The 144,179-nt window shown below is 46.1% G+C and overlaps 2 protein-coding genes and 1 non-coding gene across 3 annotated transcripts; all 3 read left to right on the forward strand.

Moving 5' to 3' along the window:
* Window positions 1-7,248: 7,248 nt before the first annotated feature.
* On the forward strand, window positions 7,249-98,998 carry LOC144175347 (salivary peroxidase/catechol oxidase-like). The gene is made up of 16 exons (XM_077704427.1): window positions 7,249-7,301; window positions 39,483-39,671; window positions 42,568-42,656; window positions 54,360-54,462; window positions 56,184-56,401; window positions 58,754-58,924; window positions 61,969-62,136; window positions 64,710-64,811; window positions 65,521-65,643; window positions 67,146-67,387; window positions 72,008-72,140; window positions 72,919-73,046; window positions 78,222-78,424; window positions 92,899-93,068; window positions 95,542-95,650; window positions 96,299-98,998. The coding sequence occupies exons 1-16, from the start codon at window positions 7,249-7,251 to the stop codon at window positions 96,390-96,392; spliced, it is 2,295 nt and encodes a 764-aa protein (XP_077560553.1). The 3' UTR covers window positions 96,393-98,998.
* Window positions 98,999-125,194: 26,196 nt separating this feature from the next.
* On the forward strand, window positions 125,195-125,265 carry Trnag-gcc (transfer RNA glycine (anticodon GCC)). Its single transcript has one exon. It is a non-coding gene; the product is annotated as a tRNA-Gly (tRNA).
* A 7,353-nt stretch (window positions 125,266-132,618) lies between these two features.
* On the forward strand, window positions 132,619-134,206 carry LOC144174922 (histone H3.1). The gene is made up of 2 exons (XM_077703909.1): window positions 132,619-132,809; window positions 133,791-134,206. Exons 1-2 carry the CDS (start codon window positions 132,677-132,679, stop codon window positions 134,066-134,068), a joined length of 411 nt encoding a protein of 136 aa, XP_077560035.1. The 5' UTR covers window positions 132,619-132,676; the 3' UTR covers window positions 134,069-134,206.
* The last annotated feature ends 9,973 nt before the right edge of the window (window positions 134,207-144,179 follow it).

Raw genomic sequence — 144,179 nt, forward strand, 5'->3', positions numbered from 1 at the left:
TCAGTGTTTTCGAAGGCTTATTTAAAAGGGTTTCGTATGAGGGCTTATTCCCTTCATACAGAACAATTGAATGACCAACAAATAAAAAAAAAGAACATATTGACAGACAAGTCTAAGGAAACCCCAATGAATGTGAAAGAGAAATGACGAAAGGGATCTGCATGATTGTTTCTTCAGAAGGTCCGTAAGTGTACAAAATCAACCAGGAACGGTCATCGAGTTGATGGAGATGGATTATCGTAGATGGTGCCCAACCGTGTGCTGCCTTCCCTAGCTTTACAATAAGCGCGGGAAATTCAATAACCTTGGCTATCTGTACGGTGAGGGACATCTCTTGCAAACATGTGCCGGCACAAATCTAGCGACGCCTCTGTGAGTCAACGCGGGATATCCTTCTAGTTAATCAGTATGGTATTTGATTCAAACCCCGATACTCTCGTGCCCCCTCTGGTTAGGAGGGGGTACGCGCACGCACAGTGACGCAAAACGTTGAAGACGGATTGCCAAGAACACAGGAGAGGTCCGGTGCCGTCCCGTTTAGTGCGGACCCCACGCGGAGAGGACAGTGCGACAAACCGGGCGCTTTACCAGCGCCCCAGCGAGCTGGGCACGATTCGTTCCGCTCGTTTGAGACGAAAACGCCGGCTCGTGTTGGGGCAACGGCGCGCGTGTGCTCCAGTGCTATAGCGACGTGAACTTGCGTGCCGGACCCGGTCGTTTCGCGACTAAGTAGCCGTCCACGCGTGATCTCCATTTGTGTAATCCGAGCACGGCTTGTGCGCAGCTTAGTCGCTTTCTCCCTACTGACTCTCGCTGCCGGGGCGGCCGAAGTACTGGCACTGCGCACGTGTCACTCGGCGTGGCTTCTTGGTTTTGCGCCCGAGCGCCTATGCGACTCATTACGAAAGACTGCCGTTCGAGCTGAGTGACCAACCCATAGCGACCAGACGGCCGGCTGGCTGGCCATTCCGCCGTTGTTTTCTTCATCTGTTTCAAGAACACCCGGCGGACGCTGGGCAACGGTCTCGTTTCCTTCACCCTTTAGCGTTGCGAGGAACATTTTGTGTGCGTTTTTTATTGTCGACTTAATTTTCGTGTCTCTGGAGCGAGTCCTCTGTCTGGAACTAGAAGGGTAACGATACAGGTATGGGTTCCTTTAGCGCAAACCCGTGCTTTCTCTTCCTGCTTGTTTTCTTCTGTGATAACTCCGCCTAAACTGGACAGAACTGTGCAACATCCGGGCGTTTTGGCGTGCCCTCCACGTGCATGCATAACTCAAATAGTAGCCCGTTTTTCAAGTTTTTGCGAATTGCGTTTGTTGGTCGCAGTGTGTATGCTACGCGAAGGTTAAGCGGCCCGCGAACGGACTCCGAGTGCTTCAAAAGGCATATCTGTCTTCTGCAAGGAAACTGACCACAGTCGCCGGTCGCATTGACGACGGAAGGAAGACCTGTGGAAACGTTTCTTCGTCCGTCTTAGAAACGTGTGCGTGTATCCGCTCGTTTCGTTCGTAATTTCCGCGATGTAGTTAGACAACGCGGCGTGCTTCTGCTGCGTTTAATTTTGGTCATTGACCTTGGGCATGAATTGCCCCGAGAAACAACTCCCTTATCTTCAAGATTCTACGCGTACATCTTCATGATGTTTGTGTGTGTGTGAAGCACATTTCGCACATGTCTGCAAAATAAATCGTTTTTGGCAGTTTTCAAGGCCTGAGGATGAAACCCAGTCAAGCTACGTGAGACGCGAGAGTCATTACTGCCACACTTTTTTCTAATAATATAGAGTATAACTGCGGGATGTTATCCACTCTCTAAACATTAGTAAAAAAAGCCATCATAGCTCACCGATTTCGATATCACTGCGCAAAACAGCCGTATTTGCTGTTAATGATTGCTCGCGTTCCCAAACACAACACGTATGATTGGAGAAAAGTGACATGAACCTTGCTAGAAGGCTCATCTGCTTAGGCCAACACCACGCATGCGCAGACGGCATATGCCCACGTGCGGGACTGTTCAATGATGAGTAGAGTCTATGCACCAGGAGCTTTGTACTCCAACTTTTTTCTTTGCTATCTACCTGGCTTCCTTGTTCTCTCCTTGGAACGTTAATCTCATCTGCCTTTCAGGATTGCGACGACTGTTTATCTGCCTTTCAGGATCGCGACGACTTTTGTTCATTTCTTATGTGCTTCTTGATTGATTGTAGGGTTTAACGCGCCGACGCAACGCAGGCGATGAGGCGCGCCGTAGTGGAGGGCTCCGGATTAATTTTGACCACCTGGGGATCTTTATCGTGCGCCGAAATCTCGTACACACGGGCGTTTTTGCTTTTCGCCTCCATCAGAAAAGCGGCCGCCGCGGCCGGGAATCGAACCCGCGACCTCGTGCTCAGCAGCGCAACGCCTTAGCCACTGAGCCACCGCGGCGGGTCTTATGTGCTTCTTAATCCTGCAGCACAACTATCTTCTAGTTTTCTTTCGCCGTATTCTGCTTCTCCTTCAGTTCTAGAATAACCCGTGTGCCATTGGTATAAACAGGGGAATCAAAAGTGCGCGCAGAAAAAGACATTACTTTCTTCTTCCCTGCTTTAAAAAAAAATATTAGTTACCCGATAACCGATTTTGTCGCAATGGAGCTATGTCACCGCAATAGATTAGAGAGGCTTGCAGTGTGGAAGCATAGTGGTTTCGGTGGGTCGTCGATATAGATTGCTAAACACTCTGCGGAAAATGTATTGGGCAGAAAGGTCAGATCCCCGAAGGGGGCTCCATACAGTTCTCGGGCTGTTCATCAAGGCTTGACTTAAAGAGTAACGAAGAAAAGTGATTGAGCGACATTGTCCAATTGCAGTGAGGACTTAGTCCTGCACCGGAAGGACTGACCACGATAATCATCGTCATCACTACGCACCACAAGGGGGTTCACAATACGCATGCTGATTTAATGACCTCAAATATGCTCCGTGAGGTTTTACCACATTTTGCTAAATAGCGTTTTTTAAGACACACTTATTAACTCGTAAATTCAAAGCAAATTCTCGACACAAAAATCAAATAATAAAAATGTCTAAACTGCGGTAGTAATTCTGCTGGGTGGTAATTTTCGAGGTGAAACATGGCAGCTGTTTCGGAGCTGCAGAGACAAAATATTTTCATTTGTAAGTAAATTACTATTTACTAATTTGCGAGTAAATTACTTTACTCTATAACCACAAATTAGACCCCGGCATGTCAAATCGCCGAGTACAAAGTAAAATCTAGCAACAACATGCGCTGCGAAAGCTTCGTTACGAGGAACAATTTGTGCCAAAACATGTGACCAGGTACGTCTATTAGCCGTGCTGATCCGCACGAATTATCCTGAGACTTGCTAACAATGTTCATTACTCTATTATGAGCTGAAAATTGCTTGCGATGCTTATCGGCACTCAACAAACGTATCGGAATAACGCCTTAATGAAAGCTTGAAGAACGATTCTCCATGCGACCCGTGTACGCGTCTCAATTGTTACCGAGTGCGAGAACGTGAAAGTGAAACATGATAAAGAAAGGCGAAGCCATAAATCATTTCTCGCCGCAAGTGCGGCAAGCTGATAATGTGTGGAGAATGAAATTACGCCCCGCCGACATACAAAGCACTTGCTCAGACAGTTATGATAAATGATACCTGGTGCCTGCGTGGTTGATCGTCCACGGCGTGACGGGAATTATGTAAGAGTAAATGGCCTGTGATTGGATATACGTTTTCGAGTTAGGTAAGCGGGGATCGAACCGGCATCATGTTTGTTCAATAACGGGGTTTATTCGAGTTTGAGCAGAGTTTGAAAAATCTCCAATCCAGCATGGTAATTGTTTCTCACTTGGCGCCATCTTTAGAGAAAATTTTATAACGGCATTTCTTTTTACCCATAAGGTGGGCAAAGGTTACAATTCTACGGGGCATAGATAAAAGTAAACTTTCTCAGAGAATAACTTGTAAAGCACTTACTTCCACTAAACCGTGTATAAATAGCATAAGGAAACACTGTGTTTACAGTCATAATATATTTAATGGCAGCAATACTTGTGCCCCAGACGGAAATCTGTTATTACCATCTCTATAACACCACTGCTGCAATTGTGATGACAGTGTTGCTGTATTTGGCGATGTTTTGCTCAAACCTAACTTTTTTTTTTCTTATAAAGGAACCGACTTCTAAACATTTGCAAGATTATTCTTTAATTTCTTTTTCGGTATCTCAGCTATGCCTTTTTGCCTTTCTAATTCGACTCTGTTAGCGTTAGCCACGACAGGATAAGTGGGTGATGGTGTGTCAGTCAAGTGTAAGGCTGAAAACGTTGTTGACAATGATGAACAGGTGCTTGATGTAAATCCAAAATGGTTCGCCTTTCGGACCGGTTCTCCCTTGCCTGAAAGAAGGTTTATTGCTATGTGACAGCATTATGCAATGGAAGGACCCACACTGTGATGAATTAACGAGCCGGTTAATTGGGAGCCGTCACTTTTGGCGATGTATCAGTTCCGGACTATCTATTACCCGTTACCTGTTGGTGTTCACGCAGTAAACATTCAGTTTGACACATTAATTTAACCTCTACTCGCCTGATGTGAAGCAGATTGCAACCTAGTAAAAAATAATTCATTCTTGTTCCATCATCTCTGAGTCCTGGCATCGGTGAACCCTATGCACATAAAGTTTTCACGTCACCGATTAGTCTTACGATTGACAAAAAAAAAACTAAAAAAAAAGCTTCAGCTTCAACCAGACTCCGGGCCACCGGACAAAAATATCCCAACCCTCAAAGAAAGTTTTCGTGAAGTAGCTAAACGGTTTAGACCAATATTTGCTGGAATTGAACGACTGAAACTACAGTAAATAGTCATCATATGACTCAGACCTCGGCCGGCGGTAAATGATAGATAATTAATTAAATGATAGTTAAGTGATAGAAAAAAAGAGGAATATTTCCGCGTTTACTTTAAATAGAGAAATGCTTGTAAACCCTCAGAATCCCGAACCCACATCAAATAGGCTTTCCATGCGTATAAATTGCTTCAATCAGTTCCACGCACCGAAGGTGATAAAGTTTGTTTCCAAGCTACAATGATAAAATTAATTACTACGATGCTTAATTAAAATTAATTACAACGCCAAATGCTTTTTTTAATTGCGGTCAAAGGCCCCTTTTCCGTAAATATACCTTGGTAACAAACACATACCCGCCCACGCACGCACGTGAGTACGCGTGCAGAGAGAGAAAGGGAGAGAGAGAAGGAAAAGCCGTCAGTATAGAAAGCCAAGGGAAGCATACGGGAATGGTATGGCTGTTTTTTAATTAATGTCATGATTACAGAAGTTAGCCTTCTTTATTTTATATTCGGGAAGAAAGTGGGGAAAAACACGCGTGCAGGATGGGAACCAAACCCTGCTTTCGGTCCCCAGGGTATAATATACACACACACGGGGGCTTACAGGAGTCAAAGCATATTTGCATTCAGCATGGCGTACCGCAACTACAACGGAAGAGAATCGCTTGGCTGGCTTCTTACAAGCGCGACCCCACTCAAACGTAACCAGCCGGGTCGGCTCTCGCTCCCACCAGCGCGGCCCCGGCAGCCGCATGAACGGAAGCCGCGATTTCGCTCGAGCAGCTGACAGCAGCCCCGTCACACCTCGCTCGACCGGCCGTAGATGATGCGATAATTTATATGCGAGAGGCGTCGGAAGGGTGCGCGATAACGCCGGCCCCGACGTGTTCTACAGACCGCTTCGCGCTTAGCGTGTGGCGATTAGTTCTTTTGTTTAGCGTCAACTACGGCTGCGCCAGGCTCTGCTTACGGCTTCTTCTTGTTTGTGTTTGTTCGTTTGCTTCGCGTAGTCTTTCTTTCTCTTCCTTGATCGGCAGTGCTTGGCTGGCCATGACGCCAGCTCAGAGAGGCCCAGTTCTTGGGCGAATTCCCAGTGACCAAATGACGAGAGTTTCATTGTTCCGGAACTGTGACAAGTTCAGTTCGGCGTACATTTCTTGGCGGAAGATGTGTGACGGTTCAGAGAGTCTGCCCAACAGCCGGCGCTAAACAAGCGTGTGCGTAGCAGATGAGAAACTCCACTCGCCTTGGTGGCCATTGTGCGCTCCAAAACGCGGCGTCTGAATGTTTCGCAAGATACACGTCGGGTGAATCGAGGGTATACAGCACGTGAATTATATTGACCAATTCGGTCATTGTGCGCGCTTAGCCTATTGTGATTCACTTTCAGTCAGCAAATTCGGCGTTGTGCTCGTCACGGAAACGGCGAGCCTGTCAGGCAGACCGTATGCACAGAAGAAACACCCGGGCTGCGTTACAGCGCCTAGCATCTTGCGCCCGGTTGAAATTTCTCGCGGGACGGCGTTCTCACATTTCATGCCATAATAATCCGCGGATTTCACGCAAACGTGTCTCTGTACCACAGGTAATCAAAACATTGTGTCCCTTGGCACCTTTTACTAACGGCTACGAGTGCAACACATAGTAATAAAAAATAGCACCATTACAATGCTTGCTAATATAAATATGAGCCTCAGGAGGTGGCCTTTGTTTGGCATCGCCTCTCTGGCGCCGCATTTTTTCCTCCACTTTTCGTTCTCTACTCTTTTTGGTATCGTTTATTTTAAGCCGATTTCAGCTCCCACAGAGAGTTTGACCTTGAAAAAAAAAAAAACACTTCCGGAAAAACAGTTCTGATAAACTAAACGTGTATACAAGATGAGAAGTGGGGAAACTGCTGCCATCTGTGATGCTAATAATAAAAGGTGTGTTCGCATTTGAGAAAAATAATACTGAATTATGGAGCTGTGCAGAGATCTTCCTGTTACGAATAGATGTTAAAAAAGAACTGAAATCGCATTATTTTGCCACACAAACGCGTTTAGTTTACGGGAACCAGCACGCGCCGACCAGTTCGTCGAGCTCGCCTCTGAAAACTGAGCAGCGCGCGATCTCAATAAAGGCGGTCGCGCGTTCGCTACTTAGCGCTGCGGAGATTTTATCGACACTATATTTAGTACTTTTTGAAATCCAGGCACACGTTATAATAAAGCGCACAAAGAGGGCAGACATCGAACCTTGTGCACATAAATCGTGTATGTGTATGAGCTGTGGGAAACAGGTGTCCAAAAGACAGAATATTTTCAGGGCCACATGATCGCGGATGGCTGCGTTGGTCACTTTTCATCTCGTACCACTCGCCAACGTCGAAGAAATGTCACGGGCCCTAGACGAGGTGACGCGGTTCTACCTCAGCGTCTGCCATCGGTGGGGACGAGGGTACCATGGTCGCGCCTGACTTACCGGAGACCCCGATCGTGGCTTCACTGACAGCACAACGTGGCGTGCACAGTCCCGGCGACATCGCAGTTGCTACTCCGGCGAGATGGTTTCCTTTTCCTTTCGCGTCCTGGAAGCGCCGCCAAGCCTACGAAGCCCGGTTTATATGTACACTTAAACAGGCACGATGCTGCAGCACTTTTTCGTGAGAAAAGGCGAAACAAAACGGGTCCCTGATCAGAAAGCATGGGCCAGTAGTTAGGGACGATGGCAGAAAGTAGGCGGCATTGCACGCTAGGTGGTGTCGACTGGGGTCTCCTGTAAATGCGCGCCTCCGGGACGTTTCGCTTCCAAAGGCGAACGAGCGACCCAGACGAAGCAGAGGCACGCACGTGTGTTACGTGCGCGACAGCCTTTAAGCGCAACCGCAAGCCTGCAGGCCGGATGCGATCAGCCTCGTCCTCTTGACAATAGATCTGCATACGATTCTCGGTCAGCGAGCGGAGGTGCCCCGTTCTCGTTGCCTGGACGGGCCGATGCGACAACAGGGCCAGTTCGCTCGCACAACCCGGAGAATAGAGAGCTGTTTATGTGCAGGCAACCGCGGTGTCTCGTTGGCATCGAACTTTGACGTGCGCGCAAATGGTCGGCCGTTGATGAAGAGAAAAAGATCTAAAGAAGCAAAACGAAAAATAAAAAAAATTCGGTCTGAAAACTGCGCCAACGAGGGTCAGACAGAAACGAAGAGAGTGAGAAAAAAAAAAAAGAACGAAGAGGGGAGCAAAGAAAAGCCACGTGTGAAACCGAGACAACGCGAAATGGTTTCGGCTGTAGCAGACATCCTTGTTCGGACAGGCCGGACACGTGTCATTGGGCTCACGCGGTAACTCTCCCGTTCAACCTCCTCAATTTCGTGGACCGTTTCTAGAGCTTTCTTTTGTCGGGTCGGGAGGAATGACTGTTCGTCCCGCATGGAAGCGGACGGCGCCGCTACCGCAAGAACTGGCCGCCGAGAGAGCGGTAGTCCGTCCCTGGCGAGAGTCGTCCCTCGGACTCCGGCACTTCTCGATTGTTGTGAAACGAGCGTGAAGCCAGTTCCTCGTACGTACCTACCGCCCCGTCCGCCAGCTGAGGACGCGCCACCAAGAAACAGCGGCCGCAACAAAGGGGGGCTGAGTATCTGTCGAATAATAACAACGAATCTGGAATACAAGCATCCGGGGAGTGACAATGTGTAGCTCCACTGTTTCACACTGTCGCTAAATTTTATCCGCCACCCTCTTTTTTTTTTTTTCAGTTTACGATGACAGAAAAAAGAAAAAAGACTTGTTGTCTTAAAGGAATTTTTTGTTTTCCTTCCGTTATAAACCGCTGAACACATAGTAATTACGTAAGAATGTAGACCCGCTTCCTTTCCAAACCGATTTCTTTATGTTGACAAGTCTTCCGTGGGAAACACAACTGAAAAATAAACACAATGGCGGGAGAAATGAGATCAGGAAACGTCGGGTGAACGCAAACGGGAGGAATTGCAGAGTGGGTGGCAGTGGCCTTGAGGAGTTGTTCAGAGTGTCTGATCAGTTTTGTACGCTGTATTGCCACGGGAGTAGAAGCAGGGTGAAGCACATGATTAGATAAAAGGAAGGGATAAGCCAATTCGCCCTAAATAAAGAGATTCTTTTTTCGCGCAACATTATCAACAGGTGATGGTCTGATTGCGAAAATGTGTTGTTCGCTACAGCGTTTACAAAAATATATATAACATTTTGCTTGGTGCTGCGGGTATGTTTCAGCTCAATAGCGTTTGCTTGCCAAGGCTTTCCACTGCCCAATGCAGAAAGATGAGTTTGACCTCCAACGTGATCTAAACTAACTGATCCACGTGGCCAAAAAATGCGTTCGCCAGGGCGCGGCCTTTTGCTGATGGGCAGCACCCGAGCGGTGAAAACTTTATTCACCATACAGCGCTTTCGTCGAGAGCACAACATCATGGGTACGAAAAAAAACAGCGACGTTTACGTAATTCGCAAGAACGAACGGCCGCGGTAGCGTCAGTTCTTAATCATTGTCTTCTACCTACGATTAGGTGTTATAATGGTGATGGTCGCCCGTGCCGGGATCGCTTTGAAGGGCGTCAACCTCATCATCAATGACGTTTTTTCAACAACTTGTTTTTATTGATGTATGAACAATCTTGCATTTTTAAACAAGAAAATGCGTCGGGTGCGATGCGGAAATATAAAGACAGATTTAATCCTTGATTGATTGATTGATTGATTGATTGATTGATTGATTGATTGATTGATTGATTGATTGATTGATTGATTGATTGATTGATTGATTGTAGGGTTTAACGCGAACGCAACGCCGACGATGAGGCGCGCTGTAGTGAAGGGCTCATGATTAATTTTGACCACCTGGGGTTGCTTAACGTGCGCCAGCCAAGACCTAATTCTTGCTTGCGACATTGCACGGGGTGTGCTGCTTCACACATGCATCGGTGAATGGGAGGTTCTTCAAGTTTTAGGCAGCGTAATTATCACAAGAAGAGCCCTCAATGGCGTGACGTTCGTGGGGTGGGAAGTAATGTCGTAATTGCGCCCTATATAACCGCCTTCTCACGCACTCCAGATCACGGCGTTACGTACTCAGGAGTGAAACAACGTGCGACGAGCAATCTGGAGTAGGCGGGATGCACGTGCCCGTAATGAACGGAAAGGTGGGCGATTGAGCGACGTGAACGGGCCACGACCCAAAGGCAGACAATGTAACGACCCCCCTCTTCCTTCCACTTCTCTCCTTTCGACACAAAACGTCCTTCCCCGCCCCCGACGGAAACAATTGCTCGTTGCCTTCGTGTTTGCGCGCACCACAGAATGGTGATCTCCGGCCGCGGAGCTGGACCTGTACAAATGGGATAAGATAACGTCAGCAGTGCATAATGCGCCATTGTTTATCGAAAGCGAGATTTGTTTCTCTTTTCCCACAAAACCAGATCTAACGTCTTGATACTGATTTCTTTGGACGGACAACGCTATCAAGACAGTTTGGGTTCGAAACCCTCGCCGAAGAAATAATTTAGCGGTCGTTTGAAGGGACCCTGCAATACTTTTCTTAACGTCTTCAAAATGATAAATGCTTTCAGAACGTAGTCAACAAGCACGTCCAGTATTTAGAATCGAGGGTCACGAAACACCTCAGCCAAAAATTAATGTTTGCCCACCAGGTAACTTAGAAACTTGCTCAAAATATTTTCTCTTTCCCGGTCAAAGCATTCTTCAAGCGCTCAGATTACGTCATTACATCAATGCAGGAGCTATTGATCGGCTTCCTTTCAGTTGCAGGAATAAACGCTATCGATAGCCATTTTAGAAAAAAAAAGTCACAAAAGCAAAGCCGAAACGCAAGGCGGATCTGATGCGACGAGCGAATCACGCGGTGCCGCTTTGTGCTGGCGGTAAGGGTGAAAGCGTTTATCGGAAGTGTTGCAGAGTCCCTTTAAGTGCTTATTGAGTAAGCATTCTTTTCTGAGTGCCCCGCAGCAGCGACGGCGTAGCGCACATTTACACAAAAATGCATAATTGGCACCATTTACGCATTTGTACAGTCGGTAAAACGCTTGTCTATAACAGCGACTTCAACTTCAACCAGCTACATCCGAAAACTGCCGAAACATACTCGTTCCAAACATGTCGGAGGCAAAAGCGAAGGGCTAAGACTTTAGAATTCCGCAGTACTTTTATTCAAATCCCGCACCGGCGGGGCAGGATAGGGCTGAGAGTACGAAAGCTGTGTTATAGACAAGCCTTTTACCGGCTGTACGTTACTATAGTGCAAATAGGATGATTGATTTAAAGAAGTGACAAAGTTAAAAGAACCTATAAAGAATTGTAAAAATGAACTAACAAAATTAAAAAAAAATGTCTGTCTAATAGAGTGCCGAAGGTTTTTCAACGCATTGCCTATATAGTGGCCATTGTTTATTTATAGGGAGCACTTTTAAGTAGGCAACTCCCAATATTAAGTTTCCGTGTAGAACAGGTATTATACACATCCACAGTTTGAGGCCCACCCCCCCCCCCCCCCCACCCCCCTTCCCCCTGAGAATAATTTAGTAGTTTGAGCGTAAGCATTCCGTGCCGAGTGCCCCACCGCATCAATTCTGTAACATCCGGTATCTGCAAAAAAACATAATTGGCGAAGTTAACAGATTTCATCGTTACAATAGTGTAAATGTAGATTACTGGTCGAAAAAAAGAGACTCACAATAAGGTTAAGCGGGTGAGAACGCATTAGTAAATAATTCTAAAATTTCTGCACACTGTTACGGGATACAGTAATTTAAGAAAATCAAAAGATGTGTTGTTTTTAGCAGCGGTGCTGTTTGAGACGAGCAATATCTGTCCGTGGCACCAAGAAACCCCAAACACTGAGGGAAAGAGGCGAAGAGGCAAGGAGTCCATGAGCCGGTGATGTGAGTGCGCGCCTAAAAAAAAAAGGCAGTTGGGGAGGTGTCAGGAATCGAACCCGAGTCCTATTCGCCGTGCAACCGGTAACCTAAGCACTCGGCCGAGCATTCCTTGAACGTTCCGAGCATGCTCGCACCTGTTCTTTGGACGAGCCTCCTCCGCCTACACCTCCTACACCTGTGGACTCGCGTGTTTTTACTCTAATATCCTCGGGTTGCGTGCAAACATGTTTGACCGTTAACGGCCGTTGTGTTGGGCGTGTTGAGGTGGAGCTCGAATGCTGTTATAGTGTCAGAGCTAGTACTCCTGTTGGAATCTTCCTTGCAACCATATTTGCTGCGACGTCGTTATGCTCTTCGTGCCGTCATAAGCTGGCTCCTTGTCGTCGAAACGGAGGCAACCGGTGCAGAAGATGCTCAGCAGTTCCGCTTTCTCGACGCGGGTCGTCAGCGCCAGGTTGCGACTTTGGCTGGCAGTGTCGGGATAAACTCCGCCGATTTTACCACTGTGTCGAGGCTGAATGTTTTGACTTCTCTCCTCGAAGTTTCGCCAGGCTAATGACAATAGCTGGAAGAACTTGTGTCTTCTGCGTGGGTTAATCGGTCAAGAATTCATGCGCAGTCGGAGGAGCAGTACTTTTCACGACCATGGATGTGAAAGTGTAAAAAAAAAATCTTAGTTGGAACAAAACAGTTGCGCTTGGAGGCTTGCGCGAAATAAAGAAGCCGAGGCTACACAGGCTGTTTATTTGTTTAAAGTACATTACAGGCTCTGACAGGGCATTGAGCAAGGAGGATTACATAAGAAAAATGTGAAATGTGAAAACGTGAAAAGACTTTATGAAGGCAGAGAAAGGGAGCACAATCCACGAAAAAAGATGTCAGAAATTGGCCGTAACTACATCTCTAGAGAAACGCAAAGTACAGAGCAATAAAAAATGTAGCCCGCTCACACTAACGCGTAAGACATAGCGAATCTGCACGCAACCTTCCCGACGATCACGAAGGTTTAAGTCCGATTGCAGCCGATTTGCCTCTTCTTCGCTGCCGTAACTACTTTTACTCCATCAGTGTCGCCATAAGTGGGAACTTCCTTCATTTGTTGGAAGTGATAATCATCGGACATCACCTTGGAGGTGTGTATTCTATTACGTGGCTGTCTCGTTCCGAGCAAGTGTTGCCACGATTACGGTGAGGCACGTACACACGTGCGCTAGGCATTTTCTTGGTTTTGTCAACTGCCAGGCGGTCGCCGCGAGGCCGGCGCTCACGCGCGCGCTCTCGGCAATTGCTTGGCATTCTTAACTGCGGACACGAAAAATTACAATGTGCTAAACAGCTTCGTTGTTGAAAAATGCATAATTGGAGAAGTTCACACACTTCATCGTTATGGTAGCGTAAGCGTACATTACTGGTCCAAAAAAAAAAAAAAACAGCCAGTTGAGGCCACGACCGGTTGCGGCTGATGATGACGAGCTGTCGGAATGCATTGAATCAATCAACGAAAGGAAGCGAGCAGAATTTAAGTCCGCAGAAACTGAAAGCCAGGGGCGTAGAGGGCGAGAGAGAGAGAAAAAAACTGGGGCGTAGAAAAAGCCAATACAACTTGAGCGAGAAAAAGAAACGCCAACAGCAGGAAAGAAAGCAGGAACAGGAAATTGAGTTGAGACGTATTGAGATCAAAATGTCACCCACTAAAGTTCACGTGACAGATCCACGCTGTCTGGGACGGGTGAAAGGCTTGCGCTCAGAATGCAGATATTATGCGGGCCTACAAGGCTGGAGAAGGCATTGGTCTCCTTCCCGTCAATTCGAGCGAAAGTGCAAGAAGGCCCAGTTTGCCCGTGAACTGTGGCCCCAGCGTTCCGAGACACTTTCGTCAGGTGAGGCGTCAAGCGTGCGGGCGCACCTGCTAAAAGTCATTGCGGAGCACCACGATAGTGTCGAATCCTTGTAAGTACCGGCGGTTAGTAGGGGCATTTTGCGGAAGTTTGAAAAAGAAAATCCACCCGGACTTTATTTACAAGCTTGTGGCTTAGATAGATGAATGGCTCCAGGAAGCGAATGTTTTCGCTGAGCAAAAGAGACGTATCCCTCTTTTGGGCTGATACATTTTCCCGCCGACTACCTGCCTTAAAACATAAAATGCTGAGTGAAGGACCGCCAAGACGTTAATTTTGTAGCCAAAGCAGCTGAATTCGCCGAAGAGGTCGTCGTACGCGGGTGATAGAGGCAAGAGAAACGTATAATTTTGTAGCCAAAGCAGCTGAATTCGCCGAAGAGGTCGTCGTACGCGGGTGATAGAGGCAAGAGAAACGTAGAGAGATTTCATGCACAAATATTTCAGTCGTCGACGCTGGCAGGCCGTGGCCGAGAGGAGAAGCCTTTCAAGATGGGGGTAGCACGCGTGACAGTGAACCCCAGTAGAGCGAACCTGACAAAGATATAACACGGAGGTACAGCTCCTAAAGAAATTGTGTTAGGTGCGAGAACCGCCCCTGTGCTTCAACTAACTGCAGAAAACCAGAATAATTCGCCGTAAGCAGCAAAAACGTGAGGCTGGCTTTTTACGAGGTGGACAGCAGTAATGAGAGCATGCAGCTAATAAAGCATTACGTGCGCGATCTCGTAATTAATGGCAAACCTTGCCGAGTGCTCCGCAATTAGATGGTGACTGTTAACGTTGTTTACCGTAGGTGTGCCGAGCAACAGCAGTTTGCGGGGCAGTTTGTGTGGTTAAAGCAAGCCATACAGTTGCACAGCGTGTAGTTTCCAACTGCTCAGATTAGCATCAATATTTTCTTTGGAATACTGGAAACAGGGGCCACTGGCCAACAGGGGCCTTTTGGGCAACCTCCTTTTAACAGCGGAGCTGCTTAAGCATTAGATCCGCCGTGGAGCGTTACCAGAAAATTACCGCATCGGCGCAGTGGGGATGGTGAAAATACTAGGCCAAGAAGAGTGGGGGAAAGTGGCGAGGAGGCAAGGAGCCCTCGAGCAGTGTTGGGAGTGCGCACCAGGATAAATATTGCTTCCAATCCACGCTGTGAAGGTGGTTGGAGTGCAAAGCTGTAAACGACCACCACAATGATTATCCATGCAGCGTCACTTTAATTCGCACACGTGGCTCTACAGAGACTGAAACCAGAGACTCTGCCAGCCGTTACCTGGGATTTGCCGTGGCGGCGTACCGAACGCAGTAGCGTCAGTAGCGTCGGAAGAAAGAAAACGGAGAGGAGCGTCTTTTGAAGCGTCAGGAGGAGGGCGGCCCGCTCGGCTAAGGCGTCATCTCTCTCACTGCGTCCCCTCACTCTTGTTTTATGTGTCGCATTCAAAAAGCTTCCTCCCCTCGTCAGGCCAGGCGCTGAATACAAACCACCAAACCACCGTTTGTCTCCCCGTCTCCGCGTGTGGGTGTAGCTTAGTCGGCAAGCAGACGGGCTCTCGCTCCGCTTTTTTTTTTGGGCCCAGGTTCGATGCCTGGCAATGCCAATAGTTTTAGTGTAGCCTGTGTGTAGCCAGTAGTAGCCTGGGATGTTTGGTTGCGTATCCAGTAGCCTAGAAGCTTTCTGATGACGCGGACACGAAAATTTTCTTGGCTGGTTAGATGTATACGTATGTTTTGCAGTGAAAACGCTTCCCGTGGTCGGAATCTAACCTGGGTCGTTCGCGTTATGAAATAGGCTTCTATGCGATGACGTTCGTGGCGTGACCTCTCGCGTGCTGTTATCCTCGGCAGTTCACGAGCGTTCGCGCATGAAGTGGTGAGCACAGACGCCGAGTTTGCGAAGCCGTTTGCCGCGGGTTATAGCGCGTGCTAACGCGGGAGATATGTGGAAGACTGCGGACAAAACGATCCGGGCCTGCCAGCCATGGACAACTTTCAGGGGCTAGTCCAGAAATCCATGTTAGGTGCAACAGTCGGGTCTCCTAGGAAGGGAGAGGGGTCGCCAGCTCTGCTGTTTCTCCAGCCTTGCACCACAATTGCAAGCTGCGGCACTTTTTTTTTTTAGTTTTGGGATAGGTGAGATCATCTGCTGCATGCGAACGGCCTCGTTTTCCTGGGAAGAGATAGTTGCGGTGCCGACGGTTTTGGAGACTGGCGCACGTCGTATCGAAGAAATTCATTAAAAGCGCAGTATGCTCCAGAAATGAGGGGGCTAACGACAAGGTTGGGTCGGAAATCGTCGGGTCCGCCTCCCCGCACGCTCAAGTAACCACAGAAGGGCAGCAGAAGTCCACTCAGCTGGAAGACCATTCGTCAGGGCTTTTGGTTAGGCGTTCAGAGGCTCGTAAGTTCGTGGCAAAATCAACCGTTGGAAAAGCAGAGGGTCTGTGAAAAGCTGAGGATGCGGCTCTCGAGAGAAAGCATGGTGTATCGCCAGAACGGGTCGAGTCCACTCCTCCCCCTCCCCCCGGGACAGATAACTGACGACAAGCAGCAGGATTCAGCTGACGTCAAACACATTTTGGCAGAGCTTTTCACTGAGCCTACATCGTAAAAGTGGCAGCAATTACTACTCCGGCGTAGAGCAGCTCGGAGTACCGAACAGCGAAGAAACAGCCGATTGCAAAGTATTCAGTACGATATGACAGATGATGTTGCTTAAGAGACTGCGACGATTGGGGATACTTTACCGCAAGTATCTAGACCAGGCATTCAAAAAGTTCCAGCCATGGTTGTGCCACAACCCCACCGTCAGGAGTTGTTGCAATATAATAGCGCTAACCAGTCTTTAGTGCACCTAGCTGGGTGAGTGGGAAACAAAAGACTGCATATTACAAAGGTACTGTTGCCGATGTAAAGAACTTTGCGCGTACTTGTGACGTACCTATGTTGGAGAGTGGGAACGCCAAAGCGATAATCCCCGAAGCTAACGATACACGAAGAGGGGATGTACAGCGCCTCCAAGTAAGATTGCGCGTCTTGTGTGGGTGATGCCGAAGCCTGCACGTTCCTTTACGGGACAAATCTTTGTCACAAAGACTGATCACTGCCCTCCACAGATTTTAAGGTGGTCTGGACTGATCCTTAGACATCCACGACATGCCTCACGGTCTAGTGTCAGCTTGGGTACGTTGCACACTATAATTGGAACTTTCAACTTCCTAAACTTTCGATTCGTTTGCCTTGTTTGTTTTCTTCCCCCCCCCCTCTCTCTCTCTTTCTCTCTTTATTGTCCGCGTTTTTCTTGCGCCTTAAAACGTTTGACCATAAAGTTTGAGCTTGCAATTTTTTTATTTCGGCTTTGGAGGAAGTCATCGACACGCAACGAAATGATACAGCAATTATATCTTCACGTTCCTGCCAAGCAAAAGTAATTGCCATCGTCTAACTAACTGTGTCAAGTGCTGAAAAAAAAGCATTTGTCGAGACAAGGTAGGGTATGGCAGAGTTAAAAACCTACGTTTAGCAGCTATGGTCCAACTGCCTGTCGGTCGAGCGTAGATTGAACGTTGAGTGTTCTGTTCTCCAGCTATTCGTCTTACCGCACACAGCCGACAGGTCGCGTTAAGGTCCACCGAAAGGCATCCATCAACAACTTCCTGAAAGCGACTAGCCTTGTACTATTGGCAATCGTACAGAGGTTTCTCAGACAGTCGTTGAAATGGCCGGACTGTTCCTGTCTGTACACGTTAAGTGTTGATAGAAAGTACGTTTAGGCACGTGTAAATGCATCGGATAAAGGGCAGTCATCGTTCAAGGAACATAAAGGTCCACCAGAATGAATGGTCTGGTCCTGTCAACTGGCCCTTTTGAAACGCTAAGGAGGCTGAAAAAGCGCGGTTGCCACTCGTCAGCGCCGGCCATTCACCGCGCCCCATTACCTCAAGGAGGAATTACAGCGACTGCCGGACAAAGCGGGAGGTCGCCGGGTTTACCGGTCCCTTGCCAGCAAGTGAGGCGTCTAAGACCTGCCGGTAAGCGGGCTGTCACTACCTGAACAGCCGTAATACCTGACTGACTGACTGAAATTCCCTTGCCGTTTGGTATAATTGTCATTTTGGAGCCCCACCCCGAATCAATGGTGAGATCGCCAATGTGGGACGTATATAGCGCTCGTTCGATTAGCACCAGCGTGTTTGTGTGGACGTGTGCTTCATCTTATTAACACATGCCGAACTTTTTGGCTACGTGCAGTTCTTACTTGCTCGTTTGAGGTTGGCCGGGTGTAGAGTGAACAAAGTCAAATGGGTTACATGCCAGTGACCCTGATATTGACAAGGTCGGCCTGAGAGTGACGGTAATGCGGTTTTGCTGGCGATTGCCCGCTGTGAACTGCCTTTCGCAACTGGGCTATTTGTAGAGCCTGCAGTCACATCCTGATCGTTCCTCCTTCGACATTGAGTGATCGAGTTCTTTTCTACATATATAAAGAGTACGGGCGGTCGGGTGGAGTATAAAAGAAAATTGCTGCTGTCAGAGGAGGAAGTATGACAACATAATTAAGACCGGAACATTCTAGGCTCATGTCGGTAAATGGCGCGTTCTGGGCTTCCGCTGATCAAGACACAATAATTACGGATGAAAGTTTGTTGCCCTAAGCATTTTTTTTGTGTACGTTATCGACAGTTCTATGCGTTAGATATTTGAGTTATTTTCAGTCTACCGCTTATTTCAGTTTGTGGACTGTAAATAGGCTTTTGTGGACGCAGGTTCCCTTAATTTTAGTGCACGATTTGGAAAAAAATTACACTGTTGTAACGATAATTTAGGAGTTAGTTCTCCAGATAGTGAATTTTGCAAGGTTTCGGTGGGAAGTGCTGCTTAAACTGCACAAGTTTGGTTCATTCAAAAGATTGCCTCGTTAGAATCATACTGACACCACTTTTAACGCAAACTTCGCTCGAATAAGCTATATAATTTGGAAAAAAGGGAATGGCCATGCGACCCAATAGCTCATGTCCCACAACAGAACCTATGATGTCATACCAGCCAGCTCTGCGATTGGCAGAGGCCGGCAAAAGCAAAGCAAATTAGGCAGAGCTTATAAGCTTGCCGAAGGAGCTATTTTTGCGACTAAATTTATGGCAAATTGTTTTTAAAACCGTAAGAAGGGTGGGCCAAATAGTGGAAGTTACGAAAGCATACGTAAACATAGAAGTACCGATGCGTACTGCTGTTGGTACTGCGCACACTATGCTTGGTTTAGCTGCACAAGACTGAGGGGCTTTGGGGTTGTCTCAGACGACACTGGCCGATTGATGCAAGCAACGGTGTCTTACGTGACCGTATTTGTCCAGCAAGCACCATGTTTCACGAAACGATTATTTTCCCCCTGGACAAAAACAAGCCAGGTTTAATTACGGTCAAAAACAAACAAAAGGCAGAAAAGGGCTTGCCGTGGTGTGGTGGTGCCATCTAAGTTTAATAACGGTAAACAAGGGTTTGCGATAGGCTGCACAGCGGTCGGTTCCTGTGATGTCATTGCAGACCACGAAAACACATGATTTAGCGGGAAAATCAAACTTTTAACTTAATTTCTCAGTGAATAAAACATCGTTTGCATCCGCACAAGCGCTGGAGGCACTATAGCCGGTATTCAATGGCGTGGAATGCGTGCAGGCAACCATGCGAGTGCGCTGCCATATCTGTGGCCAAGCGTCCGTTGCCAAGGCGACGTTGTGCGCACGGCCCCCAGATCAGGCACCCCTCTTCTCCTCCATGCCTCCATGGCGTCGAGGCAAGCCGCGGGCCGCGACGTGACCTTGTGTTTCCGTGCAAGACGTGTGCGAGTGATTCGATAGTCAGTTGTACCGCGATAGCGTTGGTTACGCGAAAAGTCATGATTCCGCTCATGAGTGTGACAACCTTATCTGCAATTCAGCCCCAGCCTCCTCGCACACCTACGAGCGAGTGCAAGTCGGTCGTGGCACAAAGGTTGCAACGTGAGCGCAGTGGTCCGTTTGACAGTATTAACTGCATCATTTCCGAACTGTAGCCCACTGAACGCGAAGTAATGCCTCGACGCCAAGTGCTGTTGAGTGCAGCACAGTACGCGCGAAATCGGTGTACGCGTGAACCATTTCTTCAAAGAAATTATTCGTTTTTTGTACTCAACCATGTATTAGAGGGCACTTACCAGACATAAAGTCGTGGATGCGGTGCGGGTGCAATTGCGTCGACATCTGCGGCGGCAGCCAACTGCAACGTCGGACTTTTGCTGCTTATGCGCGCCGTTCGCAGCCGCGGTTTTATCCTCCGTGGATTCAAAGTGCTCGAGGGTAGGTAGAGCGGCACCACTTAATGTAAGTGCGATTAATATTATATCTATTGACGCCACTACCCATAATTGGGCTGAAACGCAGCAGACGATGTAGTACGCTGCTGTTTTTTTTTTTTTCTCTTCGAGATGCAGGCTCAAAGCGCATGCGCTGGCATGCACGGTGGCCACCGACATGGCGGTTTTCAGTGTTCCCAGGCGGAGAAATCGCGCGCTAAACATTTCATTGAATACCGCCTATAAAACACGAAATCTTTCGAATGAAACAATCTCGAATTTTGTTTTCATGGCCCCTTTAAAGCTTCTAAGTGTTTTGCGTTTTGGGGAATAGCCTCCTTTTCTGACCGCGTCGGTGGCGTTGTTTATACCTGACTAAACACTAGTGGCTCGTCCTCATTTTGAACTTTGACAGTCATGGCTTGCGCCTATTGTGGTACACAGAACCCTGACTCTTGAGAATAGAGACGACTGAGGGTCTAATAAAATGACACTCTGTCCTGGTAAGCTTGATGCCACTGCTTGAAAGCATGTGTGCAGAGCCGACCTTGGAAGAAAACTATTTATTCGTAGAGCAACTATGCGATCTCTGCTGTATGATTGCTTGTTCAGGCAGGAAGAAATTCAAGGGGAATCCATCTCCGAATAGTGTCGATGTGTTGCGATCAGCGTTCTTCCGTTTTCTGGCTGATTCGCGTTCAACTTAATTCCCTGCAGCTGAACTTTGATGTAGGTGAATTTCAGCTAAGGTATGCAGACAGATAAGAAAACCAGTCTTGTCGCAGCTCCACCGTATTCATATCAGTCCAGGTAAGCATGTGTTGCTGTGTCCTACTGACTGGTTTAATGGTAATAAGATTTCTTTAAAATTACCCGTGTCGCCGTTCAGCGACGAGTTGTGATGTAGTTCGGTGCTGTTCTGTCACCGCTAGTTATCTTCGCTTACAGTTCTTTCTCCCGTTTTGTATCGTGGCCTATTCATGCGGCAAGGTAATAGTTTGGAATTGGTCGATGGCTTGATACGCGTCTCTATCATATGCGATATGACTAACCAGAATGGGAGCTGAGTCAAATATCGCGTTCTAATCACTGTTGAACGTTTTAAACTGGGCCATATAATCACGGAATGTCTTAATTCTTATATCAGGAGACAGGTGCAAAAGAATGAAAACCACGAACTTCACTTATCTACCCGCGCCGAGGCCTGAAATGACTATTCCTGCTTTGGTCTTGCACCATGCTACAGTATAAAACCCACAAATGATAGAAATTTTAGATGCGATTGCATCTCATTCACTCGCCTTGTCCCTGCATTCGGCGTCGGCGTTGTTGTCGGCGTCCGCCCCTCCCCCATTCTCCTCGCCGCGTGAGCTGCGCTCTCCGCCGTTCACCCCCTCTCCCCTCTGATAGCGAACACTGTCTCGCGAGGGGCATTGGATTGGATTCGAATGGATTGGCTTGGCTTGGCTTGGCTTGGCTTAAATTGGATTGGATTGGATTTGGATTGGATTGAATTAAAGTGGATTGTGTTGGATTGTGCTGCGTCATAGCCGCGGCAGACGCACTGGCGCCGGCGCGTCCCCTCACCGTTATGCGCACTATAAAACGCGGTGCCTGCGCCGCTCCGCTCCATCGTTCCAGCGCCGTTCCTCCGCTGTCCAACGCTGCAACGTGAACCCCCTATGCGTCGCATCTTACACAGGGGTTCCCGCGAGGGGAGGTGGGAGATTTTTTTTCTATTTGCTTGACTTGCTGCTTGTTTGAGATTTCACAGGCTCGTCATGAATTAAATTACTTATGGACGGTTAGATTGGTAAGTAAGCTAAATATTTAAGTCATTTTAATGGCCGTCGTTACTAAGACCCCTAAAATTATGGCATCAGAGCAAAACTTCAGAACTCTGTGAAGGCGTTCCTGTAAAGCCAGTGGTTAGCAAGAAGCACTGCAGGCCACTTTGGGAAGACCAAAATAATGCTGTAGGTGTTCGTCCGGGACCGATCCTGTCCCCTCTACTATTCAACGTCTTCATGACACCTCTACTATGGAAACTATCGGGATCGGATCATCTGCAATTCTCATACTGCGCTGACAAAATTATGAATCGGATAGATAGGGGGATACAGAGATATCAACTGAACATTCTACAAGGCCTCAACATTGCCGTAAAGCACCTTTACAGGGGCCATGAAGACAAAATGCAAGTTTGTTTTATTCGAAATATTTGGTGTTTTATAGCGCCCCCAGAGCTCGTACAGTAGCAAACGATGCGTCATTCACTCAGAGACTAAACAATTTAATGCAAAATTTTAATTCTCTCGCTAAATCGTGTGTTTCGTGACGTCAGAGATGACGTATCTACAGTAGGAACTTGACACGATTGTTAGTACGGTGACTAGGGTTGCAGCAAACGGCCAAACGTGTTTTGTTGCCTCGTTTACCGTTCGTCCTCAGAGATGGCGCCACGATACTGCTCAAGAGCGCTGTCGGCCCTCACTTTGTTTTCAAGCGGAGTTGTACCAGGCTAATTTTTGTTGCGGTTGATAGTAATCGTTTCGTAAAACAATGGGTATGATCGACAAACAGAGTCATAGAAGACAATGTCGCATATGCGAGTTGGCCCGTGTAAGCTCAACGTGCCGGACGACCGTGCAGCTATGACCGCCATAGTGCGCACAGTTCACACTGGTGCTTCTATGTTTACCTGTGCGTTCGTAACTTCCATTGTTTACCACACTATCCGTACTGCTATAAAAAGAATATGCCTTAAATTTAGGCGCAAACAGTTCGTTTGCAAGCCTGCAAGCCCTGCCTAGCTTGCGTTTGCCTTTGCCTGCCTCAGCCAATCGCACAACTGCCCATAATACGTCATAGGTTCTGTTGCGGGAAATTAGCTGGTGGGTCGCATGGCCATTCTCTTTTTTAACAGTGAAGCTGTTTAGCAAATCGTAATTGTTTGTGTCCACCGTAAAAATACCAAGAAATATCCGATCGCACACACGGGAGCGCGGGTTTCGCGGCGACAACCCGACAGTTAAAAAAAACAAAAAAATGCCTAGCACTCGTGTGTGCGTGCCACGAGACGGCCGCCCAGCGTCCCCTGAGCACGTTTGTGAAGCCAAGAATATCCACTTAGGGAGATTGCAACCCCTCCCCCCTTCGCCCGAACAGAAAAAAAAAACTCCAGCGTTCGCCGTAATCGTGGCAACACTTGCTCGGAACGAGAAAGACATGTAATAGCGTACGCTCCTCCAAAGAAATCTTCAATGATTATCACTTCCAAAAAATGAGAGAAGCTCCCATAACGGTCGTTGCGGCTGCGATGAAGGAGCAAAGCGGCTGCAATCGTGGACTTAAACCCTCCTGATGGTCGTGATGGTTGCGTAGAGCTCCGCTACCTTCATGTCTTACGCGTTAGCCTAAGCTTCCTTCATTTTTTGAACTACAAGAAGTTACGCATCACCGATTCCAACTAGCCAAAACCCGAACTCTCCTTTCGGGTTGCTCTTTTATTGTAGAGCTTATCTGAGTGAAGTTTGCGTTAAAAGTAGCATCAGTGTTATTATAACGAGGCAATCTACCGAATGTACCTAACTTGCGTTTTGTCTTGATGGCCCCATTAGGAAACAGGCGTTCCTCCTTTACCCGATGACACATTGTGGATCATGCTTGGCGAACGTACGAGCCTCCAACACAGCAGTACGGAGTGGACCCTCGCGGTCTGCATCTACCGAGATGGTAAACCGCGTACTCGGCCTGTACAGTTCCGAAGTGCCTGCAGCGGCGGGAACTGAACATTATTTAGCCCATCGCGGATTACTGCGGTGGAGCTGTATTACCCACTATTTGCTGGCTCATTGGTGTACAGATGCGCATGCGTAAGTGGATGCGATAACGATGTGAAAAACGTGAGAATACCATTGTATGTCCCATAGATCCGAGGGGCCTCAAGATTGGGAAACCCATATATCCGCGGCGCGTTTACTTGACGGGTGCATTTCCGGCCGTTCTCCTTCAGCGGAGACAAGCGGCTCGTAAGATCGGCAGCATTGTTTCCGAACAGGTTTCTCCCCGGGGGAATGCGATCGAAGGGAGTGTTGGCAGCTAGCTCAAGAGCGACTTTTTTTTTTTTTTCGTGGCTTGTATACTTCCTTTCTTCTTTTTCTCTCCGTGTTGCATTTTTCGCGCCCCTCAATCAGCCAAGTGAAACTAAAGCTGTCGCATGCGTGGCTACACACGGAGGCGTGTACGACAAGCGAGCGGACAGCCTTGGTTGTTCGCTGCCCACGAAAGGGAACAAAAACTGAGCAGAGGAAAACAAATATTTCGGAGATGGCGGAAACAGCTCGGTGATGGTGGTCACGATGACGAAGGCGTAAAGTGAAGGGAAACAAGAACAATCCCGTGGAAATCACATGTCTTCAAGTGTTAGACCACAGTCTGCGTGCCGCGAAAGAAGGCGAGGGACGCATGCAGGAAAGTATATAAGCAGAAAAAATGGGCTCAGTGGCGGGCAGGATGAGGTCCGGCCACGGAACCGACAATTTGCGCAAATGCTGGTGTGTAGCGTTCGCTTCAAATGCCCACACTGGGCGGGTGTGCTTACTGAATGCTGCGCACGCTTACTGAATGCTGAACCTTGAGGGCAGTCCGTGTATCGGCTATGGCGCGCGTTCCCCAAAGCGTTGCACGAAATAGACGTCGCTCTGTGATCAGAGTGTAAATATTTCCAGCTGCTGTTTTTAGAGCGCTAGCAGTACTAGTATCATTTCGCAAAAACCGGGCGGCGCCATTGTGGTTTTTATAGTTGTTGAAAGGTAAGAAAGAAGGTGGAACTCCACCCACATGCGCTATGCGGCTGCTCTGAGTCTCTCCGTGGTTGGGAAATATAGTTCCTTACAACGGGTCTTTTTATCCACTTGACTACGCACATCAAAGAACACGTTGTAATCACTAGATTGTCAATTAGCTTATGGACGTTCTATTACCCGGAAAGAATGACTGGAGCAACAAGAAAACAGCTATCTTCATTAAAAACCTCAGGGCGAGGAAGCTGCTAGAGATTTTGGACTACAGTTATACATAGTTGTCATGCAAAAGCGGGTATATAATGTCCACCCACTTGCTATGGAAACAACACAAGAATCCCACTTGTTTATCCTGCCTTTTTTTTTTTACAGACGATCGTCTTTCTTAGGCTACCCAAACAGAAAATTTTAGTCTCTGTGGTACTGAATGCAACCGCCGGTAAAAAAGAAAGAAAAACAGGCGAAACAATTCTTGAAAGGCTTTACAAACCAGAAGAATGGACGGAATGCTTCTTGTATGTCCACAGTGTTCAGCACAAAAAAACAAAACAAAAAGAAACACCACGCATATTTGAGGCAAACGTAAAAATACACTTTCGTTTAGTTGAACGATAGCAGATAAAAACCACGGTAAAACCTCTGCCGGAGAAAGTCGAGATAAAAGAAGACGTTGGATCGAGCTGCTCAAAGAAGGACATAAACGAAATGTCCCAACAGGGGGCGCGCGAGAAGTGCCAACGAGGAAAAATTGAACTGAGTATACCTCCATTGCATTAATAATTGGAGGAGGGAGAGAGGGAATGTACGAGCGCGAGGGGCGGGAGAGGAAGGGAGGGAGTAGAGGGCATGTAGTGGCAGTGCCGCAGAAGGCTATCGTCTTTGGACGACGGTTGCAGTGAAGCAAGCATATATGAGGCAAATTTTTTCTCACCTTTTCAGTTCCATACGTGTCTCTGAGAATGTCTCTCTTGTGTGCCTTTTCGATATCGCTGTCTGTGTTAGAAACAAAATGCCACATCTGGCTGTACCTGCCATACCGCGGCCTCACGGAGCAATCTGCAAAGCCGAAGCGAATCAGTAAGAAATGGTATATACCTTCCGTTGTTGTTTGGAGGATTTGACCGAGCTCCTAATAACGCGTGAAGCTCTACAAGGGTTTCCACGTGACCACAAAATAGGCCACACACGAGCTCACAACTGGACAAAGAGTCAGGTCACACCTGGCATCAACCACGCAAGCCCAAAATTGGATAGATGGTAGGTCCTCATTAAGAAAAGATGAGAAAAACATTTGCAACGTGTTACGGCTATCGTCGTTGAGGAAATGTGGCTAATAATATTTCGTCATATAGCTTGCGTCACAGCTCCGTTGTTTCCACATACAATCACGATAGCAATAGATACCGCCACGTTATCCTCAGCTCTATTTTGGTGGCGATGTTACGCATAAAAAAAGCTCGCTGCCAGTTCCTCAGTTTGAAATCACAACTCAGCAAGGCACGCATAAGATAAATGGCATTACGGGGCTGATTTTAACACATTCGCAACGCCAGTTGCCAGTATCCCTTGTGATTTTGCTAAGACTGGTGTACCCAGCAACTGACGCTGCAATGACTGCTGCCGCCAAGCGAGCGCCACCATATTGAGAGATGTCGACGATTAAAACGTCACGTTAGGGACGTCACACAAATGTTTAGGGGCGACTGCTTGAGAATGAGCACGAATTACTTTTAATGTTGGAAATTCCGATGCACTCGTCTTAAGCTGTCGCCGATGAAAGGGGCGCACAGCTAAAGTGAAAGTGCTTAGGAGTACAGAGTCGTCAAGAAACTGTAGGTAGGAAAAGAGTAAGTTGGGGGGAGGGTTAGTCAGGTGAATTCAGATGGTCAACACGAATCTGTCATGCGAAGGTAATCGCACCGCTACCTCCGACCACGGCGAATGAACCAGAATGATAGAGCGCCGATTTCAGGTAGAATACCAAACGTATAGATGTTTTGTGGTCGCGGGAGCTGACTGCTTCACTGCACTTTGAATAAAGGCCCTTTGTTACCGCCAATACACGCCGCAATGACGCTTTGCTAGCTGAATTGGATTTTAGAAAACTAGTTTCGGATGCCTGACGTGGAAGTGCTTGACGAAAGTTGGACGTGTGAGGAGACCACACGGATTAAAGCTTTTATTGAGTGCATGTTCTTCAAACGCGTAACAAAGAAGTTCTCGTAAGACCAGTAACCCCATGACTTAGGGGTACTCATGACCAATGTTTATTTTAAAAAGAAAGTGATAACTCAAAGGCATTTCCAGTGTATTCGCTCATTGCCTTCTCCACCAACATAACCAACCGGAAACTGAGCGACAGAGTAAGATATCCGTGTTTCCGTCTTTTCAGTCTTGTTTCTTTGTTGTGCGCTGTATGAAATTATGAATATTCCCCAACTTGCCCAGATCTAATTTCTAATTCTAGCAATTCCGATGTTAATTTCGATTATGGTAAAACGAATACATTCGAGAACATGGCAAACACCAAACAGTGACATTCTTTTACGAGCGCATCTACCATTTGCAGGAAGTGTACCACATATTTGTTGTCCCACGTGTTAACACGCTTTGACAGAGACAAACAACTCAGCACTTTACATAATTCGGTGTTTTGGTAATTAGAAAGCACACATAAAACGTTAAATGGAAGTAAATATTTTATTGAACAACAAATCAAACGCATATTTGTATATTTCATCAGTATGAAAGCCGGGAGCTTCTACAGTACCACACAGAAATAGAGTTTCTAATCTAACTGTAAATTATTTATAGATAATATTTATATCACTTAATAATTTAAAAGATTAAGTATGTGTAGATATCAAATAGACAGAATCGAAATTATTCGGGAATAAATTTTTCATTATGTACGCAATGTTGTACAAGTATGTTGGCCAACCCGTTTGCGCACTTCAATATGACACTCAGCGTTCCGGAAACTACATTATGCTGCAAATAAGTAGTTAAACATTCAACTTTATAATGTAACTGTTACCTCGAAAACGCCATCAAACATACATTTGTCGATTTACTTGTATCAAATGGCGGAACACCTGCAGAGCCAAACAAAAAACTTTACAATCCCTTCCTAAAAAAAATTGAGACAAGCGTGAACGCTTTCTTACATCAACACTGCGTCAAAAGTTTGTCAAAACCTCCGCTAAAAGTGCGTCCAACCTTCGATGAAAGTGGGTCCAATCTATCGCCCAACCTTTGAAGGCCCAATTAAATCTTAAACGATGAACGAACCCGTGCGACAATCTGTCGTTTACTAGGAAATCACATCTATAGATGCGCTTACCAAAGCCAACGTATCTGTATAAATTTAGATCATTTGTATACGAATTATCTAAATGTATACAGATACGTTGTTTATGAGATAAAGGCACGCTGTTGTACTTCTTGCCCATGATAGATTCGTCTGTTGTATTCTCTACAACCGTTCCCTTTTCGCAGTTTTCGAGTAATCATTTTGAACAATGGAATCCCGGTTTCACGCACGCTGTGTGTCCAGAGATTTTAACAGAGCTTTTCGGCCGACCAACCGGTCATTGGGAAATGCATTAGTTTGTTGACAGGACGCCGTCGGTCCGACTAAGGAAGCTTTCACGTTAAAAGCATGAGTGTCCAGTGGGTTCGTCGTAACATTGGTAGATGCAAAAACAGCTTTCTAGGAGAACATGCATCGCAGCGCAATTCTGCGATTAGAGCCCCTGCGTGAGCACGCAGTGTACTACAAATATTTGGTCCTGCCTGTCGGTACACTTTGTACTGCTTAGTGAACTGTTCAGTGCTTTCGAAAATATTTTAATGTTCTGACCAGGAAACACCCCATTTACAACTTTGCATGTTGCATGGTCACAAGAGGAGTGTATTAATCTATTTGTGCACTTAAATTCTAACTTCTGCCACTACTACGGTGATAACAGACTGTAAGGCACTGCTGTGGTTCTACAGTGATAAATCCGTGCCACCAACAAAGCGAATTCCACGAATGCCAGCGACGAGCATGCCATTTGATAAAAAAATTAACGCCGTCCCACTCAATGTGAAACCTGTCGGAAGTGCAGAGTAGTGATTCACCATAATGGGTGGTGACGCCGTTATCCGCTCACTGCTACCACCCATGGCTTTGCCGCCATGTCTCAGTCCTCTCTCGATATATATGCAATTCAAATTTCGCGTCTTCGCAGTGTACGCTCGCCCCCTGCCTGAAACTGCGCCAGCGGTAGTTTTGTTCTTTTTGTGCATGCTTTAATTTCGTATGCTGGAGCTATTTTGCGTCATTGTTGTTGTTGTTGTTGAAAACGTTTATTAAGAAAAGAGGGGAAGGGAGTTGGGTTAAAAAGTGGAGCACTGGGTGGCCATCCTATTCCGGTAGGCCGCGGGCTGTGGCTGCAGTCTTCGCCCGGAGAATCAGGGCTTCCTGTTCTTCGAGCTGGCTGCAGCGCAGCGCGCGCTCCCAATGCTCAGGAGAGGGGGAGAGGGGGGTAGGGAGGGGGGGATTGGACGGACATGTCCAAACTAGGTGGCTGGTGGTGTTGGGAGAGTTGCAGTATGGGCAGTTGAATGGGTAGAGGGTGGGGGAGACATAGTGAAGGCGAGTGTGATTGTGGTACGTCTGTGTTTGTAGGCGCCGCCATATGCGGGCGTCGGTGGTTGTGAGGGAGGGGTGTGGGGGGGGATAGAGTCGTCGGGAATTCCGGTAGTGGGCTAAGATGTCAGAGTACGTTGGGGGCAGGGGGTGGAGGGTTACGTCTTCGTGGGCCGGTACGTCGTTGGTCTCTCCTGGGAATTCCCGGTAAGTGAGTTCGCGGGCGGTGGCGTGTGCCACCTCGTTCCCAGGAAGAGATGTGTGGCCACGGATCCACACTATACGGGTCGTTGGGAGCGATGGTCGGCGTGCTAGGATGTTGGAACTGATGCGAGTGATGCGTCCCGTGGCGTAGCGGCGGCAAGCGAACTGGGAGTCGGTCAGCACTGTGATGTCCGATGAGGGTGCATTGGTGATGGCCAAAGCGATTGCAGCCTCCTCTGCTGTATCAATGGATGTGGTTGGTATTGTGGCAGAAGCTGTGATGATGTTGGTTGAGTGGATTACTGCTGTGGCATGGGCCGGGTATGTGCGGTATGGGGCTGCGTCAGTGTAGTAGGTATCGGGGTCAGCGCGGGGTGCATATGTTTGGGTAGTGGAAGGACATGAATGGCATCTCGGGCTGCTGTAGAAAGGCTGCAGAATGTTTCGGGGGTTGGAGCCGTAGGGTGGCCCAGGCGTTTAAGGAGGTGTCGTCCAGTAGCAGTGATTTGAAGTCTTTGAAGCTGGCTGGTAGTGTGGGCTTCAATCAGTTCCGACAGGGTATTGTGGAGCCCATTTCGAACGTGTATTTTTTTTTCTTGCGTGGCTAGAGCCTTTCTGCGCCATTTCGAACGCGCCATTTCTTTCTTGCGCGGCGGCTTTTTTCGCTTACTATCGTAAAAACCAACCCAACGAGCGTTCCAAACTAAATGAAAGCGGGGCTGCCGGTTATATACACAGATTTTGCCTGCAGTGTACTTGCAGTTTTCTTTGCGCTAAGCAAGTATGACAAGCGCCAGCGGTTCACGAGGTTCGAACGGTTATGACTATTTAAACCGCGTGGTTTTCGAAGCCTCAGCGTGACTACCTGATGACGGTACACAAGGGTCTACTTGGGTCCGTTATCTCGCTGCGCCGCCTGATTCCGGCAGTCGCTTGACATCGACCGTCAGCTAGCTACGACGACAAGGCGAGCCCATAAAGTGCTCCGCACTTAAAATCTGACCTGCGCTGTTGCATTGCGCAATGCAGAACGTCACGCTTACATTGCGCAGTGCCAGAGCGCAGATGACATTTATGAGTCAAATTGCATGCTCAACATCTTTATTCCCGAAAATTTTGTTGTGGACTGCATGGATTGGTCAATCTAGCGTATTGTAGTGAAGCTAAGGCCAAGTTCAGATTGTGGCCGCAAGTGTCGTAATATATTTAAATAATGACGTCATTCGACGTCTCAGCCAACCGAACTGCGTGAAACGCCGTTTTTTACGTGCGTAGCGCACGATATAGCTGTTGCGTCAGCAGTCTGAACATAGCCTAAGTTACGGGATTGTCTTAGAGTGTATCGTGAACAGGAATGTAATTTGTTTTCACCAATAAAACGAAACTGTCGCACTTCGTATCGCCGGCCCACTTATGATTTTAGTGGGGAAAAGTATCGGCTTGGTTCGTGCTGAAGTTCTAAATGCAGAACCCTATCTTTTTATACTTGAATTCCACCCGCCCGATAGAAATAATCAGAAACGGGAATGGGTTCAACACTGCCACCGCTTCATTATATTTCGCAATCGTATATATACTTTGAAATAAATATTCACCGCAAATAGCGAGTTCGAAGCATAACATGACAATTTTTACTGCAAAAGTTCACGTAGAAGGCCAGAATATCAAACGTTAAACTCGTTTATTTTATAAAAAGAAATATCTAGTGAAATGATAACCTTTTTTTACGTAATACCATACCGCCGTCATAGCAACAAGTGAAAGCAATAACGTGAATGCCACTTGCAAAATAAATCGAAAAATCATCTACACAGGTCGTCGTTATCGCTTAGTAAATACGGCAGCAGGCCACAAGCCTTTTTAATAGTCGGGCTTCTTAATTAGGTAGCGCCCAGTACCAGGCAAAAAAGTTTAAATTCCCCGCGATGGCGAAACGGATCGACGAGATTAGTAACGCTTTCCTGTAAAAGAAATCTGCAGAAATTTAGGGAATTGGCTTCTAATGCGTAGCCTTCTTACGCAGCTTCTATAGGGAATTAATTCTTTATAGCCAAATGAGTAGCGAAAGACGTGTGATTATTTTATTCTTTTTACGTTTTATTTTGTTTCTTTTCGACAATAATGTAAATTCCTACTTTACTTTACTTGCCTATGAGGCTACCAGAGCGGATTCCACGTAAGCTTGAAACCCTTTACCTCCGGTTGCGTTTCAACGCAGCGCTCACGAACTCTTACCGCCATCGCCTCGGTATAACTGCAAACCCCTATTGCGATAATTGTGGATTGCCCGAAACAGTAGAGCACGCCCTTCTAGAGTGTCCGGCATACATCCAAGAAAGAACTCACTTCGCAGAAAAGATTGAGTGCCTCAACAACGCATCTATATCTTTGAAAGGTCTCCTTGGACCCTGGCCCTCTCCATCGTCCCAGAGAAAAGTGTTGGTTGCTTCATTTGACTATTTACACGGAATCGGCCTCGCAGATACAATTTAGAACTTTACGTGTGAGATCGTGTGGACTTTTAAGTCACCACGCAAAGCTTCGTGTTCACTTTTTCTTTTAATATCTTCTTTTCCCCTCTTTCTTCTGCCCCACTTCTTTTAGGGCCTTTACTCCCTTCTACCCATCTCCGCAGAGTAGCATGCAGGCAGGAACATGCCGGCAAACCTCTCTGCTTTCATCTAATAAAGAGCTCTTTCTCTCTCTCTCTCCTTTACTTCACTAATTACGTTTTTTTCTCTAAGATGCAAGATCTACTGCAAAGCTGGTCGGTATGCGCGATTTTTTATTTGTATTTTTAACATTCGTTAGCGTACTTTCTTATTCTACGGTTTTTGGTGGGGATGTATAAGATGGACATTTTTTTATTTTGTCAGATCATTTTTGTGAAAATTTTATTTTTTCTATTTGTCTTATCTTTTTCGTTTTTGAATATTCTGTCCGACGTGTTATCTCTATTTAAGCTATTAAACGATTACAGGTGTTACCTCCGCCAAATGTACATTTTTGTCAAAATGCAGGGCGTTACGCGGTCAGTCATTCTCGCCATTTTTTATTTGTATTTATAGTTGTTTCGCGGACCTTTCTTATTTGTTGTTCAGTTTTGGGGCAGATGAATAAAATGTATATATTAGAAATTGTAAGATAATGTTTGTGAAACTTTTATCTTTTCTTTTTTTTTGCTTTTTCAGAATTCGCTTCTACAAATTATCTCCGTTTACGCCATTATAACGACTGCCGGTGTTACTTTCGCCAGGTCTGCATTTTTGTGGAAATGCAGGGTGTTACATGGTTTGCCATTCTGGCTGTTTTGTATTCTTATTTTGAACGTTTTTTGCCGACTTTTTTGTTTATCCGTGGTTTTTGGGGAAGATTATAAGATGCATATTTTTGATTTTGTTGGACCATTTATTTGAAAGTTTGTTTCCAATTTTTCGTATTTTTTGGTTTTCCAAAATGCTGTCACGTCCGTGTTACCTGTTACGTCCGCCAAATCTGCATTTTTGTGGGAATGCAGGACATTACACAGTTCGCCATTCTTGCCATTTTATATTCCTATTTGGAACGTTTCAAGCTGGACTTTTTGACGGTTCGTCGGTTTTGGGGGAAGATGTAGGATATGCACACTTTTGATTTTGTCAGATCGTTTTTGTGAATATTTAATTGTTTTATTTGTCTTGTTTCTTTTTTCAAAAATATTTTCGACCAACTATCTCCATTTACGCTATTACAACGATAATAGGTGGAACTTCCGCCAAATCTGCATTTTTGTGTAAATGCAGGGAGTTACACGGTCCTGGTTTTGGGGGTACTCGGCAAAGAATTCTACGCATTAAAAGCATGCTGTTGCTATCCCAGCCCCATGGACATTAAGCACACGCGGCACGTATCAACGAGGGGACGGCGATTGGGCGAAAATGGCTAAAGAAGTCTAGAAGATCATCATGCATCAATGAAAACAAATTCACAGGGCCTGTTTACGTTACCCCCACGACGACCTGAGTAGCGACGCTTGAAGACAAACACATCATTCACATTGTTTTATGTTCTATTTTTCGCATTCACGTCCACAGTCTACATACTTTTCGTCCAGCTCCGACGGGGCTATTTTACCATCAAACCTTATATTGACGTCGGCACAAATTCTCGTTGTGATGCAATTTTTTCTGCTTTAGTTAGCTTAATTAGCTTCGCTGCCTGTATGCTGGCTCGTCCGGCTACATTGTTCCGGTCCTTTCACCTGCGGTGTACTGCAGTAGACGGCCCGCTTGGTATTGCCAAAGTTAGCGCTGTGGAACTTGTCGTGCTAAGGAATCTGGACCAGTTATCGTTTAAAAACGTTGAAAGTGGACTCAACGAAAAAACATATGAGGCTTTCCCCTTAAGAGTGGCTGATTCAATTGTCACCAGCCTCCGATTTCGGAGCATAAGGCTGTATCCTCAAGAGGGTCATTAAACTTTTATTTAACATATGTTACAATATAGTTGTCACTAGTTATCTACAAGGTATATCGCAGGTATTGCCCATCTGACCACTTTAAAGACCTGAAAAAAAAAACGGCATTTGGAATGCCGTTGCAACCTCTACAGAACCTAATGCATCGAATGAAAAAAAAAGCAGTGGCTTAGCTCGGCTATACCAAAATATACGTAGCGTGAGCTAAGGTTCCGCTGGTTATTCTTAGCTTTCCTGGTTGTCTAGGATTAGCTTGATTATCATGCTTACTGCTGCTTCAATGATACACAAACGGTATACCCGTTATGTGACCCATGTATATTTATCAAGCGGCTCCAGTGCAGCGTCACCAATCGCCCCAGAGCTAAGCTAGTTGATGCGACCCACGAACCATCGGTTCCGCACCCGGTCACCCCTCGCGTAATCAACAAGTGGACCGGGCCGCCACGTGCCGCGCTTGCGCAGCACGGTGTTGCTGCGACGCACGATCCATCGGTTCCGCACCCGGTCACCCCTCGCATGATCATCAAGCGGACCGGGCCGCCACGTGCCGCGCTTGCGCACCACGGCTCTTCAAGAGCCACGCGGAACTGCTCAACCTCGGCCAGTGTAGATCACGCTACAAAATACCCTTTGTGTGACTTGGGTAAGGTTTCGTGGTATTCGCGATACCAGCTTAACACATGATGCCTTTTGCGTTAAGTGTCCAAGATGCAGCAAGACAGAAGGCAGTTTATTTAGGGCACCCAAGGCAAAACTTGAAATTACCTGAAGCGATGGTAAAAAATTCGGGGTTATTTTTCTTACTGACGATAACAAAAGCAACATAGAAGGCTGAATACAATTAACTTCAAGTAACATTGACACATCGCCTGTGCGAAGTACGAAGAACGGGTACGTCTTTATACCTCAATGACTAACCGGATACAAAGCAGAACAATTTTAATGTGGACTGACTGCTCACGAGCCAGACGTCAAATTTGCCAGGAGTGCTCAGTCCCGATTAAAGTTGTTGTGTATAATTTTCTGAGGCGGGCTTTCATTTCTGTCGGATTTGAGGCGACCAAACCAGGCCAGTCAATGGCAACACCCGGCAACTGAGGAACTGAAGTTGGCTATTTCTTCTTTATAGTTTGTTTTACTCCCCCCTTTTATGGAGTGCTCAGTGCCGGAAATTGAGCGTGTAAGATTCGGGGCACGATCAGCTGTTCGCCTCCTGAGCCCTGGATTGACCACGGAAACGATGCTTGTAGCGCAACCACCCGTCAGAACGTCACACTTACTTGATAGTATCAAGGTTTTTTTTCCACCTCGAAGGACTCACAAACCACGCTGTTTTTGTTGTTACCGCTTCGCGGCAAAGTATAAGCGCACATTTCAAGTTTCTGGACTAAACTATCATCTTTTACAAATCGCATACCACCATTTTAAAGAAGCCATTCGATAACCCCATTGATTACTGACCCGTCTAGTAATGCTCTCTTTGAAAACGGAGAGTAAATAAAAAGTGACAGTTCAGCACGGACAGCTTGAAAAATATCTATGTAAAACTAAGCGTGACTTGATGTTCGACCGGAGCAAGATTGAAGCAGATGGGATGCGTCATAGACGCATTATAATACTTCTTGACCAAGCAAAATAACCTACTGCAAAACAACAGAAAGAGAGAAGCCTGACGTAGAACACCTTATATGCAACACACAAAATTGGAACGATCCGGAAAGCGACTTCTGTTATAATGTACTGGATGTTTCTGCCTTTATTAGCTTTTGCTGGCAGCGCCCCCTCGCGGATCAGGAACAGTTCGATTATCTTGTTCCGCCGTCCTCTGAAAATTGCAGTGTACTTTTTTTTTCGATGAGAAGTTGTTATGTGAGCGTGTCCGAAGAGCATTTTTTATGCTCGCTCCCCCGTTCAGGCAATGAATGCCAAGAGTTATTATGCTGTGATTTAGCTGTCCAGAAGGCGTTACCTTCAAACTATTGCTGGCAAAATAAAAACAGAAAAACCTGGGGGGTTACTAGTTGTCTGAAATGTAAATATGGTTCTTCCTGGCATTAACTGTTTTATTTTGTGTAAGTCTGGAGTAATTTTCAAAAAAAAGAAGAAAACATTTTATTATCCAACCGCTGTTGATGACGACATCGCTCGCCCCTATTCTTTGCCATCTCAGCACGTCCCGCTTAACAACAGGAACTATCCAACTGCCACGCCATATCTACCAATACAACCGAAACGTCTTTTTAGACCAAATGCAAATACCCTGAATTGATTGTATTATACCTTCCTAGTCTAATCCAGGCTTCAAGAAAGAGGCCGATGTTCTTTTTATGCCACGGGATAGGCTTATTTAACCAGCATTGCTCACTTTTGATACTAAAGCGGACATTGTGTGTGGCACGCATTAAAGGACGCGATTGTGGAGTAAGAAATAGCCGTATTGAAATTTCAGCATTGGGGCGCGCATTTATATCTTGTCCTCTGCCAACAGTGCCCATTTTCACCTGCTCAGTTTTACTCCGATGTAGGATGAGGAAAGAAATCTCTTAGTTGATTTTGTGATGTAGAAATTCCGGAGCTGTGGGCTTCTTTTTAGAAATTTTTTGGACTTTCGCAGCGTGTTTTAAAAAGGACCAGACAGTGCCTTCACGAACAGCCGCTAAAGAGAATGTTTAACTACACACCACATTTTTTTGCTTTCTTGCTGCAGCCTTTGCCTAGGCTGTTCAGCGATATTTAAATCGTGCACGCGTCTTAAGTTACAGCATGTTTTCGTCGCCTCAATACAAATGGCATGTTTTGTTGGGAGAAAGTGAGAGTTGCGTAAGCAAGCTGGTAAGCCTTTTTTTTTCCGCCGCACTTGCTCACCTCTACTTGTCACTGATCACAACGCATAAATAACCATAAACACAAATAAATTTGAATAATGCCACGTGATGTCAATGACGACAAACTGAAATGCTCCTGTCTAGCTTTCTTTCTTAAGTAAATGAAGAATCCCACACTTCGCAGCTTTTCTGAATTCGCCTGAACAAAAACCGCATTCCTTTGGGGTCAAATATTGCGGAACAGTTGCTGCAAGCTTACTTTATGAGAATTATTAGGAACGACAACTACAATTGCGTTCCACCAAGCTGTTCTTGGCGATTGGGTGAAGACACCCTAAAAGATTTTTTGACGCAGTTTCCTCAGAGGCCAGCTTCACCAAATTCATTACTAGAGTAAGTGCCAATAAATACGACCCGCTCCACGAGATCTTACTTTATAAAATTCAATTGGTTAAAAATGCGATTCAACCAAATTAACCAGTCGTAAACACGAAATAGGGCCGTTTCTTGCGTTGTGGAATTGAGCGCTTGTGCGTATAATTTCTTCGAACACCAGAACTAGTTCAATGTCGGGCGTCTATGGATTAGTTCTATGTGAGGGGAGACCAAAATGAAATTAAGACGGAAGACACTCGACAGACACATATTGTGCGTACTCTTGAATCTATAAAACAAAGGGTAAACACATAAAAATCAAATTGCGTCTAGAGAGAGGGCCCCTAATTGTTTTGTGCCTATCTGTGCGTACCTTCGTTGTCTGTTACCAGAAACCTGATCGCCCCATTCAAATTCTTCGTGTTGAATAGGGGCCGCCTTGGGGAGTGAGGAGTAGGAAGTTATAGAAAGAAGGGACAAAAGTTTGCAAGAGGGATCGGTCCTCTATCCGCCTTCGAGAAGCCGAGTCTCTTCCTTAGAAAGACGGAGGCTTGACAACAGCGAATGAAGATTTCATACTCGAGACGCTACTTCTGTGTACGCTGTCTGATATACAGGACTCTTGCGGGGTTTATTTAAAGCTTGTATAGAAAGACTATTGGAACGCAGCATCTTTTTGTGTGGAGAAGCAGTTTATTATTACCCAGATTTGACGCAATACCCAAGGCGTGTTGTTAACATAATGCTTCAGGTCCCATCATTTGATATTCAAAGTACATGATGAACCAAAGTGATAATCGCTTAATAAAATGATCAGATGTAATAAAAGACGACATTTGTTCATGCACAATCCTGGTTGATGCTGGGTGACACGAATAAGGCTTCGGAAACGTCTACTATAACCGCCACTCTTGACAACTATTGAGCCAAGTTTCAGTCTAGACCAGAAATATTGTTAAGAACACGGTGAGTACAATTCAAGCCGCACTATACAAGCTGTCTTCTGCAGGTAGATCAACCAAAACAGAGAAGGAAAAAGATAACTTTGTTTTACGAACGATACTAGTTTGTTGTTGTCGACTTCACTTCCAAACAAAACAAAGGAATGATAACATTTGCCATCGGAATAATTTTTCTGCTGACGCACTCAAAAGAACACCAAAATTAAATACAAAGCTGTTTAGTAGCTAAAGCTACAATGTTTAGTAGTTGATAGTCTCACCGAATATGCATTGTAGTTTCTCGGCTGCGTAGTTGTCGATCTGTCGTTGTGTTCGCGTGTATGTGTGCGTGATTAAATACCTGCTTGTGGGTTAGTGCGTACCTGCGAGTGTCAATTGGTAAGTTAGAACAATTTATTCTAGTCTCTGGGTGCTCATTAAGCGGTTATACTTTACAGGGAACATTCGGGAGGTATCCACTCTAGCAGTGTATTTTTCTCCCGTTATGCATCACAGGGTTGGGAACAATTTCTTAAAACGCGAGAGTTAGCTAACACCGATGCATGGATTTAACTTGAATACACCGGCACTCCTTTGCACATCACCAATTTAATTTTGCCGCGCTAGCCTTACTGCAGATGAACAGGCACTGTTTTGGCAGTTGGCGTTGTAAGGGGCATCTTCTCTCATTGCTTTGACAGACAATGTGATGTTGGTTCATAACTATAATATATCGAGAAACATTTAAGGCACCTACACAAGAGAGACTCCAGAAAAAGAACCGGGAGAGTCACTGAAAAATCTTAACTTGACGTACAGTGCGCAACACACTTGTCTATAACAGCGAGTTCAAGTTCAACAAGTTGCATATCAAAACTGCAGAAACAAACTTGTTGCAAAATGTTGTAGAAACAAGAGGTGGGATTTATGACGAAGCAGTTTTCTTTTAATTCTCCCTCAGAAAATGCAGGATATGGTTGGCGGTAAGAAAGCTGTGTTATAGATAACTTTGTTCCCCTCTGTACGTGTCGCGTTGCAGGGTTCGTCCGATGATATTAGATGCCCCTAAGAAACTTTCAGACTCATTTTATCGATATTTAACACGCAAATGACGTGTGATTTCGTACATTTTTTTTTTCGTTTCCTAAAAAAATACGACGTGGTTGAATCATTTTTCAAACTCACACCAGTGTCTTCCCGTCACCTCCCTTTTTCCCCATTCCGTCTCTCGCAGGTTCCTCTTCCTCCGGTGTCCGCCCGTGGCGTGCGGCGTCGAGATGTTCGCCGGTGACGGGAACTTCATTGGTGGCCACGTGACGTTGACGTCATCAGACTGCGCGCTATTACTACACAGGCACTACGTGCATGGCGTGGGCCGCACGCCGGCCATTCACTTTAAGGACTTTTTCGAAGCTTTCAAGACGTGAGTACCCGCTCATGTTTGTTGCCGCCGTTTACATCCTGCCGCGACAAATTATACGTTCAATGTGCAGTAGAACAGGATACTGTAAAATAGATGCCGTGGTTAACATTAGGAAGTTTATGATGCACCTGGCACAGTATACTGACTTGCCTTAGAAAACGAAACCACGAAATCTCAAAATAGCGCTCTATTAAAAGACCGCTTGAATGCCTATTTTGAACTCTAGTTTAAACATCGGTTATGCTGAATACCTTTTTTAGTAAATCAAACTAACTAAATACAATTTGATTAGTTCAATATTGTTCCGAAGAAATGAAGTGAACACATCTTGAGTGCAAATTCACAATACCGACAACGACAACCATACAACCGTATCATTACGGTTAGCGAAAGTAATGGTATACCTCGTCTGTGCAAGAAAGAAAGCTAAATTTTTCGCTTGTTTACTCAAGTGCTTTCAAGTTCTCCTCCGAACGTGGTACGCAAAAAACAGTCGTCTACTCACACAATGAGCGACTTGAGCTTGCTTACACCCTTACTGTATCTGCTGAGCTAAACACTGGACCTAAAGAAACGGAGGCGCACTGCTTTCCAAGTACATTACACGTGTCCTTTCACGGCTGACCTTTATTCAAAAACTCGTGAAGTCAAGGAACGTTTATTCTACTTTCGAGATAGTTTGCCAATTAGCACAACTTAGCACATCCTTGAAAGCCGTGTTTCAGGCTCCAAGCAGTACCACATAACATGAGTCCATATGCCCACTTCGTTAAAGAAAATAGAATGGCACCTTTAATATAGGCCGCGATGCTTAAATTCAATGACCCTTTGCGTTAATTATTCTTGAGTTATCAGGTAAGCAGAAAGATGCACCCCGCTTAAAATCCCAGAAGTTCAAAGGGTTGAATTGGTGTTTTCTACAGAAAAGCTGGCTCACCCCATCTCAATTTCAACTTGCCCCAAATTCAAGAACAGGGGCATTCATATCTTACATCGCCTAGTTAACTTTGAAAAGGAACGAAAAATTAAATGATGTTCTTATTACTAACGCAGTTTTTATTAATTCGACCGCAGGTAGTAGACAGATATGGACTGTTTAGATCTTAAATAACAAATGTCATTAGTCAAGTTGTTAAATGGAGATTTCTTATTCATTCCGCTAACATTAAAAATGTTACAGCACTTATGTCATTTTAAGGGTCAGCTGGGTGTATTAAAGTATACTCGATGCTACTCCATGGCTCATGTTCAGCATTCAATACTCATAAATATTTATTACCTATACAGATAGACCGCCTGCTCTGTTTTAACTTTTTAAAGAATTACACCAGACATTCCTATAGAAAAAGGGCGAGGTGCGGAATAGATGAGGGCATCAAAGCCTACCGGTTTCCATTTCAGATGTTACATTTCAGATGTTATACCATGCAACATGAAATAAAAACAGGAACAAAAATGCAGGAACTGCTGAGAGGTAATTTCCTGGCAGAGCGGATACATTATTTCCAGCGGCGCATCTCCGAACGTAAACGTCATACCAGTAGCGACACCAACGTCATCGCGTGCATCTATGTGCGGGTCTCTCCTAAGACGCATCTAAGCATTAGTGCTTGAGGATTCGGGCGGAATTCCAACAAGACAGACGTCAACGTGCACCAGATACTGGGACATTTTGTTGAGCCCCAGATGGTCCGATTTTTCTGGAGCACCCCACTGACATTCGTAATTCAAAGCTTAAGAAGACGAAACACCAGAAAGTAGACGACACGAGCGCTTTTTGTCAACTGTTTTTTTTCTTCCGAAAAACACAACGTCTTAAATTTCGATCCTTCCTACGCAATATATGCGCTAAGCATACGACGATAACATTCGTTTTAATTCCATCATCGCAGATGGCCTCTGAGTCCATTCGTGGCCACACCGTCCGTTGGGATGTCACAACTGTTCCTCCGAACTTAAGCATTTTGACCTCAAAGCTGGGCTAGCAGAATGGGTGCTGAAAAAGAGATCAGAATGCGCAGGGAAGAGGTAAATCACTGTGGAAGAATGAAGCATAAAATGATAAAGCTAAGGATTCACTTCGCTTACGCGATGTAGGAACAGTTGGATGTGATCGAAAAAATCATTTGCGCTTCAAGAGACAGTGATGTTCCTGACGGCGGTGATAATGACTCCTATGTTCATCGCTTGCCTGGTAGAAAGATATCCCTGCTAAATATAACAGTTTTGTCCCATTATTTCTTCCGATGTCCATAGGTGATGTTCTGTTGAAAACAATACCGAAAAGAAAGCAATATTCGGAGCGGCGTCATGACATCACACTCGCCTCCATATCCACGTCGGACAGACGCCGCCAACTAAGCCATTACCACACGCATTGTACAAAGCTCATTGTTCCCTCACCTTGAAAGCGCTCGACCGTAATGCGAGTGCCTTAACGTGAACAATGCATTACGGCGGAAGGGAGCTCGAAACGGAGGCACGAAAATGGATTGGATGCTTTGCGCAGTATTACGCGCTCGCTTCTGGTACTGCCTCAGTCCTCAAAACGCGTTAGGACATTACCGGCCGGAGCAAACGCCTGGACACTTTCGGCACTACCGTGCGCGCGCCTTTCAATATAAGCGCCCTAAGTGGGGCATAGTCGCGCACTGCTGAGACGCGGTATTTTTAACAAAACAAACCGCGCAATGAGGGGAGCGGGACAAAAATAACAAAACGACTGGTACTGAACTGAATGACCCTATACCTCACCGTTTATCTCGGCGCGCCGGCTTTCTCTTTTTCGTAAAATTTTGAGAACTATTTTTATGTTTCGTTTCTGTGTGGCTTCTAAAGCGTTTTGTGATGCGTGCTTCTGTCCCCTTTCGCTTTTTTTCTTCTCTTCCCGGCGCAGGTCGTTCGTGAGCGCGGGTCCGCACGAACAGGTCTGCATCAAGTACTCGGACGTCAACAACGCCGTCCGAGAGGCCAAGTCAAGGCTAAGTGAGCCCGCCGATCTCGTTTTTGCCGAGCGCCGAACCACCCACCTCACTCCCAGAACCTCACTTATTCTTCGCGAATTATTTTTTTTTCTGCTGCCTTTTCTTGACTTCCTTTTCCTCTAGCTTATTTTAGTTATTGCTTTTAGAGTTGCATTCTTTCTCGGCGTTTGCTCTCCCCCGAATGGGCGTCAAGGCGCCTCAAGTCAATACTCCTTAAGTCTTCAAGCGAGCCTGACTGGACGTGTCATGAATGACGTGGGTTGCACGGCCAATGCAGAAAATGCGTAGCACGCTCACGCACTGTCAGCGCCCACGCTTCCTACCCATTGTGTTTTTGCGCGCCTGTGGAAGTAGCCGTGATAAAGGCTGTCCGAGAGACAGAGCCTGAACAAACGCGTCGAGGTCCTTTGCCGGCACGTGACGCCTCCCGCAGGAAATGCACGGCGAACTGACAGTATAAGTGCTTCTGGTAAGCGCCACACACAAATAAACGAAATTCGCCTTTGTTTTTACGCTGGGCGTGGGTGTAGTACAGGTGCCGGATCCAGCACTTCAAAGTAAACGTCAAACGTATTACGAGGGTGGTGTATGTTCAGCAACGGTATTCTTTGTATTAAAGGTTGTTTGAAGTTGCGCCTGCGCATATTCAGTTGCACAAAAATTGAGGGAATAGGTTCGTTAAAAATAAGCAGGACGCCTGGTTCGAGTGCGATTCTACTCTTCAGCCACTTCATGTGCAAACTTTCAAGTATGCTCTTCCTTTGACGCGGGAATAAGCATTGGTAGTCAACATGGACGCCTTCAGCAGCGACCGCACAGTTGATGCACAGAGCACAGAGCATGATGCTCTGTGCATTCCTTCCTGATTTTATATACATTCAGACGCAGCACCCAGCGATGCCCGGGTGGGCCAATGCAACAACGGGAACAACACGTATTGAGTTATTTCTTACTTGTGTCACAATTAGTTTACTTTGAAATTCTCTAGTTGCCCCCACAATAAGGGTAGGGAGAGAGAGAGAGAGAGAGAGAGAGAGAGAGAGAGAGAGAGAGAGAGAGAGAGAGAGAGAGAGAGAGAGAGAGGGAGAGAGAGAGAGAAATAGAGAGACAAAGTGAGAGAGAAAGAGAGAGATACAGAGAGAGATAGGTAGATAGATAGATAGATAGATAGATAGATAGATAGATAGATAGAGAGAGAGAGAGAGAGAGAGAGAGAGAGAGAGAGAGAGAGAGAGAGAGAGAGAGAGAGAGAGAGAGAGAGAGAAGCTCCTTATTAAAGAACAAAATGCAGAGAGGTTTACCGAATAAGGAATTCCAGCTGCTGTGGATACATGGCCTCCTAACACAGAAGTGCGGTTAATGAAAGCGGCTGGAACTGGTGTTTCATTTGAGAGAAGCAATAGCTACGTGGCAGGGACGGCTGAAACCTCATTTTTCGATCGTATTTACAGCGAAGAAAGCAGATACGCGGTCAGTTCTTGTACCTTCCTTATGTAGTAAGAAAAAACGATGTTGATTGAGCTTCTCGCTTAAATATCTACGTATCCGAAATTTTAAGTTTGTGGGGCCAAGACTTTATGTTGAGTGTTGATATCACATCTTAGACAATTTTCGCTTCGTTACGAGTTAATTTCCACATTATTGCTCACCCTTTTACTTTTTTTTCAGAACTAAAATCTGAAATCCGTTTTTTCGGCATTTGTGTGACTAATATTTGTAAGCAAAACCCAATTGTATGTATAAATCGGCAGAGCACTTATTGAGAAACCCGTAAAAACACGTGATTTACCCCAAATCGAAATTAGTCATATTATGGCTTGAACAAGCACAACGCCTAAATCAGTTTTTTTTTTCAGCATTTGAATGGGTTACCTAGAACAGCGAGAACCAGTTCGATATCCGAATGCGCCTGCGATATATTAAAAAAATTCATTTTAGCCATTTTATCTCTTTCAGGAATGTAACGTTTTTAAAAATCCAGCCACACTTAGCATGTACATCACATACAAATGAAACGAGAACACGAAAACATGAACCAGAACACACAAATTGCGCGATTTATTTACATGGTAGTGAAATTATCTCTTGGCTTTATACAGTAACAAAGATTGAAAATGTGTCTTTTCAAATATGCCACTAGCGAACCCTTATCTTATCTGCACTATGCATATTCTTTGATTTTTCGTGTTCTGGTTCATATTTTCGTGTTCGAATTTCATTTGTCTATGACTGCGCACGTTGATGAGAATGTACTCCTAAAATTTCAATCCGCTAGAACGAGCAATTTAGCTGGGTTTTGATATTACCTGTTAGATCATTATTATCAGTATTATTAAAACGCGGCAATCGTTTGAATGAACCAAACTTGTGTTTTCTCTTCATGGCCCCTTTAACAAAGAAAACATCTTTCTCGCTCTTTAAGCATGTCTAACGGCGAAATGCTTAAAAGTATTTTTGTGTATTTGCATACATGAATAATAATAACGAGCAATACATCAATTCACTATATTAATCACTGAAACATATCTTGAGGAATCTGAAAAACACGCAATATACTCCGAACTGCATATTCTATCCGTATAGGTTCGTTCTAACGAAACCCTGAACAAGCTTTATCGAAATTTTTTGCGGTACATAAACAAGCAATAACCACTCTGATATCTAGACGGCCAATCGAGAAAATCACAAATTTGCAAAAATGCAATTGCACCTTTTTTCTTCCTGAGGAGTGGAACATCAGAAAAATTTGCCTTAGTTTCCCCCTACGTCATCGATAGAAATGTATCATTGAAATTTCACTCGGTCGGTCGGTCGGTCGGACGGTCGGTTGGTTGGTCGGTCAAGCACTTCTCTCTTTAAAGGCACATTCATCAATTCTTCCAGCAAAGGTGCACACGAAACTAGTTATAGTTGAGCTTCTCGAGGCTGGTGAGGAACAGGCGTCAAAAACAATATTTTTCTTTATAAATAGGAACTTACCCTAAATTTCCGCTTAACGAATTTGAATGGCTCGACCGCGCCTGATCTTATCCCCCTAAACGCTTTTACACACTTTTGGGCTGAAAAGGGTTTAGAAATCTTGTCTCATGGCATACACCTTTAAAATGTGTTTTGGCTAAAAAAGGGTGTACGCATTAAAAAAGGGTAGGCTTGTGAACACCATAAAATAAGGGTGCAAGTCTGCTTAACACCATAAAATTAGGGTGTGCCCAGCGTAGCTACGCGTGGCAATGTGGATCGGCTGAGCGAGGAGAATGACATATACCGACACATTCAACACGCACAAGTCACGCTTGGACCACAAATGAATTCAGCAAGAAAACCAATGTGATGAAAGGATAAATTTATTGTCAAAAAATCCTGGTATCAATGATACAACGTAACAACCAGAAACAATTAAACAAGTGCAGTGCCGGTTGCTACAAAACTAATAGAGCGCGAAGGCTGCAAGTAACAGACACTTACAGAAACATATAAACAGCTTCAAGTTGAACGTGATGCATGGTGAGAGAAAGTACATGCTTACTTACCTTAGGAATACATCTGGTATTTTTGCTTTAATAGAAGCAGAGGAGTCCTCTGATAGAGTCGGCGGGCTGGACGCAAAAATAAGATATTTTGGCGCTAATTTTTGAATTATGCAAGTGAACATATACAAGTTGGCATGCGGATTTAAAAAAAATCATTTTAATCGTGAGGTGATCCTATGTTCAATGAGACATGCAATTTAATAAAACAGAAAACACTTATCCCACATACTTTTACACCCACCAGGAAGGGTGCTAATATTTCAACATCCTTTTTGCCACATGGGTGTAAAACTACAAATAAGGGTGTTTGAAACTCAGAAAAAAAGTGTACAAGATTTCTAACTAAGAAAAAGGGTGTAAAATACCTCCAACTAAAAAAAAGGGTGTAAAAGACCTCAAACTAAGAAAACGGGTGCAAAACACCGCAAACTTTGGAGGTATTTTATACCCGTCCACAGGGATGCACTTGAAGATTTTCTACGAGCGGGGGGGATCTTTTGTACCTCACGGTGTTTAAAACGATACGAACTGGCATAATTTATTGCCAGTGGAGCTGCTTATGCTTGAGCTAGGTTCGGTGGTGTTAGCAAAAAAAAAAAAGGCGAAGAAAAAAAATTCCGCCGCCTGTAAATGGTGCACTAGCGCAGATAGGGTGTTATAACAGTGAAGCCGGCTTTCACGCTTGCTCGAGTGTCAGCACAATGGGCGAATGCGTATGCGCACCTCTTACTATACCATTTTTAAGGTTTAGTCTTTTTGGGCTACTAAAATGCAAAAACTTGGCGCAGCTTGCACTTGCGGGGCAAGGCTGGAAGAACAGCGGTGCAGGGGGTCGAGCTTGCTTGTTTCTGCCTTGAACCCGCTGTCATTGTGGGGGACAGACGACATCAGCTTTGTAAAATCCCGCTAAACTTGACTCACCTAGCATGAAGAACATTTCGAAACCAGCAAGAACATATCCTAGCAAGAACATCTCGAAACCAAAGAAAACTTACCAATTCCTAGCAAAACTTAGCAACACCTGAAAAAGGTAGCTCGAGCCCCAGCTCCGCGATTTCTTTTTTTTCTTTTTTTTGTGCAAAAGAACACGTACTTCATGCCCTATCAACGCCCTACAGAAAACCCAGGGTGTTGCTGTCGGTGAACACCCTTTTTGCCACATAAAAAAGGTGTAGAGCTACAACTTAGGGTGTTGGAGCCTAAGAAAAAGGCCGCAATGACTTTACAACACCCTTAGTCCACTTAAAGGGACACTGAAATGAATTTGTCAAGCTCCCGTTTTTGCTTGCACTGCGCAGACTGGCTCAAATTAACACACTTTCATCATTTATCCGGTTGATAAGTCGGTAATTATTTTATAAAGCCCAAAAGAAGAAAAACTATCATGCGCGGCCTGCGGCAGCCGCACCAACTGAAGGCTGTGACGTCGGGAGGAGGTGCACCGTGATTGGACGATGTCCAAGATTAGCATTCATACAATTTTCGGTTTCAGTTCTGTAAAACAACATGCTTGACATCCGACGTTATCGTTGGAGGGGCATTCTCAATATCTCAATAATCGTCATACCACGCTTCCGCCATGTTTTCGGCTGTAAAATGCCTAAGATAGCCTCCCAGGATGGCTTGGAATCGTAGCAATCACTAGCCGAGGCCTTCGCAGTGGATGTACGCCCTCAGGGTCACCGCAGACGCTCAAATGCCATGCGCTTTTCCCCCATATTTGGAGCTTGCCTCACCCATGCCTGTATCGTAAAAAGCGTGTTCGCACCCGGCCAAGGGTATGCTGATTCTGGCCTGTACCCACTGCCCGCAAGCAGTCGGTGCTTATGACAACAGCAAGCCAACGAGAACTCGCTAGCGCGTCAGTGTCAGTCTGCGCGCGTTCTGCGAACTCGCTCGTGGACCAATGAACGTTACGGCCCAAAAAGGTTGAATTCAGTATAGAAAACATCGGCCGAAAACGAAGAAATAAACTCACAGAGAAAAGGATGTACTCTCGGGGATTCGAACTGGCGACTTGCCATATCACATACCTCGCGCTCCAGAGTACTCGGCCATGGGCCAGCGCTGCCGGTGTTGGAAATATAATGTATATAGTGTATAACCACTATACACTTTTATTTAGCTTTAGTATTTCAAGCGGCTTAGATGACTATTTGTTGCATAGCGCTCGCGCAGTAAACGTCCCCCAAATTTCCACAATATCTCATGTCTAGCGACTGCAGTTCTTCGACGGAAAAGCGTTCGCAGATGTGTGCCGTGCTGCTACAGCTGTGCTTGTTCTCCCAACGCAAAAAAGTGCTTCCTGCACCCTAGTTTTACGCCGTACGGTAGAAGTGTCAGTTTATTTTATTTTCTTAGTGTACCTATATTGACTTCGCTGACTCTTCTCTCGCCTTCAAGTGGCCTTAGATTTTACTACTATAGCGTATACCAGTCAGCGAAGCGTCGCATGTGCGCTTCTGCAGCGCGAGTGTGGAGTGACCTGGACTTGGAAATTGGTACAGTGTACGAACTAACAAAGTAAAGAAAGGCACATTCTTCCATTCACGAACGTGTCGCGGCTTTTAGTTACAAATGAGCGAACGAATTGGGGCGATCCGTCAACGGCCGGCGGACTAAACGCTGGGCAGACTGACTCTGTAGGAAAATCGGCGAGCCGTCCAGTAGCGCAGTCAAGCCAAGTCATTTCCTCCTGACGTCACACGAAAACGCCACAGAAAATTGGCGGGGGTGCAGAAAGGAGGACAGCATTTTCGAATTGATTTTTCTACTAAATAAATTCGCGTAAACGCACTCAGAGTGGTCAAAACATGGCTTATGGACTCGGGACTACAATTCGCGCTAGTAATCCCGCAATGTGTACATATCACTTTAATGTCCCTTTAAACTACACCTTTTCTAGGCGATAAGGGTGTAAAGTAGTTTAGTGTGTACGCGCATAATGCGACAACGGCAGGCCAACATGAAATTCACTACGTTTTCATCAGGGAAACCTTGTCGGCCGTCTATACCCCGCTTAACAGCGAAGGCAATCCAAAAGACAAACATAAACACACGCTCTCGTTTGTATGCAGGATGTTTGTTACTCTTCCTGTGCTCTGAAACAAGTCAAGTACGAGAAGGTGTTTGAGGAGCCATTTGATCCAAGAATAGTCATTTATGCCCAATTGGGCGAAGAGTTTGGCTCAAAAGAAAGTTTAGCGGTCAGCACCTTTCCCAGCTACTCGTACCTCCTTTTGTAAAGGCACGTCCGTGCACCTTCTTACATCACGTAGTGGGAATAGCAAGAGGAAACCCCAGTATACGATAAACACAGAGTGACTGTGTATACTCGGCGGCGGGACAGAAGCATTACAGTGCTCGAGAGCAGGGCCAGCAATGTGAAGGCTCAAATCCAGGTTACTCTTCTCATTCCGGGGTCATTCAAAGAAGCAGCAGTCAGCCATTTTCCATGACGGCCCGTCGTCAACTTAATTTCAAGAGTTGCGCCCCCGCAGCGCTTCCCTTTTGCGGAGGCAAGATTTCTCCGCTCGACGAGTGAGGCTATGCGAAAATTCACAGTGACTTCCGGGACTGCTTGGCTGTCCACGTGTTCTCTGAAGGGGCCTTTTTTTTTTGCCGCTGCGCTCTTCTCTGCGCGTTTACAAATTGCCTCCTTTGTGCGCGCAGTTTAGTCGTGGTGGCACGCTCATGGGCTCGTGAATGCATTGCGTGATCCGGAATACGACCTGCGAAGCAGATTATTCGGCCGCTCTGGCACTGTCGTACGGGACTGAATTTGTTCGTTGAGAAGTGGCAGGCTGTCGAATGTATAAACGGCTCTGTGATTGACAGGTGGCAGGGCGTTGCCGAAACCATCGGAAGATTTGGAGCGCACGCTTAGATGAAACGCAAGAGAGATTATTCTTCGAGCGTATTTGCGGAATATTGCACCGCGAGCAAGTATTTCTGACACCTCTTTTTCGTAAGTACTACTCAGCTTGAGAAGAAAGTTGTACCACAAATAAAATCAGAAGATTAGTGGTAGGCGATATTACGAAATACAAGGATTGCTTAGCAGATATAGGTAAATTTGTGCCGCAAAATTAATTGACTATAAATGTTAGGGGAGGTCGCCTGAATATATAGGCACGGTGCAGAGTTAGAAAATGTTATTTCTTGGGGCAAGGGTGAGAAACGCGGGAAAGCACATAAGCGCCTCCTCATGATTACAAAATAAAAACTATACAGCTTCCCCCAGGAAACAAGGTCCTTGAGGTCACCACTTCATGAACCAAACATTTGTAAGTGCCGATTGATACGCGCCTCACGATTTTACGCGTCGATGTAATAAAGAAACGCTGTCTCTACAGTGCCGCTGGCGTCGCAATAATTAATGGACGTCAGGTCACGTTATCTTGCGCAATATCGCGTCTGGGACTACGTCACAACCTAAAACGTCTTAAAATTGGCTAAGTTAAAAACTCTAGGTTTTCCTTTAGCTAGCCTAACCTAACGTAACCTGACCTGACCAATCTAACGTAATCTAACCAACACTAATCACAACGAAACTTAATCTAATGTAACGTTACCAGGCCAAGAGAACCGACCGTTATAAACGATAAAAATCTCTAAATACTAAGCTAAATCATCAAAACAATGATCAAAACAATAGAAACTCGAAATGAGAGAGAGAGAGAGAGAGAGAGAGAGAGAGAGAGAGAGAGAGAGAGAGAGAGAGAGAGAGAGAGAATGACTGTTGGAGGAAGGAGCCAAAAGGGCCTGATGTGGGATATGGGAATAAGGGCAGGGGAAGGTGCTTCAAATAAAGCTTCTTCACGGCACTTAGAGCGTTCACTTGAGCACGTCAGGTCCGGTTATGCCCATAGGGGTACTACACGTGCGCTAGAAGAAGCGGCGAAGATAATCTGAGCTTATTATTCTTCCGATTATATATAAGGAGCCGATCGGGAGCCACAACGGTGCACTTTAGGGGGTAATCTAGAAAGGGGGTGACGATCCGCCATCATACCACTTTATGGAGACCTGTTTTTAGACATAATTCTGTAATTTGCTGTAACATTTGGGGGTTGTTTCTGACACACTGGATGTGCTTTGCAGAGGTCGCCGGTCGTACTTGCGTTGTGAGGAACTGGTCGAGGCCAGTTGAGTTGAATTTAGATTGAAATGGTTGGGTGAGTTGTTACTGCCACAGTATGGGCACAGAGGGCTAGTAGGCTGCCCGGGCGTTGTCCATTTAGAGATGACGCCCGGAGTATAGGCCAAGTATGCGTAGACTTTGTTAGCAAATATTTATCCTGTTCTTGGTAGGGAATGCACAGGACCAAGGAATCCAGGTGGTGAGGCATCGGCAAGCCGTTGCCTGCTGGGTTCTTTTTTCGGCGGTATTTCTGCTGCCAGTGCACTTCGCATGCGAGTTGTGGGTCAGGTCGTTCATGGATTGACGCGGGAACCACGGGAGGATTGTGCGGGAGAAACCATGGGAGGACCGCGGGCAGCCTTATGCATCGGCTGGTTTTCGTCCGCTTCATGTGCGTGAGCAAGATTCCTGACCACGGACATAGCCGGATGGGGGAGGGGAGTGTTGAAGCCCCCTCCGAAATTTTTTCCCGGCATAACTCCTCGCTTTCTATAACCCATATCCCCTCCGAAAAAATTTTTGGCTACGGTCCTGGTTCATGGCCACGCGTATATTGAACCCGTCGTGACTGAGGCCTCAGATTTTCTAAAGAATGTTGGTGGGTTTATGCATTGGAGGGTTGGTAGTTTTGTAAAGAATGTCGGGTTTAACACAACTACTCTAATTTAAAATGAGAAAAACCACAGAAGCGCCGGACTCCAACCAAGGCCGTTTGCTCCACGAAGCTAAGATTTAACCCATACGTAACTCCATGCAACTCTGGTACGTAACTCCATACCGCGCCAGTCCCGCCCTAAACGTACAAAAGCCGTCGGAATTGTAGACATTGCGATGAAGAAATACTGAGTGTGGCCGACTTTTACAGCGTATTTAACCTGTAACGGCTGAGCGCTTTCGCCAGCGTTGAAATGCGGTAAAGCGACCCCAACAAAATGATTTCTTCTCTCAGCTTCCAGAATACAGGGGTTAAAGAGGCCTGATTGCAACTCGTATGTTGCCGGCGAAGTGCGCCGCGAGAGCCTAGAATGGCGATTGACAAGTGATGAAGGGGTTAAGCGCAGTTGCCCAAGTTACTGGGAATTTTCTCTGAATTCTGCCTTTGCATGCATCCTAGATGGTGCTGTCCCGATTACCGCTTATTTCATGGTTCATTGTTTGTTTTTAAAAGCCCTAAGGGTGTTTGTTTTGCGTCCACAACAACAAAAAAGAAGCGGAAGGGGTTCGAAATTAATTACAAAGGAAACAAAGTGCATGTGAGAAAAATTGAGTTCAAAAGATGAGCAAGAGATTACAGCACCACCGGAATAAACTAGATATTCAGGCAAAACAATTAGTTATTTTTAACCCAGTTGTAGCGACAACTGCCATGCCCGCCTATAGCTGTCGTGAACATTATTTATTTTTAAGAAAACGCACTGGAAAGCCTCGGCTGACGGAAAGAACCTCGCTTTGGAGCATGAACTCCAGACTAGGAAAATTTTACAGCTACTTGGATCCGCTGACGGCGTGCTAGAAGAAGGCAAAGCCTTGCACTCTTGTTGGAAGTTTGTATGGCCGACCCGGGGTCGTTTCTCATGAAGGACCGACTATATTATAGGAGCGAAGCTCTTTAGGGGCTGAGGCTGTTGGCGTCTCCTGTCGTTGTCATCATAATCGTCGTTTGTCTCATGTAGTCACCGTACTAAAACACCGAGAAACTCGTTTACCCCTCGCACTAGAACGTAACGTGTACTAGGAAACACCGGGACACTCATTTACACCCCGTGCTGGAGCGCTTCGTAACACGTACTAAAAAACACGGGGACACTCGTTTACGCCTCGCGCTGAAGGGCTTCGTGCTTCAAAGACAAGAGACTTTTACAGCAAAGCCGTATACCTCTACCCCCCAACGGTTTCATTTCCGTTGGCAAAACAACGCGATGGCGCACAGAATACGCTTAATCACTGCATGCTTCCGCCCTCCCCAGGTTTCACGTTAGTGGAAATGTTTATCACGCTGCTTGCGAACAAAACTGGAAGTAAACAGTGTCGCGTGATTTGATCTATTTTCTGCTTTGGCAAGCAGCGCGGAAACTTTTGTGGCCGGTCCTTTATTTTTCGGTGTCGGAACACTGATTGTAATTTTCCCCTGAACTTCACGTCCAGCAAACACCCGAATGCATTTGATTCCTGATTCTCACAAAAAGCATATCTACACGGGAATTTCAAATTGCGGGTGACGTGTCGGAAATGCGCGTTGGGTGAGATTCCATAGTTGAGGTGAGGGGAGATCCAGTCTCGGTCCGCCGACCGGCAGGCGGTCAACGCCCCTCCACAAACACATAGCCTGTTTCGCTCCCTCTACTCACGCGCATGGATGCTGAACAACTACCCGGTACTTAGGGAGTTGCCGCAGAGCAGAGAGCTGGTCCCGGAACGGCGCTCAGTACGCAGTGAGCACGCCTGCGCATGTGCTCCGGCAGTCCCGCCGGCCAACTACCGAGTGCCTTTCCAGGGCCGGTTCTCTGATCTGCTTTAACTCCATTATCCGGCTTCGGTTCTTTGTCTTAGTGGTACTTTCTAGCGACGACCATGCCTGAGCCGAACTAAACACGCATGCTCAGCGCGGAAAAGATAGCCACTGTGCCCGCGCGTAGCCATGCCGATGGGGCTGCACACCATGACACCCAGTCCTGTGAAGCTAAGGGTCATTTACACCGTAAACACATACGAGAATAGCTGTATATTGCTACGGTATCGCAAAACGTAATACTGCGCCCTTCAATGTATCACGTCTACTGAAATAGTTTTTGAGCTGTCAACTGGGATAATGTCGTTGAATTGTGCTGAACACTGCTGCAAACAAACTGGGAAACTGAACCAAATGCGTTGCGGAACAACAGCTACAAGACAATTCAAGCTTCCCTTCCTTCGTTCTTGTTTTTAACACATGTGCCAGCCGATCTCATTGAGATAACAGTTCGCGAAAACCTTGATTCTCTACGTCGCACTGATTCGGGTACCTGTCTTATTTCCCGTTTTGTTACCGCAGATTACATTCACCCCTACGCGGCCAATAACCCCTTGCCAGAACCCCAGGACATCGCGCCTACCGCCGAGCTCACGCTCCTTGTGACGAAGATCTTGGCTGCGCAGTAAGTGGCGAATAATTTGTTTGTATTATGTTCATTTTTTGTTTCCTTTTATTTCCCATCCCGCTGTTACTTGCCCTGCTTCCTTTTCTTCCTAGAATATCCTTGTTTCGTGAGGTTTTTCATGAGTCGGCGCATTCAGGGCAGTTAAAATTTGAACGCGCTATGAGGCGAACGTTCGTCGTTCACTCCGACGAAGAAGAACGGGAGTGGAAGGAGCGCCAATGCGCGCGGAAAAAGAAAAAAAAAAGCTTTTATCGCCCCAAGGGATAATTCAAATGAAGGATGGGGCCCGCGTGAGGAATGCACCCGGTGGCGTTGCTCGCCCGAGCCACGATGTCTTCTTGCTCCACCACATCCGAACTGCCCAAGGCCCTCGCCCAGTGCTCACCATCTCGATATAAAGGGAATGGGTTTTGGGGTATTGCTAGAGGAAGTGATCAATGGTTTGGACCGCCGCACAAGTGGGGCAGTTGGGTGAGGAGTAAACAGAGAGGAGTAAATGCGTTGCAGGCGTGAGACGCAAGGAAGGGTGTACGTCTGCACTAACCGCCTAAGGCGTTATTCGGCGTGAGAGAGCACCGGATGTGCAGGGGGAGGGAGTAGACGGCGAGATAGGTGGTAATGAGAAGAAATCTCGTGAAAAGGAAGGGACCGAGCTCGAGCTGACAGGGCTTCATGGAAACGGTCAAGGGTAAAACCCACTCGGAAGTTGAGATTTCGTATTCGTGCACCTTGTGTCTCACTGTCCTTCGTCCGTGTTAACTAAGCGCAGTGTTTTCTTTTATTAACAATGTACCAACTAGCCCACAAGCGAGCTCTCGATGAGCTCTCGAGCGGTTCTGTGTGCTGCCTCGTTCTCTCCCAAACCCATGTGGACTGGGGTCCACAACAACTCGGTGGGAGAGTTAAGGAGATTTGCAAGAAGGATTTCGAATACCGGGGAGGAAATGCGACTTCATGACAAATCTTGAGTGGCCGTCATCGAATCTGAGATTATTATCGCAGGGGAAGAATCCTTATGGGAGTTGCAAATATTGTCTGATTACCTTACGAGAGTAAAAAGTATATCGCGTAGGTCGTGTTCCAAGATTTATCCGTCTGTCGAAAGGCGTTTTTAACAGCACAAGAGCGTTCGGTACCACCGTTTTCCTCACCCCATACTTTTCACAAAAAAGCTGCGAGTGGTTGCAACGACGCAGTCTCGATCCCGGAGGTCTAAATTCAAGAGATTGCGAGCAAGTTTAACCCGTTTCACCAGCACGAGAAGAAGCATCAACCAATAAACAAGTTGATGTTTAACATAAAATAGGGGAAGTTAGCATTTTGAAGATTGACATTGTAGGAAAGCACATTGCAAATCAGTCTTACGCCTCCAGAGTAGCTGGGAGGAGGAGGAGGAGGAATAAACGTCCCTATAAAGCAGTTCGCCTTGGGGAAGAGTCTTTATTCCAGGACCCCTTGAGACCGTCCGGCTTCTTGAGCCCTCTTCACCAGCCAAAGCTGGTCATCAGGGTCCGAGAGTAGCTGGGTCGGTGGCCTAGATAGGCGAGTGGTGGTTCCAGTTCTGATGCGCTTTACAGTTAAACGAAGGCTTTACGCTCCCGGTTAATGATCGAATAATGACTTGAATGCTCACACGGCACAATTAGGGGACAAATAGGACTTCGACAAATTCATTTAAGTGTGCCCTAAGATGCGCAACACTCAACGCGCGTGCGCAGGTTCCGGATGACGCACGACGAAATCATGAACGGGCTGCCCCTGATCGACACGTCGAAGACGGACCTGTGGGACCTGTGCCCGGCGCACATGAAGCCGGTGCCGTGCACCGTGGAACGGTACCGGAGCATGGACGGCCGCTGCAACAACATCAAGCACCCATCCTGGGGAGTGACCAACTCACCCTTCGTGCGCTTCCTGCCCGCCCTGTACAGCGACGGTCAGTGGGCATTACAGCCACCACCCCTTGTGCACGGCGGTTCAAAAGCATCGCGGGGCGAGCTTAAGTCTCGAGGAAACATCCGGCAGGAGAAATGCGGTGTCGAACACAGCATTGATTTTTGCTGCTCATAAAATTACGAACCGATTTCGGTGGTGAATTAGATGCTGTATTCTCGGAACAACGCAAAGGGACGAGGACGGGGTGTAGACGGGACACAGTGGGACGCGGGACACGGGACACGGGAAACTGCGCTGTGTCCCGTCTACACCTCCTCCTCGTCCCTTTGCGCTGTTCCGAGAATGCTATACCAACACGCCCAAGCTTATACCTTAGATGCTGTAGCTACAAGTATGCTGGTTAAGAACATCACACCCACAATCTTTCTTAACTCCATTACTCACAACTTTGTCGAAATGAGTGATTGCCCACTTTTGAATGCGCATATCACTAATACCCCATAATAATAGTCTCTTAAAACCTCACTTTTGGAATAAGGTACATCGACCACAGGGCCGCTATGAAGACGCAGGTAATCTAACCTGTTTGGAAACGGTCCGTTGTAAGCGAAGAGCCCAACGCACACTTAGGCGACACCAGTGACGCCGGGATAGGGTGTGATGTCATCATGAGAAGTGACGCCACAGGTGCTGTCATAACCGGGTGTTTATATTGTCGGAGTTTGCTTCAGGTTGGGGATTGACTTAGTTGGGTATATGCGGTGCTTGATGTATTATGACACATTGCAACCAAGGCAAATCACCGGGATTCATGAGTTACAATATTCAGCTAGCTAATAATGCATGCCGAAGACTTCATGCTCTTGAGAGGGACGAAGGATGGCCAGGGATAAGGAATATTGCCTTTAATGGTGGGCGGACTCTTTAAGCAATATCAGAACCTTGTAGCCAATTTCGCCAAGTCCGCTTCCGCTTTTCATTTCCCTCCGTGCACTGCTTTTGTCGAGGGAACCTGGGCGTAGTCGTAATTTTGGGTTCGAATAGCTGTGAAGGCTGTGGTTATAGTTCAAGCGGCCATAAAATCGAGGAAACGGGCTGGAACTAAAGGGGAAAAATATGCGATCTGAGTTTTGCTGCCTTAAAGTTAGTTATCCCTTTTACATGGACAAGTGGGTATCATCGAAAGTTGGAATCGATCAGTTACAGTGCTGATAGCAGCGTGGATCATATTTTCAATTACGTCCTATGATTTTTGGAGCCTTACGGTGTGAATAGCTCCATGGTAATATCGATGAAATAAAATTGAGCGCGTGCGGCGCTTATGGTTACTCTGCGGGCCGGATAGCCGAAGAAACATGGTCAATTTTGGCGGCTTTGCGCCTCCATATACGCGTGAGTTACCGAGCACTGCCGTGAAAGCCTCGAAAATTAAGCAAGACAAGTAGAAACGGCTAACCAGTGGATAAAAAAAAAAAACACCGCACGCATATAAACCTCGTAAAGGATTACCAGAAATGGAACACCCCAGCTGTGAAATCGAGGCTCATTTAAATGAGTTATATTTTAACGAATGACATCATCACGTCGTTTGCCTCTAGTTTTAAATAAGATTCAAGATAAAGCTCATCTTTCCCTACTCGGTTTATATTTTCAAGCTATTTTAATGAGGACCGCCCCGCTCCCTTCTCCGAATGTGTCTTAAACAGGCACTATGTGTAAACATTTTCCCTTCCGGTTCGACTACTGGGCTGTTCTACACTTTTTTTTTTAATTTTTTACGCTCCCAATTCCGATTGTATTTTCAAACTCCGACCATACACTTATCTTCTAAGTTTTCCTTTTTTAGCACGACAAACTCGTGTCGCCAGTTGCTGTCGAATGCAGGGACAGTTGCCTCGTCAAGCTTCCATGTAGTGCAGTTTTTTGTGACTAACCCCTCCTTGTACGCTCAATGAGAATGAAATTTGATTAGATTTGGTTTGATTTGAATTTAAAACATTTACCCATTTTTAGGGAGGTGCACAGCGAGTGACCTAACTGTATATAGAAATAACAGGTGTCGGCCTCGCTCACCCAGTAAACTTGTTACTGCCCCTAATCACGGGCGAATGATCCACAAGGCCACTTTATTTACGGGAAAAAATACTGGAACGTACTGCGCTGCTGCATCACGATCAACTACATGCGCCATGGCCATATAGAGGTTATACAAACATCGTAAAACTTGAATAAGCACGGGAAACTTGTTCTCTGATTTTACTTATTCGACTTTAAAACCCAGACCCGCAATCGTTTTAAGACGCACCATTGAGAGCGATGAACAGGCTCTTCACTCACGTCCAAACATATATCTTACAGACGCACGTCTTCTCTCGCATTCTGTCCAACGCAGGTGTCCAAGGACCGAGACAGGCAGCAGATGGTGGCGAGCTGCCCAAGGCTCGTGCCATCAGCAGCTTCATCCACCGGGACTACGACCGGCCTAACAGGCAGCTGTCGATCCTGGTTATGTCCTGGGGACAATTCATCGACCACGATTTAACGCTCGCCGCGCCACCACGAGGTGGGCAATCACGTGTCACGTTTCTTGAAAAGCAAGGAGCATGCGATATGCTTTGTATCAGCATCCCAAATAACTTGGCGTAAAATTGCTCTGTGGCTTTAAAAGTATGTTTTGTTAGAAGAAAAGACGAAAACATTTTGCTCTTTTAATTTTAATTCTACTGCAAACAATAAAATACGTATATTTTTTTTCTGAGCATTCTGCTTGAATACCAAATCTGTGTTTTTGTCAGACCCACTCCGCTTTCAAGAAATATGTTGTGGGCAGGGCCAAGTAATTGCAAAACCAATATGAATCTGGGCCCTTCCCGTCATTCCTATGCTGGCTGAATGGTCACAGCATGAGAGTCTTCTCTAGATTGCAGAAGAATCGTTATCCACACGGAAACGTGCAGATGGGATCAGAGTACCAGAGGCTACTGGCTCCTGAACATCGTTTTTGCCACCACAGCGACGTGGAATGCTCGCCCACTCGTAGAGCCAACATATAGCAGAGAAAGCAGACAGCTACCATGGCTGATAGCCTTGCACAACCTCCCATCTTTCATTGCCAGTGACACATCACATATTTCGCCTCGATCATTTTAGTTAGCGTTATTTATTCCTTGGCTATGTGTTTGTTAGGGATTATGTTTTCACTTGTATTAAATTATCGGTGTTTAATTTGGCGTATGACTGTGATAGGATAATGGTATGTTTTTGAGGTTATAATGCTCATATCGCTCACTCATAACGTTACACTTATATTTCATTCCACAAATAACAGCTAAGCGGCATTGTCTAGCTCCTAGCGCTTTCGCCTTAGATTTGACCTAAGTTCGTCAGCATGATTGTTTTTTTTTACTTGTTATTACGCGTAAGAGCATACAGGGTTCCTGGGAGAAAAATCCTGAGTTGTTTTAACAGCGAGGCTGTTTAGCTAGCAAGTCCTAATGTTTCCGGCCCGCAGTTAAAAATACAAAAAAACAAATGCCTAGCGCCCGCACGTGAGTGCGTGTCTCGCGACGACCGCCAAGCGTCCCCGGCGCACGTTTGTCAAGCCAAGCATACCCACTTAGAGATTGCCCAGATTGGCGAAAAATACTCCAGCATTCTCCGTAATTGTGGCAACACTTGCTCGGAACGAGAAAGACACGTCATACTGCCCCTCGAAGATGATGTCCGATGATTATCACTTCAAAAATAAAAAAATAAAGGAAGCTCTCACTTATAGCAACTATGATAAAGTAAAAGTCGTTGCGGCAGCGAAGAAGAAGCGAACCGGCTGTAATCATGGACTTAAACCGTTGTGATGGTCGTGAAGGTTGCGTACAGTTTCGACACCTTTAAGTCTTAGGCGTTAGTGTGAGCTTCCTTTATTTTCTATGAGGAATATTTCTATAAACATAAAAATAATGTTCTGGCAAGTGTCACTTCTAACTGTGAAAGGGGCAGGTGGACGAGTTAGCACGGTGACATCTTGGCAACAGCACACACACACACAAAAAGGACGGGGACGAAGGAAGTGAACAATGCGAGTGCCGTATTGTTGTGTTCCGGCCGGAGTAACACGCTTATTACTCAATGCAGACTTCTGCAGTTTTTTTCTGCTCCTGGAGGCCTTAAATACAAATAATTTTTTTGAATGCGTCTTCATTTTGTGTGAATCAGTATATATGCGCAAGGCAAGTAATTACGCAGCAGTTCCAACCGCAATGTCACATCTTCCACAAAAAGAGTACGATTCGATTTTTAACAGCAATGCTGGTTAAGACGAGTGTTATCCGTCCGTCACACCAAAAAACCTCGCGGACCGATGACGTCCCCTCGAGTTGCCCAGCAACCCCCGGCCCAGCTGTGCATAGTTTTCCTCTCGCTTCGCTAGCATAGGTATACGGCCAAGCCGAGCCTAAGCGACGCCCGTCAAGCCGTGACATCAATGCGCAACGCATCGTATAAGGGCTTATGAACAGCGGCGTCGTCCAGGCTTGCGCGTGGGCTTGCGCCACGTGAGGAGCTCGGAAAAAATACCAAGGAAAAATACCAAGTGCCCGTGAGCGAGCGCCTCGTGAGAAGCGCCTGGCCACGGCCAGCTCGACCTTCGAGAACACTCTGCCCAGCGTTTATGGCGTGATATCGGGCGCGCTGTTCTCCTCGCCAATTCACGTACGTTCTCGCCTAAACATGGGAGCACAGACGCCAAGTTCGCGCTACAGACACCTAGTTCGCGAAGCCGAGTGCCGCTGGTTCTAGCGCGTGCTAACGCGGTCCACTTTGGGAGAGATGTGAAAGCCTGCGGACTTTTCAAAACGATCCAGTCATAAAGAAGTTTCAGCGACAAGTTGGGAAATCTATGTGAGGTGCAACAGCCGGGTCCCCAGCGAAGGTAGAAGGGCCGCCAGCTCTGCTGTTTCACCATCCCTGCACTACTAGTGCAAGCTGCGCCAGTTTTTATATTAAAGTGTTAAAAATAAATATGAAGCAGTCTTATCCTTAATTGTACCCCATTCTCTATAGCTGAAATATGCCGTGTGTAGCAATTGTCAAGCCGTGTCTCCGTGAGAATCCCAGCAAGAAGTGGCTTGGCGTCTAATGGACGTCGCTTATAACACTAGTACTTCCACGTCACACCATTTTCCGCGGTTAACACCGGGTGAGCTCAAGGAGGTTAAAAAAATTGCGCAATTTTTTTAACGTCCTTGGGTGAGCTTCACCTGCAGCAAGACGCCGGCTGTGCTCATGTGACGAAGGCTACACCGATATACCATGAGTGTTTCAACTTCTCTAATGTTTCTTTTGGTGTAGGATAAAGACGAAAATGTTCCTGTGCAGTATATTGCATGCATGCGGAAGAACGGCATGAGGAATAACATAACTTGCAACTCTCAACTACGCCACGTTTCATAGCCAAGGTTGCAGGCGTTTGAATGGATGGTTGACGCTACTTTTTCGCGTCACTGCTTAATTCTTCACTGTCTGCTTTCACCGGGTGTAAACATATACAGTCACGCGAAGGGAAATTGAAGCTGTTTGGTGGTTTTCTTTTTTTTTCACCTCCATGCGCAGACGAGAGAGACCATGACTTCGTGTGCTGCGGTCTTCCCCAGAAGTACCAGCACCCTCTCTGCATGACCATCGAAGTGCCGGGCGATGACCCCTTCTACGGGCGCTTTGGTCGAAACTGCATCGAATTCAAGAGGTCATTGGCAGGACAGCGCCCAGGATGCGCACTAGGTAAACGCGCTCACACTTGCTCCATCAACTCATAGGGATACGCAAAAAAGGGAACGTCTGTCAAAAAAGAGCATAGTTTCCCGGAAACGTTGACCGCAGCTCGTCGCGTGATTATTGCGCACTGCTCCGATTGCGTGGATTTTCGTGTTTGCTCGACGGTAAACATTTTTTGCAAACTCCCCACGTTTAAAGATAGGCTAAATATGTTCATATTACATTATTTGTACGTAAAAACTAGTACCAAGCAGGAAGCCTGGTAAACGGTCAGTGCGATCATACTGAACCACACTTTTCAGAAATTATTGCTTTTAATGGAGACACGTTGGCGTGACTGACTCATCCACCATCCTCATTACAAATCATTCTGCCTTTAGACTCAAAATTCGAAAAGCAAACTGCTTTCCTGACGCAATGTATTTTCTGAAACAACAGCCCTAATTGTATGAGAAAATAAAAAGTTTTATAATACTTTCATGATAACTAAGTATTTCTTAGGCCTGTACACTTTCCATAGTGATGGTGGCGTCTAAAAATTACTGATACTATTTGAAAATTCCCACTAAGTTAGATAAGTAAAGACGCAAACTCACTTTTAGAACTACCATGTCATCTTTATATAAGTTATGGCGTTAGCTTTCGGCGCAAAGATTACGGATATCCGAACGCAATTAACAGAGTACACTTAGAACTGAGAGCAGCAACAATGTGAAATAAAGAGGGCATCGCTCCAATTTATGTGCCTAAATACCCAAGATTCCACTGTTTCTCCGAAAATCGTTTCCACAACTTTAAGCCCGCAGGGAGATAAAAAAAACAACGTCAAGACGTTTGGAAATATGCTGTCTCAGGATTGAAAAGAGATGATGGTGTATTCGCAAATCTGCCGGCGTGTATTTGAGGCCCTCAATGTGCTTGAAATGTTTTTTGAGCTTAAACGTGACTAATACAAGTGCCTAAAGCACACTTTAGGATTTTTGGAAATTTTATTATAACGAGGCTTCACAAACTACTACTATGTTGTAAGTTAGGTTTCCTGTCCAAATATTACTCATGTGAACGTGGCTGGAAATTTGTGTTTTTAGATATTTTTATTAAGCATGTTCAGACGGGTTTCACGTGCAATTTTTAAAGTGATGCTAAAACAACTTCCTCTAAAATGACAGAGTATATATTTTGGCCTATACTGTATAGGGCAGAGCAATATTTTCTCGGGGTAAATTTTATTAATCCGGTCACTACTAACGGAGCTGTTGCAAATAAAGAGAGTGTGTGTTTGTTTCCTTTTATTGTTCGCCGCTCGTAAGTCTGAGGAAGAAGATCCCTCGCTTATTTAACACGTTAATTAAGAAATTTGTACAGGCAATATTTGGACGTGGTGTCTTTACAAACGTAAGAGATATTCTAGAAACGGCGAGAACATGCTTAAGTTTGGTGTTTTTTGTGTAATTTCGCCAGGAGAAACATTTTTGAAAATTCAAAAATTTGTTTTTAGACATTTGGCAGCGAAGCTTTATGGCTCGGGATCAGCTTATTTTTCGTGTCCATCAACAAACCGGTGGCGGAAAATACTTGCAGCAAAACCAACTTTACCGGGAATGCTTGAAATAAAGCGGCCCTAACCCTCGTTCTAGCAAAACTTTCCCAAAAACGATTAGATTACGATGGGCCGTTAAGATGACTCTATCGTTACTGCAAGCTTCATTTACTTTTCTTAACTACTTAGTTCACAGTGAAGTTCTAAACGCGCCATAATTAGTGCCTGCTGTCGATACATGGGCTGCTATTGAAAGAAGAAGTATGGTTCAAAAGAACTGCTGTAACCTATGGTTTGTTGAACTTTTCTCAACAAACGCTTTATGAAAATTGTTCGCTGAAATGACTCTATTAATACACCGAGTTTTATTTACTTGCCATGATTACTTAGTTCACTGTGCAGTTGTAAACATTAGAAAATTCCCTTCTGCCGTCAATACAAGGGCACCTATGACAGAGAAACAGACAGCGCCATCTTTGTCTGCTAGGATAAAACTCATCTTGTGAAACAGCGCCAAAACACAAGATTGAGGAAGGAAAGGACTCACATGTGCACTCTTCCTTCTTTCAGTCCTTGTGCGTTTGCGGTGTGAGATGAATCTATGCCGACTTGCCCTATTCGCTATGTTACTCAATCACGACAAAAATAAATAAATAAATAAATGCGTGCGCATTCTGTAACCACGTGTGATAAGTATTTTTTTGGCTCCGCTGGTCATCTCACTTTACAACCACGAGTGTGATGTTTATTTCATATGGCTTCGCGGGTCATTTCCCTTTCCAGAGTGGAATTTCTCCTAATTTTCTATCAGTAGTCTTTAAACCATAAAATCAATGCAATAGCTTAAAGAGTGTCAGCGATATTGTGAGATCTCTAAAAATACGCTTGATACATACGTTGTTCAGTTACCCTCGCTAGGAAGAAAAGTTTTAAAAAATTCTGAAATTCGTGTTGATGATGATCATTCTTATTAATCTACAAATATGTTGTCATGATTGCGTGTTCTAGAATGTCACAATCTTCTTCTTCCTTTTTTAAGGTCCACGTGCCCACATTAATATCTTAACGCATTCCATTGACGCAAACTTCATCTACGGATCGTCAGAATCCTTAGCCAAGCGACTAAGAACCTTCCATGGAGGTAAGACTAACACAAGACTCTTGCACGTGGTCGAATTCATGTGTTCATATGGAGGATAGAGAACTTTGATGTTGATTACACACATAAGATTTCCATGTTTTTTGATACTTTCAGCTAAAGGCGTTCTGTCTAATAGGTTACAAAAACGACACAGATAAACCGGTGTTCAAGCATCGTTGAAATACTTGAAACACTTGCACAGATTCTGGACGAGTGTAAAGACAATAAAAAAAAAGTCGTAGGCTTTATATTTTGTGAAATCAGTTTATGGACACAGAGTACCAGTTTTTCAGCAAACGTTATATTAGGCCTGCAACGCAAAATCAGGTTTATAAAAAGACGCACTATTTCGTATTTATTTGTTTAATGGTTGCATGAGCACATTAACTGCAATGCCTGTGTGTTTACTTTTATTTAATGTAAAAGCCCGTTAAGCGTTTTATGAAGTTACTACGGTCTTGAGTAAGTGCTTCAGCCGTGAATACCTTTCTTGTAGGCAGCCTCTACTGGACAGGCACGTGACCTGTACATGATATTGTAAATGATACTGGCCCAGCCATCAACCGCTTTTGGCTTGCTGTAGTGAATCCCTCAATGGCGTAATAGCCTAGACTAGTTTCCTTGGAAAAGTGTATTGTTTTGCTTTAACTGATATTACGCTCCGAAAGTTTCTTGATAAAAACACCATGCACCGATGTCTGCAATTAAGGACAACTTCGAGTCTGGGATCGCTTCCGTGACGTGGGTCTGAAGCCGCTGCTGCCGCCGGAGTCGGAAAACCCAGAGAGAGACTGCATCGCACGCCCAAGGCAACTTTTCTGCTTCCTTGCTGGTAAGGTGCTTATTTCCACAACACTTCGCTAGCACGGCTTACGAGCACAACACCGATAAGTTTTTGGTCCTAAAGTTGTTCGCCAGCATCTTACAAAAAAAATTACGTGAAGGGTTGCTACGTCCTCCACTGCGTTTTTCAAAATAGTGTGAGCGTTAAGACAAGTCACGTACATATCTGACCAAATATTACTCGCCTGCTGTAATACGTACTCAACTTCAATGAACATTAGGCCCACACGCCACAGTTCTAACCATACAGCCTAATCAAGAAACCGGCCTTTGCTACAAAGCTTTCTGCTCTAGATTCACTATTCACCAATCTTTGCTACGCAAAGAAGCCTTCTTCGAAGTCGTGGCCATCATTTCTTGCTTCACGACTGAATGCAACCTTAGTGTTCGTCCTCAGAAATCCACCCAATAAAAACCGCAAAGGCAAGGCACGAACAATTATGTCAATGTGTATCTCCAGAAGCATGTACTTGTGTCCGAGTGATAGGCTCGTGCGGGGCAACGTTTGGTACCGAGAGTCAAGATTAGAAAAATATGCATTGACATGACACGACCGAATGCAAATTACCATGTAGTTGAGTCCAAAATGCGTGCCAGCCATTCAACATAATACTGATATCACGTACGGGAATACTTCATCCAAAGGTGTATTCAGGGGTACCATTAGCTCGAATAGTCGCTTGCTGTGCAAACTATTTCATTATTTTTCATATTCTGAAATTGTTCCAACCTGTTTTCTTAATATTGTATTTATAGCACATGCTTACAAACACGAAATAGCATCCATTCCACATGTTGGTGTATCTACGACAAATTATCATTTGCCCTGCAACTATGTATGCCTGCTGAGTCTAAATTTCCTATCGTTTAAGCCGCACATTTGGAAACAAAAACTCTGCTCACTTTTTCTTTCAGACTCACTACTGGACGAGGTCCTGCGAACCCTCTGAACATATGTATAGCAAATGTGTGAAAATCTCCGCATGATTTAAATGGCCAGTTACATCATGTTTTTTGTAGCTATGTTTAAATTTAGCTTATGATCGGTTTTATCGTCATCCGGCCACAGACGTTTATCGCGAATTATTGGTCCTGCTGGCCCCTTCTTTTTTTCTTTTGCCCTTTCATCCTACTTTGTTCACTCACATCTGAAGTAGCAAGCCCTACCATTGTGGTGATCATCTCTCCAGTTTTCATTAAAGATCTCTCTCTTTCTTTCTCTTTTTCTCTCTCTCTCTTTCCCTCTCTCTCATTCCCTCTCTCTCTCTCTCTCTCTATCTCTCTCTCTCTCTCTACTGTAGCATGATTCAATTCCATGAGACAGGCATGCGAGAAGTAAAAATGATGAAGTAGTACGAAGAATTACGTCTTTACGATGAAGCCCTCAATTTCGGAACCACGAAGCCACATTGTAAATCCAAGTTTCGCGCGCTCCAGTATTCAGCGACCGAATTCTCGCCCGTGATTGTGCGTTGTGCGGTAAATTCGCAGGAGACGAACGCGTCAACGAACAGATCCACCTGACCGTGTTGCACACGTTCTACGTACGCGATCACAACCGCATGGTGAACGAGCTCTCCCGGCTCAACCCGCACTGGGACGACGACCGCCTCTACCACGAAGCACGCCATATCATGGCCGCGGCCGTCCAGTTCATCACCTACAACGAATTCCTTCCCATGACCCTCGGGGAGGACCTTGTCATTCGCTACAACCTCACGCTCCAAAAAGAGGTGAGCTGGCCTCTGCTGCCCGCATTGTAAAGTTACAACTCAACTGCACTCTAAGGAAATGCCGTGGTTCAACTTCACAGAAATGCCCCTAAATAACCGTTCTGTGCCGCGAACAGAGCGAATTTGACGCATTCCAACAGCGTGCATACCATTTGACTCAAAAATGGGATCTGCTAGTGGCGCTGTGCGCAATGCAAAGCGTCATGCATGCATTGCATGGTGGCACAACGCAGACCGAACTTTTGAGTCAAATCGTATGCTCGACATCGTCAGTCGGCCAAAATTTCATTTTTAGCCGCACGTATTGGTTAATATAGTTTTTTGGTGTGAAGCTGAGCCACAAGATTGCTTTACTGTCTGCCATCAAGAGCGCTTCAACTGAAGTCAAACAGAACAACCGAATTTTAGCGAAAATTCGGACAAACCGAATTTTACATGAACGTAAGAAGCTTATAAATATTACAGCCTACTTGGTCATGCTAAGGAAAGTAGCTGTAAAATAGTCACCATTTCACAATTTAAAGAAAGCTGAAATACAATTTCGCTAGCGGTGAGGCAGCCCCAGACAAATTCAGAGACGCCTTGCTTCTGCGAGAAAATGCAGAATTGGAGAAGCTAGGGCACTTAATTTCTATTAAGGGTAAATGTACGTTATCGCTAAAAAAGAAAAGGAAAAATTTAAAACAATAACATACCCAAGCGTATTGGGCTACTCGTAAGACAACCGAATATAAAAGAAATTCACAATGGAGACAAAAGACATAACATTACTACGCATTAATCGACAATTCCTAGAATTTTGGAGGCTGTCCTTTCTTCCGCGTCGTTTATGGGGAGATATGTTTTCATCAATATGCGCAAGAAAAGCCATTTTATTTTAAAGCAGAGCTGCTATAAGATAATTCCTGCGTTTCTTCTTGCTGTTTTTTTTTTGCGTTCCTAGACTTCGACGCACCCTGTCACTTCGGCCACCTGCTCGCCTCCGGTGCTCTATATTTTGATATAAAATAGCAAACACAGTCCCTGGAAACTGCCTTTTCAGTAATGCATTGATGTTTACAAGTGAAGCCCCGTTTTAAGAGGTCGCCCTTTCCAGACTAGGTTTCCCATATTGTTTGTTGCACAGTGAAGCCTACTGATAAAAAAAATAGGTGGCAATTGGCGCGAAAGCGCTGATTCCCGCCACCCCTTATGCTATTAATGCGTTAACTTCGCCATTTACGCTTTGCTTTGCAAATGCAGGGTCTGCCTGTTGTCGGGATTTTTTTATCCCTGTTTTCTTAGTTCTTTTCCGGGCTTTCTTATTTTTGTCTTCGTTTTGTGGTGCGATGCATAGGATGCACATCTTTTGCTTCATGCGCTCACTTTTATAATTGTATTTTTGATATTTTTATGTTTTGGTTCACCGAAATTCTGTTTGACGAATTTTCTCCATTTACGCTACAACTATTACCTGAATTAATTCCGCCAATTATACATTTTTGGTCCCATGCATAACGTTAGGTGGTTGGAGCTGTAAAGGTACTCGGTTAAAAGAATGCGATGCAATAAATTAAACTTTTGTACGGGTGAAATGTATAGAAGAAGAGCAGCTAACAGGGTTCCGGGGTTCCGCAAGCCTGGGTTCCGGGCTGTCCGCGTGAAAGGCGGCAACCACACTCCTGTGACAGAATCTCAGGGATGTGGCCGTGTCCAGCGGTACACGTGTGTCTTCCCATTATCATCATCTTACTTTTCTTTTGCGACGCATTTCTTGCTCGTTTGGTAAGTAAGACGGAGATGTTTGGCCAATCGCTCTTGTTAGCCCTATGTATACGCTGTTAGCGGGAGCTGGCCTTGTTGCGACATTATTTTTCCTAGGGACCACTGGATTGTGCGAACAGAGGTCTCTCATCTCCTACACGGATTCTTGCAGTCCACAGGACTAAGTGAGGTGGTGACATTGTGGGTCTGTTATTTTAGGACTAAGTGAGGTGTGATGACTTTGAGAGTTTTGATATGGTATTGGGGACGATTAGGCGGAGCAATTGCCGGCAGCTATGCAAGGCTAAGTCCGCCTTATTCAACAATACTTACTTACTTACCCACCTAATTGCTGTTTGTGTAATTACCAATGGCTAATTTCTCCTGCAGTACAGAGTGCATTCGTAAAGAGTGCTAACGAAAGTAAGGAAAGTGGTGCAAACATATGCAGAGAGCGGTAAATTACGATGATGCCTGGGCTAGGCAGCTAGGTTGTGCGCGTGCACCGAAGCAGCCGAGTGCAGAAGTTCAGTATCGTGAGTGGCGATCATCTGGGCCTAAGATAAGCAAGCGATTATCGCAAGCTGCCGCTCTGTGCATAGGCTGGCACACTTTTCTATCTCGAAGGCCACAATTGTTTAAATCGCCGACCTGTGGTGGTTCAGGGGTTCCGTGTGCCTCCCGCATTCCGGAGGACAGTGGCCCGAGCCCCACTCAGAGCGAAATTTAGCTGACTTTCTTTTCAACTGAATTCGTTACACTGTATGTTTATAGGTGCTTGAATGAGAAGTTACGGCATCATTACGGGCATTTATTGACATGTCTTTTATCCTATGGTCACTCAGCCATTTTGCATGCCATGGACACCGCATTTTCGACCGACGTAGTTAACTAACGGTGTCGCAATAATAATGTACAACGCCAGTCACCTGCCCTGAACATACGTTTTTTACTAAATACAATGAAGGGAGGTCCTCACGTTCATTTGTTTTATAACAGAGGTCCGAGCTTTACAAAATATGAATGTGGTAACTTACAAAACAAACATTAGTTAGCCACAGTTTGAGTTTGTGTGTACGAGAAGAAACAGGAGCCAGCGTTAGAGATACTTCCCTTACTCATTATCACTCCAGGAACAAGCTTGTGAATAATTCGTACACGCCGTTGGAACGATTAGGCTGCCAACATAACTCGAACTGGCATAAAGCGACTGAGTAGAACGCAGCCCCTTTTTTACACGCTCTGAAGAAATAACTTGTTCACACAGTCATGGAAGCGAAATATAGTATAAACGTCCCGAACAATGAAGGTTCCTAAACCTTTTTACAGCCAGAGAGAGTTTTATCATACTGTTATTGTGTTTAAGTTACCATCTACCATGTTTGCGGTAGTCGACTGCGCAAGAGCGAGTGTCACCGCGACCGGTAACTTACCGGCACAGGCTTTACCGTCGCCAGCGAGCTTCCTCAGCAGGCTAAACGTTCCTTCGCGTATTGATTACAGCAAATGCAGTGCGCTCAGTGCTTGATGCTTGGTACAGCCGATAAAAGTATTCGTGTTTGATGTTATTTATCACGTTTTTATTGTTGAATGATGTTCAGGAGCCCGACAAACGACTATTTTTCTCAGATGGGCGAGCAATATGGCCGCCCCTACTGGGGCTAAGTCTCGCCTGCCTCAAAAAGTTCAAATAAGTTTCTGGGCCAGTAAAGGGCTTTTAAGCTTCAAAAATTGTGCTGGGCAAAGTATGGCATATTATTAAGTAATTACTACAGCATATTTTGCTCATTTCCTGCCAAAATATTAGCGCGGGCGCAAATTCTAGTTTACCTTGATTTCAATTCTACTCAGTAGACGGGGCCACCAACATGCTTCTTTTTTTAAAGTTCTAAAGATGATGGCTACAGTATTCTAAAAAAAAACTAATGATAGTGTGGTCGTTTCATTTGAAAAGTAAAGCATCAGGCTACTTTAAGCAAATAGATGTATGGGTGATTTGCTTTGAGACTAATTCATCAGATGTCGCTACCTGCACAACGGCGACTGGAATACGCAAACCGCAAACGGTGTGCTAAAACAGGTACTAAACGGAAACTCCTGCGTCCGGTAACACAGTTAACGGTAATGCGAACCCGGTAACGATATGCTAAAACTCTCTAATATTAGAAATAAGGAAGCACCCAATAACTAACGGAAGGTAAAAGTGACGAATATCCAAATGCAATAGTTGATTTAAAAGTAGATTAATGTGAAATTCTGCTAGAAGCAGGTGCTTTAAGGCGTTATCTGCCATAATGCAACTTAAAATTAGAGCGCAAGTTATCACAACTTTTAAACTCTTTACACTAAGTGCCTCGCGACTTTCTGTTCTTGCATGAAAGTATGATGCCACTTGAAAGGAAAACAATGCAGCAAGTTGATCTAAACTTGAAAGGGCCGTTTTTTTATGCTACCCATCGCCCACTTCTGGTACTAAATGGTTTTGAATAACGTTAAATACTCTTCGAATGCCATCACCAACGACGTTTCGATCATTTCCTCTGCCTTTCAATTAGTCCTTGCAAGATACGCACGCTACAACGAAAACCTCCATACGATAACAAAGGAGGCAGGTATTGCAGCGTGACCGATATAAACTAACCCCTTAAGAAATAGATGCATAGCGCTCATGTTACATTCAGCGACATTTCAAGCGAGTTCGCCGAATGCTCACGCCTTAATGAACTTTCCCCTTGATACCTTAACATTGTGTTGTAGGTTGGTGACGGCTGATGACACGTTGGGAAAACCTCAAAATGTAGCGATGATAGGCCACTTTTTCTCGGTGAGGCGATTTCGCGCTGTTATGTCTATCCCACCTACTTCGCTTCGTTTCAGGGCTACTGGCACGGCTATGATCCCCAAGTCAACCTTGCGCTGTCCAACTCCTTCCAATCAGCAGCTTTCCGCTTTGGCCATACGTTCATCCAGGGCATGGTCAGACGGTACAACAAGTTCCACGAATTTATTGGTAAGCTTTACGTGCTCTTAGTGTTAACTTGAAGCTTTATTTGACTGCTTAGCCATATTTGGAGGGGGCTGCTGCTGCTGCAGCTGATTTATAGCATCGTGCGCCGCTGAGTTTTTTTCTTACAACTGACAACGCTAGTTAGCCTCCGCTTATCGCGCCTGAGGGGCCCGGTAAGTTACTCGCGGGCGAAGGTATGGGGAGGATGTATGGCGGAGTTATATAAGATAATGCAGCCATCGCTTCCTTAGATCACGCCCGAAGGGCCGGCAGGGCCACTGGCAGGGCGCAGCGACTTGCGGGGGGAACCTCAGTTCCTGAGTATACATATCACGTTCGCTCCTCTTGTATACATGTTGGCGTCTTCGCTATGGTGAAACATTGAACTTTTCTCCTTACGTCTGGCATTTCTCGTCGTTCTCACCCCGACTCACCCTTCTAAATAACGAGTAACTGCGCCCAGCACAATAACACTAGAAATGTCACAAGCAAGTTTATATTAACCAAAGCATGCCGGGATATAAACTTCGCGCAAGTGGATTCCACCTCCGAAATGACCTGCTTTTTTTTGGTCAGGGGGTGGGAATAGGTCTGCGCTAACAGAAATTTCACCCGTTATCCTGCAAGTTAATGTGTCGACCATGACAGTTCAACCCTCTATTGGGGTACTACATCCAACGGTTGTATATATCTGCGGCGTCCGGCTCGTGGCTGCAGGAGAATGGCAGTCATTGAGATGAGTTTCAGTAGCTAAGCTATTCAATGCACCATGACACTGCAGGGGAGGACCTGCTGCGAAACCTGCTGCGGCACCCTTTCATCATCTATGAGCCCGGCAAGCTGGACGAGTTGGCAGGGGGCCTCATAAACACTCCTGCACAAACCTACGATCCCTTCGTCACTCAAGAGGTGGGCCTTTTGTGTGCACAAAACATTTACCAGGGGATTTTCCTGCAGCTCTAGGCGAAGAAATATTTTCGTTCTGGCAATTCACATTAAAGCTACAAACAAGGGATGGTGGAAAATTGCTTCAATCTTCCTGTATTGCCGACAGAATTTCTCCTGTAATCTTCAATCCTCCTGTTATGCTTCACGCCATCTCCACAAGTACAATTGTTGCTCGGAGACCTAGCGCTCAATAACTTCGAATTAAACAGATATACAGTTTACTCCATTCTACAATGCCAGTGAGCATTGTAAAGGAGGCAGCATACGTTTTTTTTTTTCAAATCTTGTTAAACGGGCCTGTGTTGTATTTTAAGCTAATACAGCAAAATGTCATTTGTTTAATATGATTATTACTTGTACGTACGAAAAACTATGAGGTCTAAGTATAAGATGACAGTCAAGGCTCTTGCATTTAGAGTCCTGGTAAGACGGGTTTTTTTGCTTTTTTTTATTTCGCTAATATTTTTTCTGATCATAGCATCACTTGCTACTGCCTATTTAGTTCTTTTTGATATCAGAAAAAAATGTCAACATGGATATGTCTGTTAATTCTGAACGCCTGAAGCTTGTTATACTTCGTCAAACAAGCAGGAGCGTGGCGTTCCCATACATTTCTTTTATTTCTGCGTAGTCTTTATAACTTACTTGGTTCAACCTTTTTTAGTTATTCATAACTTGAAACTTGGAGGAAGGTAAAAACCCCTGCGCACCTCGCGTCCGCATTCCAAGCTATCGGAAGGATGTCATATTAATTTTCAATGTAGTTTAATGCCATCCCAGTCATCAAAAGTGCGATTTTCGCGTTAATATAGGATCTCTGTTCACGCGCAGTTTGTACAGGTTAAACGTGCTCCCAATCCGCTGATTCTCTCCTTTCGGACATGCAACAGTGATGTCATATCAACGCCAACAACTAGGCCTAAGGATGGCCCCAGGGGTGCAGAATGGTTGAGCCCAGTGTCCCTCGATAAGGTATTAGAGTACCGTCACTGAGGCACGCAAGTTAGCATCGGCGGCCATCTTGATGTTTATCAGTGTTGCGAGATTTCCGCTTTTACGGCTTCGCCGCTAACTTCGACCGGGTCATTTGTTAACAACACTGGTGAAGATGCAGCGAAAGCGCATCTTCGGACACAGTTGGGCTGCTGAAATGCTGCTACACGCGCTATCTTTGATTCGCATTCGGAACGACGTCAGTCGCGCGCAGCCGCAGAGCAGGACGCACAAGCTAAGCCTACCACAGTTGACCGACTAAAACGCATAAGCAACAAAATGGCGTCGCCGGCGAACCGTCGCAGTCTAAGCATGTCACATGATGCGAACCAATGACCATGGCGGCGGCACGGAACAATAGGAGAAAAGAGTGTCTATACTCTGTGGCCTTATCTAGTGGCCCTACTTGAACCCCCTCCTGTCAGGACTGAAATGCATGTCATCCGAAAAAATACAAGTTCCGGTGATCGTCGACATACTGCGTGCTTTGAGATTGCAAAGTAATTGTACAGTTTTTTTTTTACTATTCTGCAATAATTCTACGCGGCACGGCCAGCGTGTCGCGCCAATGTTTAAAGACGCCCAATACGGCGGAGAAAGACTACGTGCAAAACTTGCGCAGCTTTAAATAGCGCGGGACGATTGTTAACTGCGATGTATGCTTCGCGTGTATCACGCCCATCTTCAAGCAGCCAGTGCGCTGCTAGTTCTGTGATACCTTACTTCGATATGAATCCCGTGCCGGTTATTTGCCAGAGAAGCATTTCCGAGGAACCGGGAGGATGTCAGAGGAGAAACTGGTCGTGTGCTCCATCCGTGTTGCTTCCTCCACAGCAATACAGAGCGCTACTGTCGCAGAGTATAGTATCTCAGTTCAAAATCGGCGACAAACAACTCATTCGGCGGAAGGTGCTTCCGACTACCCGAGTTGCTTTCACGGATCCAGTTTAATAACGCCGTTTGAAAGCGGCTCACGTTTACGGAGCAGGCCATCTCGCTATACGGACGAGGCGTATTTTTTGCGCAAAAAAAAAGGAAAGTGGCGATCGTGTTTGCCTTCTGCTTGTATCGAATTCTCCGCACTTCGCTATTCTGGTGGTAGAAAACGTGTTCGGTGACGCGCTGCACGGAAGCCGAAATAGCCACTTAAAACAGCTCTAGCGCAGGAAGCGCCCTTCTGCTGCCAGAACGCGCAGGAGACAGAATGGCACGTCACATGATGTATGTGCTGGTGGTAGGCTTATATCGCATCTTGTGCCTCTACAGCAACGAGAACAGGCCGGTTGCAGGAAGGGCTTCTCAACTTTAGATATAGCACCTTCCATGCTACTCCTCTAGAGCGTTGTGCTAGGTTCGAAATGCTGCTTGGTCCGGTATATAACACCGTCGGATACCACGGTAGGCTGTACTAGATAGGTTCAACCACCCTAGATGAGGCTCTTTGGGACACAAAAGCATTTCCTCTTCAGACAAGGATTTAGCAACCCTAGTTACATTTTCTAAAAACCTACAAATGATTACACGATCGTACTATCATCCTTCAGGCACTTGACAAGCGCGGCTGCATGATCTTTGGGAAAGGCCTTCGTCCTGCACTGGACAAACCCAGGCTCAAGATAAGATAAGATAAGTAGGCTTCTAAGGAATTCAAGGAAATTATTTTTTGTTAAAGATGAGTATTACCTAAAGCGAACATTTAGGACGTGTTTTATATTCAGTGCCCCTGTACTCTAACAAATCGCCGTAGGTGGTCTTCATCTCAGCGCCCCGGAACGCCCTATCAGCGTGACCATATCGGCGAATGACGAGGCCAAGCATGTGACTGAAGTTAAAGGGACTCTGCAACACTTTCGGTTAAATCTTTCGCTCTTTCCTGCGCCTCTGGAAGCACGGCGAAAGCTATAGTTATCGCCAGCACGGAGTGGCACTGCGTGATTTGCTCATCGCAGTAGATATGCCTTCTGTTTCTTTGTTGGTTTTGTGGCTTTAATTTTAAAGTGCTATCGAATGCGTTCATTGCTGCAACTAAAGGAAAGCTGGCCAATAGTCACTGCACCGGTGTAATGACGTAATTCCAGGGGTCGAAGAACACCAAGATGGGGAAAGAGAAAAAATCTTTTGAGCGAGTTTCTAAGTGATCTGATGGCATAAAGAGCAGTAATTTCTGGCTGAAGTACTCTGCCTCCGCCTCATCTAAGTACTCGATGTGTTGGTTGACTACTTTCTGCAAGCATTTAAGATTTCGAGAAAAGCAGAAAAAAGTGTTGCAGGGTCCCTCTAAAAAGTACATTATCTGCGCTGGGACAACAGCGCAGCTGCACGCCCTGTGCTGTTGTTCCAGCGCAGATTTTATTTTTTCCCCTTTAATCATACGCTTGGCCTCTCATTCGCCCATTTGGTCACGCTGATAGCGCTTTCCTGGGCGCTGAGGTGAAGCCCACTCGCGGCAATTTCTTAGTGTGTACCATACAATGGTATAGCGTGGACCATAATTAGCCTAAGTTAGGTACTCTACACAAGGGGTGTTAAGTTTTAGTATTTTTTTAAAGCACACACAGCATTTTGCTTTAAAACTTCTTCATAATACTGATATTTTCTCGTTAATGGTTCCTCTAAATCTATCTCTGCTATTTCCCCGTTGTACCTCTCTTTTATTGTAGTCACACCAGAGGATTACTACAGTCTTGTGCCTTGTCACCCTTGTCTGCAAGACAAAAATTATAAATTCGTTTTGTGAATAAATGAATTCAAGCAATGACCGGCATACCGGTGTACCATCCACTCCTTTTGAAGTCAAAGTCAATAAATCGGTCTAAATGGGTTGTTTAAACCGCTTATAAGCAGCATATGGAAGACAACAAACATTTAAAGGCTCGTTGAAATTTTACCTTCAAAGTATTACGTTAGTCATAGTTTGAGAAACTGCATGAACATTCTCATACACTCAGACCATCAGCGTAGTGTGATAAACTGTCATAAGAACATAGAAAAAAATTGCGCCCACCTCCCTGCGAGGGGAACCCTGTGTAGATGCGACGCATCGTGGGGTTCACTTGGTGTTTCTGTTGGATTGATTCTGAACTCGCGTGAAACGTGTCGTGAACGCGTATGATTATTATGTTTTATGATTATTATTGTTTTATTGGCCAAGCTTGGTCAATCTCTCTAAGTGGTATGCTTGAGGCTTCGCTGTCGCAACGACCTTTACTCCATCATTGTTGCTGTAAGTGGGAGCTTCTTTTCTTTTATTGCAAGTGTTAATGATTGCCCCATCATGCGTTGTATCAGTAGCATCTTGACGTAGTTTGAATGAGTCAATGATATAAGGCGCGTTCGTAGCATTTGATTCTGTCTCTGTTTTGTGGCGCAGTGGGAAGAGCACCATGTACCTCGCATTCCGCCCACAGGGTCGTGGGATCGAAATCGGGTGCCGCTAACTATTTCTTTTTTATAGTGTAGGGGGAGGGGTGTGGACGGGCAACGCCGTATGGAGGGACAAGGCGAGTGAATGAGATGCAGTCGTATCTAACATGAGGGTTTAAACGGTTTGAAGCTTGTAATGAAGTCTGTATTGCTTGGATGAAACCTCGTGAACCTTGTTGATTCGGTATTGATTTATTGAAAACGTACAAAATTTTTTATCAATTTTAGGAAATCTCGTAGTTAACCACAAAATACACCATTCCCAAGGTATTCTGAAGCGCAACTTATTAGGCGCGTTTCATTATATGAAGATTTTCCAGCGAGCAAACTGCTCTTAAACTAAGAAGGTTTCTCCTCATCCAGAAATAATGACAAATAAATGAAAACTAAAAAAAAATGAATCAGATAGCTTATTCAGCGTAGACAGGGCTGCCAGGGCAACGAACAAAGCAACGTGGTATCCTGTTAAATAGCAGATATTGCGCTTACAAAGCGTATGAAACATTCGCGTATGAAACATTCGATTGAGACTAAAGATAAAGAATGGTGTGCCTTCGAACGCCACCAACGCTGACTTGTCTTTGCAAGGGCGCGTGTGTCTTCAGTCACGGTTACTTCGACTGGGCACCGAAAATGTTTCGCATAGAGAACAGGTGGCTATGGCACGCCTTCTTGTTCCCAGCAGAAGTGCAGTGAGCTCTTCCATCGTTCTCTGCTCAGGTGACGAACCACCTGTTCCAAAACCGCGACGAGCCGTTCGGCAAGGACCTCATCGCCATCAACCTGCAGCGGGCGAGGGAGCACGGCGTGCCCGGCTACAACTCGTTCCGCGAGTGGTGCGGTCTGCCCAGAGCAAACTCTTTCGCCGAGTTCGAGCCCTGGCTCAACAACAACACGGCTTTCCGATATTCGCAGATATACAAGTGAGTCCCTCTAGCAGGCATCGCTTCCGCTAACGAAATGGGTAAGGCGAGAACGTGCATCATTCTCCCCTCCAGAGGCAGCAAATATTCCTACTTTTTCGGAGTATACGAAAATTTGGAGCGTTCGAAAGCTAGGTGTCGTGAAACCTCTACGAAGGCACAGAAATATGACAGACAAATACTACTAGGTACCTCATAAATGTGGCCAGACTTAGCGACTAAAACTCTTTATGAATATTAACGAATATATGTATATACATATATCTTGCGAGCGCTGCGCAACGGTTACGCCACAAATCAAGAGCACCCGCCAAACGAATAGGGACGCAAGCGCTTCTAGGGCAGCCCTTGAAAATTTATGTGCCTGCCAATACACAGAGCTCGGTATTCGCGGTGTACGACACGCGCCAGAATGTGCGGATCTTGACACATTTCCGGACCACGTGTAAGTTGCTTTCTCTCAGTAGGCAATGTAAGCACACTGAGCCGCGCATCGCCACCCCTTATTAGAACTTTCAGGTGTGGGGTGAAACCCCATCCAAAACTTACCACATGAAATCTCCCAAGGGACTAGGTAGGGCTTAAGTCAAAAATGCGCCCCAATTTCTTGTCACTGTACACTACAGGACGCTAGCGGCACCAAAAGAGCGCCCATGACATATACGCGGAACTACAACATATTCTTTTTGGAACACACCAATAACACATGCATGTATGAAGCTACAGATACCTCTAAGAACACAGACATACAATCGTCCTGCGGTCCGCGGTTCCGATATACATTAAGCCTTAAGACCCTCGTACATGTACCGAGAAAATGCTTTGCCAAGACACACGAGCGGGGCAAGCCCCTCCTTGAAGCTTCGCCAGCAAACATCGCGCCGAAAGCATAGGTTAAAAGACAGATGCTGAAGGGAATGCGAGCCCCCGTAATTCCGCGGTTGTCCCGTGAATGGCCGACGAACCAGTTCGGAGTTACCCGCCCAAAAAGATCAACGGACTTTTCCCGCGGCCGCACCTAAAGAGGTCCCCATGGACTTCGTATTAACGGGAGTCGACTTTACTAGAGATAACGCCTTCCCGGTAGTGGAAAATAAAAACCATGCGCTTTCTGGTGACATAGGCGGATTTAGGCTACAATTGGTTCTCATATGTCATTGATACCACAAAGTAGTTCTAGTCTATCGTCAAAAAATCTTTTGGGCACGAACTTAATGTGGAAAGAAGCAGATAGGGAGGTGCTGGCGGAGTCTATGGACATGAACTCGCGTTTTGACAAATCCAACATAGCTCCAGACAAGTTGGCATATTCATGAAAACTATTTAAGACCAAATACTTAAACATTTACCTCTTGGCGGTTTTGCCGTCATGGCGACCATCAAATATATCCTGTAGGTAGCCACACATCTACTTAATATACGTCATCACCGCCTTCTCACTGATTGGCTTCACGAGCGAAGCAAGCTGTCAAACGCTACCTTGCTGTCCAAAATGGTCGCGAAGTCGCACGAAGTCGCGGGTTTGATCCCCGGTTGCAGTGGCCGCTTTTCTGATGAAGGCGAAAAGCGAAAACGCCCGTTTGTATGAGGTTTGGGCATACGTTAAAGATACCCAGGTGGTCGAAATTAATCCGGAGCCCTCCACTGCGGCGAGCCTCATCGCCTGCGTTGCGTCGGCTTGCTAAACCATACAACCAATCAATTTGTCCTCCCTTCACTGCGGCTTGCGCGACTAACGTCGTTCCGAACGCGAATCAAAGATAACGCGTGTAACAGCATTTCAAAAGTGTGTCCGAAGATGTCGTTGTGCTGCATCTTCGGTAGTGTTGTTAACAAACGCCACGGTCTAAGTTGACGGCGAGGCCGTAGATGCGACAGTCTCGCAACACTGATAAACGCCAAAATGTCTGCCGTCGCTGACTTGCGGGCCTCAGTTGTGGTACTGTAATACCTTATCTCTGACACTACGCTCGGCTTCTTTGGCGAGGTATACAGTTTGGCTGTAAAAGTATCGTGTCTTTGAAGCACGAAGCGTTCTAGCGCGAGCCGTTGGAAAACGAGTGCCCCGGTGTGTTCTTTTAGTACGCGTGTTTGCCCACGGAGACGAAACCGTTGGGGGTAGAGGTATGAATCTTTCCTGTAAAAAAGAAAATTTGCTGATCTGAATCTTTATTCGTTGCCGACACCCCTGGCCGGCATCTCTGTGCTTTAGTATAATGGGCGTCCAGAATTCTCGCTTTAACAGGAATCTATCGGGTATCGTGAATTTGTTGTAAGCTGTTTCTGTCTTTACCAAAAACTAAAAGTGGTTGCACTGCACTGCAGAGAGAGACATTGATAATCTTGGGCGACGGCGTTTGTATCCCTCAAAACTTTAGTCCGGTACGCAAATGTCCAGCATCAAATGATAGATTATGCAGAGAGGCAAATGCAGCTGGTAAATGGGCAATATATATGTGTCGTTACAACTGATGGGCCAGCACGGGAAAGTAAGCAGTTTGCGGCTCGCTTTCCTGGAACAGGACGAATTTATTACAGCAATAGCTTTCTAGGCCCGCATGATGGATAGACATAGATTCAGTGTTACGGTGTTTACCACCCAATGCAATAGCCATGAGATTTTCAGACCCTGGAAGGATAAAGGTCTGTTAAAGAGAGCAGCCCGAAAAATCCTCAGTGGCTTGACCAGGCATCGGGTGGACCGCAGTACCGCTTAGTATACAAGAACATCTCACAAATCCACATTTCTGGCGTGGCCATACGGGACTGAACCATAAGTTCTCCAAAATACAGGTACAGTTTTCCTTGTCTCTCTAAGATTGTAAAGTTACAGCCAGAAAGTACGGCTGGGCGACTGGGTATGTCCAAAGAAATTCTAGAGATTGATTCGTACCGGACTTAAGCGCACCCGTTGCCCTATTGCCTCATGATAATTTTGCAAACTGTTATACGGAGAAAGATAATAAACGTTTGGTCACCAATGGTTTTCGTGCAAGAGTGGTCAATCGTTAAATTAATACATGTGCTATCGCGTGCTCTGTCCGACCGGTCGACCTGTAAAAGCTGTCCTTCCAGACATTTGGGCCACAGTATCTAAACCTGCACAGGGGATGTGAGAGGGCACTAGATATTGTTTTTAGGAACAGTATCTCCGTCTGAACTCAAACTTCGCGGGATACGTGACACGCATGGTAACTGGATGGGCTTGCACCTGCGGGAGGATTGCCTCCTGAACTTTCCTCACTCTTTTAATGACCTCCTCATTCAGTTCACGATTTCATTTCTGAACTTAAGACGCCTATCAAATGAAATAATCTTTCCGTCATACAATATGCATCTGTTGGTACACAACAAGAGTTAAAAGACGATTTAAGATGGCGTTGTCTTTTGGAGGCACCCGACCGATTCTGAACAATGCGCGCCCGATCGTGTGGCGCCACCTTCTACCTTTTCCTTACACCGCTGTTGGCGTAAGAACGAGACCGCTCTCAAAGATGGCGCTAGTATGCCTGTGCGCGCGGTTGCCACTTTATTTCCGTTGTTACCCATATGGTGCGAAAAACCTCAGCCCGAATCTCTATTTAACTGCACCTGCCAGTTTGGTTGTCCATATTCTTTCAATTACGCACTTTTATAAAGTGTTCTGTAAATACTAATGTAACAGTATTTTCGTAAAGTTCTTTATCTCTTCACTAAAATTTACAGCCACTGCTAGATTAGTACCAAATGCCAGACAAAAAAAAAATTAAGAAACCGTTACATTTCAACCCGGATTTGCGGTTGAATGGACCAGTTGTGAATTATGTAAGCGCTCCATTTCTCAATTGGACTCAACGTATTTACCATTTCCCCAAGCGCTCGATCTGATCGAGTCGCCGCGGCAATGGGTTTTTATCTAGGGTTGTTTGTTTTCGGGTAAAACGCGACTTTATACCGATTTTTACTCCTTGACATGGTTCAGGGGAATCGGGTCAAACCCTAGTCTTCTGATAATGTATGTAAACAGCGACGTGTGCAAAGACGATGACTAGCTCTTTGTGAATAAAATGTTTGATTTATGAGAAGCTATCAATGCTCTTTACTGTCACCATTACTGATTCATTTCTAAACAAGCGCGAAATTTTGGAGAGTATTAGTTAGAAAATCCTGATGTCCTCCCTAGTTACCAGTTTGAAACGAACACCAATGTTAACGCGTTTTGAGTTAACAAGCTCGTGATACCTACTAAAATAAACTCTAAGTGTATTGCTTAGTACATCTGTACATTGAACCCCAAAAGCCCCGATTTCGGAATGGTTGCACGAAAACACCCCATGTGTCCACGAATATTAGTTTGACCAACAGCACCCGATTTTTACCACGGATTTTATAAATATATAAAACCCGAAAACGAACAAACATATAAATTATGTCTCAGCAAGAGAAGTAAGTGTAGGGGTGGGCAGACAGTTTGTTGTATCTCAGCAACAGGAGGAATATCTGTGATGATGAACGCGTTTATTGCTGTGTCTGTATACGGGCACACAGTGAATTTGGTGTTTTCTCAGTTTTTGACGGGCCATTCTCCGTGCCATGGTCCATTCCCTGAAGGCTAGCCCTAAGCAAAAACATAGTTCCACGCATTAAAATAAGAAAATGGGTGACTAGAGAAGCTGTATAAAATACTCACCCCACAGAACTAGAAAATGTACCCGTGTTTATTATTGTCCTTATTTGGCAATGTTAGTGACTATGACTTTGTGATTACATAACAAAACTTTGAAGGACTATAGTTTTATCTTAGTAGACAAACATGGGGCTGTTTTCCCCCGTAGAGACGCCTATGTATAGGCAGCAGAAAGAATAGTGTAACGTTTATAACTTCACTGTGCCGTTACTAATAATGACAGGCCAATGAAACTCAAGGTACCACCAGAGTAGTATTACGGGCTTTTCGGCGTATAAAGTTTGTTGGGAAATTTTCGATAAACTAGAGTTGCAGCCGTTTTTTTTTCCAAGCATTAACAATAAAGTTGGCTATGCCGACAGGCGTTTCCGCCGCACCAGGCTTTTGCCGTACACGAAAAACTGACGACACCCGAGCGATAAACGGCTTCGCTGTAAAAAAAAACAAACTTAAATGTTGTTGGATGTGACATCACTGAAAGCATGGCGAAATGCGCTTTGAGGCGACGTCCTGGGCCTGTTTTATGTCCCAACATGTGTGTAGCCTTAAAATACAGACAAAAAAATTCATTCCTACGAATACTCCTAATTTCTTGCGAAACGAAATTAACAGGGTTTTGTAAGGACCGGGTTACTCACGTAAACAGGCACTGCGTCTGATGATTGTAGGGTTTGCGAGTTCGGTGCAAAGATGCGTCTTTAAACGGACTTTCGCTGTTATTACTCCACGACATCACCCCGTCACTCCTTACGTCCTCGCATACAACCGTACGTCTCAAATGCAATGTGTTTAAGGACTAGTGTCACAAATGCACCGCGAGTAAAGTCGCAAGAAAGTTCGTGCAACGCCACGTTGAATTCCACTCTACGTCGACAGATTGAGTTGAATGGGACCATGATTGGATTTTACCTCTTTTAAAATCGTGTCAGATAGTTATTTTAAATATAGCTTTCCATACTCTCCGATAAATTGTTTTATTTAAACTAATTTTCACTCGATCAGAAATATTTGTTTGGCAAATAAAAATATTTATTTATGCAAAATTCCTACATAGGAACGATGAAGTAATTTACCAATGTTAAACTCAATAAGCACTTTGCATCTTAATATTGTAATTTTACAAATTCATTGAAGGTGAAAGTAGAAACAACCGTCATTGCAATGACATCAAATTCAAGGCATAGTTTCAAATGAATCAGCACATTGCAGATAATATCTAATTGGTTTCATTCAATTGCAAACCACCAAGCGATTGGTTCCTCCAAAAGGAGGCATGCTTACAGTTGAACTACCGCACAGCAGATACGCGATTAATATCGACCGATCGAAATCTAATCAAATTTACTTTTCAGAATGGCTTCATATTGAAATAAAGAGTCATTTTACAGGTCGAATAAGGGCTGCTCAATTCCTGTTGATTCAATCGCACTTTCAAATTCTACCGGTGCCGTAAAATGTAATTGGAACACGGTGGCGTAAATTTGCAAGACTTTCTTCTTCCAGTAACTGCCTGGGTGCATTCGTGTGCGTTTAAAAAGTCCTCCCTAACATGAACAGCTTCCTGTAAACCGGTAATGGCTGTCATAAAGGCAGTATGACAAATATTTTGGGATATTCACAAATCCTTGCTCCAAATACTCATGACGCCACCTGTACAACTGCGCTTCCAAGAGGTACAATATGACCTTCATTGGTGGTTCCTTTTTTTGGCCAGGGTGTAATCTGGTGTAGAACAAAATAAAATGACAGATGCTTTGGCTGCGCCAACCACCGAATATCGCGCGAAGGTAGCCCACATTCCTACTTATAAAGCGTTGTCCAATACGCCACTTCTAACATTGCCTCCTGCTTGGATATTGTCACCTTGCTAAAATGACAGTCGCAAATGTAGAGTATGTGTCGGCTTAGGCATAACGTTTCGCTTTGCGGACTCAAGAAGCCAACTGGCACTCGCAGCTTGGCGTAAATTAGTACGTGTTCCGAAGGGCATTCGTTGGCGACGTCAAACCCAAACGCGCGACGTTAGGCCTAACGTGCCGTTGTCCCATATTTAGTGTTGAGTAACCAAGTTGAGCTTTGCGACGTGCCAAGTGACGTCATACTCATTGTTCGTCTAGCAGCGGTTACGGGTTAATGACGTTGTCGTTATTCCTCTAGCTTTGGCACAGAGCCACATTAGGTATAGGTCAGGATCGGGAGCTTCTTGGGGCTAATGTGCCCACTTTATGAAACCATGATTTGGAGGGAAAAAATTTCATGAAGAATAAGCGCACAATCAAATATAATAATCGGTCGAAGAAAAGTGAACTATGCGAGAAGGTGGAAGAAAAAGCGAAATCTAAATCTAAAGCGTGACTGTACGCCTACCGTCGGGCCGTCGCACTTTCGCATTCGCCCCCTCCCCCTGCTGCCCATCATCCTCTTCTGAAGCAAGTTATAAAAGAAAAAATACGGAAGGCTTCCCGGACCCGGCTTCACGAATTTCCCGGGAAAACGCCAGAGGCACACTAATATGCTTTCGCATAAAAAAAAAAAACTGCAGACCCCTGCTCAGCAAAGCTGAGGACTACCCTTCGATCGATACGACACTCTCAGAAACAGCCTGCACATCACGACGTACAACGAAACTCACAAAGACCGTCTCCGGACAGTAACCCAACTACCGTTTCCTCAGTCCAGCACCCCTTTCACCGTCCCAGTCGAAATCAAACCTTCCCTTTACCGGCTCAACTCCTCTCGTGAAATTATCGAAATCGAACACAATGACACCACTGATGAAATAAGACAAAGAATACTATCCAAACAGGCTAAAATCCTCGACTGACACAACCTCAGCCGCACTCTCCGCGGTGCCCCCAAAAGTGGTCAAATACTATATGACCATTGCGGAAGTGTCCCCATACCAATCTCTCAGAATGGCGTGCTATAATTGTCATAACATTGACCGTAAGTACCGCCCCTCCCAAACCGTGTGCCGTTCATGCGGGAAAACACACTCAGAATCAGACTGCTGTGGCCCGACGATTTACTGCGTGGTCTGTGATGAGTTCAGTCCCATTTAGCTGAACCCACTTGCCCCGGATGCGTTCGCCAAGCCACTCAGAACTCTCCTGCCAAAGACAAAGCTCAAGGAATCTCAGGTGGAGACCGTGTCAGGAGCAGCACCAAGAAATAGACTTTCCTCCACTTACACCCCTCTTAAACAAAACAAGCAATGCACCCACGACAACCGACCAAAATCCGCAACTCACCGCCATCCTCGCTCAGTTGAATGATCTTTGAACTGAAAATCAGCAACTTAAAGCTCAAATCAGTGAGCTCAAGCCAGTGCACGTGGCCACGCGGAACCCCCCAAATAACCCTCCGCCAAACAATCTCTGTTTTGGCCACCGAGCTCAACCGATTTGACAATCAACCGTTCACACTAGACACTATTCTAGGACACCGACTCCTACTATCGACTTCGCAGAAGGCAAAAAAAGCCCTTTTGTGTTTAATGAAGGAAGTAGGCTTAGCCGAAAGATTATAGTGCCTCTCTTTATTGCCTGTCTTCTCTTTCATCCCCTGCACACCCCTCCCCAGTGTCGAGTAGAATCCGGTCTCTAAGCCTGGATAACCTCTCGGCCTTTCCGTTTGCTTTTTTCTCTCTCTCTCTCGACGACCATGTTCAACACACCCTTGAGTAAACTAAATTATCAGGCAAACAATGACCCTAAAACTCTATGACCTTCAAATGCGCACAGAGTGGACTCCTCGCAATGATTAGGCGGCACCCGGGGGTCAGGCAGCCCACCAAGCTGCGCAGGAGGCTTGCTCTTTTCTCTCCTCCGCTGACCCCGCAGTTCTCCAGGGTTCAGACCTGCTTGACTGGCTCGACATGACCGAAAATGTCATCATACCCCCAAACATCCGCTTACACAGGTAGAAGCACGAAAAGAAACTCCGGTTTTGGCAACTTACGCTGAGGGACCACGTTTCGTACCAACCTTCCCTTACAAGGACCCAATAATTTTTTTAACAAATTCTTTGCAGGTGCATCATTTTCCCCGGAAACAATGCGCAAATAGGGCTAACCCCTTATCAACCCAAAATGTTCATACTGTCAGTAAGTCCTCAAGGCTGATTACACCTCCTAATATGGATATGCCGCAAATTCTCTCGAGACCGGAATTTCACTTTTCCACACCCAGATCCATCCACCAACATCGGTTCCCTCACTTTATATGAACACACCAACAACCTGATCATACAGTTCACCACTACGAGCGGTCTAGCGCGAGTTATATAGCCATGGCCTGCACCAGTGAATAGACCATTCAATGCTGAACAACCCTCCTGTGAAAACTCATGCCGCCCCCCGACGACCACGAACTCATGACGAACCCCTTTGATCTATGAATCCCCCCCCCCTCGCGCTCACAACTCCCCCACGAGGCCTGTGGCCTTCCCTTTTTGAATAAACAATTTAACAGCAAAGCTGAGTACACAATAGGGGGCTTGACTAAGGATGTATCGGCGATGGGTAGCTATATAGATATATTTGGTGGAACCGAACCTGCTTTAGAACTTAATTGCTGTGAAAGGGTCCGTGCTGACACATTGCACATACCCATTAACGTGAATACAGGAGCAAATTTGAATGAAAGGAAAGACAGAGAAATCTTGAAGAGGGGATCTGGCCAGATATTCTACGTGGGAAGGAAGAGAGGGAAAGCAAAGTAGGAGAGACGTGAGGCTACTATGGCGGGGAACGGTACGAATGTAGAGTATCTGCAGTTCCAGTTCCCGGCCCAGTAGGGGAATCTGAGTGGCGTCAGATGATTCACTGCATGATACTTAATCTCGGACTCAAATCATGGGTGCATATCTATTGTTACTTTCCTTTTTGTATTTATACGCCTCACAGAATATTTTCTAGAAGGGGACCCACAACTTCTAACCCACGTTCAAGAGTCTTAGCAACCTGCTTGTGAACACAGTACAAGCACTGAACGCGCCGTATTAATTAAACTCTTTAAAATGTTCTGTGCCTTCTCAGTTTCAAGCCTCTCCTACTGGTTCATTTGCAAATTCATGAATGCAGACTCGCTTGAGGGACCTGCCCTTGTGGAGATCGAAGGCCACTGAGCAATGCAAGCACTGCCTGGTGAAATGCACCGTAGATGAGGGAAAGAGGGTCGGCCTGTTGCATCACCTGCCGATGTGTTGGCGACAAAGCCGCCAGTTGGGCTGGTAGCGACTCACCTTTAGGACATCGAGATCTTCGACTAATTTGACGTGAACGCCTATTTTTTCGTTGAACAGGAATTACAGCTTCTTTGTAGGAGGATCTGTCACTCACCATCGTATGAGTACGCTCTTCTTCTTGTGTTTGAGTCTAGTACGTGCTGTTGATATGGTTTCATGTCGACAGACACAGTTCACACATTGGGCGTCTACTTTGCGAAAAGACGATTGGTGAGTTTCACCAGAACGCCGGGAAAACACATCACTGTGGGACACAGTCCTAACATGACCTATATTGAAGCATATGTCATGCTGAAGAGACATCTGTATTATACTGTCGCACATGCTGCAGCACGTATCGAACACCACCCACGGCGGCAGGCAAACGTAAGTTTGATGCAGCGCGATCGCTCGCTCTGGTGAAAGTCAATACTTCTACTAAACAGCACGTGCAACGGGATAAAAGAAACTGAGGACAACCACACAGCGCTGTGGGAGGCTGTCATCTCCTTCTTTTGTCCCATATACGTGCTGCTTGTATACCTATCGAAGGCGAACCAACTAGCCCAACATTTAACTTTATAGTAGATAAATATCCACTATCCTTGCTCAGGGTGTTAACAAACTGCGGTGTCCGTTATATCAATGTCTACGTCGGAGTACCTCCAGTCACTGTTTATTTATCGTAATACCGGAAGGGTGGAGTCAGAATATCTTCCAAAAAGCGTATAATGGCAAGCTCTGGTGGCTTACACTAGTCAGATCCTCCCGTCTGCATAACTAGGTTCCATATTTTTTTTCTCTCACAGAATCCCGGAGTTGAGGAGGCTCTTCAATAAAGTTTATCAACAACTACCAACGGCGTGTAAATAATCGTCCGAGCACTCACGATGACGGTGATGACGTGGCTCTTGGAGTTAATGCGGAATCTTTTTGACTGTTTAAGTGTCAACCGTTCAAAACAAACACTCTGACAGAGTTTCCATGTTGATTTCAAAGATGTTGCACGTCTTTATAATGGAGGATAAGTGTTCTCCAAATTTTCAAGAACCAAAAATCTGGCTCCTTCCACTGGTGTGTTTCGCTTGACTCTCATGTGAGGGGCATGTAGCTGACACTGCAGACTCTTGTAAGACCATGGCGGCATTGAGAGGGGAAGTTTCCCCGGCCACTGATGGCACAATATTCTCAGAGTGTTAAGAGCAGTGTGTGCATGAGAGGCCGTCCTTGATCGAAGCCGCCGTAGTATTGCTCTTCCAGCACTGGTTTCCCCAAGACGCATTACCTGCGTCAGTAACCTCTGTGACGCCATCAAGCGGAGTGTAGCAGACTGGCTCTCCCGTATTACCTTCTCGTTTGCCGCTCCCTGATCCCAATCACCTTCAAATTTTTACGGATGGCTCAGTCGATCCATACAGAGGGGTTAGTGCAGCGGCGTATATGATTCCTGATGCCCAGGTTTCCTGGGCAGCACGCCTAGATCATGCGGTGTCCTCCACCGAATCCGAGTGCGTTGCCATCGCGGCTGCTTTGAGAAAACGTAAGTCATATAAGCCGCAGGAAGTTGTAATTCTGACTGACTCAAAAGCAGCACTACAACTTTTACAGCGTGGTATCCCCACGAAAAAGGACTGCCAGCGTTCCTTACGGCTTGTGCAAGAACTTAGCAGCAAGTGTTTCAATGTGCGGTTTCAATGGATTCCATCCCATGTTGGCGTCAAGGGCAATGAGACCGCTGATCAGATTACACGGAGTGCGCTGCAATTTGCACCGACAGTTAAAGTTTCCCCCAATCACTGGAACGACTTCAGGCGAACAGTGGCCGAACATTTCAAGTCTTTGGAAAGTCCCTATCACCAGCCTTGCGTCACAAAGGGGCTTACAAGATCGGAGGAAACATTGCTGTGCCGCATCCGAACGGGCTCAGCGAAGACCACAGCATGGCTATTCAAGGTGGGCCTCGCGAGATCGCCTCTGTGTTCGTCATGTGCAGTGATAGGGGATGGACACCACTACGTAATGTGTTGCCCAGAGCATGATGTCGAGCGGACTGCAATGCTCTCAGCGATTCGAAAGCTGGCAGCCCCACACAGCACTCTGGACCACATCGTCTTTCCAAGGGTACATTGGATGCTGCAAAGAGACGTGTCACGCCTTCTCCTGAGCTTCCTTGAGGAGACGGAGCTGGCAAACGTGTGGTAAAAGGACACTACCTTTGGCTAATTAGGAGGAGCTTGGGCGAAGCAATTGCCGGCATATCCAGCCAGGCTAACGCCGCCTGATCCCACAACAACCACCCCCACCACCACCACATAAGGGAGGAGTAACTTACCGTGAACATGGGAGGAGTAACTTACCGTGAACATCTGCTGGGCATTGTCCGTCCTGTCACATAAGTCTACCAGGCGAGGGTGCCCAACTATGCTTCTTTTGAAGCGGTGCCCAACGATACAATTGTTGTCACAGTCCCTTTCTTGTGTAGAAGAGTCACCGCAGTGTTCCGAATGCCATGATGGGAATGCTTGCTTGCTTTCTCCTTGGCTTGCCTCATTTGCTAGAAAGGGTTGCTTCCGCTTTTTATGAGCCCGACGACTTCATCACATAACAGTCAACTGTCGTCCTTTGATGCCATGCGGATGGGAGTGAATGGTTTTGCGCGTAAATCCTTGGTGGCAGCAACAAAAATATTTAACCAGAGAACACCAGCTGTGCGTTGGTACATATAAGATGACAAAGAAAGACAGCCAGAAATCTGCAATTCCGTACATGTCTAGCGGCTAACGATGTTCGCTTATGTCGATGTCAGATCTATCAACAAAAACGATGGCTTTTGTTTAAATGCATTAAGGATCACATACCGCTATTTCTGTTTTATATGGGGAATAATGCTCGAAATATTTCATGGTACGTTGAACTTGTGCTGTAACTGAGCCTATATTTGTGAACAGCATGAGAACTATTCCTCGCTATACAAAAGCTCCGTTTTAAAGGGACTTTGAAACACTTCGGATGAACGCTTCCATTCTATTCTTCACGTCTGGAAGCACTGCTAAAGCTATAGTTTTCGCCAGCACGTAGCGGCCCTGCGTGATTCGCTCATCGCAGAAGATACGCCTTCCGTATCTGCTTTGGATTTGTGGCTTTCTTCTTAATGTGGCTATAGAGTGCGTTCATAGCTGCAACTGAAGGAAAGCTGGCCAACTGCCGCTACATCGCTGTAAGGACGTAATTCGAGCGGTCGAAGAACGCCAAGACCGGGAAAGAGGAAAATCTTTTGAGCAAGTTTCCAAGTTATCTGATGGGCATAGGGCAGTAACTTTTGGCTGACGTACTTTGCGACCCCCTAATCTAAGTACTGGATGTGTCCGTTGACTAAATACTGGAAGAATTTAAGATTGCGATGGAAGTTGAAAAAAATAAACGTTGCATGGCCCCTTTAGCTGGAGAAAGAGTATTAGTTACACTAAATCAGTCGCATTATCATGGTGAATGCTGCCGCAATCCGTTCATGGTTTCATGCAGCCGGTACCGTTACCATGCAAACACAACACACAAAACACAACTACGGAGCGAGGAGCTTAGTTAGTGAGTGCGATTTGATGCTTATTAACAGATCTTGTGATGAAATAGATGCCGCTAATTTCATTGTAGCGTTGGCATTTCGAGCACTTCAGACGGGCAAAAATAAAATAAATACCCTGCGGCACGGTTCGTGACGTGATTGATGTAGCGTGTAAACTATTTGCTGCCATTCTATAGATACTACTTGTGGGGCGCATGATGAAAGCTAGTTACGTTGGCAGTGCTGTCGTACGTTGTCGGAAATATGAACCTACTCATAAACAACAGAAACAAACTAAACGAATCTATTCCAAAAAGCAGGCTTCATCTTTTACCGGAACCCTCCTTTACACGAAGGTATAACTTGACGCAGTCCTATTTTTACCCTTCACCCGACAGGCAGGCTCGCCTACATGGGCCGTTTTGGGACGTTGTAATCTTCTTTTTTTAGTTTGATACAGGAGGAGAAAAGTGAAAAGTAGCGGCAACTAATTTACAAGAGCTGGACGCCACCCGTGCGGGAAAAAGGAAATTAGTGAAAGAAAAAAAGGAAGTGCGCTCTTTGTAGGAAGCGGCGACGGCGATGCCTTAGACAACACAAGTTTTATGTGCCTGAGCAAGGAAGCTTGCGGGATGAATTGCTTGCCAGTTACGGCAGAGGCACGACGCTGGATTTTCCTCTTTTTCAGCCCATGATGCACGCCTTTTTTTGTAGATTTCTCATCTCTTATGCGTCGCCAACCACACTCTTTCCTCTTGGTTAGTAATGAAGCTCTTCCTGCTTTTCTCAAGTGACTGTGTTTGCAGCCACTAAAACTTAATTGGCCACCTGTATTTTCTAGCAACGAGCGTAAATAAAACATGTTTTGGAAAGCTCGCAGTAAAACTTAAAGAGTGTCTAAATCATATTGGAATAAAGTTGAAATGACGAGTTGGCATGGGGTCAAATGCGTCTTTACGGCAAAAACAGGGAAGATTGTAAGGCGGATCCTAAGCACCAAATTTTGTTTTCCTTTTGCAGGCATCCCGATGATGTGGACCTGTGGAGCGGTGGTATCTCCGAGAGGGTCATGCCGGGGGCCATGATTGGTCCCACCTTCGCCTGCATCATCGCTAGGCAGTTCTCGAACCTTCGGCGAGGGGACCGTTTCTGGTTCGAAAATCCTGGTCTGCCGTCGTCCTTCACGCCCGGTAACAAATCTTTGGCATCCTTTGTTAGCAAAGATTATATTCAAAAGGAGCGTCAGCATGTTCGAAACTGCCAAGGACTATTGTAAGGTTGGCATACCGAGCTGACGGCTTGAAGGTCTCCCGAAAAGTTGTAGCTGGAATAATAAAGGGGGGAATAATAATTGCCACCGCAAAAAAATCTTGTCGAGAAGACTAAACACCCTGCACTCAATCATCTTTTCAATTAAATAGACGTTATTACAATCCATAGCCGAAACGTAATTGAATTCACAGTCAGCCCTGGCATCAGCTAAACAAAGCAGAGATAGAAGCTCCGGAACCGAACTTCGCGACATGGTTACATGGGGACCATATTATTAACGAGTCACTGAATTGTCGGCCTGTACTTCAGTTTCATTTGTACCAGTCGCGTGCGTCACACGAAACATCTTGTAGACTCTAAACTGGTGGGATTTGGGTAAAGTTACAAATTTATGTTTGCATTTTCTCATATAATTGCAATATACATTCAATGCCCAAACATAAAAAAAATACAATTCAATCTACCAAAAGTCTCAACAAGAAAAGCATAAATTTCTTGCGCAATGTTTTAAATACAAATAACCAATGTTGACGCATGTTATCAGAAGTCTTTAGTTAGATTTCTTTTTGAAGCACTTGCGGGTTCACTTGAACTTTATCAAGTTTCAGAAGCGAAATATTTCTTAGTGTCATTTGAATGTTATTACCCGAAGCGCCCTTACAAAGCTGTGGCTGTTTCCTACTGCTTTACAACACAGGCAATTACTTACCAGCTCTGATGGCATTCACCATAGAGGATGTTCAGTGCAGAGTAAATTTGTTCTCAGAAAAAGGGATTAGGATCCATATGCCTCGTACTTGTCCCCAATTGCTGTATGCAGCACTATTCCTGTTTTTGAATACATCGACAAAGTGCTTTCAAAATGTGCGACGTTCTTGTCTAGTTGCGCCAGCAGGGCTCTTCGGCCGGGACGACATTAGGTAAACGAGAACGATGTCTACTACGTCATATCCGAAGCCCATCTTTTGGAAGCCCAGCATGCTTCCCAGAGTAACTCTTTTGGGACTGCTTTTATATACAAGACATACGTTGCTGTTCTTCAGCACGTTTCTGGTGTTTTGTATGTCGGCGCCGGATTATGAAGTTCATTTTAGCTCCAAGGGACCGCACAAGTAAAAGAAACTACTAAACAGCAATAGTGGCCGTGAATGAAAGGTATTTATAGACCACTCTATTGGTAATTACTAGCATCGTCGACCAGGTTCAAACATGTCAACAAGCCTCGACCAGACTTGACGCAAAGGGACGCAACATGCCTTAGCAGTGTTCCCGCTGTAGGCGGCCGATGTGGTTGTGCGGCAGGGCCTACGTTTATTTGCAGATGAGTTTCAACAGCAACAAGAAACCAGGAACCGGGGAATGTCCGTAGGTTGCGGCCAAGCAGTGCAGAAGCCGCGGTTGTTTTCTGGCGAGTGCGTGGCTCGGCCTGCGTGCCCAGGCCACTAGCTGCTGACTGTGAAAGGAGCAGCCCATAATGATTATTGAGAGTGCTTGAAGTGTATGAAGAAGTGGCCACTAAATCCTAATTAACAATAGATATTGCATTTGAAAGGTCGCCTGCAGTTCTCAAAAGCCACTGTCTGGATGCCGCTTATTCCATCTCGGAGTCTATAACTGCGGCGTGAGAGGCGCCGCAGTTCACGAGGTGGTCACGCTCCTGGCATTGAGAACAGTTAGCTGGAGACACATTTAAAACTTCATCAGCCGCCATCCGGGAATGGGAGAGTCTTAGGCACACGCCCACCCAGGAATAATGCCGCAATGGATAGTGGCCTTGCAGCTATCTATAAAAATAGAACTAAACGGTTGAGGAAAGTAGTCTTCCCTTTCCTGCTAATGCGGCTACTCTAATTACGGCTATCGGCCCGAAATACTCCGCAAGTACGAAACATTTCCCCGGGTCAAGCATGTAGAAACGTCTAAAATCGCACATCTAGGGACAGTTTTCTTTCGTAGTGAATTATGACGTCAGTTCAACATGCTCAAACAAAGCGATGCGACTCGTGGTAGGAAATTCCGGCTCATCTGATTTAAAACAAGTTAAATTATTCATCAGCCACGGCAGCCACCGTTCACGTCTTTATTTTAATATATGCTTTGAACATCCTGAGCAGCCCTGGAAGGATTTCTTGTATATATTTCGGAGCTGCGTTCAACTAAGTGGGGGCATATACGATCGACAAAACCTTACTGCGGCCACAGTACTTTAAGATGCAGAGAGTATAACGCAGAAATATCCGACGCAAAGTTCGTTGAGGTATGTCAAATGTAAACTAAACATTCCGACGGGCTTCCTGAAACAACCAAGCAGCTTAAAGTGGTCGTGGTGTGCATAAACTGTGATATAAATTGTTTTTTATAAAGTAACCTCTTATTTATTATTCGTTACAGAACAACTGCAGGAGATCCGAAAGGCCACGCAGTCGAAGATTATTTGCGAGAACGGTGACGACATACCGACAATTCAGCTCTGGGTGATGAGACTGCCGCATCCAATCTAGTAAGTAGACCATTCTTTCATCGTTTCTATCGAATCATACTATCCATGTCAAAGACACAAAGAACGCCGAACAAGAGACTAAAAAAACTCATTTTAGTCAAGATTCCACTTTTAACCCAAAGGAGACGTTTTCAGTGATTTCATTTCATGCCGTGTAAACTAGAACGCTTGTTCTCTTGTTTTGAATGTGTGCGTGGCTTGTAGCCTATGGATGCAAAATTTCAAATATAAACCGACGTATTTCCCTTTTTTTCAGGAACAATTGTAAAGAGACAATGAAGTGAATTGAATTTTTTCCTGTTAAATGTTAGCAGTAAGGTCAGACTGCGAATTATAAATTTTATGTGCTAACGAATTTTACCAAGCACTCCAGGCACTGAATAACAATGTATAGACAGACATGGAATAGAAACCCTAAAGAATTAACCGTGCTCACGGCCGTGGCCACCTCGAAAAAATATAGCGAAAATTTCAGCCTGACAAGTGCCGCCTACTTAACCGACACATATACAAGCCTTACGAAGAATTCCGGCTGAGAGTGATGGCAAGGCCATGCACGTTCGCTGCGTAGCTATAAAAATTCCCGTAAAGAGTGAGCCCGTTCATTCAAGAGCGATGCTTTCCTTTTTTCTTCCATCCGTTCCGCAGCAATCCAAGGTTCCGCTGCGAGGATATTCCGGGCATCGATCTTCGCTACTGGCAAGAGGACCCCGTGCACGGCGGATACTCGTTCAAGAAGTAGTGATTCGTGTGTGGTGCTTGTTTCGCCCGTCGGCCTTGGTGGGCCCGCCTGTGTGAAAAGTGCGGCTGCGACGCCTTTTGCGGATACCTTCGCTCCCAGGGCGGATATACCCGGGAAGATGCCAAGTGACTCGCCTACTCCGTGATTGTGCGCTCCGAGGTGTGTGCGCGTGTGTGTGTCCGAGATCCGCCATGCCAGCGCCGACCATTTCGACCCCACGTCGACGACGACAGCCTTGCCAGTGGTGTGCTGCCCGGGATTGGAGTGGAAAACGTGCGCTTCTGTTGGCCCTCTGTAGCTGTTCGGATCTTCCCGTCGTTTCTTTCTTCCTGAGTGTTTCCTTTTTCTTGATTCTTTTGATTTCTTGCAATGTACCAATTGCAGACGACGTGAAGCTCCCGGCAAGGCGAGTACTGACGCGGATGCAGTGACAGGGTAATATTTCGTCGACTACAAAAAAAAAAAAAGAAGTAAAGAATGCCTCGAGGCTTTCGAACAGCCGCGCCAGCATGAGGAAACGTATATGGAGGAGAGTTCATGTTTTTATGTCACCACGATGTTTAGATGTTCGATGTGATTTTTCTTACTCGCCCAACGTAACTGCGTATCAAAGAAAACAAGCGTACAGGAAAGATGCTGCGTGCTTCTGGCCATCAGTACGAGTAGCGCGGCGACACAGGCATTGTTTTTGAGCTCTCGAAAGTTTGAGTTTCGCGTTTTGCGCGAAAAAGAAATAGTAACTTAACGTTGTTTACGTGATAGCTTTTCACAAATATTGAACGAACTAGGCTTGTATTGAAAAGATTTTGTTCAGCTGAAAACAAAAATTAGGAACCTTGTAGTGACGTACGTCTGAGGCAACATGTAGTAAAAAATACACAAGGCATCGATGAATGAAAAGTCAGAGTGTCAAAAAAACACAACACCGATGTCGGTGCTGCCCAAAAGTATCGAGTAAAGACAGCGCCGTAAGCAGCATCCGAAGAAAAAGCGGTGTTTAGAGATATCAGGATAAATAAGTCTCGAGGATGGTACAATTCGAAGAATAAGTGTAGTCTTTGGTTGAACCATATGCGGGTGCAAAATTACGTAAGTGTAAAAAAAAAAACGAATTTATTTTCACTTTTTCTTCGCTTCCTCTCAGAACGGGTACTTGAGTGTTCAGACGTGTCCATGACCGCCGTCATTCTTTACCGATAGCGGTAGATTTTGTTCTTTTCTTATTCTCCATAAGTTATGAAGAGCTTCTTTCTCAGCTCTGCCTTTGTGCCTGCGAACCCGTCAGCTTAGTTGTTATGTTTTGAGTCGATCTTTGGCGGAACGTTCGTGTTAATATTGCGCCTGCTTTGTGGTCAGGGGGCTTTCGTCCACTAACAAAGATGCTACATTTCTATACTTGATTTTCTCTGGACGCTTTATGTTTTTCACTAACAGCGCATTTCTCACACAAGTCGAGGTAGCGTTCATCATCAACCTTACGTCTCTCATTCCTAACTTTTAACACCTACGAATGTATATTTAAACCCTCAATCCCAACTTTTCACGTTAGCACCCGTTTTCACGTTAGCACGTTGGGACGCGTTGCATCCAAGCAGATATATAGAGGCATCGAGAGAAGGGTTATCAAACGAACAGCCATAAATCCAGGTTCTGCTTTTCGGAATCGCGTGTTGGGGCGGAGAAGTATTCAGGAGACATTTTCTTGACATGTGACAGGAAAGCCTGGAATTGGCTGCCCCCATGTTATTAACTCTCTCCGCGGGCTGTTGCTTTCTGTCAGCGATATAAGCCGACATTTCACGGAGAATTACTCGTAGTTAGGACCAGAAAGTCACCCTTTTGCGAGAATGGTATTTTGGGGAATTATTTATGGGTGACCAGCGTGAGCGCTACGACACCTTTCAGGGAAAGCAATACTTCCTCCTTGGTGCAAACGATAGGTCGCTATTAGCGCCTGTATTTTTCTGTTGTGTGAAGAAACTTCGTAGAAAGGTCATAATATTTTAACTCAACCTGGTCACCAAGGACGGTGGTGCCGAAGCGTAGTATCACTTGCTTTTTCTTTCTTTTTTTGGATCCGAAGGGAAATCGAAAAATTGAAAAAAAAATCCCGCTGTTTTCCGTTGATATAAAATTGCGCTGTGCATAAATAGAGAAACAGGGAAGAAATTTCGTCGTTATTGAATGTCTTCGTCTGTCACGTAATCCAATTATTCAATCTTGAGCACCTAAATTTAGTGCCCAATATAGTACCGAACAGTTTGAGATGTGCGAAGATTGGGGCTCAAACAAACAAACAAAAATCTTGCACGGCGATTCTAAATTAAAAAAAAAATTAGACGTAGGACGTGAAGGACAAAGATAGAGCCCGGTTATTGTCCTTCGCGTCTACGTCGAAACTTTTTCGCGCTTAAAAGGTGTTGATCATGGGGTACCAACTAGCTTGAGCCCACACGTTGTTAAGTTAGCGCCACCGTCCTTTCGGACGGGAAATGATGTGCTTTGCCAAACGCGACAGCATTGGACTAGCGGAGAATCCGCGAAGTGTCTTTTAGAATAACCGGCAGTGTGGTAGTATAGAATTGTAGAGCACTTTTGTAATAAATATTTTCCTACCTTTACAAAGAATGAGTGTTCCCTTTTCCATGATCGCTAACAAGCACATCGCCGCATGAAGGACCTATAGCTTGTATTCACAGGCGAGGCTCGCATGCAGGCAACCATGTGGGTGCGCCGTTAGTGGTTACGTCGGGCTACGCGGGATGGCGGTACTTGTCTGTGCTAAGCTCATGATTTGTGTTGGACGTCCCAAACTCTACCCCACCGAACGCAAAGCAATGCCTCGAGTCCAATGTGAGTGCGATTAATAACATCTCTGCTGACACTACCGTTGAGAATCGGGTTGAAATGGAGCAGACGACGCACGCCGGTGTTTTTTTCTTCTGCGTGCGGGCGCAGGGGCACCAGCCGCGCCATGTCCGTGGCACTTCGGGTGTGTCCGTGGCCGTTTCCAGTGTTGCCAAGCGAAGAAATTGATGGCTATACTTTTCAATGAATACCACCTGTGTAGTTACGATGCTTCCTCGATTTGTTTTTCTTATTTTTGCATAACGGTGAAAGCATAGATTTCACTCGTGCTATTAATACGCACCAGAAGGCAGAAAACAAACGCGAAACTATTATGCTTTTTTAAACCCAATGGGAAACTCGCATCCCGCTTTCTTATATGGTCTAAAAACAATTTCCACATTTCAATGTTTTACATGTTCTATTTGCATGCAATATGCTCAGATATGAGCTTACAGTTTGAAGTGCGAGAACTATGTGTTCATACATGGGCAGATGCTTCAAAACCCGACGAGAGTTTATTCTGAGTATTTTGGCACCCCTTTTCAAAAACATGCTCAAGAGACGATTCAAGAAACGAAAAAAACATGTTCACAAGGTACGTATCACAAAGAAATCTAACAAGACAATTTGATAAGCAAATGCAAGGTAGCTTTAAAAAATCATGCATCCCTCCGTCTAACGACGACGTTGGTCGAACGCGAAGCTTTCTCGTGACGGATTCTTTGGTTGTCGCCTGAGTTTGGACCGAGTTTCACCCATGTCGAAATGGAGCAATCCAATAGACGCCGGCTTATTAAGGCGAAGGACCCAGGTTCGATTCCAGCAACTGAAGCGTTTTTTCCTCTCCTGCCCCACGATCTTTCATCATCATCGTCAGAGGGAGTTGGCTTTCCTGCAGGGAGCTTTCGCGTTGCAGACGCCATCAGTGAGAACACTCAAGCTCGCTTTAAAAAAAGGCAGCGTGGCGGTTGCAAGCGGTCAAGGAACTGTCGTTAATCTTGACATTACCTTTTTTTCCTCTCCAGTAAATTGTTTAGCTGGGGCGCCAGTCACATAAACTGAAATTGAACTATTAGACGATCTACGTCCGGCCACAGATTTTAGGCACTATATTAGATAGTAAGTTGTAAGCAACTTCGCACACCAATGAGTCCTCGATTAGTCGGATATTTTCATTTCACCGACGCAGGGTCTGTTGCGTACAACTTTAGCTTTTACTCGCCACAGAAGTATATTATTTCTGACTGACTGCCTCCTTAGACTGACCATGCGCCGGCTAGGCGAGAAAAATCAGGTTAGGAGAACTAAATTTTTTATTTGAATGTCACAGACAGACAGACAGACAGACAGACAGACAGACAGACAGACAGACAGACAGACAGACAGACAGACAGACAGACAGACAGACAGAATAACTATTTGGCACAGCCGGGGCGATTAGGTCGGCGACGTCTTCTCCGTCATCTATAAAAAAAATTTGGCACAGACACTTAAACTGGGCCACGAAGACAAAATACCAGTTTCGTTCATTAGAAGGTCTTAACAATTAGAAGTCTTTTATTGCCAACTTCAAACAAATAACCGAGATATTGAAGAAAACTGATCCCAGCCGCTTTCCTGCAACCTCTCTATGACGTCAGAGAATCTTGTTTGTGCGAAGTGCGGAAGCATACCTAGGCAACCGCCAAGAATGATTATTGGGCGATAGTAGTTGCGTCTAGTTCCGTTTGATCGCATGACTTGAATCTTAACGTGCAGTATACACACTGGGGCTCTTCGATTTACAGTCTCAGACTCACCGCGGATAGTCCGCGGGTAGTCTGGGGATTCCCCGAAGTCATAGGGATACATGGGAAAATCGAATGCCGGACTGCTTCTCGGGGAGTCCGCGGTGAGTCCGAGACTGTAAATCGAAGAGCCCCACTGTAAACTATGTTTTAGGGCTGACCCATGTTACGTCAGTGTAGCGCGCAATTCGAAAGTTATTCTATATTACTGTGCTTTTTCAGTTAAGAAAAAACTTATTTCGTGTCTGCAACGCGGTTGAGTAAATTATCAAAGGCTAGTTCTTTTCAATTGAACAAAGTTGTACAACTTTGCAAAACAAGTTGTGTTTTGCATTCATGACCATTTCAACCCTGGTATTACGAGTCATTCCTCCACTCGAGCCTTCAGTGGAGGAGATCCTTGAAATCGATCTCCTCTCTTTGCTCCTCTCAGCCTAGTTGAGGGTGCAAATGGCGTGGAGGAGGGACTCAGAATACGGCCCCAAGACTGCCTACGGATAGTAGGGCGAAAGCATTGTAGTCTAGCGAGAGAAATGTTATTCCCCTTGCTTTAATGCGAGGATATTCCAACGGGATCCTGTTGGCCGTCTCCACTTGAAGGCCCATGGCGGAGCTCCTGCATGCCCGTCGGGCGGCTTTCCCGCAACACTTCGGATTCCAAACTGGCGGATGGTTGCCTAACTCTTGCTTGCTCCCTACGAAAGCTATATAGTAACTCGACGTGGCTCTGCTTATGTCCACTCTTTGCCTAGTAAAGGGGGCAGGCATCATTTTTTTCTGTCTTTTTTTTTTTCAATCCTAACGCCACCGCCTTTTCACATATAAGGCTGTCGCCTTAACATCTAAGCACGCGTAAAATTCACAAAAGTTAATTTTGATGATAATATCATGACACTCAGACGATAGTATATCCCCTCCAACGCTTGCTCTATAAGTTAGCGTAGCATAGTGGGCGTTTTTTTTCCGGAATGAAAAAGAAAGCCCACTTGATCTTTAGAAACGTATGCGCAATGCGTGATTGCATTTCACAAGACACAAAAATACATTTTGTGCCCATTGATGCGTCAGGTCTTGCGACACAAAGCAACCAGGACAACAAATAAGAAAGCAACAAATAAATGGTGTGCACGGGATTCTGCAAGTTAATCCTTCTTTTAGAAGCAATTCTTCAGGGCTCCACACCCTCGACTTTCTCTCCATACCCCCGCTGGAAGTGAGAGACGTTGCGATCCGTGACACAATTAAACTTTCCCTCCGAAACGATTCTTCTTCGTCCTTCAAGGCACACGTCCCGTTTGCGCTGCACTTTTTATTGGTCAGTACGTACAGCCCAGCCAACGCCATGGCGCTTTTGCAATGCGAAATGTGTAGATGCAGCGTGTCACTCAACTCTAGTAAACGTTTATTGTGGGTTATTTACACGAGCATGGAGCTTAAGTACAACTGATACGCTCCAAGATTAAACAGCACCTGCCCTTCGCTGCTGCATTCCGAACTATCGCAGTAACGTCGCGGTGGCTTGCAAGGGAGTGTGATGCTCAATGACGTTCTAAGGATATCAGTTGTCACGTTTTTGAGGGTCTATATTGTACCTTTGTTGGCATACGCGCAGTTTATGCAGATTGAACGGGCTAACAATTTTTAAAGACGATAGTTTTTCTTGGGCTACTTAAACCCAGAAATTTTGGTCTGTCTGTATGTATGTCTGTCTGTCCGTCTGTCTGTCTGTGACTCGTTTCAGCCACCCGGCCAAAGTAAAATGTATACTGCGCAATAGTCTTATATACTCATCGCCAAATGTAAGCGCCTAAGCCCGGTTTATATGTTATACGGTGTTCCTTTATTAAAAAATTCATGGATGCATGGTTTTTTGATAGCTAATGATATTCTACATCTACTGCAGAAAACCGCCGCCTGCTGTTGCCCGCGGCATATGAGAAATCACGCAGCAACAGCAACGAAAGGTTTCACTAGCTAGGTTCCGCGTCCTGCTTGGAACGCAGGTGGAGCACGGCAACGCGATTCTATAAAGCTTGAAGTCGGCCGCCTCGATTCACGCGCGTCTCCGCCGTACTGTAGCGCTGGCATTGAGGAACCCCGCCTGTAGCAGTGGAATGCGGTAAATTCAAATCACCTTGAGCAAACCTTTAGTGTGTTTACCTTGTGATGAGCGCGACGGAATAGGAACAGCATGAGAGGTGAGCGGGAAAGCAAAGGGGGGCATTTCCTTGGCAAATGTCTACAAAGGCTCTCGTCTTTTGACGACATTTGCAACGAAAGGAGCAGATACGCGGCCAGTTTTTTTTTTTTTTTTTTTTTTTGCATTCTTCACCGCATTACAGCTGATGCGAGCAAATCGGCGAGGATGATGGTGGGAATGAAAGGGCTTCCTTGGAACCCTTCTCCCACGAAAGAAAATGCTCGTAAATTGGTAGACACAACTAAGGATTTGGCCTGTTATGCTTCAAGCCTGGAAAGGAATTAGAAATGTTCATAACTCACCCCCCCCCCCCCCTTCAGTTCCCCTTCAGAGAGCCATAATTGAGGTCAGCCCTTCGTCTGATAAACGTTCTTCGTTATCTGCGTGCGCCGAACTTGGTTTAGAGCTATAGATTTTGCTTTGACGGGCGGCTTCTGGGTTGCCTGACCGCCTGATCGTGTATCACTTTGACGCCGCCGGAACAATACAGTCCGAGGCTGAATAAACAACCAATATCCTCGTTTCAATTGGGAGAATTTCTGGAAAGTCGTAAAGCCTTGCCATACTTGAGCGGCTGCGACAGAGGTATATCTGTCAGTCCGGGTTTGAATGCATTTCGTAACAAATGTTTTCGGACGGCCGAAAAGCAAACGAAAGGCCAATTCGAGTGGTGTGGTTCGCTCAGTTTGGTAATCGAAAGGCCGCGTGCTGTGAATGCGGTCCAACTTCATGCGAGGAAAGCAATCCAGCAGGGCCGCGTCTCAAGTCGTGCGTTCAGGGCGAAGGCAGCATACCTATACAGTGTAAGGAACCGCGGCGCATATATACGATTCGGGAATGAACATGAGGGCCGCATGCAGCGGTTCAGCGTAGTGCCCATGGCGGCGTTCCCGTTGGTAAATGAACCGCGAAGGCCCCTCGTCTGCGTATTTACTCGGACAAGGGGCTCACCTGCGGATAACAAATGACACCCGCCGCGTGTAACGCGCGCTGAAGCGCGCACTCGGACACGCTGAACTTGCGCCGACGCTGTGGGATCGAGGCGCTTTCTTTTTTGCCTCGTGCAGCAGCGTAGCAGAGGTCTTCTACGCCGGGCTCATCTCGAAATCCCGTCGCAAAACGTCGCGTTAATTTCAGCCAGAAATTTTGAGAGAATAAGTTGCTGTGAGGTTAGTTCCAAACATGCTCGAGGCGCAGAAGTTTTCGCACTCTTAGTGTGGAATAATAAAAAAAAATGACTAACGATTTGGCTGCGGCCACCGCGGAATACCGTGCGAAAGCAGTATAAATTCTTGAAAGTGTTGTCCAATACCTTAAAGCGGGTTACACGTTTTTGGAATCTATCCCATTGGTACGCTCCAAAAACAGTATTCAGAGTGCGGTATACGTGCACAATTTCTTGGGTTCGACCCTCTGTGTCCCTGTGTGCGCGTGCGCGTGTGTGTATCTGTGTGCATGTGCGTGTGTGTGTGTGTGTGTGTGTGTGTGTGTGTGTGTGTGTGTGTGTGTGTGTGTGTGTGTGTGTGTGTGTGTGTGTGTGTGTGTGTGTGTGTGTGTGTGTGTGTGTGTGTGTGTGGGTGTGGGTGGGTGGGTGGGTGGGTGTGTGCGCGTGCGTGCGTGTGTGCGTGTGCGCCTGTGTGCGTGTGTGTGTCGCTCAACGAAGGAATGAAATAATATAACGCGGTGGCGAAGAATGGGTTAAGTCAATGGAAGAGGCCTACGTCCAGCAGTAGGCACAAATAAGATTATGATGGTGGTGTGATCAGGATAATAATAAGTTTGATGATGAGCTATGATTACAACGTGCCGATTATTATATTATTTAAAGGGAAAAGCGTGTCCGTGTCTGGAGGTGACCAGAACGCGTCGTAAACCACAGCCGTGCCTTCGGGGGCAATAAGCGCGCGACGTTTTCAATAGGGCAATCAATAATATAAACAGCTCCCTTCTTTACGGTTTTTTTTTTTGGTAGTTTGGAACTTTCGGGTACAAGTTCTCCGGTTCAAATACTTGCCATCATCGAAATCCTCCGCAAATATCAGCATTGCTCAGTTGCCCACCCACGTTGCATCGTTACGTGCGTCATTTTGTTGCCCTCTTTTCAGCGGCATGCGACGAACGCCGCATCATGAACGGAAGTAGATACAATGTAGCATGTTAAACGAGACAACGCTGCTGCAACGGTGGCAAGCAGGGTGGAGCGTGAGATAACGAACATGATAACGTGCCGCTGGCAGCCTAATGAGGAGGGCACCCAGCTCATTATGTTATTATGCGTGCAAACCGATTAGCACATTCTATTCTGACATAAAGGGCGCACAGAGGCAGGCAAGTGGGTCACTACAGTGTATTTAGGGCGCGAACCAGGTGTGAGAGAGAGAGCAAGGTTACAGTTTCGTGGTAACAGCTATAAACTCCATATCACGTAGACGTTTCACGAGTGCTGGCCCAGGAAGCACAAGAAAAATTCGCACCATTTCCGGATTAACATGTCACGTGGTTGGGAGTGCGCACTGCGGTACAGTATTGGGCTTCGGATAGAGTTTCATACAAGTTATTATTGCATGAAACTCCATGGCGCTTCGAGCATGATCGCTTGTGTAGATAATTCGTACTGAAAGCGGCGGCTGTGACCGTGACGTCGGCACTGTAGCATACAGGATGGTTGAAGACGGACAAGTGAAAAAAATCATACACCCCTCCACCTAACGACCACGATGGTTTAACGCGAAGCTTCTCGAGATGGATTCTTTGGTCGTCGTCTGAGTTTGGGCTTGAGGTTGGACTTTGACTCTGGACTCTTTGAGCTTTCACTTTGACGCGCACGTAGCTTGTAATTTTGGTCGCAGTGCCTTTGACTTCGACCCTTCGCCATTTCGTTTATCAAGAAGAAAGCATCGCTTTCAACTATCGTCGTCTAACGACGACGATATCTATTGTCGTTTTTTATTCTCGTCCTTATGTAAAAATGTTCTAAATTATTACGCTTACCCATTTCTCAACAGTGGTTCGGTATGTTTGAGCTTGCATTAGGCGCAGTGTGCCGCCTATCAAAGTATTTAATTGATGGTTTGTGCCGTGCAAGAAGGGCCGGTTGGTCCTTCCTGCACTGCGCAAAGCATCAATAAGACGCGGTGCGGTCTGCAAACTGCCAAAGGCTTTCTAAAATGTGCCTAACCGCGGTTATTTATAAAAAAAAAATAGACATGGATATTGATTAACAACATTCGCGCGCAAACATTTTTTGACAGAAAAAAAAAGAAAACGTAGGATTGCGGGCACATGGCACGTAGCATTATTAAGCGCAGCACGTAGCATAATCTTAGTGTTTACGGTTAACACTGCGTAGCATTAACCGTAACAATAATGCACGCAGCATTATTAAAAACACGTTGCATTATTAACACTGAATTAATTAAAACTCAATCCAGAGTCTCTTCATAGGCCTTTTCAGGGGCTGCGACGCAAATTTGTCTTCACTACTTTCGGGGTCAACACCAGACTGATGCTGAAACAAGTCAAGAGATGTTGCCAGAGCCCCTCTTTGTGGGAAAGTGGGAGCAAAGCCGCCTGTATCAGGCAAGGTTATACAGGCTTTGTTGGTAGAATAGACCTCTAAATGCAATCTGCGAAAAGGCAGTCTTTCCCTCCATAGACGCCCAACAGTTGCCTTGGATTGAGCGAAAGTGGAAGCTCGCTCGCGAAAGACAGCGTCACCGCAGGGTTTTTTAACCCTATCTGCTGCAGTTACAAAATGTATGAAAAGTGCAAAAAAACATCATAAACACAGGGTACCCTCAAGAATAACACAAGCGAAACACTGGCGCATCACTGCTCCGCACTTCTGACAGGTTTCACGCTGAGTGGAACTGTTTCAATTTTTTTCTTCTGTGGTATTTAATTAAAATGCAGAAGAAAATAAATATAAGAACTATTTACAAACAATGGTATTTAATATACAAGGCGAAACGGGTAATCTGAAATTTGGCGAAACAAACATTGACAGCATTTCTCGCTAGTAAGGTGGCAATGATACAGACGGGTGTGAAACAGGGCACCAATCAGGTTTAAAATAATTTCGGTCATATTAGCCTTGTATCTTAACGATAATTTGAGTGATGACATCTTCCAAGGTTCATTTTAGTCAAAGCCACGAAGATGCAACGGCGGCCCCTCTGAGTAGTCGGTCACAAGAGCGTCCTGCGTGTTGAAAGCGAACCAATAGATGACGCTAGGCGCTTTCGCTTCTGTATCGTATACGAAACGCAATAGAGCTACCGGGCCAGTAGGATAACTTAACTTAGTGACGACCCCGTTTCCTAGAGCGCGTTATTCAAGTCTCAGCGTGTGTGTACCCCGTACAGACAATGCTTTAATGGAGGACGGATGCAGCATACACCAGAGATTTGCCCGCATATTTTAGCGCACGCCATTTTTACAAGGTTTACAACAGCCTAACACCACAGTCACGTTTTGTAGCGATCCTTTAAGCTTCTCGGTGGTGCTATCCGTACGCGCAAACGCACTGCAGGAAAGCTGACTTTCTCTGAAGATGATGAAGATCGTGAGTAAAGTGTAGAGAGAGAGAGAGAGAGAGAGAGAGAGAGAGAGAGAGAGAGAGAGAGAGAGAGAGAGAGAGAGAGAGAGAGAGAGAGAGAGAGAGAGAGAGAGAGAGAGAGAGAGAGAGAATAACTTGAACGGAAAACAGCGGTTTTAACCTATAGTCGTCGCACTGGCTTGCTACGCAAGATGATAACAGAAAACAAAATAACTATAAAGATGAAAAGATGTCCGATGCTGCGCACAAAATTCTCAGTCACCCACAAAAATGTTTTCCCAAAACTCTGTCCACTTCTGTGCTCCGAAGAAACCCAGACAGCTTTGGTTGCACGTGCAGCCTGACTGGGACCCGACCCAAAATAGTCCTCATCTCAAGTCCCGCACCAAATGGCCTGCGCAAGGAAATTATGAGTTTCTGCCTCTTCACGATGCACTTCGAACACGCGCATGCATATAACATGATGGATGTCTTCTCGTGTGTCACATGTGGAGCAAAAAGGTGAAGAAGATGCCGGCCGGATTTTGTAGATCTAAAGAAAAATTAATACGCTTCCCTGCAAAGTTGACGACAGCTCCGATGGGCCCCTTCCGCTGAAGGTCGGGCAGCAAAGAAAGGAGGGGACGCAGGCGTGCGGCAGCGCGACGTATATGGGCCTAACGTCATATTCTGAGGTGACCGTCGACAACCGTTACCAAAAACTCCACATACGACGAGAATGATGTTGTTCTGCATGCTGTAAGGCTGCTAGGTGCAGAACATTAAGTGCAGGACATTAGCATTTCGAGGTTTGGGACGCTAGGTCTAACGTCACATTTTGAGGTTTAGCCCCTTGAACCGGCGCCCACTCGAAAATGTACTCGCTGTACGACAAACATCACGTACCCCTTCGCGCCGTATACTCCAAACCCAAACGTTATAGGCTTACAGAGTACAGGGTTCATCGTTGCCAGTCTCACAGTTCATCATTGCCAGTACCAGTCATCTGGTTTGAGATAGTCGGTCGTCTGGTGTACCAGGTTACCCCGCTTTCCGAAATAAGGCTCACGATTCTTTGTTCACGTTTGTTGCTGTGTTCTCGTTTTACTTTTATAATTCTGTGCGAGCGTGTCTGTGCTTGTGACATGGAGTCATGAGATCATTCACTGCAGACGACAAACGGTCTGAAGACAGATGACTTGTGCTGGCAATCATGAACCATAGAAATAGTTTATTATGATTCGTCTGACCTCTTATGTGACTATTTGTCGCCATCACAAACTACCGAAAGAAAATGTTTTCTCATCGTCTCCTACCTCATTTGGTTCCTTCCTTCAGTGAGTCGCCATTGCTCGTTTCGTTTTGCATATCCCCTCTGGCGCCGTGGTTCCAAGATCAACTTGCAGGCCAAATTGGCCGCCATTTTAAGATAGGTAAAAATCGTTTTTATTTATTTTTCAGAATAAACAAGTAAGTACTGTCGTTGTGTTCGGTGTCAAACAAAATAGACCATAAAATGCGACCTTCGTGTGAAGTTTGAGCACGAACCCAGCAGCGGTTCGCTAAAGAAAACAATTTAAGGTGTTGCATTTATCGATGTAACACCCTGTACATACGCCAGAGCTGCTGCGGTTATTCTAGAAAAGGGGTGCGTACCTGCAGATTAGCACATACTCACAGTGGGGGATTGGCCGACAAAGAATTATATCACGAGAAAGCTTCGCGTTCAACCATCGTTGTCGTTAGATGGAGGGGTGCACGATTTTTTTTCTGATTTTTGCGCCATCGCAAGGCAAGCAGGACGTTTTTCTACCAAAGTCACTCTTCCCAAAGGCGCAAGAAATAAACGCGTGGTTTGTTCTTTTCTATTTTCTTATTTCCTTTTGTCTTTATTCACAACAAAACGAGCACCTCTACCTGCACCGGAAGGCGTCGAATGGTAGGGCAATATGAAGCAGCAAAAAAAAGGGAAAAAAGCCACTGTGCACCCAATACAGGATTGATGGAAAGTCTCGCCCCATGGCCTCCTTCTAGAAGAATTATGAGTGGGCTTGCCCTTTTTCGCGTTCGGCCAGTTCCGGTGGCAGCGCACCTTCAGGACGCCGATGGCCCACATAACAACCCCGGCGCTTGCACGGCTGTCTGTTAGGGAGCAGTAGACCTCTGGAGAACAAAGGGGACTGAGCCAGGCACGTCCAACAAGGACCTCTAAACAATGCGTGTCTTATTTATTAGCTATAGGCACAAAACTGCCAGAGCCGATACCTGCCCGAAAGAAGGACGGCACTTGGCCGTCCTCATGTCCGTCAGCCCCGTCCCAACGCAGACCGTCCACGCAAATTCATTGTCCTTAGTTACCAGGAACAGTGCAGTGCACCTCAGCGAGGCTGAATTTACACCGGCTACAAAGAAACAATTCCTGGAAATGTATGAATTCAGACAGGCAAAAAAAATTAAGGAAGCTCACACTAACACGTAAGAATTGAAGGTAGCGCAGCTGCACGTTACCTACACGACCATCACGATGGTTTAAGTCCCCGATTACAGCCGATTTACTTCTTCTTCGCTACCGCAACGACTATCTTTGTTGCTATAACGGCGAATAAGTAAATCGAAGAAATAGAACAAACGAACGGAACGGGCGCACTTAAGCTAGGGGCCCACAGGTGCAACGTGTACCCTGTCACGTGTTCTGGGTCGAGCAGGTGGCATGATTCCTCTTCCCACAGTCACAGCCGAGTGAGTAAGCCGTTTGTTTCTCGGGTACTAACTCAGGGTCGTAGCCGAGGGGATAAGACGACTTACTCTAACTCCGTTGATCTACCAGACACAGGTTCAAATCCGGTGCCGCTCATTCTTTTCTTTATACTGTTATACTGTGTTCTGGGAAACGCCGGAATCGACGAATTGCTAAACAGGTTTGCTGTTAAAGTGCCAAGCAGAAGGGCTGGAAAATGATTTATTTGCAGAATGGATTGCGGGAAGGCCACAATCAAAATCGATTAGATTGGAAGGTAATAAAACGTTTTCGTTTCGCGGCCTTAATTCTTCGCGAATAGCTTCCGAAGGAAGCCTGGGATTGGACGCCATTTTCATTTGGACGCAGGCTTTCGAGAAAATAAGCCGCAGCGCCGAAGGCACGCCCTTTGCCGAGCTGTCAGAGCCAATAAGCTGTTATAGATGCAGACTCAGCTTCAAAGTGGGTTATTTAGGGCTTATCTTTTTAATAAAAAGAATGCGAGCGGTATCTGATTGACCTGAAAGCAAACACAACGCCAAGAGCAGAGGGCGTATCGAGGTTTGAGAGGAGGTTGACTTAAGTTATTGGCCACTTGAGTTATGTTTGAGGGAGGAGTTTCCCCATCGGACCTTGAACCGATTGCCGTGGCGGACGTATCGAGATCCTAGGTGCCGAACTATAATTTATCGAGTCGCTTTGGTAGGGACTTGCGAAATGCTCCAGCAAAACGACGACTTCTCATGCGGTCGACTGATACAGATGGCAGATGACTTGTGTTAGCACTGATGCTGACTATACTGCTTATGATAAAACGATTGCTCAGCACGTTTGCTTGGATGTTTAGTTCCACTGCGTGGATGATCTGGGATAAACTGCGCAATAACTAACGGAACTATGATGGCTGACTAGTGCACAATTTTGTTGCCAAAATAAAAAAAAAGAAGAGTCGCTGGCCCCTAAAGAGCAGGAATGTTGCCAATAACCACACATTATGAAATCGGTTATGCGTGGCTTTAAAGTATTACATGTAAGTGCAAAGCAGAGCTTACGGTCTAAGTTCAAGTGCAACGTTGCAGCCAATGAGTAGTTGTAAAAGGTTGTATAGTCACCAACGAAGAACGGGAAAATCCGGCTACAGAAGTCTTGGGAGGTGTCAGCCCCAGCCCCAAGCGAAGTAAAATTCAATTGGGGAATGGTAGACGAGAAACTGCCGAGTGTGAGAATAGCAGATAAAAGAAATCAATTGAGTTCGGCCTGGAGATTATGAGGACTGCTGTAGCAAACGGAAGAAAAAGGCTCAGTGTAAACGCCCGAGTAGCCACCAGAAAAACGAGATTGCCTTACCCGAGTGTCAGAGCCCAGCATTGTAGAAGATTCAAGGAGGTGGACGAGATCAAATCGGCGATCACACTATGACGATATGATTGACGCAGACTCGAGGAGTGAGGAAATAAAAGCTTTCCAAATGATTGTCATTGGACACGCTACAACTGAAGTGATAAAACATACAAGTCTGGAATGACGATCTAAAGCAAATTGTTTCGTCTAATATACGAAGATTAAGGCAATATATAGATTACCTTCTGTGGCTATCTGGATCCTATAATCTCGAACTTCGTACCAAATTGAGAAAGCAAAGAACACAGGAGAATAATAAAGTGCTTCAAGTGAACAGCAGCGTCTTTAATGACAACGAGAACTGACACGTTGTTTACTGGGCCGGGAAAACGCAGCGAGGGCTATGCAGTGCTGCTGACCGCCTACGTCCAAATGGAGACGAAGGGGCTAAATGCGATAATTTCGCTTGAGCTTTTTCGTCAAGCTTTCGTTTCGAAAACGTCGCAGCGGTAATGACATACTTGCTTTTTCTGCTGACAGTACACGCATCGCCCAAGCGACGGCGTGAATTGTGATGGTATTAGTTCGCTTCTCCAACGCCTTACTGTGTCGGTGAAGACGACGACGCCAACAACCCCAGTGAGTGCTTTTGTCTGGGGGCTGCCGAGACGTCGACGAAGACGACGGTGACAAGTATGAGGGTTTACTTTTAGGTTCTTGCTCCATCTCGGGCGCCAGTAAAGACAGTTCTGGCAATGACTGTTTTTCTTATGATATGTAGATGGTATTTGCGTGCCCTTTTGGAATTGGAGATGGTATTAGCGTGTGGTAAGGTGCGGGAGTGTTGGTTTCGAATTCAGGGGATAAGAAAGTTCTGTGTTTTGTAAACTTAAGTCACTGCCAGGCGAGACGATGGATACATCCAGGAATTAGTGTTCTGCAATAGGGAACTTGGAAATTGCTTGAGGGTAATATCATCTGTATTAATACCAGGGTAATAACAGCAACGATGGCTCAGAGGTACAGCACTCGTCTCAGTTACTGAGTTTGAATCCTGGTACCGCCTGTCACCCACCGGTTTCTTTAATGGGTACAGGCGTCCCTGGTCGACTGCGGACCCCTGACAGGGGAATTCACGCCTAAAAAGCTGCCTTTAACCTTGCGAGGGGCCCCTGACCCTTGTCCATCTGGCGGGGCCCCCGGCCATCCTGCCGCGTTGCGCCATTGCCGGGGGTGAAGGAGTCTGGCGGCATGTCCTGCAACGGGCGGTTGCGAGTTGAGCGCCCACCATGGCTGTGGAAGGCACCATGTGCATTCGTGCGCCTTGGTGGCGCCGGGCACCTACCGGTAAAATAGGTACAAGCGACTCCCCGGCCTGGCGCTCGGCCCTTGTGTGGTACTACAACGCTTGGGAAGTTCACCCGCTTGCACGGAAAATCACCCCTATGGAACTTTTTTTTTAAAACGCAGGAACTTTTTTTTTAACTTGGCGCTGTTTCTGGTACACAGAATGTATTGGTTGAGATTTTGTTAATAAATGTTGTTTGATATCCGGACACATGTGTGACGAGATATTTTGGTGTGTATTGTTTGATTTTAGAGAGGCATCAGCTCATTAGCTTTTTGTGCAAAACTCCAACCTATGAGTCATGGAAGTGTCAATGGCAATCTACAGAATGCAACATTCTCAGAATGGCTTTGGTCCGTGCTAGTTGGTACATCTTTGATGGGAATCAGCTTGAATAGAAACGAACATAAAGAAAGAGGGAGATACACGACACACTGCTGACTAACAACTCAAATTTTACGTAGGGAAACACAGATATATACATACAAAAATACAAAAAATACAAAAAATATCATTTTTTTTCCCGGCTGGTCAGTGATATGATTATGAAAGATCGCTGTGCAGAAACTCTTTTTCGATTTGCGTTTGGGCCCCAGACGGCACACTACCGCAGCTATCTCCAGCTTCGTCTATTACTAAAGCTTCTACTAATTCCGGTCCGTTCCTGCTTTTCTTCCTTCCGATAACCGCGATCGGGCAAGTAGGCTTCACAGTGGCACTGTGGAACGTGGTTAGCAAGGTGGCCGGAAGGGGTGTCTTAAGCAGCATGCTCTTGGGACCTGTCGTTCAGGCAGCGGCCAGTTTGCCCGACGCAAACCCACCGGTACCTCAGGGGAACTATGTATACCGCATTCTTGCTGCAAACGGTGTATCTTGTGCGGTGTTTTTTGTCGCAAACTGGCCTCTGGGAGCACCTGTTCACCTGATGACACATGCCGTAGGCCTTTTTGGGGGCGGAAAATGCGACCTTGATGCCATGTTTCGTCCACTCTTTTTTCATGGCATGGGAAAACCCATGTACGTACAGCAAAACTGCCATGCGTCTTCTGTCCTCTTCCGTGGGTTGACGAGGCCGTCTCTTGTCTTAACCCTTTATCCTCTGCAGGAGCGTTGCACAGACAGTTCTCGGCAAGGTTTTAGGGTATCTGGCGTTCTGTAGGCGACTTGCCTGTTTTTAGAAGCTAGTGGCCATCTGGTGCGGACAGGAGGGACTCGGGTTCGATTCCCAGCCGCGGCGGCCGCTTTTCTGATGTAGGCGAAAAGTGAAAACACCCGTGTGATCGAGATTTTGGCATGGAAAATCGCGAAAGATCGGTTGGTACGAGAAAGATCGTCAGGCTGTCAAATTTAACCCGGAGCCCTCCACTACGGCGCGCCTCGTAATGTGTGGAGTTTCGGCGTGTTAAACCCCATAATCATCATAATCATAACCACGACACAAATTCCCGCAGCGTGGGCTCCAGCTAAGTCGGTCACGCCTTATCAAAGTAATCATCTTTTCCATTGCAAATTTCACAATCCTATCTTTCCCCCTTGCCCGATTTCGAAGGGATCTTTAGAGCTTACACAGCTCGGTTGTCCTCATATTTCTGAACATTTTCTCCTAATTCATCCCAAGTTGAAGATTTAGGAAGCGCTCGTTTAGTCTGCACTTTAAAGACGGTGGGCATTTCTTTTATTCTCTGCAATATATCCAACTATGTCAAATGTTTTCTGGCATTTTTGAGTTGAACCCACTTTTAAGTGTCTATGGCCATCCGCACACTAGCCCGAAGCTATATTTTCTTGCGTCTGGTATCCACTGGCTAGGCGTTCAGCGTCGGGTTTTTCTGGACGAGGTCGTTTTGCTTTTTGCTCTTCTGCTACAAACCCTCGTTCCCGTTAAATTCTTGGTTGAGTGCGCGGATCTCATGGGGTGCGAAGCAGTAGTTTAGCGCCCCTTGGAACGAGATGGCAACATGTAGGTTAGGTAGGATGAAAATTGAGTCGGTATATACGGCTCTTGTAAACAGCAACTTGCGTTTTATTACTACCTTGTAACCGTCTGCGGTGAAGTGAAGCGAACGCATGATGGTGTTGGAACTTGGCTGCCACTGGCTACCTTCGTTGGGAAAATGTTCCGCAGCCAGGCATTCCGGAGGTTTTCTTTGAACGGCAGGTCATGGTAGCGCAGCCCCGGGTTTCGTGAAACATTGGACTTGAAAAGCGGCACGCAGCAATTTTTAGACATCGCGTGCCGGGTAAGTCAGCCAGAAACCGCTAAACCTATCAGCAATCTTCAAAAACAAAATCGAGCCAGTGTATACCGGACGCAATGCATAGGTAGGCGCTATCATCTGGTGAAAGGTAGCAAGATAAGTGATTTTGGTGGGATTAGATAAGGTACAGGGTACCGTCACTGAGGCACGCAAGTGAAATACGGCAACCATTTCAGTGTTTATCAGTGTTCCGGAATTGCCACTTCTTCGGCCTCAGCGCCGAAGAAGTGGCAATTCCTGACTTTGACGAGGTCATTTGTAAACAACACTGCCGAATACGCAGCAACGCACCATCTTCGGACACACTTCTGCAGCTGAAATGCTGCAAAGGGCGTTATCTTTGATTGGCGTTCCGAACGATGCCAGTCGCGCGCAGCAGCAGAGCAGGCAGGACAAGCTGAGACTAACATAGTTCACCGACAGAAAATGCAAAAACAACAAAATGGCGGCGCCCATGAACCGTCACAGTTTAAACCAATGTCACGGGATGAGAACTGACCAATGAGCAAGGCGGTGGCACCGAACAGTGATAGCAACGAGTGCCGATACTCTTTAACCTTATCTAGTGACACTAGGTGATTTATTTCACCATGCGTATACGTGATGTCATTCCAGGCCACGTCGCATGGTGTTACTTTATTATCTCGAACAGCGGGAGACTGACAACTTTCTGTTGTTAACGCTTCAGTAACAGAACATATGTGCCACGTCCGTCGCTGTATTTGGTGACTTTGGAATGGGCCGTTGTGTCTGCAGACCATAGGCAAGCCGTATAATTCTGGTGAAGGTGGCCATAACTGCTTTGCCCCAAAACGAAACCTGAATAATTTGTGTTAACTTCGACAGTCTAAAACAGACGTTCGAAAGCCCCATTTACCAACCACGGAGATACATTTTACGGGACAAGGATTCTCCAGTGGCCGTAGGTTTACGAGAAGGAAGCTGCTCGGTGCCGATGCGGACGAGTGACCGGCTATCTTGTTTACTATACCCGCATGCCTTTATAAAATCTACAAATAATTCAAAGCCTCGGAAACCCATTTCAGCGACGTTATTTTTATGGCACGAGTAACCGTAGCAGCTTACGCGGAAACTTGATGACGCCGTCAGTTTATGCCCTTACCTCGCACATCCTACCTTGCTTCCGTGTGGCGTTACCGGGGAAATAAAAGCGATAAGTGGGCTACCAGTCGACCCACAGTAGTAAAAGTTTTATTGACACACTCAAAGAAGAAAGTGCATAAAGAAACCGCAGCGGGCAAGCCCACTCCCCTCAGAAAAGACTACATTTCGCTTTCATCTGCAAAGTGCTCCATCACAATCTAACGTCCCTTCTCAGCAGAAACAAATACTGTGAGAGGGCTTGAAAGGAACATGGCACACTTCTATCTAGACTGGCAGGAAATGTGCGCTAGACACGTTTCAAGTAGGCAAAACAAAACGAAGTCACTTAGTTCACGTCCCAAGAGGGGCGTACGGATTGTGCTAAGTTAGGAAGGTCCGCCTGCTTTATTATCGCCAAAAGGGTTGCCGCAAAAACTCGCTCGTCTGAGTTAGTCAAAATAAAGGAGCGAGCGATCTGGAAGCTAGTGACATAATACGGCTTTGAAAAAAAAAAAAGGACATAGAGTGAGGGTTAAATCTTCCAAGCGTCAACCTTGTTTATCAAGGAGGTGTAAGTTGCCTGCACAGAAATCGTTCTAGGCGCAAAAGCTTGATAAGGGCTAGGAAGTTATCCGTCTCAATTTCAGCCGGCCACAAGGATAAATGGGTGAACTGGAGGTGTGTTTGACTGCAGGGTTTTCTGTCCACATGAAATTATAGAGTGCTGCGCGGGGAAAGGGAAAAGAAAGGGCAAAATAAGGAGCGCATCAAGTGTAGTATTGGACATAATCGCTAATACTCCGTGGGTGGCCTGATGCGGCGCTTCCTGTGTTGGCATTTTTGCAGCGACTAGCTGTCTCAACCCGGGTTCTACTCTAAATTCGATGGCTAAGCACTATTTGCTTCATAAGTATTCCGCGTTGCGGATATTTTTGAAGATGGGCTTGCGTTTGGGCTAGTTGGTATTTCATAATGTTCATCCTAAGCCCGCTCAAGAAGTCCTATGTTTACCTTGTGCAGGGTGCTCTGTAGGTACGGGTTTCTTTGCTAAGAAAATAAGGGCATCCTGAGCATGTAATTGTGACAGTCTCTGTGATTTTGACTGCAGGCGTGAGAAGATAGTAGTGGAAGTGGCTGAAACCAGTTCGCATGACAACACTGAGTGGTGTAAGACGGCCGTTATGCCGTAACTGCATGGGGTCGCACATAGGCAAAGGAAAATAGGGCAGAAAGCTGTCCTTCGGGTTGTCATGTCCGCAACACTGAAACTCACGAGGCTCTGTAGAGACACATGAACAGTAGAAAAAGCAGAGACGGGCTGGGCATCTCAACAAATACGTCGAAAATGATGGCGGCGTTCGGTACCGTGTTCCGTTGGCCTGTGGAATGGCATATATAGGACAGACGGCACGGTGCGTCAACTCCAGGCTACGCGAGCATGAGAACAACATACAGAAAAGAAAAATGGGAACCTCTCGACTCACTGCAGTGTATGCCGCGTGTGTGAGCCATACTTCGAATATTCAGTCATGTTGTTTCATGATTCTGATCCGTGCACGCGTAAGAAAGTAGAGGCGGCTGAAGTGCAACCAGGCGACTTCGAATGTGTCAGTACGACATCGATAGCCTGGTCAAAAAAGGAGCCAGCGTTCTTAAAAAAAGAACTGGTTATGGTAGTGACTTACACGGGGAGACAGCACCGAGTTGATTCGGTATTCTAATATTTTGTATAATTGTAACCTTTTCTGTATCTCTTATCCGCTGTCATTTTACTCGTATATATTTCACCATGGTTCAATAAAATTTCGTTGGAAGTTAGCGCCTGTTCTTGTCTTTGTCCTGGTTATTTGTGCTCGGTTAAGGTGATAGTTATGGATATTTTTGGGTGCACTCCCTACCACAAATAGCTAAGCAATCGGACGGTGGCGGCGGGAAAAGCAGCAGAAAATTCTGGAAAGTTAATTGGGTGTTAAAGCTGGCTTGCTACCGTGAACTTGGGGGTAAAAGAGAGAGCACGACAACCGGGAAATATCGCAGCGGAGACGTGCGTGCACGTGTAGTCATCTTTATCGGCACTGTAGTCGTTCATGTAGGCGTGTATCAGCGATAGAGAGAGAGAGAGAGAGAGAGAGAGAGAGAGAGAGAGATGAAAGTTTATTTGAAGCGGCCCATGTCAGGGGTGCGTATATGCGTTTCCTAGTCAGCACAACCAGCCGTCATCTGAGCATGCCATGGTGTTTATGTAACCATAAAAACCTATTTAGGGCACATAAAACCATACGAACTGAAATTATTAACAGCCAAAATGCAACTGAAATGCTGGAACCATTGCAATTGTAAAAAATACCGTACGTAAATCCTCACAGCAGCTTGCTCACCCAGCCCTTTGCTGGCTATATAGAGAGGCGAAACCGACCTAAAGGGGGCAAAATCACCATAACTGAAAAAAAATGTAAATCAGCCTAACAAGAAACAACCACGGTGTTTAAAATATGCAAAAGAAATAGCCGAAACCAAGCTGAGAAGGTAAAGCCACCAAGAAGGTACACAAAACAGTAGCGGAGACTAGCCGAAATCCCATTTATAATGCATAAAGACGTTGTAAATAACTTATAGGGGTGATACAAAATTTTAATCTTCAAGGATGACAACCGATTGAAAACCGAAACCTTAAAGATAAAAACACCGCTAACTGAATTCGAATGCGGGTTTGGATGTTCACTACGCAGGAGCAGAGCCTACACAACGAGACCAAACGGTCTGACCGAATAAACTGAGTGCCTCAAGCACGTGTATACTGGGTGTCCTAACTATCATGCGCCAAGAATTAAAAAACAAGAGCAATGACATTACTCAAACTAAACCTAGCGCATAATGTCTCCATTACAGTGGAGTAGCTGCCAGTAATTTTGTTCGTAAACGAGATGTAGTAAATAAATTTTAATTACTTATCCAACTCGAGAAGTACTGTCCTAATCATTCAAGTGTCTATAAGGCACTTGTAAATAGCCACGAGAGGAATGTAACTGCGGTATTTTCAGCGACGAACTAATTGCGTAATTATTTATTCTGAATAATAAAGAAACCCTGCGAATTATGAAAAATACCAAGGGATGGCGCGCCCGCGCGCTGAAGGATAAGGAAATAATACTAGAGAAATTGAACTCCCTATCTTGTGTAGATGCAGAAAAACAGGGCCTGACATTTCGGCAACTTTTGACGTGTCAAATTTGTAATTTGTCCTCCAAAAAAATTTTACTTGAAAATTACAAACAATTATGCGAACCCATTTGAAAGTATGCAACGTCTCTGCAGAAGAAACCGTGCGGCAATAGCTGCAATAGTGTGTGTTATACAGCCGCAAGAGTTTTGAATTTCGCGTGACTTCTCCAACGCACCTGCCACCCGAGCCAGCTTTGGGAATTTTTTTTTTAGGTAGGCGAAATTTTTCCTATAGAACTAACTTAATATATGTTTTCGCCTGAGCACAAAGGGCTATATATAAAATTTTCGTCAAAATTAACGATTTCGACCTGACACACGTGTCCCATCTCTCGTGAAAACCCCCCCTGATGGTTAGTGGAGCATGCATTATTTCGTTTCATTTCTTTTATTCGTCAAATCATACAACACAAACGATCATCAGACTGTACGCATAAGAAATCGCGTGAAGGCTGTAACGTACTTAAACCACCCCTATAGAACAGTGTGTTCATGGTAATCTGCAGCCTTCCTCTTACCGAGGTGACTCACATCTTTATAACAGGAAACTGGAAGATGCGGACAATCGCTGACAGTTTTCCCTTCGGAAAGCCTTACATGCGCGCTCCATGAAATATTCCTGTGGATTACAACGCCGATAAATTTGTAATTACTGGAGTAAAGCACCGACTTCCCATTTATGGTTATGACATACCGCGACAGGAGCTTGCGAGCGAGTGCGACCTCTGTACAGTTGCCTCCGCAAATAGTCAAACCTTGCCTTCATGAGTATTAACCCATCACATTCGCCGCCTACGGAAGCTGTGTCCGCAAGTGCAAACTTCGAACACCTGATGGCCAGACTCAAATGTTATCTGTACGAAAGGGGTCGTGGACATTTTCTTTTTTTGGCAGAGCTTGTACGAGTTCGATGAAAGCCAGGTTTAAATACGTTGGCCTTAGCCCTCCACCTTGAGGAGCACCGCGTCGAATCTAGGGCTGCCATAGAGGGCTTCCTTTGCCACAATAAAAAATATATATCCAAGTCTTAAAGCTCTAAAAATCGGTTAACTCGGCCACCAAGTCGCAAATCGAAAGAGAAAACGAGTTTAACGTGACATTCCGTCTTTGCCTCTTTATATAAAATTAGCCTTAGCAGTGTTATTTACGACGTTAAGCTGTGGCGTTCAACAATGCATAGATAAGCTTATGCCTCTTCAGCCCAGTTCTGACTGAGCCTACTCAGTATTATCTGAATTATAGAGAAATTCTCTCCTAGTCTTCCCATTACCACATACACCGTTGGCGAAATTCCGCCCTTTCGCGGCTGTCCTTGCCGTAGAAATCCTTGAGACAGCTGTGGGTGCACAATAAACAAGAAAAAGGCCGAACGGACCCACCGTCTCCAGAGACCGTTTGCGCCGTAACTTTCCATAGGAAGATAGATGGTCCCCCGATTAGACAAAAACTCGCCAGCACAACGAAAGGCGTGGGCCGCCCGTAGAACACGAAAAAAAGAAAAAAGAAAATTAAGCGACCGCACTGTGGTCCTCACTTGGCCGGTCGGGAGTCGACCGGACACTCTCAATCATTACAAACAATCAGGGCAGGCTGCACGCGGTATGCGTGGCCTCGATCCCGACAACGTCCAGAGATGGCGGCTTGTGGGGGAGGCCCGAATTACCGTTTTCTCCTTTGAGGGCTAACAAAATAGCGTGATAACCTTATTCCATTTATATCTCGTCGCCTAATACCTATAAGCGCAGTACAACATTTTGGGTCACCAGAGATTAGCCGAGGTTCCGCATATTATGATTCCTCTTACCACGCTCCCGGAGTCCGCACTCCTACTCCTTTCTAGCTGGTAATGATCCTAAAAACGAATGTGGGTTTGTCTAATAAATAGCCCAGATCTCGCGGTTCATTAAGCGTAATTAATTCTAGATAACGGCGCTTTTTTAGTCCGCAGCGCGGCGTCACATCCACTTAACCGCAAGAGGTGATGAAATTGGGTGCTACTACTGACCTTCACTTTGTCTTGTGTGTATTTTTGCAGCGCTCGTGTTTGCTGTCCAGTTGTCAAGACCTACATAGCTCAAACAACTTTGTTCATGACACGTATTCAGAAAGAGTCCTTGAAGCCAGAGCGTATACTCTGCCGCATATACGAGAGCTACTGTACCTTACACTAATAATCACGTGCGGGCCACTTACGGCAAACATGGCCAATTGGACCAAATGTACCTCCAACTTAATTACACGAGCAACAGTGCACGATGTTTTTGCACCCGCCTTTCGCAAGCTTGCCTTTTTATTTGGCGTTGTTATGACAAGTCACGCATACAAGCGTCGTTTTTTCTAGCGCCGATCATAATTGCCCGGACCTTCGTGACCTTAAACTACGCCGAGAGGCGATCGTGACAGTGTTACTGGCTGTTATTTCTACACGCAATGGTGCCGGAATAATTGAAACATTTGAATCAATTGGACAGTTTCTTAGGGGATGAGGATGCCTCTGTACCTCATGTCTTGTCATATTCCACAGGTTATGTACAGGAATCACGTAGAGGTATACCTGATAGGGAACTGCGGAAAGTTAACAATTGAGTTTCGAACAAGTGACCCAATGTTGGTGAACTGCTTTTTCTCTGTAGTTCAATAAGAATTCTCATGATAATCGGATGATCCAGCACCCAATCTAGCAGCTGGGGTCACGTTTGACAAGTGATATTATTGAACGTTCCGGTTTATTGAGGGAAAAAGTTGGCAAGAAACATCACCGGGCTTTTCGTAAGCGTTTGCGTCGATGGTCTCGGCGCTTAGCGACATTTTTAAGGCGAAGAGGCTAGGTGAAAGAGAAATCCCGAGGTCTTGTGTACGCAGAAAACTCCTCCGGCCCACCCCCCGCGCATGCGCGAAAAAACTGGCAGCGCAATCCGAAGGAGTGGGTGCGCCCCTTTAAGCGAGGATAAATTTTGTTACCAGACGGTGGTCGGCCTTGGGCTAGCAGACGCGAAAATTTTAGATCGTCTTTCTGTCACTCGAATAATCTAAAATATTACTGATGGTCCTGCTATACTGCAGGTTACTGAACCAGTCGGAATTGGCGAATAAATGATTGGAGGCTGGAAAGGAGGAGATCATATCCCATATAGAGAGGGACAACAACAGAAAAAGGGAGAGGAATAACAGGGTGCAAAACAGAGAGTAGCGGGAAGGGGAATTTCTGGAGGCCAAAAATTTAGGACAGCGGGAGTGCGTTGAAGTGGTTGTAGGAAAAGAGAAATCGGTGGGAGAGGGAAAGTGCAATTGGAAATAGTGATAGGATTTTAGGCGGGAGAGGGAAATATGAGTACAAGGGAAGTGTTGGCTAGGGAGATAAAAAGAGAGCTAAAAAAAAAAAGGCGAAAGAAGTGTACCGGATGTGAACGAGGTTGGAGAGAGAAGGGGAGGAAAAGGCTCTGAGGTGAACGTGGACGAGTGGTAATGAGTAAGTGGATACTGTGAGGGAGAGGAAAGAGAATAGGCGAATGTGAAGGGGATTGGAGGTGGAGGGAAAGAGATTGGAGATAGAAAGGAAAAAGGATGAGAAGGGGAATGAGAGTAGTAAATGATGGGGGAAACTTGCGCGACATGGGAAGAAAACCAAATAGTAAAGATATGAAGGACTGGAAAAGTGGAGGATATAGACAAACGATATAGACAATAGCGAAGGATGCGGAATATTCGGGGAGGGAGAATGGTATGTGTGATAAATGGTTGGGTAAAGTTGGAGGAGACAGAAATGAGAATGCGCAATGGGAGACAGGAAGAAGATTGGGATTAGGCGGATTGCAGATTGGAGTGGAAAACGAGAGGAGGAGTATAGAAGGCGGGGAAGGATCTGAGGAGGAGAAGAAACTGGGATGCTAAAGGTAGGACTGAGTGAAGGACGTTATACTTGGGGGTGAGACCTTCCCTTTTACGTTAATTATTCGTTTTAATAATTGATACCTGTATTTGTTCGCAGGTTTAGTGTCCCGTAACAAGTACCACGCGGTGCTGATTATGGGCGCATAGTTGGGATCAAAAGTATGGATACTACGTTCAGAACGTTGGGTCTTTCTGAGTATCGGGCGCGCGTCGGCTTGAGAGAAAAAAACGAACCGGTAAAGTTTAGACATACAAACAAGTAGGTGTACAGTTAAAAAGGCTCGCACACCTACAGGTGATGTAACGCTTTCCGCTTCTGCTGGCGTGTAACACAAACGTCTGCTCCCAACACTACATCGTGTCGCTTTCTATTCGATGTGTACTTTGGAGGGATGTTTGTGAAATTTTGTGCGCCTGTTGCGATTATATTTTGTTTCCGGCGCAAGAGCGTTTTCGGTAAAAGTTTTGTCCCAGAAAACTTTAGCCGCAGAGTAGTTTACAGATGCCAGAAACATTCCTCGAGACTCAAGTATTCAACGTCACTGTTTTTTTTATATTTATATCTGTTCTCAGGTCTGACACTACATGCAGTTTTTCTGCTTGCCTATGTTGCCGACTATTGTGTATTGTTTCAGAGGCAGCTGCAGCAGTTCTGCAGAGTATGCGCTGCCGTTCATCCAAAACCATGCAATTTTTTCAGCGCAATTTTTTGAGTATACAGAGGACTTTGACCGTGCATGGGCCCACAGCATGCGAAGAAAGCCTGTCTGGAAGACTGAATATTTTCCTTCTGATAAGTAGTGAAAATCAGACGCCCTAGACCATAAGGACAAGCTTTCACAGACTGTTGAAGGAAATACTACCATTACCTTTCTCATAGTATGCTAACATAAAAGTTTTGGGATGTAACCAAGTAGCACATTGAGCAATAAATTATGGCACTACTCTCGTGTGTAAAGCCCGTGTTTTATAAGCAGGGGCAGCTGACTTTTTAAGTTTTCGCATTTTTAATGGTTAAGCAAAAGGTCCAAAGCCACGAGCAGCAGACAAGCGTCGACACAGAGAAGTTCTGTTAACATACAAGGGTATTGTCAGGAAATAGCATGCAGTACTACTCAAAACAAGCCAGATCAAAAATTTGTCAAGGGTGCCCTAAACAGGCAAAGCCAAGAAAGGGTATGGCAAGGGCGAAGGTACACGCTACTACAAAACAAAACAATGCAGCGTACATGAGAACTGCATCGTGAGAAATTTTACCACGTCAGTTCCCACCATTCAAGCCTGATTACCTATCGCAGTTTCCGTATTATAAAAGCGGTAAAGTGTACTTATATCGTTATAAGGCAAAACCGCACCTTGCTTTTCTCTATAAGTGTTCTGTCACTGTCATCTCACGCGTCCTGGAATCTGCAAGTTGCGTGCAGCGGGCAGAGCCTGTCCACTCTGACCAGAACTGAAGTGACCTACATAACAGCCGCCGTTGCGAAACCAGCTGTGCAAGGATTCTTATTTCGCTCCGTATTGTCGGCGTCGGTGGTTCAGTGGTAGAATACTCGCCTGCCACGCGGGTGGCCCGGGTTCGATTCCCGGCCGACGCAAGATTTTTTTTTGTAGCCGCCCTGCATAGCGCGTATGTCACCCTCACAATAGTGTAAAACAGATATCTTTTTCTTTTCACTTTCGTACTTTGAAGAATGTCGCACGCAAAAAAACAAGAAATTTTTCCAAAATTAATTCTGTGTTGTTTGCTAGAACTTCGCTCTCTGACAAATGAATTCTTGATTAAAAACAGTAATTCGCGAATGAGGAGTCACCGAGTAGTATTAAAACAAAGCAAAAACGTGTAAGCCCCAAAAACGGTTTTAATTTTATCATGCGATAAATTTTTTTATTTCAAGTAATACGGATGCCACCAATGGAGCACACAGTAACACAGTTCACCTCATTACCCGTTTTGTCAAAAATACAAGCCTTCCTTGCGAGCGCTGCAGTTCTTGATTTTATATTTTAAGGTTTTGCAACGCTGAATGTTTCATAGTGCCACAAGAATTTGAGCACTAATCAGGCGTTCCAGGTGACACCACCTTGAAAGCACTTCGGTAGTCTAGGTTGTTTATTTAATCGGTTCTCTAAGCGAATTGATGTCTTAATATTGTCATTTGCTTCGCGACGTGATCAAAAGTAGTTTAGACCATCCCACCCCAGAAGAGGGTTGAATAACGGCACTAATTTCGCACGATGAGGCAAGGAATGGCTTCACTCCACAATTTGGGAGAAACCGAACAATATTACAAGGCATCCGTATGAGGATACTTAGGGGATGTGAAGCTGATAATAACACAATTGCGTAAAGACACCTGCCGTGAGGTGCGCTTAGTGCTGTGTAATAAAATATGTCTGTAGTAGATATTTGTATGAGTATGTATTTTCACAAGTTTCAATTCCCTTCAAGGAATTCTTGAGAACGCGTGGGCAAACAAAATGAAAACAAGCGGGACATCGCCAGAAAACGGCCGAACTGTGCGACAATCACTAGCAGCAGCATCATGGCGCCGCTCTGTGGTCTGGCACAGGTCGCCAACGTGGCTGATTGGAGCAGCGGTAGCACTGGCCCGTTGCGCGGGCCAGCATTTTTAAAGACGATAGTCTTTCTTGGGCTACTAAACCCAGAAATTTTGGTCTGTCTATATGTCTGTCTGTGACTTTATTCAGCCATCCGGCCAAAGTAAAGATGATATTGCGCAATAGTCTTATATACTCACAGCCAATGTAAACGCCTAAGCCCGGTTTATATGTTCAAACTTGTCAACTTTGTTGAACAAGACAAGAACAAGACATTACGCAAATATAAGAAAGGAAATGAGTACACAAGGGATATTTACAGTGTTCCTTTATTAAAAAATTCATGGATGCATGCTTTTTCAATAGCAAATTATATTCTACATCTACTACAGAAAACCGCCGCCTCCTGGCGGCATATGAAAATCACCCAACGAAAGGTTCCACTAGCTAGGTTCCACGTTCTGCTTCGAACGCATATGGAGCACAGCCACGCGGTTCTATAAACCTTGTACTCGGCCGCCTCCATTCACGCACGTCTCCGCCGTACTGCAGCGCTGGCATCGAAGAACCCGGCCTGTAGCAGTGGAACGCGGTAAAATCAAATCGCCTTACGCAAACCTTTAGTGTGCAAACCTTTGGATGAGCGCGACGGTACAGGAACAGCATGAGAGGTGAGCGGGAAAGCAAAGGAGGGCATTTCCTTGGCAAATGTCTACAAAGACTATCGTCTTTTGACGACATTTGCAACGAAAGGAGCAGGTACGCGGCCAATTTTTTTGTTATTGGTGATGTTGTGCTCGGTGTCTCTTTCTGGTAGGCTTTTACTTCGCCTCTTTTCGACGCCGCCTTTAAACCGTTTTCTATTTGTTTCCGTTAAAACCAATCTAACGCGAGTTTTCAATTAAACGAAAATGCTGACATGTTCGTGCATGTCCTTGTCTCTGCCAAAGGTGCTCCGAAGACTTGCTTTATGCGCTAAGCAATGTTGACAAGTACGAGCCATTCCAGCAATGCTAGTGGATTGGAAAGGTCTTGCCAATGTAAACTTTGCGCTCAGGATGTTTCTCGTGGCAGAAATGTTGTTTAAGGGAGCTGAAACCAGCTTCAAAAAAAAAAAAGTGCGAGGGCACAAAGGCTAGGGAAAAAATCAGTACTTGGAAGTGGCCTAGCTGATTCTTTACTGGTATAATTGCTGGCGTTGAACTATCAGAGACAAATAATTAAGCGCTCCAGTGTCTTGGGTTACCTCAGCACCAGCAGTGTTTGCGGCACAAAATGTGACGATACCAAAAACCTACCGGAGTTATCAATGCTTCGCACCTAGAAAGCCGCAAAAAAGATTCTCCAGAAATACAGAGGATTGCCTACTAATGCGTAGCATTCTTATTCCGCTTGTCTAAGGTGTGAAGCATTTACAGCCAAATGTGACTACGAGTAGCGAGATACGTTGGATTATTTTATTATGCTTTATTTTCTATCGTTTCGCCAGTGATGTAAATTTATACCATTATTGACTGATTGTGGGGACTAACGCGTATACGCCACACATGCGATGAGGCGCGCCGTAGGGGAGGGCTCCGGATTAATTTTGACCATCTGGGGACCTTTAACGTGCACCGAAATTTCTAACACAGAGGCGTTTTCCCTTTTCGCCTCCATCAGAAAAGCAGCTGCCGAGGCCGGGAATCAAACCCACGTCTTTAGGCTCAGCAGCACAACCCCATAGTCACTGAGCCACCGTGGCTGGTAATTTATACCATCATAGCGATGAAGTGTCTTTGCATCGCTATTTTTATTCGTATTTCCAATGTTCTTTTTTGCGGACTTCTTTAATTTATTCTCCCATTTCGGGGGTAGATGTGTAAGCTGGATATTTTTTTTTTTTTTCAGATCACTCTTGTGAAAATTTTACTTTTTTTATTTTTCTTATTTTTTGGTTTCCCAACATTCTGTTCGACACAACAGTCGGGTGCTCGGCAAAGAATGCTGAGCATTAAACCACGTTGAAGTGGAGTTATAAATAAAGGGAGTGAAATTTCCCGGGTTTTTTCTCTGTCACAGCAGACTGCGCGCGGAGATAGCTTCTGCGTGAAGCCCAGGTCAAGCGACAGCGGCGGACGGGGGCGGTAGCGCCGCCCCGCGTCAACGTGAAAATGGCAAGCACCGGTCACACGTTACGCCTAAATGAGTACGCCGCGCTCATACGTACTCCCAAGGAGCATGCAGTTTACGGTAAGCGATGACGTGAGCAGGAACGATTATAATCAACCATAAGGAGTAACACACGGGCAAACACCGGCCACACGTTACAGCGTGGTGGGTTAACCATCGGTACGGAATAGAACGGGCGTATTTTGTTAAGCCCAACCCTCTTTCTCACGTAGGCTCGGGCCAATTGCGAGTTCCCATCTACCCTTATTTTCCGGGCAGTATTGCATCCCATCTACACCGCTCAGTATCCCTCACCGAATTGCCTCCTTCGTGGCGCCCCCCCAACACTTGTCCACTCTATGTGGGCATGCCCCCAAGATTCCTTTTCCTCATGTAAGTAGTGATCAACAGTGAGAGCGTGCGATGGGCAGCTCGGCCCTAGACGGGCAAACACTCCTGGTCACAAAGAGCTGCCACCACTCCGTGGCTGCCATCGTCACCGCCTGATTTCAACCAGCAGCCACCACGCACCGCTAAACCACAGGACTCTACATCCCCCCCCCCCCCTCTCTCTCTCTCTCTCTCTCTCTCTCTCTCTCTCTCTCCCACCTTCTTTTCTTGTTTTTTGAAAGCGACAGCTTTGTTAGTGGGACGGATGGCGTGCTGTCAAAAATCTAATGCATTTCCCCGTAGACCGGTTGGTCGATCGAAAAGCTGTGATAAAATCTGGCCACACTACGCGTGCATGAAACCGGGCTTCCATTGTGTCGAAACGGTTACTTGAAAAATCGCGAAAAAGGAACGGTATTAGACAATGCACGCATCGATCACTTGGAAGAAGAGAAGTACAATACCTTGTTCCCGTAAAACACGTATCGGTATACATAAGGTCGTTCGTAGATGCGTTTATTTTGTGGTTTTGAAGGTTTGGCGATCGATTGTACGCACTTCCTGCGAAGGTTGGACGAACTTCTCGCGAAGGTTGTGACGCACTGTAGTTTTGATGTGAGAAAGCTTTCGCGCTTTTCTCAACTTTCTTTAGGAAAAGATGGTAAAGTTGTTGGTTGTAATTGGTACATTTCTTCTTCCCAAAGGCCATCGTGCGTTCTCACTTGCCGCGTTTCGTGTGCAAACTTTATACCCGTTTCACTTGGCTGAAATAAACATACGCTCTCCAAACTGAAGAAATCTGGTAGAAAACTTTTTACTCCAGCTGATCGAACTGCGCACAAACCACAGCACGCGAACACATTAGGCACGCAATTCTTGTGTTTATTCGAGCGCTGTTAAGTTTGAACGTCTTATTCATCCATATAGCTTGGAACACACCAGACACATTAGTTCAGAACTTGACCTGCCGCAGTGGCTCAGTGGCTAAGGCGTTGCACTGCTGAGTACGAGGACGCGGGTTCGATTCCGGGCCGCGGCGGCCGCTTTTCTGATGGAGGCGAAAAGCAAAAACGCTCGTGTGTACGAGATTTCGGTGCACGTTAAAGATCCCCAGGTGGTCAAAATTAATCCGGAGCCCTCCACTACGGCGCACCTCATCGCCTGCGTCGCGGCGGCGCGTTAAACCCCCACAATTAATCAAATCAGTGAACCCTCCAAAACACTTTGCAGAAATTTGCGAAGAAAGGCATCACTCGCATCGCGAAGATACATAAATCTGCTGACAAGCTGTCGCAAAAAAAAAAAGGTGTGATAAGCCCACCCCTCCCGCTCGCACTTTACGAAAAAGATTCGTACGGCTGGTTCTTCCCCATTGGGAACCCCAGATGAATACAGCAATAATACGGTGCAGTTTCTGCGCATTTACTCGCGAACAGTGTATTACTTGCATCACATACCATAGCTTGGCCAGGAAGAACATGTTACGAGCGAACATCGATAGGTTGCGGCCTCCCCCCCTCATTGCCTTTTCATGCAATCTTACTGCTTCTTCCTGCCAATGCTTGCTACTATCTTGGTAGCAATCAAGCGGTGCGCCAAGATGAAGCTACGCCCGCACGAGAAGACGGAGATACAGACGCTGTACCGGACTGCCACATGGGCTCGTTCAAAGCGCTCGTGTGAATTGCAAACCGCATAATGTATGATAACGGCGTCTGCGAGTAATGCAAATAATGCAAGTCGACTGCGGGGATATGTGTTTCGTTAATACAAGCGATGGAGTCTTAATTTTCATACACCTCACCGAATACACCCAAATCTGTCATGGAGTGCCCGACAATGATCACTACACCTTTGATTATTTATTTATTTTACTTATTTATTATACCCTCAGACCCACAGGCATTACGGATGGGAGTGGGTTACACAAATAAAGCAAAAATACATGCGAATGCAGCAACTATGGTAACAAAACAAATTATCCTGGTTATACAACATTGGCTAACGCATTGTGAAATAAACGGTTATCATTTATGGTCACGACATTTCGTGGAAGGCGGTTCCAATCACGTAATGTTCTGAGGGTGAACGATTCGGAAAAATATCGCGTGCAGCTATGTTCGATGCCAAATTTACGAGCGTGATCTATTCGGCGAGAAATGTATTGCGGTTGATTAATGAGTTGGTTGTGTAGGGTGGGATGATGGTATAGTTTGTGAAACAATGTAAGACGAAAAGTGGTCCGACGGGAAGCTAAAGATGGAAGCCCGATGATGGATTTCACGGATGAGATGCTTGCAGTATGGTTATAGTTGGAGTGAATGAAGCGAACAGAGTTATTATATGCGGAGCATCTCATGCCCGGGGTTGTGTCCCTCCCTCCCTTGTCCGCCGTCCGCACTGTACTGCGCATGCGCGTCTCTTCTGCCCCGTCAGCAGTCGACCCCATGGCTGCTTCGCATACTACTCAGGGTTCCCCTACGGGAAGACAGTGTAGTTTTTTTGTACCATTTCAAAAGCAGTGATTAGATTATCGCGGCCGGGGTCCCATACTGGCGTAGCATACTCGAGTTTTGACCTGATTAGTATTTTATAAAGCAAAAGGTTTTTTAGGTTGGGGAGTTTGAGAAGTTACGGCGCAGATAACCCAACATGCGGTTATCTTTGCTAATGATATGTTCTATATGGAGCGTCCAATTTAGGTTAGCTGAAATGTGGACACCTAGGTATTTATTAGAATGGAGGGGCTCTAACGAAACATTGTTCAAATAGTATACAGGGGTGCTGTTAGTACTCCGTGATATGCGCATGACTTTACATTTAGACACGTTTAGTTCCATGAGCCATTCATTGCACCAGTTGGTTACCTTGTCAAGATCGGACTGAAGTAGGTTAGTGTCCTTTGTTAGTGCCATTGTCGGGTACTCTAATGGGGATGCCTCAAAAACGCAAAGCAAATGGTTCATCCTATTCGTAATGGAAGAGTTTGCAGTCATGTCCTTCGCCAGTAAAACTCAACCAACAACCATTTATGGATCGTGCATTGGTTTAACATTAGGAAAGAATGTTTCTACGGTGAGACCTGAAAATATCAGTGTGTATCACATTGATCATGAAGCAATCGTGAATGTCATTGTGAAGTAATAAAGGGTGTGGTTAAGTACATTTAACCTGTCTCCGGTTTCACTCTTTTTAGAGCCACGTGTTAGAATTCAAGTGACGTCGCATGGACAATTGTTGTGGGTGTCGTTTACAGCTTTGCTTTCCAACAGCATTCACGGGTAGAATTGGCGCACATTTTTTTTTCGCTGGGCTTCAAATCATTGGTGCTATTTACGAACGATCCCAGCAAGAAGTTCTACTCAGATAGAATAAAGTTATTTCAAGAATAAAGTCCCTTCCAGTCCAGTTCTACTCAGAATAAAACTAATCAGGAAGGATCGAGGGCGGTAACTAGCGTGACTGCTGTGTCGATGGGTGGACGTGAATATAAAAGCTCCCCGTCACAATGGTACGCAAATATTTCGCCTTGAAAGCACATAACCAGACTTAAGTGTGATTTTTTTTTTAACACATACGCCACTGCAAGAAACACGCACACAGAGACGCAGACTAGAAGCCACACACACACGCAGTGGCCGTTTGTTTCTTTCCGGATATCGTCATGACACCCACTACAAAGGCTTTTGACACAGCCGCCAATTCTATCAGCCAAGGTTGCTCGTCATCGTTGCACTGATATCATTTCCAAACCCCAGCATTACTGGCCGTACAGGATAGCACCCTCGTGACCGCCAATCAATCCGTCCCAAACGCGCATGCCCGCGCAAACCCATTTAAAGGCACGCACCGAGCACAGTTCGTTCAGTTCACCTTTGGGCAAGTTCAAGCTGCGGTAGGCACATCATGGCACGCACTAAGCAGACGGCCCGCAAGTCAACCGGCGGGAAAGCCCCGAGGAAGCAGATGGCGACGAAGGCCGCACGGAAGTTGGCTCCGGCAACAGGCGGCGTCAAGAAGCCTCACCGATACAGGCCGGGTAAATGATGCATTTCTTTTGAGGGATTGTTGGCTCTACACGGCCTCTGTTGGGATTAATGGTGCTTCTCATGAATGAACGGGTACGGGGTTCGGTCAGCTAATTCTGGGTTTCTTGATCATTTCGGGTATAATGCTTGAGCTTTCCTGTCTCGTTTGTCCTCGCTTTTCGCTTGTTTTATCGCCATGAGCGCATCTTTCGAAATGTGTTTCTTCGTGATAAAGGTATTTGCTCGCGAAGCTAGTCAAGGCCTATATTCCTGCATCCTACTAACAATGTATGTGTGGGGCTGCGCACTCTTCGTAGGGCTGCTCACCAGCCTCGTAAGGCATCTAAGCAGAATACCATGCTTAGCTACGCAGGTGCTCGTTTGAGTGCAATTTCTCCCAGCCTTTTACTGTTCGATGTTGGCTATTCACCAACTCTCGCGTTAGACCGCGTTGGTGGAACATTTATTCGCAGCAAACTTGTCGAGGCACGTTGCACTGTGCAGGGGCTGCTGTGAGAGGGCCACTAATTTTCCAACTTCCTGCGGTGTCCGATAGTCTTCAGCCCTTTTTTTTACTAATCATCACCCAGCACCTGACCGTGCACCATTTTGGGCTTCCCACACTCGCAAGCCTTGCTTCACAAACCGAGAAGACGGGTAATTGCAAATAGCGCTTCGGTGTCGGTTTTCTTCAATTTTCCCTTTGCCTCTCCTGCAAACCGTTCCCTTCTCGCAGCTTTTGTTATCCCGCCATTACCGTACATGCCTCATTGTGGGCACCGCTGGCTTGACGCTTGCTGCACCTGGCTCTTGCTGGCGCAAACCGAAGGGGACGCCTGCATTACGTATTATGCACGCGGGTACTGAACAGCGCCGAATCTACTCTAATTACGCCCTACACCACCATGCCGTGTACACCTGCGCTTTTGCTCGAGCTGCAAACATCAGTGCAACGGGCATTGTTCCCATTCTTTTAACTTCCCTACTTGCAGGAACGGTCGCCTTGCGGGAAATTCGGCGTTACCAGAAGTCGACCGAGATGCTGATCCGGAAGCTCCCGTTCCAGCGACTCGTTCGCGAAGTAGCCCAGGACTTCAAGACAGACCTGCGCTTCCAGAGCTCCGCTGTCATGGCCCTGCAAGAAGCCTGCGAAGCGTACCTGGTCGGGCTTTTCGAGGACACAAACCTCTGCGCCATCCACGCCAAACGGGTCACCATCATGCCCAAGGACATACAGCTTGCACGACGGATACGCGGCGAGCGTGCCTGATGTACTACCTCAACCCTTCTCTCGTACGGTCTTGTAGATATCGTTGTAATTCATTAGTCGTCACTGTCGGTATAGTCCTCACTGTTCGCTTGTTTTTGTATCTCCCTGCATGTAAATAAACCTGACTGCGAACCATAATTATTTTCCCTCTTGTTCCCTAATTACTGCGAAGAAGTATGTATACGGCTATCCCTAAGATATTTCACGAATGCGCATGCGAGGGCAAGGGCAGCGCCATAGGGTCGTAGACCGCTGTCGCACGTACAATACGAGCCGCTTCTAGGGTGGAGGCTTCCGGCAATGGCTAACCAGTTTCCGCGGGTGCTGTCAACAGGTGCACCACGCTTCTGCCGCAAAACACACCAGCAGTCTTAAATCTGTGGCACCTTATTACGCCGTGCATGGTGGGCCACAAGCACCTATTTCGACGGATTAAGTTTAATACGAATCTAGCTTGAATTTGAGCAGATTGAGACCTCAAAGTAAATATTCACAGCAGAAAAGAACCGCCATAATGGCAATAAAACCACAAAGTAAGCACACCCCCTTGTAGCCTTTGTTCTCGCGCGAGCACGGCCCACAATGTAGACTAAGATCTTCAGATGACTTAACACTACTGCGTCCTTATCGACTACCGCGAATGGGTGTATAAACAAAGGAGCACATGCCCAGGCGCTCGCGCAACTTTGTATCGGATCAACATCTCGCGCCCACCCCCACCATTTTGCACGGTTCACTGACTGGCTGACATGTCTATAAGCTGAATGAGTCGCACTTTTTTCGACCCATCGAGCGAAACGCAAACAAGCTGAGCGACCCGCCTCAAATCTGGCACGCGTGAACGCGGAAGACATCACTGCAGTCGCCCACAAGAGAAGGCAGTCATTCACGGCGGAGACTGACAATGCACGCTGGCGCAGCCACGCCCGTTGCGTGTGTGTGGTGCAGCCGCGGCTGACGCCATAACTCACGTCGGCGACCGGCGTTATCAGAATTCTGCGAGAGTTCTTCCTGCGCTGCCCAGTCGCTTCCATTTCTTTCTCTCTCACCTTCACGTCCGTCTCTTTATGTGGGTCTCTCTTACACAAAACGCCCCACTTTGTCTCGTTGGTCTTGCGTAAGAAACAGGGGTGTTTCCACCATTTGTTCGGGCCACGCAAAGGTGCTAGGAGTGGGGCGAAGAAAGCGGGCGAAAAAAAGGGCCTTCTGCACAGCCAAACACACCCTTGAGATAACAGTGCCCATTCTTCCTTTCGTCAGTCTCGGAAGTGTGATCAGCCGCGTTTGTTTTCCTGGAAGGCTTGAATAGGAACCACCCCAAAGGAAATTTAAGATTTTACGCAGTTGTATTATTAAGCAGATGAAGATGGCAAAGATAAGCTTCTTCCTGTAAGTGGCGTTGTCAAAAACCATCGCTGACGCCGGAAAGAACATTACTAGGCAAGTCAGAAGGAGAAGCCAGACTACTAATGCTGACATGGGGCGGAATGAGGGCGAGTTCGTTTTCCCGAGTACCTCACCGATATGTAGCTTAAGTCAATGCCGCACTTCAGCACGCCCTTCGCCATGCTCCCACAAGAACGGTTATTGCTATCTTAGTATTCGAAGCAGCACGCCACGGTGAGATGCGTTCCGGGCGGTTTCTTTGTTAAGCACACCGTCAGAACAATACCTGGAATACTCACTCTGTGTTTGGAGCCAATTTCTGACGACGCCCTAAGCGCAGCTGCGCGCTGGGTTGCTTGAAAATTTCTTTGGCGTGTGTTGAAACTTACGGCCTTGTTTTTGTAACAACAAGCGAAGTCATAAAGGTTCTACGAGGGAGAAAAATAAAACGGAGAGAAAACCGAGAGAAAGAGCGAGAAAGGAGCGTTTCAAGAAAATATAAAATGGAAGCTGCGGGATTTTATTTGCGTTAGGAGAGGGCAAGGTCTCGTGTTAAGGTCGTGGTGAGGTTTAGGTTGTGGGAGTAATATAAATGTATGCTTAAACTGTACATTGTAAAACAGGAGCAGTAGAATTCGCTGTAGAACAACATGATTAAGATTTTACCGCAGAAACAACTACACATTACTCCCCTCTTCAAAAATGTTAGCGCAGATAACGCCAACAAAAGGTCAAATTTTTTTGGAATGTCCCCCGCTTGAACTAGCGGTTGTTCCAGTCATTTCTACAAGAGCCGTAAAAAATTACGGGGGACGTCTAGAACTTTCTAAGAAAGTGAAAGCGAAAGCCTAGCTGCACCTTCTGTTGATCTGCTGGTGAACTTCCTGTTGAACACTGCGACCGCGTTTGTCACTAACAAACAAGAGGTGTCATCAACAACCCTCTGGCCAGCACACTCGCAGCTCGTTTCCCTGCGCGCACTGCGTCGCCCTTCCTCAGGGCACTCCTTTAACCCTTCTCCAGCACTACAGTTTCCCTTTCACCCGCCGCGTTGGCTCAGTGGCTAAGGCGTTGTGCTGCTGAGTACAATGACGCGGGTTCAATTCCTGGCCGTGGCGGCCGCATTTCTGATGAAGGCGAAAAGCAAAAACGCCCGTGTGTACGAGATTTCGGCGCCCGTTAAAGATTCCCAGGTGGTCAAAATTAATCTGGAGCCCTCCACTACGGCGCGCCTCATCGCCTACGTTGCGTTGGCGCGTTAAACCCCACAATCAATCAATCACTGTTAACAGTGATTGGTTGATTGTGGGGTTCCCCTTTCTGGTGCGGGATGGCTCACGCCCCTTTAACATTTTTATATCACCTATTTTCTGAACCTTACAACGATGATGCTTCAAAAAATAGAAATGTAAGGCTTTTGGCATTGAATAAAACTGGAAATTCCCATTTATGATTTTGTCTATATTATCACGCCGTAAAAAGGACGTTTCGGAATTCAGCAGAATTGCCTACCCACCTGAGCATCTGTTTGCCCTTAAATGCAAAGATATTGGTTTCCTGAAGAGGCTCTTCCAACCTAGGTGACGTTTGCCAAACTGTACTTCTTGTTTCTTGTACTTGCCACCAAGTGCGCTTTCACGGCTTCTAATGCCCATTTTCCCCCGCCAAGCTTCGAAAATAAACTCTGGACTGGACCGTCTCGTACCAAAGATCTGATTGACCAGTGAATCTGCACGCAGTGTTTGATGGGCGCCAGACAGGTTATTACATCTAGCCTTCTCTGCTCGTCTTAGTGCCTCTTCGGCCACAGGACTGACTATCTGCACATTTCCTGCTGCTTTACTACATAGTACCCGACTGACGTCACGGGGGATTACGTCGTAAAAAGCAAATGTGCTGTCTTCAATACAGGTGTCATCAATACCCGTGGGGACGTCGTATCGTGTTGTAGCTTCCTGTCTGCCGACCAAGATCTGCACCAGCCCTCTAGCCCATAGGAAACCCTTATCCAGTCTGCTAATTGTAGCGTACTCGGGGTAGTCTTCAGGAGACGCTTTCCACATGCAACTCCTTAGTGACACGCGATAAACAGTGCCATGTTGTTTGCGTGTGCGTGGTCAGCAATACATAGATAGATCACCATTTGCATCGGGGTCCTCCCATGATGAATGTACCCGTGTCTACGAAGACAGTGGGAAGAGCTATAATGATTCCTATTTTGCGTGCTTGCTCATCCGTTGAGGTGATGACAACGACGATAGTGGCAATGATCTCCAGAGTTACAAGCTGTAAAGCGGAGGCAGAAAGAGAGAGAAAGAAGAAAACTGGGTTCTGTAGTCGCAAAGTAAACAAAATGTGTTGCATTCTATTATCCAATTTTATAACAAAATGGGTGGTATTCCTCCGTTTAAGTGGTAATATGTTCGCTTATATGTAGGTAGAAACTCGCGTACACCATGACATCCCTGCCGCCATCGTTACAATTACGATCGTAGCGTCTTACAAGGCAGCGGCATGGCGTCGATTCTCTGGTGCGTCGTTTCTCCATTGAAGCACTGTACTTGAATTAGTACGAAGGTTTTCATTGAATGCGCGGATTATCCACATTTTTGACGGTGAACAGCAGACATTACGGTGAACGTAATCGATCTTACAACTGCTTTTCTTGTGTTGATACTAGAGCAGACTCGTAAACCATCGCGCCTTCACACGTGTCAGCCCATTGTCCATTGAGTCGCTCCGACATGGCAGCAGTCGAAACAAACGTCGGCGCACCCTTTGTCATCGCCGGTATGACACGATGAGCGAGAAACAATTACTGCGGGAAAATAAAGCAGGGCGGGCGAGCTACCGCAGGCTGCGACACAATGAAAGTTGACACCAGTTAGCACAGGAGGTTACGCAACGCTTAAGAACTGCGGTGGCCACCGCGCACGTGTATACGCACACGACAAAGGGACATGTCCGCTCTACTCGGTTCGTGGGAACACGAAAACAGAGGGCCAAGGGGGGAGGGCGCCAACACACAAGCCTGCGCAGGAGGGCTGGAGATTGGACGAGCGGTGGTCAGAGAGCCGCAACTACCGTCACCTTTGACCGCAACGCGGCGACCCGTGTTGTGCGCTCGGATAGACATCGCTCCAATTGTGTACCGCGCACCGCGCCGCGCTAACTGTCCCCACGCTAGGGCAGCCGGCGCACCGCCTAGACCGCGTCGCCGTGGAAGTCGCAACGTGTGCGAGGCCTGACCGACGCGACTCGGTCCGGTGCGCTGCGAGATTATGGTTGCGGGCCACGGAAGAAACTGAGCGCACGAAGAACTCTAAGGGACCCCGCACACGTTGGGCGAAGCTAGTGAAATGAGGGGGGGAAGGAGAACATTCAGCATGCATGGGGTGCGATGTTCGCACGACATTACCGCGTTCATTGGAAGGGTCGCACCTGGGCGAATAGAGCACACCTCGGCCGGCGGCATTCAGAAACCGCAAGGGAGTCAGGAGGTCGGCACCACCACCACCAACAACAACAAAAGAACAGCTTTTGAATAGCCATAGTTCATTTACGCTGCTATTTCGTAAATGTAGTCGTTAACGCACGCGTGTTAGCCATTAGGTTAAAGGTAAATACAGCAACCAGTGCTAATGTCGACATATGGGGAAGATTCCCGCACATTGCGAAAAAATTCCCCCGCATTTCCCCGAGGGGGAGAATGTGAAAGTGCGAATACACGGTTGTCGGCCCGCTTGCGGCGCTTGCGCTCGGCCCCCGCAGCCCACCGCCTCGCCGCCTTCTCTTCCATCTCTTCCATCGGGTTTGTAGTATCACGTGTACACCACGCAGTTATCAAGCCGCTATAACGCCGCTGAGTCGCCAACGCACGCCGCTGACGACGTAGTTTGAATGCGTTAAAGATATAAGGCGCGTCAACACTGAAAACACCGTCGCGTCCGTGGCTTGATCGGTAGAGCGTCGCGCTGCGGCCGCAAAGTCCGCGGATCGAAACCTGGCGCCGGATGCTGTTTTTCTTTATAGAGGAGCACTGCGGACGCCGCCGCCGCCGACGCCGGCGGTGGATGGTTTGGGGTCGCTTATAAAGTGTATTCACACTTAAAAAAGTCCAGAAGTGGTAACATTAACCAGTAAAGTTCGTTCGGGATAGTACCGAGGGCACGGGGAAGAGAGCGGAGAGGAATGGGCCGAACATGACGAGGATGATGGGAGACGCTTCTTCTGGCGCAAAGTGCGAAGACCAGTTCAAAACGTCTGAGGCTTTCAACTAGGGTTGTAGTTATAAAAGACGATTTGTTACAAATTTGGCAGAAATAGTGATCCGGAAGGCCGCGTGGAAATAGAAAGGAAGGCAAAGAGAGCAAAGAGTCCGAAGAGGAGTCTGATGACGTACCATTCAATGTAATAATATTTCCTGTTACGGTTCCGATTATTTCGTGGTCAACACAATGTTCTTGCCTTTACCGCCGCTGCTAATCTTTCCGGGCGAATATATAACGTTGCAACGAATAGGTCTACAGTGTAGGCATGCATTATTCTTATCTGCTGTTACGCATCACTCCTACAGAAAAATGGTGCTCATATTCTCCAAGCCGCCGCAGCACTCCCACACTATACCGCATCACCTGGGAGTGCACCAGCAACTGGCGTGCAGGCACGACACCAGAAAAAAAAAACTGAGCTGTGGTAGGCAGCCCTGGCCAGTTCGAGCACGGAAGCTTGACCAGCTCCGCCTGGTCAACCTGGCCCTGGAGAAAACCAGACTCAGTGGTGTCCTGGACTGGACCCCAACTCATTTGCTTCAACAAACGTCCTTTGCTACCCTAAGTGTTCATTCATTCATTCCTTCATTCCTTCATTCATTCATTCATTCATTCATTCATTCATTCATTCATTCATTCATTCATTTTTGATAGGGAATACACGTTGGACCGGTTGCACCCATTACATGTTGCATCGATGCTGGATTTGGTTGGCTGTATAAATGCTATCTCATTCAATAGTCGAACACTGTTTACCACTACCGACTGGACAAGAACAGAGTTGTAGCTATCAAGTTGATGCAAACTGCTGAAGCGAGTGACTGGATTTCGGAAACTGCAGCTCGCGGAGGCAGGTGTGAAGGTGGCGAGGCAGTGGCTAGGAAGAACGGGACCATCTTCAGTTGTTTCAGATTTGTAACCTGGAAGGCGTTACGTTTATTAAGTGGCGCCACCATTGATTATTTTGCAACCCGTGGCGACCTCCTTCCCGTGCCCCTTCTTTGCGGGGCCCACTTTTGGTTTTAGGTTTCCCTTTTAAATTGGGATGTTTTCAACAACAACAACGGTGACAACGACAACGACAACGTCAGCAACAACAGTTAAAAGCCTTATCCAGATACTAACTACATGGCACATTACAATTTCTAATCATTTTGACATCCCGAACTCTCAAACTGACAGGCAAGCGTACTATTGCCTATCTTCGCTATCGACTATTGCCTGAAGCTTCTAAACGTTACCGGTAAAAAAAAAAATGACGAAATGCGCAGCTGGCCTCCTGCTCATGCCTGCAGTGGACAATCGTGCGGTAATATTAACAGCTATCTCGACAATAATTTTCTGCGAGATTCCACCAGCACAGAGGTTGGTTACTGAATACTACCATACAAATGTCTATACTTAGAAGTGTACCTCAGCACGACATCACCGCTGGCGTGTTCTAATGAGGATAGGAAATTACTTGGAAAGGGCTGGTAAAACTAAAGAGGAAATAAGGACAGTCATGCCAAATTGGGAAGAAATACAGTTTTTTGCCTCCTCTAACTTCATTCTGGCCCCTAAAGACGTTATTTTAACAGGCAGCTGAAATTACCTTAAACATCTCAAATTTTCTGAGTGCAATCAGTAGCGTAATAGTACGAGCTAAAATCAGAAATCAGTGTGGTAATGTGTTAACTGCATGTTAAAATTCAAACGAAAGGCGCCACTACAACCGAGCACTAATGTTTTTTAACAGCAAAGCTGTTAAGGAAATCGTAATTTTCGCGTCCGTGGTTAAAAAGATCAAGCCATTGCCGAGCGCGCGCGCGCGAGCGCGGGCCTCGCGGCCACCGCCTGCAGTTAACAACACCAAGAAAATGCCTAGCGCTCGTGTGTGCGTGCCTCGCGACGACCGCCCAGCGTCCCCTGCGCACGTTCGTCAAGATAAGCACACCCACTTAGGGAGATTGGCCAAGATTGCGGCGACCGCCCCGCAGTTTAAGAAACCCAAGAAAATGCCCAGCGCCCGTGTGTGCGGGCCTCGAGGCGACCGTCGAGGGTTCCCCGGTGCACGTTTGTCAAGCCAGTCATACCCACAGAGAGAGATTGTTCAAGCTTAGCCACACACACACACACACACACACACACACACACACACACACACACACACACACACACACACACACACACACACACACACACACACACACACAAAAACACTCCAGCGTTCACCGTAATCGTGGCAACACTTGCTCGGAACGAGAAAGACACGTCATAGCGTACGCCCCTCCAAGGTGATGTCCAATGATTATCACTTCCAAAAAAAGGAAAGAAGCTCACACTTACAGCAACAGTGATGGAGTAAAGGTCGTTGCGGCTGCGAAGAAGAATCGAACGGACTGTAATCGTGGACTTAAACCTTCGTGATGGTCGGGAAGGTTGCGTACAGCATCGCTACCTTCAAGTCTTACGCGTTAGGGTGGGTTTCCTTTACTTCTCATTGATGTCCTCTCTCTGATGTCGTCTGTAGTCCTACCCAAAACGTGCTGCATGAAAGCCAACCTTCTCTGATGCTGATAATGATCGTGGGCGAAGTGAAGAAAAAAGCGCTTCGAGTGGTGCAAATCGAACCTGGGTCTCTCGCGTTATGAAGCAGACGTCTACCCGATTGCGTCATTCCAGCGTGTGTTTTTTTGTAACTTTAATTTTATTTACAAATATAGCTCCAGATCCACGCAAACTTTTTTGTTGCGATAGTATATCCTTTGCCATAATTTAAAAAGTCATAAAGACACAATTTCACACCCATTTCCCGGAGGAAGGAGGTGGGGCCCCCAAAGCCATCGTTGGAGATCGGGGGGTCTCCCAGGATAAAGGCCTGTGCCCCGAAAGTGTCGTGCTCTCGCTGCAGTCAGGGAAGGGCACGCCCATAAAAGTGATTAGTGTCAGCCTCTTCGGCAGGAGCCGTACAGAAGGGGCAGTTGTTGGTAAACGGGGCATGCTATCGTGGTAACCACGCCCGGGTTACTGCAGGAGAGAGGGCCACCCCAGCTCGAAGTCTACGCAGCGAGACCTCCTCCCACCGAGCGAGCCCATTGGGAAGGTCTGTTCCACAATGTGGGATGACAGCGCACGTGCCGCGACGGAGATCTTACTTTCATTAGAAAAATTGTTCATGTGTGTCGGTTGTCATCTAGGGCAACTGTCGTGGAACAGACGTAAGGTGGCAGGAACTATCCGCCGCAATATGAGCGTTGAGTGTATTACGCCGGATCCACGACAGTCGGAGAGGCAGGAGTAGGTTTCCAGTATTTTGTTAATGTCTCTTGAGACAGACGAGTTGTAGGCTAAGCGGTTTATTTACCGTATGGCCACCGTATAACCCATGTAAAGTGGTTCAGTAGAACTTCCAGGGGCTTGAAAAAGGACGGCATTAGCGCCTGCAGTCCGTCCTGGATGACTGTATAAACTCCGCCAGCGTAAAAGGTGAGGTGCAGAGTCTTTCAGAACTGCAGGTTTCATTTACTTCTAAATGAAAGGAACATTGCATCGCTGTAGACAAAAGGCCGTCTTGGGCCCCAGCGTCCACAAATCCCTGTGCCACCTGGGACGGGTTCGCAGCCGCCAGTACTGGTATGCCCTCCGAATGCGCTTTTGCCATTCCGGTCAACCGAATGTGGAGTCCACTCAGTGGCCTGTTGTCGGTCACTTGATGGTACAGCAAGAGAGGCCGAGTTATAGGGTGGGCTGTTAAGGCGGGTAATGGACGGCCCATGTAGATCGCTAACGCCACTGCCTCAGCAACAAAATGTTTGTGCTTACGGGTGGAGTAGCGTTGATGTACGCTGCTCCGCCTCAGCTCACCAATCTAAGCAATCCCAGTACGCCAATCCCAGCACGCCAGCCACCATTCCCAGCACGCGAAGAGAGGTGCCACTGCGCACAGGGTGCCCGGAGAGCTGTAGTGAGGTCGGGGACATCCCCAGTCGACGACGGCCCCAAGCACCTTCCACGGACAGAATGGCTGTCTTCTCGACTGAAAGCCCAAGACCATTTCTGTGTGTCAGTTAAAGCTTCTTGCAGGCACGCGGTTCGCCGCGGTAGGTCTGGGTGGATAGTTCATACTGTAATATCATCCACGTACGGGAGAAAGTGCAGGTCTGATATAAAGCCAAGATGCCAGCCGAGCGGCAGCATAACTATAATAAAGAGGAAGGGAGAAATCACCGAACCCTGAGGCACTCCTCGGACGGGCGTAAAATTGTCATAACTAGTCCCACCAATCAGGAGTGAAAGTGATCTTTTAGTGAAGAAGTTTCGGATGAAAGGGCGGACCTTTTCCTACACAAGTAGGCTATGGAGAGTTTCCAGGTGGCTGGAGTTGTCATACGCCTTGTTAATGTCCATAGCACATAACGTCCGCACTCGTGGCATCGGCGCCAAGTAAGGCGGACTGGTGATTACAGATGTTT

Source organism: Haemaphysalis longicornis, unplaced genomic scaffold (genome assembly GCF_048455015.1).
Source record: "Haemaphysalis longicornis isolate Haplotype H1 unplaced genomic scaffold, Haemaphysalis longicornis Haplotype H1 scaffold_3, whole genome shotgun sequence".
Taxonomy (NCBI): domain Eukaryota; kingdom Metazoa; phylum Arthropoda; class Arachnida; order Ixodida; family Ixodidae; genus Haemaphysalis; species Haemaphysalis longicornis.

Excerpts from the sequence above, each read along its gene's own strand:
- LOC144175347 (XM_077704427.1), top strand. The coding sequence starts at position 7,249 with ATGTCACGGGCCCTAGACGAGGTGACGCGGTTCTACCTCAGCGTCTGC. Across the intron at positions 56,402-58,753 it reads GCCCGCCCTGTACAGCGACG|GTGTCCAAGGACCGAGACAG; the intron begins GTCAGTGGGCAT and ends TGTCCAACGCAG. Across the intron at positions 73,047-78,221 it reads ATCCCTTCGTCACTCAAGAG|GTGACGAACCACCTGTTCCA; the intron begins GTGGGCCTTTTG and ends TTCTCTGCTCAG.
- LOC144174922 (XM_077703909.1), top strand. The coding sequence starts at position 132,677 with ATGGCACGCACTAAGCAGACGGCCCGCAAGTCAACCGGCGGGAAAGCC. Across the intron at positions 132,810-133,790 it reads GCCTCACCGATACAGGCCGG|GAACGGTCGCCTTGCGGGAA; the intron begins GTAAATGATGCA and ends CCCTACTTGCAG.